The 144,179-nt window shown below is 44.0% G+C and overlaps 1 protein-coding gene across 2 annotated transcripts; it reads left to right on the top strand.

Annotated features, from left to right (window-relative positions):
• The first annotated feature begins 62,530 nt into the window (after positions 1–62,530).
• On the top strand, positions 62,531–143,379 carry FAM13C (family with sequence similarity 13 member C). 2 transcript variants are annotated; one of them, XM_084845345.1, is made up of 14 exons: positions 62,531–63,073; positions 74,623–74,679; positions 78,020–78,200; positions 89,498–89,619; positions 93,044–93,107; positions 108,657–108,744; positions 114,562–114,772; positions 116,873–117,011; positions 119,067–119,148; positions 124,754–124,956; positions 136,650–136,745; positions 138,043–138,239; positions 138,943–139,044; positions 140,372–143,379. In XM_084845345.1, the coding sequence occupies exons 1-14, from the start codon at positions 63,012–63,014 to the stop codon at positions 140,493–140,495; spliced, it is 1,728 nt and encodes a 575-aa protein (XP_084701471.1). In that variant the 5' UTR covers positions 62,531–63,011; the 3' UTR covers positions 140,496–143,379. The 2 variants fall into 2 exon arrangements, with proteins under 2 accessions (XP_084701471.1, XP_084701469.1); XM_084845343.1 differs by having other exon boundaries at positions 138,040–138,239; positions 140,372–141,782.
• Positions 143,380–144,179: the final 800 nt, after the last annotated feature.

Raw genomic sequence — 144,179 nt, 5'->3', positions numbered from 1 at the left:
CAGTTTGTCCCCAGCTCCATGCTCGGAAGAGCCATGCAGAGCAGCTGAAAAGGGGGCGTTCCTGGGGGTGGGGAGGGGACCATAGAAGTGCCATTATGATGCTTCCTATGTGCCATTCGACCTCTCCGCACTCCCTGGCTCTGAAATGCCCTGGCTAGACTGCTGAAATCGGCTGTCTAGCCACAAATGTAGGGCTGCCGGAGTGTGGAGGAGAGGATCTCCTCTGTGCTCTGCCCACCCTGCATTGGATAGTCGGCCACCTCCAAGTTTGGAGGCAGCTGTCTATCCCCATAGGATTGTATTCTAAACTCCCTGCACATAAAAAATCAGCACAGCAGGCAAAGGGCCAGGCATGGTTGTTTCTCCCTGATGTGCTAGTTTTCTGTTTGCAGAGAATTTCCTGCATGGGGAACATTCAACCATGCTTCCGTGCACCTGTAGTCTGATGTGTTTCAGCCCGTTCTTCCTTCTCCTGCTGTTCCACGCATAGATTCAGCCTGAGAATCAGTTTTTCACACATTGGTTACAATCCAACAAGGGAGAGCATCTCTACACTGGTGTTTTCTTGTGCATTCATCATTCCTCAACCACGGAATTTTCCGGGTCCTTTACATGATGTCGTCATCCTCCACTGGTTGTTCCACACTTCCCCCTGCTTTTCCCATACTATTTCATAATGGGGGAAATGTGGTATTTTCTCTTGTCATGCCATGAAAGCGCCTGCACTAGCCCATGTACTTGTATGATGGCAAAATTAGGCGCTGTGTGTGTACGTTTGTAGGGAGTGCGGTTACGATGACAGCAGTGACAATGATGGGATGGGGGTGTCACCCCGCCGCACCTGCACTCCTCTGCCTCCTTGTCATTCATTACTGTTTCCCAGCAGAGCAGCAGAGGAGCATTGCACTAATACAGCATGGTGGAGAACATAGATATTGCTGGTTGTCCACTCTACCTGTGCACAATGTCCATGAGGTTTCTTGGTGGCACCAGGAAACCCTCGACCTGCTTGACATTTGGGGGGAGCCAAAAAAGTGAATGAGGGACAGGAGCAAAATGGAGCCAAGCTGTGCTGAGCTCCACATCTCGGGGATGCCTAAGGGCATCCCCGAGATGCCCTTAAATTAAATGTTGGGCAGCGGGGGGGGGGATGCGTGTGTTGTAACGGCCCCTATAGTACATGATAAGGCAAACATAAGCACATGCAACCCCTTTCCCCTCAATCCCCTTTTCCAGTGTATACACAAAAGGGAAAAGTGTTACTGCTGGCTTTTACAGGGACAATACTGACTTGCACACATGGTGGGTGGGGGATACTTCTGTAGTTCTGAAAATACCATGGATTGTATATAGAAGTTGCCAAGGTAGGGATCGGAGGCAGTGGAAGTTCATGCCGGGGGGGGAGGGCCTACCCCACAGGGGATGGGCAGGAAGCATACAAAACTGCTGACATCCAATAACATCCTGCCAGGCTCCACCCACCAGCGTGAAGGGCAGGTAGCGTTATGCAGTAAAGAAAAACCAGCTGTGTAAAGAGCCAATTTAAAATCCTGCAAAGAATCTGGTAGAAGAAGGAACGGTAAATCGTGGGATAAAACCTTTGTGTGGAGAAGCCCTGACTATTGTGAGTGCAGCTGGAGATTCCCCACTGTTGGCTAGGAAATGACTTGTGGATAAATACTCTGTTCACCACACCAGAACTTTTATTTTGCAATTTACCGGGGCTTCTGTTTCCACATTCTAAGCGAGATAAAGATCAGCTCTTTACACAGGCAATTTCTCTGCAGCCTCAGGATAAAGAGTGAGCTGTGAATCAGTGGGTCTCCTGAGGGATTCAAATCTCTCTCTCTTTCTCTCTGCAAAGCAGCTCGGGGTAGTGACTTTGTTGCTGTCAGCTGTTTACATGGGGGGTTCTTCTTCCTCCCTTGGCCAGCTCTGCATTCGCTTTGAGCCTCTCCTAACCCACCCAAGAAAACTCTCCTCCCAGCCCAGGTCAACAGGCAGATATGCTGGAGGAGGAGGAGGGCAGTTGTGATTTTCCTGCTTCCCCCAAGGGATTCTTCTTCTCAGGCTGTGGTTATAGCCAAACCGCACATTTACACACAGCCATTAAAGCGGATTTACATTTAAATAGTGGATTATCTCTGGGTGTTTTTTTTTTGCAGGATAAAGATCCAACACAGCCGGATGTGCCCTGGAGGTTGAGGGCGTCGTGTAAATGACCTGCAAACTTCAGTGAGTGACCAATCATGAGTGCAATATGCCTTGCGTACACCTCAGACTCCCTTGCACATATTGGCCTGTGAACTGCAGGAAATTGCTTTTGGAAGCAAAATGCAAATTGTGCAGAATCCTTAATTCTAGATAGAATTACATTTTTCTGTGAATAGAGTTATAGCCCTATGAACCATAGTGGATGTGTGCCTTGTTTTAGAAAACTAACACCCCACTCCAGGATATTGTTGTGGATAGAACTTCCCTGCCAAAAGGGCTTCCCTGTTTATTTCAGTGGAGCTCACAACACTGTGTGTCCCTATGGTTCATGCATGTGGAATTGATACCCCCATTGACTTAAACAGAAAAGCCCACAGCCACAGGAGAGCTGTGTGTGCAAATCACAGAGCAAGGCTCTGGATTTGAGTGCAGAATTAGAGGACAGGCAACTCAATTCTAAAAGTAGCCACCAATCCCAATACAGTACAGTAGATATTGCTTCCAAATATGAAATGTTGCCAACATTTTTCCTTGCAGGGCCCCTGTGTCCTTAACAGAGACATGACAACCAGAAATTCAACAGTTGAAGCATTTTCCAGCATGTAAATGCAATATTTGGGACAGTTTTACTTGCTGAAATTCTGCTTGCCCCTTCGTGTTAGAGATGAAGATCAGCTTCATCATTTAATTTCTAGAAAATGAAATGCCAGGGTTGAGACAGACAGGTCAGAGAGTCAGGGAAGTCAACAAGCCCAGACAGAAATCATCATCCAAGAAGCTCAAGTATTACTGGGGGTCCTTTGCTAAGGACTCTCTCACCACTGCAGCAAAATCAAAGAGAAGGTGCAACCTTGGGCATCTGAGGAGAATTCACCGACTTATGTTCTCTGCTACTTGGGTAAAAGGGTTGCCCAGTTGTCGAATATGGGAGCGGGTGGTGAGGGACATCACATGATCTAAATAGGAAAGGTATAATTTGTTTTGTATGTGCTTTTATTAGCTGCTTATGGCTAAACATGTTATGCTAATTTGCTCAAATAATCTGATTAATTTGTGAACTCTTGAGCTAGTGCTGTGTGGTTTATGTCTCTGTTCAACTGGAATCTAAACGAACCTGTAGCTACGGTAATTGGCCTAAGGAGGACAATTCAGTGTTACAATAGGCCTATCGCAAATTTCTTGTGCATTTTGTACAACATTTGGAAGGGGATCCCTTGCATGTACAGCTGTACGTGTGTCGGCCCCTTTTTCAAATGTCACCCTGAACGCATAGACATCAGGGGTGGGGCCATCAGGAGGGGGGTGATTGGGGGCAGTCCCCTCCTCCACGCATTGGATGTATGCATTGAGGGGGTTGTTTGAATACCCCTTCTGTCATAACTCATGAAGAGGGAAATGTATTTAGCACCTGCTCAGGAAGATTTTCATTTAATCTTACTCTTTATGTTCCAGGGATGAGCCCTGGCACTGAAAAAACAAAACAAAACCAGATGGCAGAGTTGAATCTTGGTGAGTTGTGGCCACATATTAAGCTCCAGCCTCTGGGACCTAGGAAAAAAAGTTACCAATTTGTTGAAGCAACTAGGTCAGACACTACCTAGGAAAAGGAAATGTGTAAGTCATTCAGTCATTTAATATTTATACACTGCAGACTCTAATCTGTGAGTATGAATCATCTGGGTACATACTTGAAAGAACTCAAGAACCTATTGAACAGAGCATCACCAGCAAATACAGCAGAATTTATACATGGTATAGAATGTAAACACACTGAATGCCACATCTTCGGAAACAAAATAACTACAGAACTTTGCACCTCTTTTTACAAATCACATGTCAGCAATCAGCAAAGGAGCTTGAGCAACCTATTGCCAAAAGTGTCAGTTTAATGACCAGACATGGAAATATTCCTGATAGAAAAATCATTCAACCCTGAGAGATAAGAAGCAAGATAGGACTTTTGGATGTATGCATTGAGCTCTTTAGTGCTACTTAGGCATTGCTTTTCCACAATCAGAATTAAAATAGTGGCTCCACATGGCACTTAATATAGTGCTATATTATCCCTATAGCCAAGCTCCATCTATAACATTTCCTTAGAAGGAAATCCCATTCAGCATAGGTTCATTATAACTGTACTTTTAGTTAGAAGCTTCCTCACTGTGGCTTTTGCTCTTGTAATTATGTCCTATTCAACAGAAACAGGGCATTCCTGGATTGCCCCTCCATTTTTACTGTTATTTTTTAAAATTATTAAATACGAAATTTCACAGTTAAAAAAGAAAATAAAAAATGGGAGGGAAATTATAATTAGTCCCCATCCCAGAGTAGGAAAGAGGAACTGGATTATAAATATAGCCAGCTGTGTCAAAATCAGTACATTGGTTCGTACAACATGTCAACCCGAGGTGGGTTGTCACCCTTGTTTGTTTCAGGGTGGCTTTTCATGGCATCTGAATCAGCTTCGGTTTCCTCAGTGTGGTTTGTTAACCACACCCAAACCACCCTCAGAACCCATGGCTTGTTGTTGGGTTGTTCAGGGTGGCTTGTTTTCAGAGTGGCTTGTCATGACATGCGTACCTGGCAGAGCAGCTTATACATGGGTTATTGGAAGGGACTACAGAGCTGCCTGGCAAGAGCGGTGAAAAACCTGGTCACTCCTTGTGATCTCACTAGTGCCACCTCCTGCCTCCATCCTCCCTCACCATCTGTCCTTCCTCCGATACATGGATAAAAAATTACACTTGTCAATTTGCTCTTCTACTTTGTCGCCTCTCTAGTCAGCAACACCATTCCCCCCCCCCCACCTTCAGGGAGATTTGTGCAAATGTAGCTTCTTTAGTTTTACTTTCAAGGAGATTTGTGTAAATTTGCAGCAACTACTACACTTTAGTGAATTTGCACAAATATCCCCCCAAGTTTTTTTTTTTAAAGTTAAATGTACACAAATCTTCCCAGAAGGTGAGAAAAAAGTTAAATTTGTGCAAATCTCACCAAAGGTGAAAACAAAATCTACAAAAACCCATCTATGTTACTAATGAGCGCATCTGCACTCATTAGCAGAGTAGGCTACCGAAGTTGTGCCCCAAAAGCCCATGGGATATGTGCCGGGAGCAGATGAGAGGACTAAGGGCAAAACAAGCCACGGTAAGCTACAGAGTGCCTGATCATCTGTCGGGACTCAGGAGTAATGTGGTTTAGTGATTGAACAACCAATGTACCATGGCTTAGTTTTAGCTTGTTTATTATGACATGTGAACCAGCCCATTACGGAAGCAATTCACTGAAGCAATTACAAGGGCGGAAGTTTCAGGGAGGAAGCTTCTAATTAATGGTACAGTAGCCCTGTAAAATCTCAATAGTCCTTTGCCTGTCCACAATGGACAGTTTGATGCTGCAATTGCATTTTAAGTAAAACAAAAATATTGCCACAGATCAGACCTGAAAAAAAGATGGGAAGACAAGTCAGAAAACACTGGAATATAATGGGCTGAAAACATAATCATTTGTGTTCTTGGTTAAAAAAAAAAGTAAATGAACGATAGATGGCAATATCAGACTGAATAAACTAACACCCCATGGCCTTAAATTGGAATATACTACGTAAACTGTTGTCCTTTCTTTTAATTCAGTTTTAAACCTCTCCTGCACTCATGTGTCCCTTACAAAGCAGATGTCACCTTCCAGAGAATTCTCAGCGTACTAGGAACAATAACTTTGACTCAGTCCTGTCATGGACCCTGCCTCAAGCTCAGAGTTGGAGGAGGATGAGCTGGTCAATCTAAGGCTGTCACGATGCTGCCACCTAAAAAGCTGGACCAGGATACTGAGCCAGAAACTGCTGAACCAGCGAAGCAGAGCCAGGACTTTCACAAACAACCATCCCTCTGAGCCCAAGAAGCCTCACATGCTCCCAAACTTACCCAAAGGCACAAGGAGTGCACCAGGTAGGTGGGAGGCCACTGAGTGAAGAAATATGTCTGTGGTATTTGTGACCACCTGTCTCTTTAAGAGACATGTCTGGGTTGTAATAGCAATTCCCCTTCCTCCTTGGATGGGTGCAGTTTTCTCCATGATCCGGTTAGAATTGGTTAGGATCTGTTAGTCTGTGATTAGGTTCACATGTCACACTAAACCATGGTGGGTTGTCATCATGTTTGGTCACAGAGTGGCTTAGAGTGATGTCCAAATCCAGAGCAGCTTTCCCATCATGAGTAGTTTTGCACAAACAAGCCACCCTGAGAACCCATGGCTTGTGGCAGGGTTGTCTAGGGTGGCTTAGTGTGATGTCTGAACCCGGCAGGGCGATTTTTTTGTGAGTTGTCAGAATGGCTAGGGACCAGATGGCAAGAGTAGCAAATACCCCTGCCACTCTTTACTGCTGCCACCATTCTCCCTCATCACTTCTCAGCCTCAGGATGGATTTTTAATTGTTTTTGTAGGAATCATCAAGAAGAGACACCAGAGAGTGTCCCGAACGCATTCTCAAGTTATTTTTCTCTTCATTTTCACCCCTGTGCAAGTGCAGAGTAGCAAATCACTGCTAGGAATTTTGCACAAATGTCCCCTCTGTTTTACTGCCCTCCCATGAGATCTGTGCAAATTTCCCTTCCGTTCTACAGTTCTGCCATTAATTTTGTGTAATTTTTGTGATCCCGCTCATTGCTGCTCACTTTGATGGAGTGATTATTCCATCACACCCACAGAATTAAACAAGGAAATGCCTCAATGCCTGACTGCAGACCAGAGAGCTGGCCCTTCAATAGTCTGCAATTTTCCAATAAGAGTTAGTGAAGGAGAGGTGGACTTGGAGGCAGAAGCCTCAGTTCACCTCCAGGTCTCATCAAAGCAAGGGACTCACTCAGACCCATCTGCACTGCTACAACCATCTGCCTGCCTTGCTCCATCATGCCTCCTGGGCTCCTTGAGAGGACCAGGACAGGACAAGTCCCTTGTTTGAAATCTCAGAGCTTCATGTACTTGGAACAGCAGAAGCCGAAACATCTAACTAAATATGTTTATGTTGATCTCTGTTTTGTCAGTTACTTATTTACTTGGAAAGTCCTGTTACTAACTGCATCCTGATAAGGATCTAGAGCTGCTAAATTGTTCACATAATTTTTATATTTCTATTGGCTTGAAGCCTAAGATAAGTTAACTTAAGGAAGATCATGGCAGGAAAGTTTCCTGTCCCTTCCTGCCACCTGCAACCCCCTAAAAGTCTCCATCAAAGGTCATGGGGCCCTCCTGAATAATCTGGGATGAAACCTGGGAAACATCTCAGGGGTGGGATGGGAAACTTTCTTCCATGAATTTTCTTCAGGCTGCAAACCTATGCACACTTATCTGGTAATAAGCCCCACTGAACACAGTAGGAATTAGTTCTGGGTAAACGTATCTTAGGATCCCATCCATTGGGTTGTATTCAGTGGCGACTTTGTGCTAGCATAAAGCACTTCTGCTTGCACAAGGCAGGGCACCTCATTTTCACTGATTCCCCTACCTACTGCATCGCTCCATCCCCCATGCCCCCAAAAGCTGCTTCTGAGGGGACCCTCCAGGATAATATGGGATATGGTATAGAGGACTGCAATAGGTAGAGGGGATTGGCAAAAGTCAGATGTTCTGCTTTGTGCAAGCGGAAACAGTTTCCGCTAGCACAAAGTCACCATTGGATGCAACCCATTGCAAATAAATTGTTAAAATGCCCAATTATCCATCCAGTATGAGAAAGAGAGAGAGAGAGAGAGAGAGAGAGAGAGTAAGTACAAAATTTATGTTAATAAAATAATGAAAACTAGGCCATAGAATTTCCGTCTTCCAAAGAGAATCAGGAATGTGAGATTTAATATGTCCTCAAGAGACATACCCCCACTTTGCACAACATGCTGGGCTCAATGTGGGTTATTTAACCCATGATGAGCCATGGTGGGTGCCAGGTGCCATGTTGAATATGCAACCCCCAATGGGGTTGTAGCATGCCATGTGAACCTGGCCATTGGGGTTATTTGAGGGTTAAACAACTCTCACATAATCCTCCGTTTGTTCCACGGTTGAATAACCCATGGTGAGCATAGCATGTTGTGCAAACTTGGTCATAGTCTGGTCCGAGGAAAACTGTAGAGATGCTAAGTGAACACATTTTTCCTGGCCATTGGCCATTTTGGTTTATTTTACATGACAAATGTATTGTATATGAGGGTTATCATCAGTAATTGTTTCCTATGCATTCAAGCAGGGCTGGCCCAAGACATTTTGCTGCTTGCAGCAAAGGACAAAATGGTATCCACCATCAATGATGCAGCTAAGTAATTTTAGACAGTAGTGTTCACGGTCTATTATGAGGGTCCTTTAGTCTGCCATGTACTTCAGTTGTGAAGCACATAACTAATATTTCTCTTCCCACTCCCCCAACTGCCATTCCATGCTTTACAACTGCTTCTACATTCCTGATATGTTAGAAGAATGCCCACCTGCTGCTGCTGCTGCTGCTGTTGTTGTTGATGATGATAATAATAACAATACTCTTGAGCATGTGCAGTTTTGCATTTTAAGCTCACTTTAATCATAGCACCTTCATGAATGCAGGGATAAAATAGAATTTGCTTTTGCTGTTCTGATCACCTGCCACTCTCTGGGTGGACATCTGTATGTGTGTGTGTGTGTGAGGGGCTAGTCTGCGGGGCCTGGGACTTTGGCCCCAAGGTCCTAGCTGCACCACTGCCCACCACCCACATACAAAAGCTGACTGGCTGTCGAATCTTGCTTCAATACTGGTGATACAAGGTCCTCCACCACACCAGAGTCCAGCAGGCAAGCTTAGGGGTTCAGGGAATACTCTGTGACATGCACCACTCTGTCCTCCAACAGGGGAGAATGGCGGGGATTAGGTCAGGATGAATGGCGGCTGCTGTCCTGAGGCAGCCACCTTATCCTGCCTAATGGGCATCCTGCCTAATATCCTGCCAATTTGCTCCCAAATTGGGCACCAAGATCTAGAATTTGCCTAAGGAAGGAAAAAACTCTTTCCACAGACACAAAAGATTAGGGACGTGTTCACATATGATGCTAAAGGCAAAATTATACACATTATATACAAGTGCATGTAGTGAATCTTAGCCAGCCAACTTTGTTGGAGAAAAACTGCTTTATGGGAGGGCGATTTGGAGTGGAAAGACAGGAAGCTGCCTTGTATTGGGCTGGTTCGCACAATTAAGCAGCCCGCCATGGCTTATTTAAGCCATGGTGGGCTGCGCCACATGCAGGTAGCCATTTTGAATAGTCAAGCCACAACCACAGCTTGTCGTAATGTCTGAACCCAGTGAAGATGGATTATTGGTGTGGTTAACAAACCACCCACAACCCTAAACCAGGCCATGGGTCCTTGGTAGGGATGTCATGTCGGAGGAATCCACAATAGAACCAAATAAGTTCGGATTTTTATGAATCCAACCCATGGTTTCTGCAGTGGACTACCTCTTCCCCAGTTGGGCAGATTCCACAGACTTCCAGACCATTTTTCTAATTTTCTGGAATTTTGCACAAATTTAGTAATAGAAAAATACAGAGTTTTGTTCTTAAAAAAGGCCAAAAATGTGCATTTATCCTATAGTCTACAGAACGGAAATGCGTGCAGGGAGCGGGATTTGCACATTTTGAGGGGATTTGTGCAATTTTACAATCACAAATTTGCACTCATTCAGAAACCAAAAAAAAGTCCGATTCCGTCAATGAGCGGACAACAGAATGAAAGGTGTCTGACAACCTGCAAAATGCAGACGGAACAGATTTTACACAATCCTTACATCCCTGGTTCTGAGTGGTTTGTTAACCACGACAACAACGCACACTCACCAGGTTTGGATGTCACAATGAGCCATGGTCACAGTTTGGATATTCAAAAGTCACCTGACACACACCGCAACCCACCATGGCTTAAATTTATTTATGTATTAGTTATTTACTATATTTATATCCTGCCTTTTTCCTCTCGCAAGGAACTCAGATAGTCTCCCTTCTCTCCATGTTATCCTCACATCAGCCCTGTGAAGTCGGTTAGGCTGGGAGTCAATGACTGGCCCAAAGTCACTCAGTGAGCTTCATGGCCCAGTGGGGACTAGAACTCGGGTCTCCCAAGTCCAGTTCAGCACTCTAACCACTACACCACACTGCATAAGCCACGGTGGGCTGCAGTAATCTTGCGAACCAGGTCACTGAGTCAGGACAATGGTTCATCTAACCCAGTATTGTCAATAGTGACTGGCAGGATACTTTCCTAGCCCTACCTATAGAAGCCAGAGATTGAAACTGAGACATTCTGCAGATGCTCTAGCACTGAACTACAGCTCCTCCTGTAAAGTAGAGAAGCAGTGGCGAGAGAGGGTGCTTAATCCTTTCTCTGTCCAGTGCTTTTGCCTCAAATATGTTTGTGGAGAAACATATGCTGGAGTCCTACCTTTTGCATTTACTGCAGGGGTAGCCAACTAGTGGCCTGCCAGATGTTTTGGCCTACAACTCCCATCAGCCCTAGCCAGCATAGCCAACGGTGAGGAGATCATGGGAGCTGTAAGCCAAAGCACCTTCAGGGCCACAAGTTGTCCCACCCTGATTTACTGTGCCTGTAATGGGAATGAAAAATTCTACAGTGGGAAGGCTGTACATTGGCAGTGCAATCCCATGCATGTTTATTCGGACATACATCTTGGTATGTTCCAGGGGGCTTTCTCTCAAGAAAGTGTGCCTAAGATTGCAGCTTGAGTTTTACAATGCTTACTATCTTCTGCTCACTATGCCCTATAGCAGCGGTCCCCAACCTTTTTGGCACCAGGGACCAGTTTTGTGGAAGACAATTTTCCCATGGACCGGGGGGGATGGTTAAATGTAAGCGCATTACATTTATTCTGTACTTTATTTCTATTATTATTACTACCACCACCACCGCCGACACCCCCCGAAATCCCCCCGGGATGGAACCTACCTGGCGGCGGCTGGTCTGGGTTTGTCCACTGTTGTCCACCCGCTGCACCCGGACTGCGGATGAAAATGGCGTCCGGCATAGCCCGCTACGCCATTTGCGTCCCTGTTCTTCAAGTAATAGGCTACGTAAAGATTTACGTAGCCTATTACTTGAAGAACAGGGACGCTCACCCACCGCTCACCTCCTGCTGTACGGCCCGGTTCCTAACAGGTACCCGTCCGTGGCCTGGGGGTTGGGGACCTCTGCCCTATAGGACATGTTCAAAATTGCCATCAATGGCATGTGTAAAAAGTATCCTAGTTTACTTAGGCCTAGCATTTGGGCTGCTGTTCTCTTTTCATACCCCTTTCCCCAATACTAGGGTGTGCTGAGTCATAAAATCATGAAAAGAGGGAGAAACAGCGAGGATGAAGAAAGAAAAAGAACATTTATATTTTCCTTGGAGTTAAGGAAGTTGGCCAGCCACCTCTAATTGAATGGCAAATAGAACTGAGCACCTAATATCCAGAGATTCCTTTCAAACCTTTAGGCATAATTACTAGATTAAATTGCACTTCTCTTTTCCTTTTTATGCATGATAAGACCTGCATATGCACTAATTGACTTATAGATCCCAATCCAGGTGTGAAAGTGATTTAAAAGGACCCATTTGAATTGCTGGGCTAGATGCTAATTAAACCCTCAGTATCTTCTTGCAGGAAGTTCTGTGAACTTTCATTTTCTTGCTGTCAAGGTGTTTTTGATTTTTTAAAAAAAATCAAAATATTTAAATAACGTTTGACAAATGAGAATCGTGACATTGTCCTCATTTGCTATGCTTGAATTAAAGTTGCTAAACTTTCAGGTTCAGGTTTAATAGTTAGCTTTCTTTTTCCATTATGTAGTTTGGCTTTGTTAGTTTACCCAGTCTTATCAGGAGGAAATGTAAACAGACTTTTCCAGGTATGCGTATGTGCAGTAGTTTATGAATTAAGGGCAGAACCACTGGAAAATGTTAAGTCTTCCCCTTTGTAATGCGAACTTCCCTCGTGTCCCAGAGTCATGGAGGGAGCGATCCTATGGCCGCTAGTCAGTGGCTAGACGGCCATAGGATATGTGGTTTTCCAGGAACCAGCCTCGGAGCCTGCACTCCGAGGTTGGTTCCTGGAGAACCGACTTTCCCCCCCTAGCAGGCAGCATGGAATGGCCCCATCCTCCATGCTCGGAAGAGGAGTGCAGAGCAGCCAAAATGGGGTGTTCCAGGGCAGGGAAGGCAGAAATGCTGGTACGACACATCCTATATGCCAGCCAGCAGCCTCCTCCCTGGCTCTGTCCTCCCACGGCTGGACAGCTGAAATTGGCTGTCTAGCTGCAAATGCAGGGCAGAAGAAGCATGGAGGGAATGATCCCCTCCATGCTTCTCCTGCCCTGGATTGGATAGGTGGTCGCCTTGGAGTTCGGAAGTGGCCGCCTATCTCCATAGGTTTGCACCCTACGTCAAGTAACTCTGTCCAGCTGTAACCAAAGCTGTGGAATGGGAGCAAGGAAATGCTCCCTTTTATAACCTCAGGCAGAGAAGCTGAACTGCAATAATGGAAGGAAGGGGGGATCTGATATGACAGGGCTGGGCTGCCATTTTAGCCAGGAGCCTAGCATTTTATTTTTGAAATATGCCCTTCCACCTTAGGAGAAACTGAAAATGGTATTCAGGTTCAATTGAAGTTTCATCAGGCTTTGCAACATACCACAGTGGTTTTGGCCTTGCACTGGTTAAGAACAAGAACTTATTGACAAACTGAAACCTAACAAACCACTGGGTCCAGATTCTTAAAGAACTCAAATGTAAAATCACTGATCTTCTAACAAAAATATGCAACATGTCCCTAAGATCAGCCTCTGTACCAGAAGTCTGGAGCGTGGCAAATGTAACACCAATTTTTAACAGGGAATCCAAGCGGGATCTGGGTAATCCCCCCATAGGACTATTAAACACTGGTTAGCCTTATTGGCTATGCTGGCTAGGGCTGATGGATGTTGCAGGCCAAAACATCTGTAAGGCCACACTTTGCCCATCCCTGCTCTGTAAGAAAACCCAGCATTACCTAAAGTAAGGGCTTCATAGTTATGGGGCATATGTGCTCAGGTATGCCTGAGATATCACATACAAATACTAAAAAGAAATGTAACACTCAAGTATGGAGTATTTTTCTCACATATTTTTTGAAAATAAGCTTGTTTGTTTGCAAATCATCTGGCCATATCTTGATTAAAATATTGCTGTATCTGCCCCACAAGGATGTGTAGGGTCTCATTCGAATGCTTAAGCTACCATTCTCAGATATCCATCCCCAAGGCCAGCTCTGCCATTAGGCAGAGTAAGGCAGCCACCACACGCAGCTGATTTTGACCAGTGGAGGCTGGTGGCTCCAATTTCGATGGGACTGGTTTTGTCAGAACCAGCCAGAATTCTAAAGGAGCTATCCAAGGTGCTGAAGCCTATCCCCCAAATCGCCTCCACTGATTTTGGCTATCATGAAAGAGCAGCAAATTGTTAGTTATTTAATTTATTGTTGTTGTATTTTTTACTGCCAGGGAGGGGGGATAGGTGCTTATGCAGTTTATTCCCTCAAATGGCAAAATAACTTTGACAGCCTTGGATATTAACCACATTGCTTTTTTTCCTTTTCTTTTTTTTTAAATCTATTTTTTTCTTTTTATAAATGAAATAAACACTACCTACAATATAATCAGAATCTTCATTTTCCAACATTGCAGTATTCTAAGAAAAAAGAAAAAAGGGAGGATAGCAAAAGAAGGAAGAGAAAAAAAGAAAAAAGAAAAAGAAGAAGTATATTAAACTTCAATAAGAACAAACCAAATATCCAAACAGGCTTATAGCACAGGAATAGAAGCAAACAATTCATTTCCATTGGCCATATATTACCATTCAGTTAAGGCGTATTAATAAACATTATATATTAGCCACATTGCTTTGAGGTGGGGTGTGTGAGGCATTTGCTGTTCCATCTCAGGCAGTAACATGTCTTGTGCCAGCCCTGTCCCTTCCACCCTACCCACCACCTTGCACAGGGCTAGCCCTGCCATGCAGGAAGGCGAAGCAACTTGCATCAGGGGGCACCATGAGGGCTTCTGCTTCACAGGTGGGGGTGCAGCAAGAATTCTGTAATGTTGGCCTTAGTGAAAGGGAGGCATCATTTGGGCTCTGCTTCAGGCAGCGAAATGCCTTGGGCCAGCACTGTCCCTATCCTGCAGCTTTTATTCTGCTCTGGATCTCTGAGGTGGTTTCAGCCTGATATCCCTAGACATCATTGCAGTCAACTTAATTGCCTGAGATATATCAGCTTTACACCAGTCCTCCATTTGGTCCATATGCATCTGTGCTATAGTTGTACTGTACTCATCTCATGAATTCCCTAATGGCTTTGCAGTTTCATTGGAGCCTGCTGGTATAAATAACTGCATTCTCAATAAATCAAGAGGAAGACATCTTTATTTGGTGTGTCAAGTCTCATTTGTGTATGCATAACTCCAAACTGTATTAATGTCTACGAGTCCTTTTATTCCCCCCACCCACCCAGTTTCTGGACCTTCCCACACCTCTCTACAGATTCTACATGGCTATTTCTGGATTACTCTAATTTTGAGGAAGTCAAATTCCATCAGGCAAAAAGGGGGAAAATGGGATGAGAAGAACCGGCACAAATGTTTTCGCTGCTAAGAAATGCCAGGAGGGGTTCTGCACTAATGACATTTCCCCTCTTGGTTGTTGTACGAAGAAGGAAATAAAGTACGTGCCTCGATACATAGCTGTATGCCTGAATCTGCAGTCCTTCTGTGCACACTTCTTTGGGAGTAAATCCCTTTGAAACAGTTGAGTAAGCATGGATAGGTTCGGGCTGCAGCAGGTAGCTCAGCACAACTTTTCCAGGGATCGCTGCAGCCTGCCTATAGTGTACTATGGAGATCCACAGCAGTGACCTTGGGGTAAAACTAAACTTGGTTACAGGGAAAATTCTGTTTACATGGTATGTGGGCATGTTCTTTAAGGGACAGACAACTTTCAGACAGAACCTCTCCCTCTCTTTTTAAAATTGGGATATTTCACTTAAGATTATGGTGGGGAATTAATCTGGTTGACCAGTTTTGATAGTGTTTGGGGAGCCTCTAGGGAAATACCACAGCTTAGTGGCAGAGCACATGGAGGGTCCAATTAACAGGATATCAGTTTTAGCCTGAGACCTAGAAAGACTGTTTACAGATAGTGAACAGTGTTAGGCTAGAGAAGACCAGTGGTCTGTCTCTGGGGAAGACAGATTCATACAGAGTTGTGAGGTTGGCCATCTTGATTTTTATGAATGTACAGTCAGGGCCAGAAATATCGGAACAAGGGTAACTGTTTTGGCAGTTGGCCTCTGCACACCACCACACTGAAGTTGAAAGGAAACACACCCAGATGGGAGCGAAGTCAGGACTTTCAGCTGTAATTCAAGGGGTCTGACAAAAGTGGGGCACTAACCATTCAGGAAGGACAGCCGGTGGCATACAGCTATACACACACACCCATCGTTGGTGGCTCATAAGTAATGGAACGAATGGCTGACAAGCAGCTGCATGGCCAGGTGTGGCCTGTTTCCTGGGTGCCCCATGACCAATCAAGCAGATAAAAGGCCTGGAGGTGGTTCTGAGTGTTACATTTGCATTTGGTAGCTGTTCAGTGGAACCCCCAACATGAGGTCCAAAGAGGTATCCATGCAAGTGAAGGAAACATCATTAGGCTGAGGAAACAAAATAAACCCATCAGAGAGACAGCAAAAACATTGGGAGTGGCCAACACAACAGTTTGGAACATCCTGAAAAAGAAGGAATTAACTGGCAAGCTCAGCAACAGCAAAAGGCCTGGAAGACCACGGAAGACAACTAAAGTGGATGACCGCAGAATGCTGCTCATGGTGAAGAGGAACCCTTTCACAACATCTAGCCAGGTCAAGAATGCTCTTGAGGAGGTAGGCATGTCATTGTCAACATCTACAGTCAAGAGATGGCTTTATGAATGTAAAAACAGCGGCTTCACAACAATGTGCAAACCACTGGGAACGCTCAAGAACAGACAGGCCAGATTCGCCTTTGCCAGCAAACACCTAAAAAAGCCTGCCCAGTTCTGGAATAAGATTCTTTGGACTGATGCAACCAAGATTAACTTGTACCAGAATGATGGGAAGAGAAAAGTATGGAGAAGGAAAGGAACAGCTCATGATCCAAAGCATACCACATCATCTGTCAAACATGGTGGAGGTAGTGTAATGGCATGGGCATGTGTGGCTGCTAATGGAACCAGGTCACTGGTGTTTATTGATGACCTGACTGCTGATCAAAGCAGCAGGATGAATTCTGAAGTGTATAGGGCTATACTTTCTGCTCAGATTCAGCCGAATGCTGCCAAACTGCTAGGACGCCACTTCATATTGCAGATGGATAATGACCCAAACATACAGCAAAAGCTACCCAAGAGTTTCTGAAGGCAAAGAAGTGGGATGTTCTTCAATGGCCAAGTCAGTCACCTGATCGCAACCCAAGAGAGCATGCTTTTCACTTACTGAAGACAAGACTGAAGGCGGAAAGACCCACAAACAAGCAGCAGTTGAAGGTAGCTGCAGTAAAGGCCTGGCAAAGCATTTCGAGGGAGGGAACTCAGCATTTAGTCATGTCCATGGGTTCCAGACTTCAGGGAGTCATTGACTGCAAAGGATTTTCATCCAGGTATTAAAGGAGACCCTTAAGTTTGAAATGATGTTGGTTTGTTCCATTACTTATGAGCCACCAACGATGGGTGTGTGTGTATGCCACTGGCTGTCCTTCCTGAATGGTTAGTGCCCCACTTTTGTCCAACCCCTTGAATTACAGCTGAAAGTCCTGACTTCGCTCCCATCTGGGCGTGTTTCCTTTCAACTTCAATGTGGTGGTGTGCAGAGGCCAACTGTCAAAACAGTTATCCTTGTTCCGATATTTCTGGCCCTAGATAATCACTGTATCTATCCCTGTGATTGGCCCTAAAGCGTCACCGGATGGGTAATCAGGTAGTTAATGGTTCTTAATGCATGCGGATGGTTTCTTGAATTGGCAATTCACCTACAGCTTTAGGGATCTGAGATGTACGTGTGTGTAAAAAGAACAACACAGTCAGGCTGTTCACATAACATGCTAACCCACACTCAGTTGTTTTGAACTGTGGGTTATTGGTTGTATCATGGGTTAGCATCTGAACACAGAACATTTTCTGCAAGATGGGTTATCATGTTGTCTGACTGCAGCCAGGGTGGCTTGTTAGCCACGCAGCGTGGCTTGTTAACCACCATGAACAGCCCAACAACAAACCACGGATTCTCAACGTAGCTTGTTTGAGAAAACAAGCCATACTGTATGGTTAACAAGCCACCCTGGCTGTGTTCAGGCAACACGATAACCCACAGTTCAACAAACAACCCACCGTTCAAAGCAACCTACACTCAACCACTGAGCGTGGGTTAGTGTGTTATGTGAATAGCTCCAATGGTTGGGTTCATACAACACACTAACCCACACTCAGTGGTTGAGTGTGGATTGTCGTACTGTGGGTTATCATGTTGTCTGAATGCAGCACGTTGTCTGCATAGTGAGTTGTTAACCATGCAGTGTGACTTATTTTTCTAGAACAAACCACCTTGAGAATCTATCATTTGTTGCTGGGTTGTTCAGGGTGGTCATACTGCATGATTAATAAGCTACCCTGTGGAAAATGCACTGAATCCAGACAACACGACAATCCATGGTTCAACAATAACCCACACTCAACCACCAAGTATGGGTTAGCATGTTCTGTGAACCCAGCCGTTATTTGTCACTTTAAGCTTGCAAAAAAAGGGCAAGTTACATATTTTTAGTAGTTAGCTCCCACATCTTATTAAAGCTAGTAGGGCACAGTGGAAAGTGTGCTGGATTGAATATGGGTTCAAATCCCTGTTCAGCCTTGACAATCCTGGCAACGCTGTAGTTTTTCTTTACTTTGAGGAGCAATATTTTTCTACTAAATAAGCAGGATATTTCTGTTTCATAATGGCTGGTTGGGTGGAGTGCAGATGTTTGCCACTTCTTCCAGTTATTTTGATTTATACCCCACCAAGCTTGAGGTAGATTACCAACCCCCTGCCAAAAAAACAAAAAACAAACAAAATCATTCTCAACTTAAAATCATAAATGTACCAATCTAGCAGCTGCCAGTCCAAAATAAAATGAAAAAGCCACACAAACTAACAGAAGGAAATGTTGCCATGTAATAAACTTCTCAGCCAAAAGCCCTTAGAAATATGTATGATTGACATTCCTTCAGAAAGCAAGGGAGGGGATGTGCCAGCCCAAGACGTTTTGCTGCTTGAAGCAAAGCAGCGGATGGTGCTGACTCCACCCCCCTCAGCCCACTCCAGATATAGAAGCCGACTATACTGGCAGTTGTATCTTTCTTGAAGACTGGAGATGGGACAAGATCAGTGGTGTAGCAGTAAACTTAGAAGTGCAGATATCCATCATGACAGTCCCCATTGCCATGCCCCCAAGGAGGGTCCAAAAATGCAGGTGGCTGAACCAGTTTCATGAACCAGTTCTAGCAGTTTCCATCATCACCTGGAACAGGTCTTAATTGATGGGTCTTAATTGCCCATTCAAGACCAACCCAACCCAACCTAAAACATTGCATTACAACAGATCCAATATGTTATTGCTAGGAACGTTCATTTCCCCCCACCTACTGTGAGGATTGCAGCTAAGCTCGGAGGAAACAGGGCATTCTGAGGGGAGTCCTGGCAGATGATGTCAGGGTTCTGCTAATAAAGAATTGCCTGGGCTGCATCCCTGTGAGCCCTGGCTCCAGTAGACCATGGAACAAGATCCTCCACCATCCCCATGGGCAATAGACTAGTTTAAGGTGTGCAAGGCAGGCTGTGTAACACACATAGCTCTGTCCTCCAACACCACCATTGCTCCCCACCTCCCAGCATCTGCTGCCTGAGGTGACCACCTCACTCAGCCTAATGGTAGGGCCAGCCCTGCACACGCATCCTCAAGAAAACCAGGTTACTCCACATGGAGGGACCACAAACATCAAGCACATAACCTGCACAACATTTCACAAATGAAATGGAACAAGCACACAGACAGAGTCGCAGAGATCAGACAAATTATTAACTGATATCCCTCTCTAAATTGCAAGCTACAAAGAGCTAATGAACCACCAGGGAATGGAAATGGAAGGGAAACAAACAATGTAGAATAGATGGCAAATGTTGAAAGAAACTGTAAGAGGTGAATGAGTAGGAAGCGCTTTTGCATAAAGACAAAGAACAGACCAAAAGAATAACTTGCCAGTTGTCTCCAAGGAGAAAGAACTCACACAGGTAAAAACAACAACAAACACCAAGGCTTTATCTCCTTCTTTTATAGACTTCCACAAGACCCTCTGCCTGGAACTGAGACCGGAGAGTTCTCTGTGGAAAAATGACCACCAGAATGTTGGATGCTTTTGCTAAAATGTGTTTGATTTGAAGATTGGACAGTTTGCTGTATCAGATACTACTTTCCCTGTTCATCCCCACCGCTTGTAACGGTCATAGGACCTACTCTGGGTTCTCTGGGGAAATTAATGGCTCCAAATGAGCAACAAATTAATACATGGTCTTCAAAACTAATTCATAATGGTGGCATTCTTTGCTTTACCAGTAACAAATTAAACAAATGGGCCCAATCAATTCATTCCTTACAAAATGAACTGACACCTCCTTTTGTAATGGTGCCTTAGTGTAACTCATGCCCATGTATTGACAATAGAGAACGTATTTGCCATGTACTCCATGTTTTAACTTCAAAAGGCCCTAGGGACAGAGCTGAACCATGAAGAATGAGCTCTAGCAACTCACTAAAAAATATTAAGCATTTCTCCACACAGAGGCAATGATTTACCAGGGACAGGTACCACAAAGTAGGAATTGTCCCTGGTAAATGGAGACAGCTTGAGCATATTCTCTCCCTCCCCTAACTGCCACCAGAAGGGTTTCGAGGGAAACATCTTGCCCTGAGGGGATGGAGGAAGCAGCAGAAACAGCTTGGTGAGCTGCCACCATCTAGTGCCCAGTGGTGGCCCCTCCCTCCCCCAACTGCAAACAGAAGGGCATCTGAGGAAACATCTTGTCCTGAGGAGATGGGGAAAGAAGCAGATGCAACTTGGTGAGATGCCATCATCTAGCTCCCAGTGGTGGCCCCTCCTTTTCTCAACTGCCACCAGAAGGGAATCTGAGGACACATCTTGCCCTGAGGGGATGGAAGAAGAAACAGATGGGGAAGGCAATCGTATGCCCCCCCAGACAGCATCAGCAGGGGGCATAAGATTGTTCAGTTTCCTGGCTCTGAATTCGGAGACAGGGCTCCGAGCGTCGAGCCAGGAAACTGCACTCCCTGCCCCCTCCCCTCCCCTTCCCCCTCGTAGCTGGCATGGAAAGAACCATACCAGCTAGCTCTCTGCACTTGGAAAATGGTGCACAGAGGAGAAAAGGAGGCGTTCCCAGGGGTAGGGAGGAGAAGAGACCGGGGTGGTGGCCATGTGACATTTCCTATGGTCATCCTAACCCCCTTCCCTCCCCCTCCTAGGTGCTGCACTAGACAGGCAATATCGCCCATCTAGCAGAAATACAGGGTGGCTGGAGCATGGAGTGTCTGCTCTCCTCCTGCCCTGCACTGGATACTTGGCAGTCTCCAAGTTCAGAGGCTGCCAACTCTCTGAATAGGATTGCGCCTAGTGTGAGCTCAAAGAAGAGAAACTGCAGAAAAGAGAATAGGCCAGTAAACAACAGGCCAGCCCAGAAGGACAATAGATGCAGTGCCAACCTGAGTTCAATTAGTATATTCCCATCCATCTTGGCAAGAGACTCAAGTATCAACTGTCACACCTTTTTCTCCTCACCCCTCCCAAACCCTTTCCTTGGCCCCATCTACATGGTGCCGATGCAGCTCCTGAGCTGTGGATGCTCAATGACCTAGATATACGGGGGCAAGTTACTGCGCAGTTTTGCTGCAGTGCAGGAGCCCGCCAAGCGCTGTTGCTGCTGGTGCGAGCAACAGTGCCCAGCAAAGAGGGACGCAGTTGCTCTCGGCTGCAGTGGCACGAAGCGCCGCTTCCCTCTCCCATCGCAGCTGCGTCCCTCTCTGCCAAGCAGAGCCCCGGCAGAAAGGGACGCAGCCTTCCCTCTCCCATCCCCTCTCCCATCGCAACTGCGGGCAGAATGGGAAGCGATTGGGAAGAGAGGGAAGAGAGGGGAGGAGGAAAACAGCGTCACGCTGTCACTCACCACTCACTCCACGCCCACCGCAAACCCTGCTGTCCCCCCGAGGGATGGTTAGACAGTGGACCCTGCTGTGGTGAAGCCGTAGCAGCTGAAAAATTTGGAGGAAAACTACACCTTGGAAATCTGCATTTCCCGGGCGGAAAGGCACGTCTAGATGTGCCCCTTGTGTCTTGTATCTTCTTAGATTGTAAGCCTGAGGACAGGGACTGTCTAATTATTAAGTCTTGTAAGCTGCTCTGGGAGCCTTTTGACTGAAGAGGGAAATAAAAATGCTTTGAATGAATGAGCGCATAAAGTAGCCTAACAACATCCCTCAGAGTGACTAAGATTTACCATTAAAAATTTGCTGCCGTATCCATTTCTCTCAGTTGCCAAAACGGCTTGCTCACCCATTTTATTAGCTTCTCCTTTCGAACCTTTCCCTGCAAGGCAGTGACATGACTAGCCACAAGGTGGAACGCTTTGAAAAGTAAATGCAAAGGGTGGCTAAACAAATCTCACGCCAGATCTGTTGCTCTTTTTCAGTATCAGAGTTTGCTGTTATTAAATCCATGGTGTCTCGTTGTCATTGGCGTGCCCTGGATAGCCATGCTGAGAAGCATTTTCACAACCCGGGTGATGAGAACTGATTACGACTGGCTTCATATCTCTTCATACTGAGCCCAGAAAAACAAATGTACCTGATAGCTTCTGCACCTTGACATCCCTGTGAAGCAAATTTATGTACTGTGCACCCTTGATGGGTTCCTCCCTCCCTCTCTTTGAGCCACCATGAAAAGGATTAGCAAATGCTGAGGAAACAGGTCTGAAGAATCTGTTGCCTTTCCTCACCAATTATTGTAGTTCAAAAAGCTACTCAGAACTAACACTGCCAAAGAGGCCTTCTAGTATGCACTAGCTGGAGCTGCCTGTTCTTTTAATCTGCAAATCTGTTTGCTGGAGGTGCATGTGGGGTGTGTGTGTGTGTGGGGGGGGGGAACGCAGGGAAACCACAAGCAATATATGATGCTTCTCCACAGTACCACCAAATCTATTCATTTGACACGAAAAGTAAATTTGTGAAAACTGTTAGTAATAGATAACAATCCTATATATACTTTCCTCGGAGTAAGAGTCACTGAACTCAACGGGGCTAAGTTCTGAGTGGACATGCATAGGATTGCACTGTTAGTGTTAAAACTGCAATGGCAGCTTCAGGTAGACTTTGAAACAAATGTTTGGGAGGAAACATGGGTGTGCTTTTTAACAACAACAACAACAACAACAACAACTTATATAACATGGAGTGAGCAATCCTATGGACATTAGTCAGCGACTAGACGGCCATAGGATATGTGGGTTTCTGGGAACTGACCTCAGAGCCTGTGCTCTGAGGTCGGTTTCCAGAGAACCAACCTTCCCCCCTTCCCATGCTGCCTCATGGGCAGCTCGGAATAGTCCCGTGTTCCGGAGTGCAGAGCGGCAAAAATGGGGCATTCCGCGGGGCATTCCATGGGGGAAGGTGGAAATGCTGTTACAACACATCCTATGTGTCATCCGGCAGCCTCCTCCCCCATTCTGCCTTCCTGAAGCTAGACAGCTGAAATCAGCTGTCTAGCCGCAAATGCAGGGTGGCTGAAGCGCGAAGGGGACAATCCCCTCCATGCTTCTTCTGCCCTGCATTGGATAGGTGGTCGTCTCTGAGTTCGGAGGCGGCCGCCTATCCCCATAGGATTGCACCCTTAATGTTTAAAGTTTCAACTTCATATTGTGGGATAGGGGCTGAAAACACCCTGCCTAAGGCAAAATTTGAACCAGGAACCTTTTGTCTTATAGCTCACACTCCTGTTCTTACGAACACAAACGGTGCTGTGTTATTAAATAGGAAACAGCTATCCAAAGGATATGTCTTTGGAAACAGCCCTGTTGAAATAAACATGACATACTTTGAGATACAGATGATTAAGGTTTGGGGTGTCAGTCTGTCCTATACACCATTATGACCCAGGGAGAATGGACATTTAAGCCCTCAGAAGTGTAAGTACAGTTGTTCTCCGATGATTTCCATCCATAAGAATGTTCAAATATTGAAAAGTGAGCATCCAAGGAACAAAAAGGAAAACAATCAAATCATAATTTGAGAAATTGGGATGAGAACAGATCCATTTAAAATAGATATCTATCCAAACTGGAAGAATTGAAAAGAAAATGTAATAAACTACTTTCTTGTCATGGCTTTATAATTCTGTCACTGCTACTTGTTTAAATTAACATTTAGCATTGTTATGGACCATTAGAAAATTATCTCACTTAACTTGAATTTAAACTGAAATTCTCTAAATAAAAGGACAAAATGTGCTCAATTACTGAAAAAAGAAAGTGATATTATTGCATGAAACATATATTAGGAAAGGAGAAGGAAGGCACTTAGAATTATTAGGGTGGGGGGAATTATAACAACAAGTTTGGAAGAGAAAAAAGAGGTGTGGCTATTATAATCAAATATAATGTATTAACCATGTTTTCAAATTGGATAAAGGATCCAGAAGGGCAATCTGTTTTTGGAACAGGGTCACTGGGAGATAAATCTGTCTTGTTAGGATGTATTTATGTCCCAAACACTACCTAAAAAGTTTCTTTGAAAAAATAAAAACACTACCTAAAAAGTTTCTTTGAAAAAATGAATCAGTTTATAGAATATAGATGATAATAGACAAGGAGATCATAATTGGAGAGGATTTTAATGGGGGTCATGTTAGTGAATGTAGATAGATCTACGGGTAATATTGTAGCGAGTGGCCTACCAAAGGTAGCCCTATGCAGGCATAAACCTACATCACATATAAGGCTAAACTGGGGATGGGAGGCATGTGACCATGCACATCCTCCCCACAAGCATCCTGCATGCCTGGCTAGCTCAGAGACAGAGGTCTGCAAAGGGGCTTGTAAGCACATTTGGCTGAATGTGCTTACAAACCCCTTCGTAGACCTTCGCACTAAACGCAGTTTTGGAACAGGGTCACTGCTAGCCAGGCATGCGGGATACTAGGGGTGGGGCATGCGTACTTGCACATGTCCCACCCCCAATTTAGCCTTATACGTGATACAGGTGGCTGCCTGCATAAGATTGGTGTTTCAGGATAATGAGAAGCAGGGCTATATAACTGACACAATGAGACACTTTCACCCAGCAAAATCAGATTATACTTTCCCCCCCTATTCCACATAATTTCTGTTCTTGAACTAGAACAGTTCTGTTTCTTTTTTATTTCACCTCACATAATGGAATTTGTAGAAAAAATAGGTGCACAGTTTTATGCAGATCATGCCCCAGTTTATTTGGAATATTCAATACAGAAGGCAATTTTGAAAATGAGATTATGGCAACTGGATGATTTTTTTTTATTACAAAATGAACAGGTAGTGCAGGAAACAGAAAATAAATTAAATGACTACTTCCAAATTAATACCCCCTCAGTAAATGATCAGATTATAGTTTAGGAGGTGTCAAAAGCAGTAATAAGAGGAGCTTTTATACAAAAAGCATCATATCTGAAAAAGGAGAGAAGAAAACTATTGAATTTATTACTCAAATTCAAGAATTAGAGCGTAAACGTAAAGAAACTTGTTTGAAACATATATGTAGGAAGTTAGAGGTGCTTTGAAAACAATTGGATTTAATTAATTGTAGGTTAGCAGAGAAATCTTTACAACATTTAAAAAATGTGTGTATTTGTGTTTGAAAAGTGTGTGTGGGGGGGGAGAAATACTTTCTCTCAAAGCACAAAGAAAACACTTTAAATGTATTATTAAAAGATTTGTTACTTTCCCTTTTCAAGTATCCAAAATGTTTAGTAATAGCTTCAGATGATTTCAAATTAAGGTCCCCTATTCTGTTTAAATATTTACAGTACAGCCCTATTCAGATGTTATGCCTGTATAGGGTACATGAACATGAGCAAGAGGGATGGGGATGTACACACCACTACCACCCCGAATGTCCTCAATTTCCCTGTGTTGTACAAGGAAGTCTGCAGGGGGCTTTTACCCACTTCTTTGAATGTGCGTACAACTAAGCTATGCAGCGGAGAACCCTACTTTATCAGATTGTGCAAAGGTTTCTGCTCATGTTCAAGCAAACATGAGTAGAAACTCTGCAGACTTCTGCTCGCAACTCAGGGAAGTCAAGGATGTTGGGGGTGGGCCGTCCTACTCATATTCATGTACCCTGTTTTGATATAATGCCTGAATAGGTTTTATTGTTAGGTAAATATGTAATACAATTGGAACTGACAACAAAATATTGCAGTGTGGAGAGCTGTTGTTGAAGGCTTCAGCCAGCCAGCCAGTCAGCCATGCCCAATTCCAGGATATCCTCCACTCATTCTGCCTCCCCCGCAATTTTCTCTCTTCCCACCCCCAACAGTCAGTCAGCATTCTGTAGCCACTGAACATGCTCAGTCCTCACTGAGCTGTTTTGGGTCCACCCTTAGGGTTTCCCCCCTTTTTTTGGGGGGGTACTTCTGCAAACCTCCTTCTTGTGCATGGATGGTTCTGTTTTGATTAAATATGGATCCAGATTCAGAGAATGAGTTTGTTGTTAGACTAGGGGATGTGGCATAGCCTCCTGTCAGTGCTGGCTAGTCCTTGTCTGCAAGAGTGCTTCGAATCAAGCCCAAGGTATGAGACAGACCAGGTCACTTTGTGTTCAGATATCCATGCATTTCTGGGCTTGTGATGCCTTTGGCGGAGAAAAAACATGTCTTATGAAATGCACACATTTGAAAAGTGCACAAAGAAAAATGTGTATATTTCAAAAATGTGCACAAGCGTATTTTAGTCAATGGATGTATGCAAACAAAAAATGCGTACAATTTGAAAAATGTGCACAAAAAGACACTTCTAAAAAAATACCAAAAAATCTGTATGGATTAATTTTTGTTAAACAGAATAGCACAGAACCGACTTGGAGGTGGGAAATGAAGGAAGTCTGAAGAAACAGACCTGCAAGATCTGTCCATCACTAACCATTAGATTAATCTATGATTTAGCATTGTTAATTTGGTTATGAAAAGTTATAGGTATTATACTATCTGTTATAAGAGTGTAAACAAACTTGTCACATTACAACTGTGTATCTATGTATGACTTTTAAAGGAAACCCTCCTCAGGTTGATGTGAATTATTCCTGTCTCTCTACTATCCTGAAGCTCCCTAACCTGACCTGTGTGCATGACAACAAGGAGAAGGAGGTAAGCCTGGAACTAGGGAAAGGATGAGTCCACTGGTCGCCAGGGGTGTGGGGGCATTGGGTGAGGGAAGTAGCATTACCTTCATGCTGTGGACATAATATACATAATGCTATGGACATAATGACTGGGTTTGCACAACATGCCAACCCATCATGGGTGACCACCCACAGTGGGTTAGTGTATCATCCAAACCTGGACAGCTTCCTGCAGGGGTGGGTTAATTTTTTGAAACAAGTCACAGCAACAACCAATGACTTGTTCGAGGGGTTGTTTTACCCACAATGTGTTGAGGGAAGTGGCAAGCGAGTTGCTCGGCAAGAACGGCAAAAACCTCTGCCGTTCTTCGTGATTGCAGCTAAGCCGCCTCAAGTCTCCCTCACCAGTAGCAGCCCTCTAATGGTGCTCAAACAGCACTTTGGAGACTCTGTCACTGGCTCCCCATCTTTTAAAAAAACGAATAAATCATTTTCCAGCCATTTGTGCAAATGGACTTATTTTTTTCTTTTGTTGGTCTTTTGGTGAAGTGGAATAGCACTATAGCTATGAAGAAATTTTAAATGTGTGCATGCTTCGGTGTGTGCCTGTATCAGTTCAGGTCTGGCAAGGTCTTTTAACTGGCAAGTTTTTAATATAACATACCTGTGTATTTTAACATTATTTAAGTAGCAGTTTTAAAAACTAAACATTTAAGATATAAAATTGTTTTTATATTCACAGGTTTAGACACTGCAGTGTCCTTTGTTGTTTTAATTGCAAGGAACTTGGCCTGTAAAATGTCGTGTCTGTCTATATAAGCTATCTCACTTTCTGATATACCTTTTCCATAGTACACCATTTTCTATGTACTAGACCACTGATGAAGACTTTGTGTCGAAACACATTTGGTTTTGGTCTTACTTTGTACTGGTTACTTCTGGTATTGAAGGTATATTACAAAACAAAAATATTGTACCTTCCCCTACCATTTAAATATGTTTTTAGCTTGCCCAGATAAAATTATCAGACACTTTTGTATATAGCCTTTATTATCACCAGTTAGCCTAGCCCAGTGGCTGCAGTGTCATACTGCTCAGGCTAGGGACACTTCTCCTGTTTTGTCCGGTCTGCCTAAGATCCCATGACATCATCACACTGACCAGGGCATTCCAGCTGCTGCTGCTACTCTGTTAACTACTCTTGCTAACCGTGAACTGCAGGGTTAATATGACGCAAAGCGTAAGGACGTAAGAAGAGCCCTGCTGGATCAGACCAAGGGTCCACCCAGTCCAGCATTCTGTTCACACAGTGCCCAGCCATCTGCCCACGGGAAACCCACAAGCAGGACATGAGTGCAACAGCACCCTCCCGCCCATGTTCCCCAGCAACTGGTGTACACAGGTATACTGCCTCTGATACTGGAGGTAGCATATTGCCAACAGGACTAGTAGCTGTTGATAGCCTCCTTCTCCATGAACTTGACCAAGCCCCTTTTAAAGCCATCCAAATTGGTGGCCATTGCTACATCCTGTGGTAGCAAATTGCATAGTTTAACTATTCGCTGTGTGAAGTCCTTCCTTTTATCTGTCCTGAATCTCCCACCAGTCAGCTTCATGGGATGACCCTGGATTCTAGTATTTCTAGAGAGGGGGAAAAATGTCTCCCTATATACTTTCTCCACACCATGCAAAATTTTGTATGCCTCTATCACTTCTCCCCTTGCTTGCCTTTTTTCCAAGCTAAACAATCCCAGCTGTTGTAACCTTCTTTCGTCGGGGAGTTGCTCCAGCCCCTTGATCATTTTAGTTGCCCTTTTCTGCACTTTTTCCAACTGTACATTATCTTAAGTTGCGGTGACCAGGACTGTACATAGTATTTATTTATTTCATTTCATTTCATTTCATTTCTACACTGCCCAATAGCCAAAGCTCTCTGGGCGGTTCCGAAAAAAGTGTGTATTCTAAGTGTGGTCACACCATAGATTTGTATAAGGGCAGTATGATATTGGGAATTTTATTATAAATTCCTTTCTTAGTTATGCCTAATGTGCAGTTTGCCTTTTTCATAGCAGCTGCATACTGGGTGGACATTTTCAGCGAGGTGTCCACCACAGACCCAAGATCTCTTTCTTGGTCAGTCACTGTTAGCTCAGATCCCATCAGGTTATACTTGAAGTTGGGATTTTTTTGCCCCAAAGCATGCTCAGCTAAAGCTGTTGCTGACACAATGGAGGATGGGGTGGAAAATTGGGTGTCCTTGCACTGGCAGGCAAACGTTTCTGTTCAAGCAGGCATTTGGTGTGTAAGCTGGTCTGTTAGGTTGGGTGCTGTTCTTGTTCTGTGTTTTCCCTGTTTTTAATGCATTTGTTTTATTATGATTTTTTTAAAAAATCCCCATGATTGTTGGCTGCCTTGTGCGCCATTTCCTTGGTGGAAACGCAGGATACAAATCAAATAAATACATAATTGGGTGTGTTTCCCCTTGCTTCTCTTCTTTTGTTAATGCAAGAACTGAATATGACAACGATTTCATTGCTCTTTTTAACGGTATTTTAATTATTCGGACTGCTATTTTCACAGCCTTGGTAATATTGTTAGCATGTGTGCTACAGGGTCACTGTCTTGCTTTGAAATTCACATTCCATTTAAGATAGGGAGAGTTCACACTTCCTTGGCACTGTATTAACAGTTTAACCCACAAATGTGAGAGTTTTATTTCAATGGGACTGTTACATATTTTATATTCTTGGTGTGTGCCCATATTGTACACACAATGTTTTAAGCTGCAAAACTTGCATTTGAAAGCATGTTTCAAAGCAGTACATTAACACACCACAGGCAACTCCTGATTAGCCATGGCTCCCTGTGGCATGTACCCTTAAGGGAAAACATTTGCTTTTCCCAAAGTGACGTGTCAAGTTGATCTGAATGCCTGTAACATCAAAGCACCCAGGCACAAATGCTTTGTGATTTGGGCTGCATTCTTGCTGTGTTTTGAAGAACCCTGGGGTTTCTCAGAAGCTTATCAGTGGTTCCTCAGTGAGATCACCATAACGGCAGACGCATTTCCTTGAAATACAACTCACTGGCCACTGCAACGGAATGTCCCCTCCAATGTGCAGCCGCGCAGCAGTGCAGAGCTGCCCTAGGAATAGGATGCACTGTCTATGCCCATCACAGGAGACAATATGGGGCTAATAGCACAATCCTATACATCTCTACTCAGAAGTAAGTAAGTAAGTCCCATTGAGTTCAACAAGGCTTACTCCCAGGTAAGTGGGCACAGGACTGCAGCCCAAATGAGGCAATAGTTGCACTCAGTATATAGCACCTCCTTATGATATTGTGAGTATCGTACACAGTGGCCATTTTTACTGGATGCATTGGAGTCAGCTAGATGACAGGGGACAATATAAACCAATTAATGGCCAGTTAGCTGGGTCACCACACTGGTTCTTCCCAGTCCCTGAAATACATCTGAAATATTTTCTGAGAATTATGATCACCTGCAAGGGGAGAGGAAGGTGGGGATGGAAACATTTTTTTGGCTTCACCTCCACTAAAGCCCAGGCTGGCTACCGGTTTTGCTGCAGGGCCACCTTAAGAAGATAAGATGGATGGCCAAGACCGCAACCTGAAGCCCCTGCCCATAGTTAGCCTTATTTTATCATTGTTGTTGACTACGTTTATAGCCTGCCTTTCATCCAAGGGGCTCAAGGTAGTGTATATGGTTCTCAGTGGCCCTACCAGCAAGTGGCTCTTTGTCAAGAATGATTTTGAGCGTGTGGAGATAGTTAGCAGGTCAGATTCAGACTGGGAACAGCCAGAACTGGGGGAGGTTTCCTCCCTAGTGAGCTCAGATATGGATAGACATTCTTCTCAGGAACTTGGCTTGCAGATGGCTCGACCTGAAGGCCCCCCTTTTCCTCCCCTGTGAGAACCCAGGTCTCGGAGGAGGAGGGGAGTGCGGGGTGTGATCTGAGGGATGCTAGAATTCGACGCAGAGCAAAGCGGGAAAAGTTAGAGATGGAGCTCAGATGTTCCACCCAGTTGCCTATGCATGATAGCTTACGTAGAGGGGCACAACTGTAAGGGAGGGGCATTCCCCCCAAGTTATTCTGGCTGGCAAGTTCTTGTTCAAACAGCCAGCAACATCTCTGATTCCCACTTGCCTCCTCTACTGATATTTGTAATTATGTGGAGTAGCTGTTTTCCTTTGTAGTCTGACAGTCTCCGAAGATTTGCATTTGTAAGGAACCTGGTTGTTGTTGTTCAGTTGTTAAGTCGTGTCCGACTCTTCGTGACCCCATGGACCATAGCACACCAGGTCTTCCTGTCCTCCGCTCTCTCCTGGAGTGTGCTCAAATTCATATTCATTGCATCGGTAATGCTATCTAGCCATCTCATCCTCTGCCATCCCCTTCTCCTTTTGCCTTCAATCTTTCCCAGCATCAGGGTCTTTTCCAGGGAGTTTACTCTTCGCATTAGGTGGCCAAAATTTTTGAGCTTCAGCTTCAGGATCTGTCCTTCCAATGAGCAGTCAGGTTGATTTCCTTTAGGATGGACTGATTTGACCTCCTTGCAGTCCAGGGGACTCGTAAGAGTCTTCTCCAGCACCACAGTTCGAAAGCATCAATTCTTCGGCGCTCAGCCTTCCTTATAGTCCAGCTCTCACAGCCATACATTACTACTGGGAAAACCATAGCTTTGATTATACGAACCTTTGTCGGCAAGGTGATGTCTCTGCTTCTTACTATGCTGTCTGGGTGTGCCATAGCTTTCCTCCCAAGGAGCAAGCATCTTTTAATTTCATGGCTACAGTCACCGTCTGCGGTGATCTTGGAGCCCAAGAAAGTAAAATCTGTCACTGCTTCCATTTCTTCCCCTTCTATATGCCAGGAAGTGATGGAACCTGGTAGCTAACTAATAAAGTAGTGAGCCTGAAGTCTGGTGCCTTGGAGTGTGTGACTGCCAATGGAGAGAACCAAGGGACCTGACACTCTTCCAGCAAGCTCATATTTGGCTCTGGGCTGGAAAGTGGGAGTGGAGGTAAGGGAATGCAACACTCCTCAGGGTGCCAGATCGTTGCTGACCCCTATACTACCAAATTCCAGAAAGCTGGTCCGATCTTTCACTGTGCTAGTTGCTAACTGGGTTGATGTGCTACTGTATAACAGGGGTATTGGACCTCTTTCAGCTGAGGGCTGAACTCAGTTTTGGATAAGCGCTTGGGGGCTGCATTCCAGTGGTGGGTGGAGCCAAAGGAAAAAGGGGAGTGGCCTAAAATACCAGCCTATTGTAGCTTCAAGCTCTTACTGCCAATAGCTAAGCCTGAGAGGCATTTCAGCCTTTTAGGATGGGTAAAAATTTGCACAAAAGCTGGGAAACCACCGAATGAGCAGGGGTTGGGAGGAAGGGGTGTGGCCACAGGGAGGGATGTAGCTATTGGGGAACCCCAGAGGGCCAGGTTGGGACCCCCAAAAAGCCGGGTTGGGCCCTTGGGCCTGAGGTTCTGCATCTCTGTTCTATAATTAGCATTGTGTATGAGTGTGCAAATAGCCCGTTCTTTTGTAAATAAGCCTTTTTATATAGGAGCCTATGTTTTTGTCATATAAGCACAGGATTTTGTTTTTATAGAACTGTAAGTCTCTACTGGCCCTGTCTCCAAAGGAAAGGGGGCCTAATACAAAGGCTACCCTGAACTCCCTAGTTTTCATTATGCCAGGGACACCCCCCCCCCCAGGCTGCACTCCATGGGGCCCCAGGAGGGCCTCCAAATTATTATTTTTTAACCAAACACTGGCCATGTTAGTGCTACAGAGCACTACATGAGATATCCTGTGGAGACCATATTATGCCGGTTTTAAAATCTTTACACTGGCTGCCATTTGCCCCCCAAGCAAAATGTAAAGTGCTGGTTCTTACCTTTAAAGCCTTGCATGGTCATGGTCCAAGGTACCTGAGGGAGCACCTTCCCCCCTATGACCCAGTCCGCCACCTAAGGTCCTCTGAGGGCTCTCTGCTGAGGCTGCCTAATGGGCGACTGGCAGCCACACGCAAGAGGACCCTTTCCTTTGCTGCCCCTCAGTTGTGGAATGATCTGCAGGTTGAAATACACCTGCTGACCGCTTTGAAGGTTTTTAAGCAGGAATTAAAGATGCTATTATTCCAGCAGACCTTCCCGTTTTAGAACTCTTGTTCCTTTTGCTGACTCTTGTATACTGTTTTTAAGCAGTGTTGTTTTTATAGTTGGATTTTTTGTTAAATTGTTATTAGTTCAAGGTTATTTTTAGTGATATGTTGTTTGTGTATATTGGCTGTGTGCTTTTATGTAAATGGCTTTTAAACTTCATACCTATATTGTATTTTAATGTTTTAACTTGTAATAATAATAAGTGGGTCAAATTTAGCTTGTTTTGAAGCTAAATCTGACTTCAAAACAAACTAAATTTGCCCTGTTCAGCGCTCCATAGTGCCAACATGGCCATCTGGGTGGGTGCATGGGATTTTTGGGGTCAGCAGCAGCAGAAGGTGATGGTGGCCATGTTGCCCCATGGGTTGCGTGTTGCCCCAGTCTGTAGTGATAGGTGATACTGAAAGAAGGCTGACTATTTATTTCTAAGATTTATACCCTGGCTTTCAGTCAAATTATTCTCAAGGTGGGCCACAAGCAGCAGGTAACAATAATGCAACCCCTCTTGCAAAAATATCTCTCTCACACATACACAAACCCAGTAGCCTGTAGTCCTCTGGCTGATGGGTGGGCCCCGAGCACGCTTCCCCCCAGTTCTGCAATCCTGGGGCAACTGGCATTTGGAGGAGTGTTTTTTTTGGCAGGGAAGGAGGAAGCAAGCTCCCTGCAGCTGCTTCTTCAGTGGTGGATGGACAGGGCCATGCATGCTGGCCTTCCCCTTGCCATGATGTTCTTCCTGGGAGGTAGGGGGTGCAGCCTGGTTGTGGCACTTGATCCACTGGATGGTGGCAGAGGCCAGAAGGTCCTTCTCTTCTGCTCTCCAGTCCCAGAGTGGCAGAGACCCCATGGGCCTCAGCAGGCCAAAGGCACAGGTAGAAGCAGCGAGGAGGTGCTCCTGCCAGTCCCACGCTGAAATGCTGAAAATCGTAGGGACTGATTTAATGTTTCCTCTGGTCACCCCAATACTGGGCATTTATTTATTGTATAGGCCAACTTTTCCCAACAGAACCCAAGACAGCATTCATGGGGTTGCCAGGGGGTTTCCCAACCAGGCACTGACCTAAGCTGGCCATTTATGCATCACCAAAAAAGTAGGGATGTCAGAGAATTCCGCGACGGATCTCGGTGAGGCCAAATACAAGTGCATTCGGCCCCCGAATTCCATCGTGGAACGAAGCCCCCGCCTCCCCCAACCCACGAAAGTCAGGCGGCACGAAGCCCCCACCCCAAGAAAATAGCGCGAAACGGAGCACTTACCTGTTCCCGTCGGCACCGACTTGCAAATGGCGGCCGCCCTGCAGCCACCATTCGCTTCCTCTTTCATGCCGTGATAGGCTACGTAAATACATACGTAGCCTATCATGGCTAATGCAGGGACGCCTTTTGCGTCCCTGTGGAGGCCACGATAGGCTACATAAGTATTTACGTAGCCTATCACGGCAGGCTAAAAAAAAATGCATACGCAAATGGCGGCGGCTATAGCCGCCGCCATTTGTGTTCCTTATTTTTGGTCGTCTTAGTCTATGTAAATATTTACGTAGACTATTACGGCCAAAATAAATTGGAATGCAAATAGCGTAGCAGGCGCTATTTGCGTTCCCCTTTATTTTCGCTGTAATAGTCTACGTAAATATTTACGTAGACTAAGATGGCCAAAAATAAGGAATGCAAATGGTGGCAGCCGTAGCCACCGCCATTTGCGTACATGGTGTTTTTTTTTTTTTTTACCCAGAGCCCTCCACAGCTGGAAATCTGGCTGCGGACGGCTATGGCCTGGGCCTGGCCGGCTGCTCTGCCGAGCCGCTGCGGAGCACAGCCGGCCGGTTGAGGATTCCGGGGGGGGAGGGGAATGAAGCGCCCCCCCCATCGAGGATTCCGGGGGGAGGGACGGAGCGCCTCCCCCCCCCCACGAAGCAGATCTGCGAAACGGTAAGTGACTTTCATACATCCCTACAAAAAAGAGGATAAAAGAGAGCACAGATTTGCCTAAAAACTGCATATGCTAATTTACATGTATGGATGCACATGGAGATATAATTACTACAACTTAAATAGAAATACAATATAACTCACCATAGTAGGAACGACTGTGGCCAGGTGACCTGTGGGCCTGCTCAGCTTACTGTGCATGGGCCGAATGTTGATGGGCCACTTCAAGTCCCCTGGGCTCTCCCTTCTTAGGATTCTTGTTCTTTAAACCTGGCTTGGACTGGAGAGCCTTTCAAATTCAGGATGCCTTTAAATGGAGCATGGTCCTCTGACAGCCCTTCAAACACAGAACTGCCCTCTGTAAAATGGGACACAACATGGCCACCCTACACTGACCAGACCCAGACCTTCTTAGCTTCAACAAAACTGTTTTGTTGTGTATCTTCAGATCACAGCCACTGTGGTGTAGCGGTTAGAGTGTTGGACTGGGGCTTGGGAGACTGGGGTTCTAGTCCCCACTCAGCCATGCAGCTCACTGGGTGATTTGGGCCAGTCACTGACTCTCAGCCTCACCTTCCTCACAGGGTTGTCGTGAGGATAACATGGAGAGGAGGGGGATCAGGTATGCTGCCTTGGGCTCCTTTGAGGAAAAGCAGGCTATAAATGTAACTAATAAATAAATTATATATGTATTCCATTTAACTGAATGCAATGTTATGTGAGTGATCAGCCTATTCTGACATATCTGTAGAGCTCCTTTGTATTAATGCTTTTCAGAGCTAGAATGATGACACTGATGTGTAGGCAGATATAACTTGTTCTATTAAACCTCTTTGACTTGCAAAACACCATTTTCTCCCACCACCTATGATCAATACATTTCAAAGGTGCTGGCATAATTTCCCTCTCTCTCCAGATCTTTTGCAGAGTTCAGAGTTCAGAGAAAGATCTCCAGATCTTTCGCAGAGAAAGCAGTTCTTTCATTGTAAGCGGTCTTCCATGAAGTACTGTTATAGAAATTTCAGCTTTAATATGTCTAGCTTAGCGTAAGCTGTTCTATGTAGTTAGATCTTTGTGTGTGTTCTACCTCTGTATAAAACTGCCATGCTAGCAAAGATATAGTGCTTTATCAGAGACTCAGGAATGTCAAGAATGTAGTATGCAAGAGTACGTGACTATCTCTCTGCTGTCTCTCTATGCAAGCTTGAGTGTTGAGGGGCATTGTTTGTGCCAGCTAGACAAAGAAATTAGTAGAGAGCAGGCGTAAGACAGCCCCAAAGACTTTGTGTATATAAGCTTCTGGATCACATAACTTGGTTGCCATGTTTGTTGGTGCATTAGCCCCAGAGGTTGCCTTATTCTGCAGAATAAAATCGTGTTGGACCAGATCTCTGCCTCCTCTTGTTCTTGGTAAACAAATTGGATGAGTCTACCAGGGATAGAACACAATTTTTGAAACAATTTCTGGCACTCAGACGGGATTCCCTGTGTGACCTGGGAGCTGGGCAAATGCCGGATCAACCCAAGCGGAGGAAGCCCTGGACCTTGTTTGGTTCACCAGTTTGAGGCATCTGTTGCCTGGCAACCCAGCTAGCAAAGGACTCCTGAAGAGACGAGGCAAGTAGAGGTCTTTTGGAAGACAGGATGCTGCCTGAGGGGTCGTTTGAAGACTAAAACCACAAGGTGAGTTAAATCCATCCTTGTTCGGGCTGTTTGGGGAGTGAAAACCTCCCATTTTCCCATTCAGCTGAGCCTTGCTTAAGCAGAAGTTGAATATATATAGGACTGACAGGGATGGGATCAGGACAATCTGTGGAAGAGAAGGGCCAAGACCCATTAGGATGCATGCTTAGGAATTTTAAGTTGTTCAAGCTGGATTATGGTGTTAAAATGAAAAAAGAAGAGCTCATAAAATTTTGTAACAGAGAGAATGGGGAACTTTTAGTGTCGGCTGGCCGACTAAGGGAAGTGGGAAAATATTGTTATTGCCAAGGTTTATGTTAAAGTAATTACTGACAGTCACGGAGACCAATTTCTTTGTATTGATGCTGGGCAAACATAGATGTTGAAAAATCCTAACTGGATAAGAAAATGTAAAGGTCGGTATTGTAAAGTCATGATGGTATGCTCCGAGGTGAAGCCCAAAGCCCCTGTTCTCCCTGACTTGGGCCATATGGAAGGAGCCTGGGGATTAGGAGATCCTGCCCAAGGTGCCCTGGGTTTCCCCTGCCCTATTCGGCCTGTTAGGTTGGGAGAAGAGGTTGCTGGGGGAGGAGAGGTTGCCGGGGGAGGGAGGCCCCCACCCCGCAGAGAACCCATCTGTTACATCCCTGCATCTTGCTCCCTCTATGTTGAAAAATCCTCCACCATATTCAGGTTTGTTAGAGGAAGCAAGAACAGCTGAGAAAGTTGTAAACTCCCAGGAACAAGATTTATTTGAAGCCTTAAAGACTGTGGCAAAATCAAGAAACAAAAACAGAGCAAGTTCTTAAAATGTCAGGGTCTGTGTGAGCTTATCTCTGTCAGTCTGCTCAGAGCAGAGCTAAGGGGGAGTTACCTAACTCCCTCACTGCCGCTGGTTTAGCCTTGGCAAGCAGAGAGGCTGGAAGATGTCTGTAAGAACCTGACAGAGACAGAGTGAGGTTTGCAAAAGAATTGCCCAAGTTAAAGCATCACAGCTGGAAAGCTGAGCAGTGCTGCTCTGTTCTTATCTGTTGAGGAATTTAGAAGAGGTATAAGGTTACAACTTCCCCTTTTGAACTGATGAAGAGACAGAGAGCTTTTGCAAGAAACATCCCATCTTTATTGCCCAAAACCTTCTTTGTTTGGATCCATCATCGTTTAGACTTTTGAGAGGCGCTCTGCACATGGACTGGAACTTTAGACTATTAAAGACTTGCTGTAGAAAGTACTGTGAGGCTTGTCATAGCCTTAAACTCTCGTTGCTGTAGGTTGTGTGTTTGTGTTTGTGGTCAGCTCAGTGTACGGCAGGCTGAGTTTGATTTGTGACTTCAACACTCAGATAAGAGGCTGCATTTCCAAGGCTTTGATTTCATTTACCCTAATGAAGCATACAGATGCAAATTGCTAAAGATTCATAGACTACAAAGGAAACAGCCTTCAAAAAGTTCAAAGAGAAACTATGAAAGTTGGTTTCCCTTTAGAAAAAAAAAAGGCAGCAAATTCTCTTAAGAGGTGAGAGGGGAAGATCTCCCCCCTCTCCTGTGACACCTCTAGGTGTAGCTGTTCGGGCAGAGCATGGAAGCTCAGCCCCTGCAATTTCTCGCTTGTGCCTGCATCTGCGCCTTGCATCTAAAGAGGCCCGGTTGTCTTTCCCTCGCCTCCCCCTGTCCGCCATCACTCACAGAGCTGTATAAAGACAGAGCCTCTCTGTCCAGCTGTGCTTCTGAAGCCTGAGAAAGTTCCTGTCCCACATGTTCCAGCTCTTTCTCAAAATATGAACTGTTCTGACACTCTATGTGCTCAGAGGCAAGCCTGACACTCTGCCAGGACTCATGCAGCATAGAGTTGCCGATGCAAAAATGGTGGCTTAGATCTCTTTGCATGTATGAGAATGCCCTTCCCTTGATCTTGATGGGCCCTGACCATGCAGCCGGAGGAGCAGTATGATTGCTAGATCTGCTCCATCATGCCTTACCATGCAGAAATGTTTTCCAGTCATGGTGTTAGATTTCAATGATATAAAGCAGACAAGGCAGAAGAAGGAAGCAGATAAAAAGGCTAGACAGAATGCAGCTTTGATACTTTGACTGCAGTGGCAGTCACAGGGTGAGCCCCTGATTAGGTAGATAAAGGCTTGAAGAAAGATTTTAGAACTCAGAGAAAAAACATTTGTTGAGAAAAAGCATGGCCATAGTTGTCCCCAGGATAAATTGCCTCCAGGGTGAATTGGAAGCAGCTGATGCCTAGAGCCCATTACCTAGAAGTGAAGTAGCCACAATAATGTAAGAGTTCTTTAAGATGAGAAAAAGTGACTAGAAAGAAAAGGGAGCTTATCCCAAATGTGTATCATTGAGAAAGTGAGTTTCTGTTGAGACAATGGCAAACAGCCTAACTTGCAGAGAAGGCAAGTAAAGAGTTAAAGCTGGTGCATGGCACAGGGAGTCTGAAACATGATCTGCAGAACAGGCAAGTCAGAAAGATGAGTATGCTTACTGCAAAGAGAAAAAAATATTGGCGAAAAGACTGCCAGAAGCTAAAGAGGCAGAAGGGGGGCGGGGCATGGTAGCCATAAAAAAAGAAAAACCTGACTGATGAAGACCAGGGTCCGAAACCTCCACCCTGAAGGGCTGCTTGGCTCTGAAGAACCCTTTAGTTACAATAAGAGTGAAAAGAAAAGAAATAATGAGACTTATTGACACAAGAGCGACCTATTGCATGAATTTGTTGTGTCTAAAAGATTCCCAGTTACACTACTCAGATTTGTTGACAAAGATTACAAGCAGAGATTTTCTTTCAAGATAACAAGATAGTTATCAAGTTGCCAAACTTGCAAAAGAATAATACCAGGGTGTCGTTGTGGTGAGCAAAGCCCCTAAGAGAGTGTAAGCAAAAAGGCACCTGCCAGGGCAGAGTTTGTTAAGTCCGTACAGACTGACCTTAAGCACAGAGCTCAATCGATAAAGGCTAAACAATACCCTTTGTCATTAAAAGTGAAAAAGAGTCTGAACCCTTTGATTGACTTGATTATAAAAAAGAAGGTGAAGCCCCTGTATGAAGCTTTGACAAAAATATTACCCACCAGAAGTGGACAATTGAAACAAAAAGGCTTTTCTTAAATTGAAGCAAGCCTTGATATTACCACCTGCTTTAGCCTTATCAGACCCCAGATCATGAAATTTTTAGATGCCTTGATGAAGCCAAAAGAAGTAGCTGTGATGCACGTGAGAGCACACAGAAAGAGTGCCATTCCTGAAGAAAGAAAAGGCAATGCTTTGGCAGATAAGGCTGCAAAAGAAGCAGCACGGATGAGAAGTGAAAAAGTACATTATGAAGGAGCCTTAATCCCATACTTGAGCACAGACTTGGTTCCAGTTTACTCCCTGACTGAAAATGAAAAAGCCCTTGAATACAAGGTAAAACAAACTGAAGATGGATGGTGGGTAGTCACAAGAACCCAAGCCTCTTTTGAGTTTTATAGTAAGAGATTTGCACCAGACTATGCATTTAAGAAGAACTGCAATAGAAGATCTACTCGTGAGATACATTGTGGCCCCAAGATTGTATGTTGAAACCCAGAGAGCAGTGGCTAATTGCCCTTTGTGCCTCAAAAACAATCCAAAGATACCTAAGCCCCCAGCTCAAATGAGAGGTCGCCCATGGGCCTACTATCTTTTCCAGAGACTTCAAATTGACTTTTCAAGTCACCCCAGACTCATGGCCATTGATACCTGCTAGTAATAGTAGACCAATTGATTAGATGGGTTGAGGCCTACCCAACTTGTACAGCCGCTGCACAGACAGTAGCCAAAATCTTTTTAAAAGAAGTAATCCATAGATTCTTGTTACCTGAAGAGATTGAATCGAACCAAGGGCCCCATTTTGTTGGACAGGTGATGCGGGCAGTGGCCCAGGCACTACAAATTAACTGGAAGCTACACCCCCCTTGGAAACCTCAATCCTCAGGTCAAGTTAAGAGGATGAAGCACACCCTAAAGTCAATGCTTACTAGAAATTTGTTCAGAGACTAAGTTGAAATGGCCACAGGCCTTGCCAATCACCTTGACTCGAGTACAGTGCACCCCCAACGGAAGTATTAAATTGACACCCTTTGAAATGTTATATGGGTGCCCACCTCAGATATTACCTATGGCTGATAGCTTAAATGTGAATTTAGAAGTAAGAGCTTTAGAGATCCAAGAATATGTTATTCCCTTGCAGTCTGTTTTGTTTTGTCTTCACAGGTTTGCGGCACCACACCAATCCTTGCCTTTGGACGCTTCAGTCCCGGTGATTGGGTGCTGATCCGGTCCTAGAAAGACGAACCACTTACCGAGAAGTGGAAGGGTCCGTACCAGGTCCTACTCACCACTCACATTGCTGTAAAAGTCGTTGGAGAAAAGAAGTGGATTCATCACACTCGAGTAAAGGCATCACCTTCACCAGAGAGGGTGACACTGGAAGCTGACCCACCTGAAAGCCACTGTTGGAGAAGCAAACCACTAGAGGGACTGAAGTATTTGTTCAAGAGAGAGCTTTCTCCTAATGCTTACTCATGTGCATTATTCTTTCCTTCTTAAGTTTAGTTGTCTTAACACTCCCCACTCGAGTAAAAAGAAATTAGTTTAAGAGGCATGCTGAGTTTATGTTTAAGTGGAATAGAGATGATCCTGTTCTCTATTACGAACACCCATCAACTGTCAGAGACTTCACTTTGTTCCCTGCCTTGATTAGAGAACTGCAGGTAATAGTTAGAGCTCTACAGAAAGAGGGCACTCTCTTTTCAAGGGTTCCTGATGAACTGAACAAAACTGAGTTCTGAAACTTCAAATTCCAGACTTACACCAAGAGAATGTGTTTTTGTTGTCAACATTCTGGTAGCTAGAACAGAAAAAGCATCCTAGGCCTCACTTGCCGTTTAGAGAAAACTGTCAATGCCACAGCTATAATAGTGAGGGCTAATCCCCTAGGGATGTCAGAGAATTCCACCTGGATTTTAAATGGGCTCAAATTCTGACAAATCCGGTCCGTGGAATCCTCCTCAGAACAGGGCGGCCAGGTTGACCTGGACCAGAGTTCACATGGACCCAATTTTTTTTTCTCCACCAAAGGACGTATTTTTCAAAAATAATTACGAAAATAAAAACCTAAATTGGAAATGGAGGAAGAAAGACCGCAAACGGCTTTACCCTTTTTACGAGGCATTTTCTGGAGGCTTTCATTCGCTGGGGCTGAGTCAACCACGGAAATCCTCCATCTTTTCTGTTTATTGTCTGTGGAGGTGAGGTGAGGTGAGGTCAGGACAGCTCCAGTGAGGTCAGGTGAGGTGAGCTGAGGTCAGGTGAGGTGAGGTCAGGTGACTGGAAGTTATGTGGGGAATCCCCATGAAGGGCTTTACTCTTACAGAGACCGAGGGCGCGCGGAAATAATTTTTCAGCAGGAATTACGGAAGTATTTACGTAAGTTCTGGAGCCAGAAAAAAAATGGGGGGGGGGAATCCAAGGCAGGCGGATGGCAGAACAGGGCAGCCCTTGGCTCTGTGGCATCCTCATGGAGCAGAACCGCTCCGCGAGGATTCCGGAGGGGAAGAACGGATCGCCTCCCCCCCTGCGGATTCCCCACTGGAATGGTGGGGAATCCATACACCCCTACAATCCCCATGCAATCTGAAATTGAAGATCTCAACCAGCAAGTGGCACAACATAGGTTTGTTTTGGATTATCTCTTAGCACGTCAAGGTGGTTTCTGCACCTTAGTAAAGCAAGGGTGTAGAGTAAAGTTCCATGATTTAAACAAAACAATAGAAGATAAAATCACCAAGTTAAAAGATATGATTGGATAGAACTATTCAGGAGCAAGTGATCCTTGGTTATGGTTGATTTCCTGGCTCCCTGATTTTGCATGGTTGAAACAACTTGTGATTGGCGCAGTTCTGTTTGTTATGATACTATCGATGATGGTTTGCGCCTTTAAGCGTGTAGTCCACTGCTAAATCAAAGAGAGGTATGGGATTTGAGAAAAGCCTTTTGAGGGGGGAGTGTTATAGAAATTTCAGCTTTAATATGTCTAGTTTAGCGTAAGCTGTTCTATGTAGTTAGATTTTTGTGTGTGTTCTACCTCTGTATAAAACTGCCATGCTAGCAAAGATATAGTGCTTTATCAGAGACTCAGGAATGTCAAGAATGTAGTATGCAAGAGTACATGACTATCTGCTGTCTCTCTATGCATGCTTGAGTGTTGAGGGGTATTGTTTGTGCCAGCTAGACAAAGAAATTAGTAGAGAGCAGGAGTAAGACAGCCCCAAAGACTTTGTGTATATAAGTTTCTGGATCACATAACTTGGTTGCCATGTTTGTTGGTGCATTAGCCCCAAAGGTTGCCTTATTCTGCAGAATAAGATCATGTTGGATCAGATCTCTGTCTCCTCTCATTCTTGGTAAACAAATTGGATGAGTCTACCAGGGATAGAACACAATTTTTGTAACAGTACCATGAGCTTCCGGTGGGCAAGTTGTATTTTTGCTCATATTTGTGTGTTCAATATAAGGTCATCATGTGTCATAAAAGTTATTTGTACTTTGACATAGACTAGACTTTACTTGCTTAGGGTACAATCCTATTCAGATAGGCAGCTGCCTCTGAACTTGGAGGCGACTGCCTATCCAGTGCAGGTCAGGAGAAGCACAGAGGGCATCATTCCTGCCCTGCATTTTCAGCTAGACAACCGATTGCGGCTGTCTAGCCAGGGTAGGGCTGAGCAGGGGAGGAGGCTGCTGTATGACACATTTCTGCCCTCTCTGCCCCAGAACACCCTCCAGGAACGCCCCTTTTCAGCCTCTCCAAGCTCCTCTGGCCAGCAAGGAGGACGGGGCTGTTCCACGCTACCTCTGAGGCAGCATGGAAGTGGGGGGACGTCGGTTCTCTGGGAACTGACATCGGAGTGTGGGCTCCGAGGTTGGTTCCCAGAAAACCAGATATCCTATGGCTGTCTAGTGGCCATAGGATTGCTCCCTCCGTTAACTTTTCCGACAGCACGATAGAGCATAATCTGCTGATTCACTGAGCAACTGAAATTGGTTGATCATGCTTCCCTAGTGCTGCAGTCTCTAGTCTAGCTGCTGTTCAGATGAATGTAAGTAACTCTTTGTATAATAACTGTTTATTTTGACCTTTGTAGATTGACAGAAGGGCTGGTGTTGGTGAGAAGTCAATCGCCTGTTTTGTTATTTTTTCAACCTCTTTCAAGACCCACGGCCAGAACTGATTCACCATTGGGCATGGCCTGCTATTTCATACTCCCAAACCAAATATTAGGAGACACTTACGGTAAGATATTTTTAAAGTTGTCAGTTTCTCCTTTTGAAGAGGTTGTGCATGCAACAATATTGGCGATCTAAAAACTGCTACCTCATAGATATAATTCTCACAATAGATGAGGAGGTATTAAATCTGTGGCTGGAATGTGCCAATCAAGGGCATCTCTACATTAAAGGAAAACCCACAGTCCTACCGTTGTGGAGCCTTTCCGTGTTTACTGCGGGCTTTCAGACAGTGACCGCACGATTGCTCAGAGGGGAAGTTTTTAGTTTTCAATGTTCCTTAGAGCTCAATGAAACAGCGCCATCAAGTGGCTGTTTTAATAGCGCAACAATGAATGTACACAGTAGGGAAAATCCAGGATATTTAAATAGCTCATTATCTCTGGACCTTTGGGCGCCATCACACGAGGCTTTTATCCTGCACTTGTGGTGGGTCACTCACAAACGTTTGCTGGTCCTTTTCATGACGTCGTCAGCCTCCAGGGCACATCCAGCCGGTTATTCCATGTTTAAAAGATCCTGATTTTCACAAGAAGAGCAACTCTACACCAGCCTAAAAACTTGTATTTAAAATGAGGCTTTCTGCTTCCATTTTAAATGCAGGATCACAACAGACACGCTTTACACACACTTCCTTTCCCCCCTTCCCTTTCCCCCTCCTTCTCCCCCTTATCTGAGTCTTCCACATGTTTCATTGATCTAGCTCCTCTCCTTGGGGCCTTTCCTTTTTCACGGAGGGAACTCAAGCGGAGCACAAGCGGAGTAATTTGATATCTCATTATCTCCGGTCTATTTAAAGATAGAATAAAGGTAATTTAGTGGAGGAGATGCCCTGGAGGTAAAAGGCGTCATCTAAAGGGCCCGCAAACTTCTGTGAGGGAGCAATCTCAATAGCAGGATAAAAGCTCCGTGTGAAGAGCCCAAAGAGAACCATGCGGCCACAAACTGGACAACCTGAAGAATCCTAAACCACAAGAGAACAGGCACACATACCTTTCTGATTCTAACTTCTGTTACTTCTGAATTGGAGCTGTGCATGTCCCCTAAAGACCTGGCAGAGGGTCCAGTTTTTTGTTTTTGTTTTTTTTAAAAAAACCCTGTTGTCATGTGACTTGTTATTTGAGTTAAAAGACAGGTGCCCCAATTCAGCAGGAAGATCTGTGCAAGGAAGTGGGCTGGCAACACAAGCTCATCTGCACTATGATGCTCACTGGTGGCTGGACATATCTCACTGAGCTGGCTGGATGCATCTCTTGATGGAGGGCACTCAGCTGACACGAGGCTACCCATTGTGAATGCCTCATCGTTCGTAACAAGTGCCAGATCTGGGCCAGGAGAAATGGAATATAACTTTACTAACTAATATAACTACATAACAGCAGTAATTCCCATGCTGGGTGAAGAGATACAGCAGAATTGTGTCCCCATAGAGCTGCAATCGCATGCACACTTGGGAGTAAGTCCTATTGAAATCAATGGAACTTACTTCTGAGTAAACACACATAGGCTCGGGCTACAGAAGAAGCTCATTTTTCCAGTGTAACTTCCATGTCTCTATAGTTTGGCAGTATTTTTAAATATACTTTTTTTAAAGAATCAGGCATGGAGGTAATTTTATGTTGCTAAACTTTTTCTAAAATGACTCTTCTTCTTCTTCTTCAAAAGTGGAGATAGGGAAATTATGCCAGTGCCTTTGAGAAATCAGCCACATATGGCGGGAGAAAATGATGTTTTGCAAGTCACAGAAATGTAATAGAACAATTTGTATCAGCCTACACCTCCGTGTCATCTTTCTAGAGATGAACAGACTCTATAAACTGAAACTACTCCACATTGTTTCTCTGTGTGAGTTGCCAATCTGATCTTGCTTCTTTCCAGTTGTGAGAGCTGGCCAGAATACTGACTCAAAGCCAAAACAGGTGTGACATTAAAGGTACAATCCTAGAACTCCCAGCATGCCCTAGCCAGCATAGCTGGCTGGGGCAGGGTAGGAGTTGTAGGCCTTTTTGCTGCCTAACTTGCATAGGATTGTGCCCTAAGTGTGTAAACGTATTTCACATTTCTGTTTTTGCCTTTCAAGGTAACAGCCATAGATTTTGGTGGGGTAGGGTGCTGAGCAGGATCAGAACTATGACACATGGGGAGGGAGATTCAACCCTTCTCCCATTCCTCACTCCTGATGAACCCCCCGCCCCCTGCCATGAAACTACCATTGGCTCCCAATGAGCACTTTCCTTTGGCACCAATGGAAGCTTCCATCCTCAAACTAATAGCACCTCTGTGTGCAGGGAACGGGGGATATTTTTTAGGACAGTACCATGGGGGAAAGGGTTAAACCCCTCTCACCATGAACCAGAGTCCCAATCTTGCTAAGCACCCCACACACATACACACACACGCAACACATGTACTGGCTGTTATTTTCAAGGACAAAAACAGGCATGTTATTTATTTAAAGTCACCTCTGTTTTGGCCCACAGGAGGTGGGTTCCCCTGCAGGTGAATGGTAATTACTCTTACCCTCTTTCAAAGGAAATCTCTTCAGGTGTAAGAGTGAAGCTTCTTATTCAGGGAAAAAAAGAGGCATGCCTTGGCTATCAGAAGCTACATTATCTGTTGATTTCCCAGCACAGTTGGGAACACATATAAATCTCAGCAGATATGGCGTCAAGCAAACAAACACATATGCTCGTTCAAAAAGAACAAAAATGGCATATTTTAAAAAGAATATTAATTAGGCTGCAGAATGCTTGGCTGAATATTAAATGCAGAATAAGAACTTAGAAGTACTCAAGTTTTTCCAGCCAATGACAATGGCCCACTTACTATTTAACCTTGTATTTTTTCTCTAATTATGACAAATATTTATTTCATAATCTTATACAATTTCTATCCTGGAACATTTTCTTTTGTCTGTTCTCACTTTAACATAAGAGAAGGAAATGTTGATATATCTTCCTTGTTCCTAATTTCAAGAAAGGGAACTTTGGAAGTTTGCTGGGGTTATATTTATTACATTTTTATCCAACTTTCCTCCAAGAAACTTAGGGTAGCATACATGGTCCCACTCCCCATTTTATCTTCATAACAACCCTGTGGTGTAGGGGCAGCTGTTGGTGATTGGCTCAAGCTCACTCAGTGAGCCTCAGTGTTGAGTGGGGATCTGAACATACAGTAGATCTCTCCAGTCAAAGCTTCTAGCCCAGCCTTCTCCAACCTGATGCTCTCCAGATGTGCTGGACTACAACCCCCATCCTGCACTGGTGGGGATTGTGGAAGTTGTAGTCTAGCACATCTGGAAGGCACTAGGTTGGAGAAGGCTGGTTTAGCCACTACACTATAGTGGCTCAATAGTCATCACTGGACTGTTAAAAGTATTCAGTTATTGACTGTCACTTGATCTGATGGTTCATCCAGATCAACACTTTTGTTGCATCTTGTTTCTTTGTTTCCTGTACAGATTGTCATCCTCCAAGGCTTGTCTCTGTAGCGAACTAAATGCCAAGGTTGAGGTGGGTCCTGATGAGGTGTCCAATGTACCATTTTATCCAGTTTTGTGGGATTAATTTCAGTTGATGTGTCCTCAGGATGTGGAGATCTGCAGTGATCTGGCTGACTGCATGCCCTCTTGACCTTTGTCCATCTTGGCTATTTAGGAATAGCTTGGGGGGGGGATGGTCTGGCCAGGTGGGTCCAGGCAGTGGTTAATGCATCTTTACATGAGAGAGTTGTGCTAGATGCCTTTAAAGAGGCAATTGTGTGGCCACTCCTGGAAAAGCCCTCCCTGGACCCAGAGATTTATGACAACTATCATCTGGTTACAAATGCCCCTTTTTGGGGCAAGATGCTCGAGAGGGTGCTGGTGGCATAGCTGCAGATGTCTGTGGAGGATACAGAGTATCTGGACCCATTTCAGTCTGAGTTCAGCCCTGGTTTCAGGATGGAATTGGCCTTGGTCACCCTGATGGATGATGTTTATCAGGAGAGGGACAGGCAAGGGAGGTGTGGAAAAAGGAGCAGGAAGTAGGAGCGACAGGCTTGAGAAACCAAGAAAAGCTTTGCAGGATTAATGAAGCATAGTGGGAACAGAGTCTGTGAGCTGCACATGAAGGTGTTGTGTTGTACAAAGTCTGTTGACAGAACATGGAAGTGATATAGGTACAGCAATGGGCAAGGACCAATTACAGTGGGGAAGCGTGGAACAGCCGCTGGAGCAAAGCCCCTGTAAAGCTACTTGTGCTCAAGGAGACCTATTATTTTCCAAAGCAATACAATGCTTAAGGAGCAGGTTTCCAGCCCATGTCCTGGAAGGTATGTGATTTGAGTCCACCCATCGTTAGTGATCCTGACAATATATGGAATTTACTACTGCAAGATTAGGTAATTGCCACTAACTTTGGTAGCTTTAAAAACAAGGATTAGACAAATTCTTGGAGAATCAGTTTATTGATGGACAACGAGTTTATCGATGGTCTTTAGGCTGTAGTCTTAGACTTGAAACGGGGATTAGACAAATGCATGGAGGATAAGGCTATCAGTAGCTACTAATCGTGATGGCTATCTCTTAGCTCCACTATCAGAGGCGGTATGCCGCTGAATACCAGTTGCTTGGGAACATGAGAAGAAGGGTACGTACTGTGCTCATGTCCTGCTTGTAGGCTTCCCAGGCACATCTTGGCCACTGTGGGAACAGTGGCCTTCAGTCTGATCCAGCAGTGCTCTTCTTATATTCTTAATCCTCTACACCAGGTGTGGCCAAAATCTGGACATCAGGGGACCACACTGCCCCCTAGACCCTACTGGGGGTCACACCCCTCCCCTCCCCCACATGCTGCTGAAATTGGGCGGCATGGCAGCAGCAAAAACACAGAGGCTTTTCTTGAAAACAAAGTGCGTTGTTCGGAAGCAAAATCATGCTTCCAGGAACACCTTATTTTCAAGAAAAAAAATGTTTGTTTTGCTGCTCCTGCAGGCCACATTGTTCACCCCTGCACACATTTACCTGGCAGGAAATCCCATTCATCACAGTACAACTTAGTTCTGAATAGGTGTCCATAGGATTGTGCTGTTAGTCATGTAGTTAATGGAACCTCCATGTTCAGAAGCAGTATAACTCTTGAGTACCAAATGCTGAGGACAAAAAAAGAAAAAGATGGCCATCACCATCTTACTCTGCTTGTGAGCTTCCCAGAGGCATCTGGGCACTGGTGGAAACAGAATGCTGGATAGCCCTTCTGTCTGATTGAGCAAAGCAAAACTTCTGCTTGAAGCCTGGGCAGCTACCCAACCTTGCTTAGATGCTTCTGGCAATGGCCACTGTGAAAGAGGTATGGGGGTTGCTGGGTTAAATATGAAGCTCACTGGTTCCTAAATGCATTTTGCCCAAAGAAATCTGAGCTAGTCTTGCTTGGTAGCACACCATGCTTTCATGTTGTGAATAATTGATGATCATTGGGGCTGTTTATTGGTCTTAGGGGTATTGCTTGAGTGATTGATTGTTGCTTCACATACAGCCTTTACATAATTTGGCAAATATACTTTGCTCTCATAGCTAATAAATGTGTCGGAGCGGAGGATGGAAGTTCTTTTCTTCTTCTTCTCTGGGCATTTCATAGCAACAGTCACATTTTGTATTAAATCTAGGCATTAAAAAAAAAAGTTAACACACAGTTCACTTGAATGATTTGATCCTGTGGTTGTGACTCACATTCTAGAGGGGCCACAGGCTGAATTCCCTTGCAGGCGGATTCACAAGTTCGCAGCCCAGTTATGCCACAGTATTTGGACTTAAGGCTGATTAGGCCAATTGCCTTTGTTGAAAGTTAGTGCCTGGACTTTGTAAGGTATCTACTTAGGATTGAGTTTAACAGAACAGTGGGCCGTTTCACACATTCTGCAGAGGCAAACCTGGCTTTGCCACTGAGTGTACACTCAACATAGGGGAGTTGTAGCCAACCCCAGCTCCCTGAAGGTCAGAACCCATCATGGGAGGAGGCTGGGAAACTTTGGCTTTGAACGCAACTGCCCCATGGAGTGGGTCACAGAACTGTGGTTTGGAGCATCTCCCTGAGCAGTGAAAATATGTCTAGGCTCTAGACTGACCCCATCCATCCAGGCTATTCATTGGGCTTTCCCAGACAGGAAGGGTTATAAAAGGCTTTCTGATCGGGGTAAGACTTTGCATGAACAACAGCAGTCTTCCTGGCTTTGGGGTGTTCCTTTTAGTCCCAGCATGGTCCTTCATCTCTGACTTTCTGGCACAACTCCTGGCTTCTGGTTCCCTTCCGATTGTTGCCTGTCGCTCAGCCCTGACACTGACAAGTGTACCTGTGCAAAGACATGTTGGTCAGGTTCACATTTTACCTCTTTTTAAAATATAGTTTAAACATTTTAGGGAAAATGCATTAGAACAATCCAATGTGTGAAGGGCAGGTTCAAATGTTACATTGGTTTCTCCCATTGTAAAAGCAAAAGAAAGCATTTTTAACGTATCTGTGCTATTCTGCTATACCACAGCGACACCTAGAGGTTATGTAGTGGAAAAGCAGGAAAGGAAATGCTCTTTGCGTAGTGCATGGATCTCAATCCTGTGACAAACTCGAAAGTAGAAACGTGGGTAAGAGCGGCTTAACAGACTTGTGCAGAAAAGTTCATACTCAAGGTTAAATTGGCAAAATTGGTTAAATAATACATTTTAAGAGCACTGGATGTGATTGTAAGTCATGAGACTTGGATTTACTCCTCCTTTTACTCTACTTCTCCGTACCCCTCATCTATGCATCCAGACTCCCTTTTAGATTGTGTACTTTATATCTTGGGTGGTATAGAAATGTAATACATACATACATACAGTAGGGTTCATCAGAACATACTGATATCACCCTGTAATTTCTCAGTGTCCCAATTTTGGCTTCAGTCCTGTCAGCACTTAACCACCTGAGTTTGCTAACAGAGGGGCCAACTGTAGCAACATTATCAGTATAGAACAAACAGTTATTCCTCTTTTTTTTCTTTTTAGAAGCAAAGGATTGGTACCTCTGGCATGCCTACCTAGCATATTTGCTTTAATTGTACATCGCCTGAGTGCCTGCTAGGCAGAGGGTGTGTTTTTAAAAATGTAGTAATAACATTCAATCTGTATGCAGAACCATTGAGTTGGGAGATATAGCTGGGGCATAATCAGATAGTGTGAAATGTGGACTGCTCCCACTTGCTTGCTCCAAATGGGGACGGTTGGACATTCTGGTTTTAACTATCATAGTCAGATTGACAGGGTGCAGTTGAACCGTCCAAATGCTACATCACCACTGAGTTGAAAATAAAGAAATAGATGCTCATAATCTTGATTAATGTCTGCTTCCTCTTTCAAAACAGTGTCAAATGCAGTTTCTGGCTCCAGGTTTCTGAGGGCCCTTGGGCAAGACACTCTGAATGGCCCCCCTCCCTCAGTGAGTCTACCTTCACCTGGCTGTTGTCAGCAGCTGCTATTGCTTCTCATCCAGTTTCTCATCATTGCCACTGCTTCCTTGACAGCCAGCCAGTGAACAAGTAGGCAACAGCATCTACTTCTCTCCTCCTCCTCTTCGCCACCACCACTGTCAGGACAGAGTGAGAAGCAGGGGAACAGGCAGGTTGCAATTGTGAAGAGCAAGTCCAGGGGCTCTTGTTGGTGGGCCCCTGCTCGTCTGTGGGCCCTCAGCAGGTGCCCAACCATGCCTACCTTTGACACCAGTCCCTGGCGAAATGCATTCTGCTTGCTAATCCTATACAAGTTTGAAGTATAAAAAGATTTGAACAGGCGTTTGTGCCTAACTGGCACTCAGTTCAAAGCTCAGGCCTTAAAAGAAAGATACCGACAAGTTTAATCACAACTGTGAGTCATTTCTTTGAGTCATCCATTTCTACTACATTGTGGTGGCTGTAGATAAACTCTTGCTTCTTGGCAAATACAGTGATGAAGTCTGTTCTCTCAAGACAAGCTCCAATTCTTGCTTCTATTAAGAATATTTTGTTATGTTGTATCTGATAACATCACAGCTATGCCTAGGATTCAAAATTAGGCCCCATTTTATTTAATATCTTAGATAAAACAGACACAATTTAAAATTGGGAGAAACTTTATTCTTGAGTGGGCAAGGGTTGTCACCAATTATTTGCAGATCATGTGAATGGGTAAAAGCAGTGAGTAGCATTTCTAGTGTTTACCCTCACCTGGGCCTCCTCTCCACTCTCACTCCCAGGAATAGATCTTCTAACTCTAAGGTAATTTACCTCTGCAATCAAGAGGGCTAGAAACTTAACAGAAAAAGTGACTGCTGTCATTTTCCTCCCTAGGAGTAACTAAGGAGCTAGAAAAGAGTAGGTACATATTGCCCATTTATGTATTCAATAGGTATAATGAGTACCTTCACATTAAATCAGTTAAATATCTCTTTTGTGTTACAAGATGTAGCTTAATTATCAAAGATGTGCTCAAGTAACAAAAAGACTGACAGTGCAATCCTATACATGTCTACTCAGAAGTAAGCCCCATTGGGTTCAATGGGGCATGATCCCAGGTAAATGTGTATAGGATAGTAGCCTAATTCATCCATACCTGTTTATGGATATTTCAATGAGTACTGATCCAGCTATCTCTGGGGAGGGAAGCCTGCACTGTACACAGAAAGGTACCCTCCCTGTAGCATCCTCAACTATTTAAATGGAACATATACGAAGAACTGTAGTGCCTTCTTATACTGAAGTGAATAAGGAAGCCCACTGGCCCAAGAACCTGTCTATATGGAGAGAAAAATTAAGAGTTGGGTTATTTTTTAGTGAGTTGCCTTTTGTCCTGGTTGTTCTAGATTCTTGTTTATATATGCCTCTAGGTCATGTCCTGCTGAGAATCTGCTTCACACACACACACACACACACACACTTCATTGTAAAACATTAAATTGGACACAGTTTCAAGGCTTTTTCCTGAATAGCAAAATGATCAAGTGTCTTCAGGAGCAGCGTGTCCTCATTCCAAGAAATGGGTGGCAACAAGCTAATGCAGGCAGCAGAACTGAGCACCACATATAGAAACAGGACAGAGAGGCAGGCTGCATAATTAAAGTGTTTTATATAATATTATAATTTCAGACATATATACACACATCTGAAAATACAACCATGTGGGTCCCAAGCTCAAAAAGCATATCTCAATCGTTTCCACATGAGCTAGAAATCTGAAATACATGTAGTCCAAGACACCATATTTAACATAAAATTCTTCAAACAAGACAATTTTACATCTCTCCCTCAAAATGGGGATATGTGGACAGAACACAACAGTCACTTCAGAACTCACTGGCATAGTGGGTTAATTTTCGTATGACCTCTTTGAACAAACAGCTATATCTCCCCCCCCCTTTTTTTGTGGGTAGAATTGGATGCAATATGCAGGCATAGAAGCTCCTTCTGAGCGGATGAAGTCTGCCAACTGTCCGACAATTAGGTAGAGCTGCCTTTAAAGTTTGACATTTTTAAAAGGGGGGCAACTATATCTGTTTTATTTCTTTGCAGAGTTGGATGAAAGTTGCAAGCATAGTTGCTTCAGGGGATTAAGCCTACCAAATTTCAGACACATAGGTAGTATGTTTTTCTTGGTAGAAGTAGAGTCATAACCTGAAAGTTTTCAGGAAGTTATGTGCAGGGGTCAGTGAGTTATGATGAATGAAAAACAGGTTTAGGGGTTTGTTTTGTGCTCAAAATTGGTGCAACTATCACAGAAAGTTCTTCCCATGGAGTGGATGGATGACACTTGAGAAAATTTATTAAAGTGTGCACTATAGTGTTTGTGCACACTATATAACATAGTGCAATGAGTTGGGGAACTTTAAAAGTGTGGGGTGTTTTTAGAAAGAATTCCCCTTCCTCCTTTTTTGGGCAATTTGCTGTGTGACTGTATACGTACGCGCGCGCGCTCATGTGTGTTGAGGTTAATACAAGTTGAATGGCTAATGTGCATAACTGGCCATTGTGCACATTCATCATACATCATGGAAAATGTGCGTATAATCTGTTAATGTAGAGGAAATTGTGCATTTTTGTTCTTAATCCTTGGGGGTGCAGCTTTTTTTTTTTTTAAGACAGCCTTCCCAAACCTGGGTCCCTCCAGATACTACAGCCTACAGCTCCCACCAGCCTCAGTCAGCATGTCCTATGGTTAGGAACAATGGGAGTTATAGTATAAATCTTGTGGAGGGATCTCATGGGGAAGGCTGCACTAAGCTATCATAGCCAAGTAGCCATCATCTCATAGTTTGAGAACCTACATTGTATGGAGGTATGCGTAAGCTTATCAACTTTCTAGTAAATAGAGGGTTTAGGTATGGCAGTAATTCTGGTATAGGCTTCTGCTCTGTTAATGGGTGGTGGTGTAAATCTTGAATTTAACAAAACCAACCAAACACCACCCACCCTGATTTCTCAAAAATCAAATTTTTATATATTGGAGAATGGAATATATATACCCTAATTGTCACTGGAGCAGCGGAGACAGTTCATCAGTAGAAACAATTAAGGTCTGTGGAAAATAAAAGACTAATAAAAGCCCTGCAATCAGTGCTGATCATACTTTGCAGGGCTGACAGCAAATATCACAAGCCACTAAGCAGAGATGTTCACTCTTCCTGTGCACTAAGGAATGTGGACTTCTTTAGTATTAGTTGTGCTCCCTTTGAACAAGCTGAGCAAATATTTATTCCCCCAGATTACAAATGTCATCATTCTGTTGCTAAGATTGAAGACTCCACTTGCTTGACAAATGTCCCTTAGACATGTACGTGGTGATTTCATTATGTAGCATAAACATGGTGTGGAAAAGAGATAAACAGAATGTTCATCCTTGAACATTTTTGAGGCAAAGGGAGTCTTTCAGGGGCATGAAACCACCCATGGAGGCAGGGAATCAGGAAGTTTAATTTAGCAATTTGCAGCCTCATCCCCCCACCCGTTGCTGTTTCAATGCCGTTTATGTTTGCCTGGGCTTTGATCTCAAGTGACGCCAAGCCAACCAATCAGGAATCATATAATCAATGTAATTATGTCACAGTGCCACACAACCAAATTTAGCTGATGACATCACTGAGGGCAAACAAAGCCAATCCGTTGGCCTCCATTTAAAATGGTGTGGCACGGGCGAAGAAATGACCCTGTTGCTGAGGCAAATGCATTGTTTATGTATTATGGTGGTTCAAGTGCAGCGGGGCAAGAAAGGGAACATCAGCTCCCCATCCTCTGAATAGCTGGTGACCTTTCAAGCCCTTCATCATAAAGAGGACTCCTTTTTCAGGGAGTGCCTGCAGAAAAGTGTCTCTCTTTTGGCTTGGCTCTAGCAGAAAGCTCACATGAGAGATCTACATATTAGGATTAAATAGATTTGGAATTTGGCTGCTTTGAGTGCCATTTTTCTTGGCTGAAAGGCAGGGTAACAAAACACATACAATTTCAGAAGCAGGGTAATCCATGAAAACCAGTGAAGTGGAGAAAGTATCAGTGGGAAAGGCTATCATTTGAGAAACTTGCCTCATTTTATGGGTAATGTATGTGTCTGAAAAGAAAGGCATAGCAATTTTCTCTAATCAATTTGCCACATAATCATGTAAGCAAAGCAAAAAATAAAAATTATGTGAGATCAGCCAAGCAGCCTACGCTATACTAACAAGGCAAAGGCCTGACTTTAAAATAGAGCTTCAGAGTTACAAACAACTTGTGAGTGGAATTTATTTGTAAGTACCCAAGTCCCTTTTTGATATAATAGTTATCCCTCACTCTACACAAGTGGTGGGCCACACGTGGACCTCCAGATGTTTTAGCCAACAACTCCCATCACCTCTACCCAGCATAGCCAATGGTGAGAGATGGGAGTTGTAGGCTAAAACAGCTGGAGGGCCACAAGTTGCCCACCATTGCCCTAGCCATTAATGACATAATATTCTCAACTTCCACTGTGAGCAAGTAGAGCTTGACAAGCATGGGTCAAGCTCCTTTTCGTTGTCTAGGGAAACCGCACCTTGCAGGGCCATCTCTTCCAACACTACAGTACTCACAGGAGTAGACCATATATGCATGAGGAATTTTCTCCAGCGTGCTGGGCGCTGCATTGTGGGAGAGAAAACATGGTGGCTGCCTTGGGCTGATAGGAGCTGAGCAGCCTCTTGGCTCCCAGTCCAGTACAGGGCCACTGGGTAAACCTGCCTGGGATAATGGGGACTTGCAGCTGCACTGCCGCTGGGTAGCCCAAAAGGTGACAGGAGATGGCAGCAATCCAGGGGTTGTGGTGGTAACGGGGCCCCATTTGGTGCTGAGGGAGGCTTTGGCAGCATGGTGCCCAAGGGCTTGGTGCCAGCCCTGTTCCTGCCCTGAGGAGTGTACACTTTTAAATGTTGACAGATGTGAAGATGATAAAGGAAGGAATGGAAGGTAACAAAAGAGAGATAGTTCTGATAAGCAGATGGAAGACTTGTGCAAAAAAAGCCTGCTCCTGTGAGTGGTGTATTTACACAAAAATGTAACCAGGCTTGCTATCGGAGGTCAGCATCATCAGACAGTTGCCAGCGTTCCAGGGGGACCCACTGCTGCCAATCGCTGAACAGCTGCCCCTAGGAGCAATAAATACCACTGCCAAACTCCTTTGGGAGTTTTCGGCCTCTTTAAGTGAGTGGGCACTCCCGCCTTCATGCTATGTTGCTGTTGTCTGTGGCAGCAGCTGCATGCAGCTCCTCCTCCTCCTCCTCCATTTGTTGTTTTGTTGTTCAGTCGTTAAGTCGTGTCTGACTCTTCGTGACCCCATGGACCATAGCACGCCAGGACTTCCTGTCCTCCGCTCTTTCCTGCAGTGTGCTCAAATTCATATTCATGGCATCGGTGATGCTATCTAGCCATCTCATCCTCTGCTGTCCCCTTCTCCTTTTGCCTTCAATCTTTCCCAGCATCAGGGTCTTTTCCAGGGAGTTTTCTCTTTGCATTAGGTGGCCAAAATATTTGAGCTTCAGCTTCAGTCTCTGTCCTTCCAATGAGCACTCAGGGTTGATTTCCTTTAGGATTGACTGATTTGACCTCCTTGCAGTCCAGGGGACACGTAAGAGTCTTCTCCAGCACCACAGTTCAAAGGCATCAATTCTTCTGAGCTCAGCCTTCCTTATAGTCCAGCTCTCACAGACATACGTTGCTACTGAGAAAACCATAGCTTTGATTATACAAATCCTTGTCGGCAAGGTGATGTCTCTGCTTCTTACTATGCTGTCTAGGTTTGCCATAGCTTTCCTCCCAAGGAGCAAGTATCTTTTAATTTCATGGCTACAGTCACTGTTTGCGGTGATCCTGGAGCCCAGTAAAACCTTTTACTGCTTCCATTTCTTCCCCTTCTATATGCCAGGAAGTGATGGGGCCAGATGCCATGATCTTCGTTTTTTGAATGTTGAGTTTCAATCCAGCTTTTGCACTCTCCACTTTCACCCTCAACAAGAGGCTCTTTAGATCCTCTTCGCTTTCTGCCATTAGAGTGGTATCGTCTGCGTATCTGAGGTTGTTGATAATTCTCCTGGCAATCTTAATTCCAACATGTGATTCATCCAACCTGGCATTTCTCATGATGTACTCTGCATATAAATTAAATAAGCAGGGCAACAATATGCAACCTTGTCGTACTCTTTCCCCAATTTTGAACCAATCGGTTGTTCCATGTCCAGTTCTTACTGTTGCTTCTTGTCCCTCGTACAGGTTTCTCAGGAGACAGGTAAAGTGGTCTGGTACCCCCATCTCATTAAGAATTTGCCACAGTTTGTTGTGATCCACACAATCAAAGGCTTTAGCATAGTCAATGAAGCAGAAATAGACGTTTTTCTGGAATTCTCTTGCTTTCTCCATGATCCAGCGAATGTTGGCGATTTGATCTCTAGTTCCTCTGCCTCTTCGAAACCCAGCTTGTACTTCCGGTAGTTCTCGGTTCTCATGCTGCTGAAGCCTAGCTTGTAGGATTTTGAGCATAACCTTGCTGGCATGTGAAATGAGCGCAACTGTACGGTAGTTTGAACACTCTTTGGCACTGCCCTTCTTTGGAATTGGAATGTAAACTGACCTTTTCGAGTCTTGTGGCCACTGTTGAGTGTTCCAAATTTGTTGGCATATTGAGTGCAGCACTTTAACAGCATCATCTTTTAGGATTTTAAATAGCTCAGCTGGAATACTGTCATCTCTGCTAGCTTTGTTGTTAGTAATGCTTCCTAAGGCCCACTTGATTTCACTCCCTAGGATGTCCGGCTCAGGTTCAGTGACCGCTCTATCATGGCTATCAGGGACATTAAGATCTTTCCTGTACAGTTCTTCTGTGTATTCTTTCCACCTCTTCTTAATCTCATCTGCTTCGGTTAGGTCCCTGCCTTCTTTGTCCTTTATCATGCCCATCTTTGCATAAAACGTTCCCTTGACATCTCTGATTTTCTTGAAAAGATCTCTAGTCTTTCCCATTCTATTGTTTTCCTCAATTTCTTTCCATTGTTCATTTAAGAAGGCCTTCTTGTCTCTCCTGGCTATTCTCTGGAACTCTGCATTCAGTTGAATATATCTTCCCCTTTCTCCCTTGCTTTTCGCTTCCCTTCTTTCCTCAGCTACTTGTAAAGCCTCATCAGACAGTCAATTGGCTTTCTTGCATTTCTTTTTCTTTGGGATGGATTGAGTTGCTGCCTCCTGAACAATGTTACGGACCTCCGTCCATAGTTCCTCAGGCACTCTGTCTATCAGGTCTAATCCCTGAAATCTATTCCTCACCTCCACTGTATATTCATCAGGGATATGATTTAGGTCATACCTGAATGGTTTAGTAGTTTTCCCTATGTTCTTCAATTTAAGCCGAAATTTTGCAAGAAGCAACTCATGATCTAAGCCACAGTCAGCTCCAGGTCTTGTTTTAACTGACTGTATGGAGCTTCTCCATCTTTGGCTGCAAAGTACATAATCAGCCCCTTCGCCACAACAAGGCAGTGATCCATGAAGGGGTCCTCCTCCATGCCCTCTCCCAATCCCACCCAAAGCAGGCAAGCAAACAGCTGTGCAAACGAGCAACCCCCAGGGCCGGCCCTAGGATTAATAGTGCATTGGGTGAGAAGTGCCTTCTGAGCCAACCCCTGGCCAGTTCTGCAGTGTTGCTGAGATCTGGGTCTTGTGCACAATGGCAAAACCTAGGAAATTAAAGCTGTGTGCTGCTGATCTTTCTGTAGAACAAATGATACCAAACCGGACAAGAAAAAGAAACATACTTTCAAGCTAACTGATGGAAGACCTTTTTTGTCTTTAGTACCAGACTTTGTAGAACTGTACAGCTTTGAAATAAAAGGTAGGTATGCGCTGCTTTTTTGGTTTTGCCCTAGTATGCTGCAGTCAGTATACTTAGCAAGCACTGAGCCGCCATTGAGCTTAGCTTGACACCCTTTTGGCTTGGTGCCCATGCAAACACCCAGCCCTAGAGCTGACCACGGCAGCCAGCTCTGTTCAGTCACCTGACCCTTCCCTCTGGCTGCTAGTGGGGATTTCCCCAGAAGCAGCAGGCAAGTAAGGAGAGGCAGCTGCTCCTTTGGGAAACAAGCAATACGGTTAAAACTTCCAACCAGCTCCAAGTGTAATAGTACAACACTGAACTCATTGAGATCATGGCTCCTTTTCCCTGGGGGAAAAATCCTCATGGAACCTTTAGTTTGTACACACACACACCTGCAAATTGGATGCTGGTCTATTGTTGGAACCAATTCTATTGACAATCGCACCTTGCTTTTTTTTTTAAATGGAGAGTGTATGTTGCGGTCTCATACAATCAAATCCCCCTTTTCCCTGTCACCCTGCTCACGTGAGAAGTCCATCCCAGTGAGCAGTTACCTGAGAAAATTCAGAGCCAGCTTCGTACCCGATGCGTAACATGAAGCTGTGGCTGCACCTTTATGCTGTCGGGGTAAACCACGGAGACTTTGCAGTGGTTCTGCTCATACTTGGATGGCCATTTCCAGAAGGCGGTGCTGGGGGACTTCTTGACTCTATGACATTTATGCTTTGGGGTCCTGCAGGGTTCCATCATATCCCCCATGCTATTTAACATCTACATGAAACCAAGAAGTGAGGGCATTCAGAAATTTAGAGTGCACAGCTCTCTCTCATCAGATCCAGGTGAGACAGTGGAAGTGCTTAACCAGTGCCTGGCCATGATACCAGACTGGATGAGGGCCAAGAAGTGGAAGCTCAGTCCAGACAAGACGGAGATACTGCTGGTGGGTGGTTTGACTGTCTGGGAAAGCAATGTTCAACCTGTTTCGGAAGGGACTGCACTTTTGCAGGGGTGGGCAACTTATGGCCCTCCAGATGTTTTGACAAATCCCATGATCCTTCACCGCTGGCTAAGGCTGATGGGAGTTGTAGGCAAAAACATCTGGAGGACCGTAAGTTACCCACAAGTTCATAGCTTGTGGGTGTTTGTAGATCCAACTTTGTCACGAGAGGAACAAGAGGCTTCTGTGGCTTAGAGCACCTTTTACCAGCTTAGGCTGGTACACCAGCTATGACCCTACCTGGATAGTGACAGTCTGGCTTCAGTGATCCATGGCCTGGTAACCTCCAGCTTGGATTACTGCAATATGCTGTATGTGAGGCTCTCCTTGAAGACAGACTGGAAACTTCAGTTACTACAAAATATGGCAGCTAGAATACTGACTGGAGCTGGGTATACCACATTATGCCAGTATTGTACCATCTTCCCTGGCTTCCAGTTTGTTTCCAGGCCCAATTCAAGGTGCTGATGCTAACCTATAAAGCTCTTCATGGCTTGGGACCACAGTATCTACAGGACCACCTCTTCCATTATGTTCTTATTTGTGCTGAGATAATCACCTGAAGCCCTGTTCTGCGGTCCCCCCTGCACACTGAGATTCAGTGGGTGGTTACTCATGAACGGGTTATTTCTGTAGTGTCCCCCAAATTGCAGACTGCCCTCCCTGGAGAGATTCACTTGACACCTACTTTGCTGACTTTTCAGTGCCAGGTAGACCTTTTTATTCTCCTAGGCCTTGAAAAAGTATGTTTCATTGAGGCTTGCTTTATTTTTAATGATATATTTAATGCTGCTTTTTAAAATGATCTTTCTCCATATTTTAGTTGTTCAGTTATTTATCTCTTTTAAATTATTTTGAAGTATTGTTGCTGCTTTTAAATCAAATTTTTACGGCCCCATGCCATTCCCCAGCCAGCCATGTTTTACAACATGGCTGGCTGGGGAATGCTGGGAGTCGTAGGATGTTTCTCTGCATAGGATTGTGCTCTTGATGATCCAAACTCAGAGGTTTATGATCATCCAAAGCAGGGCGAGAGGAGCGGCAGAGGTGATCTTCACCTCCTTGTCCACCCGCCCTGCATTTTTCACTAGATGGGCTTTTTTGCCTCTCTAGCGATGGCGTTTCAGAGGGGGAGGGAAGGTGGTTAGAGGCCTCAGGATAACCTGTATCCTGGCCTCTCCAGTCTCCTCTCCTCCCTGCTCACTGAAATGCCCCCCTTTCCCCTTCTCCGAGATCAAATTCCCAACCTTGGAGTGTTCTTTCCATGCCGGCTTCGAGCAGGAGGGGGGTCGGCGCTTAGACTCCTTCCTCCGAAGTTGGAGCACGGTCTCAAACCTCGGATTAGGGAATCCGAAATATCCTACGGCCCCTCAGATGCTATCTAGAGGCCATAGGATTGCTCATTCGATGTGTTCTATCATTGGTTTTATCACATTTGCTTTTGTTATGTATGTCGCCCTGAGAGCTTCAGTTATAAGGCAACTTATAAATATAATAAACAATTATAACTAATAATAAGAGGGGGTGGCTCTCTCCTCATGGGGCAACTCTCTCCTCATGGGGCATGCTTTGATTGATTGACTGTATTTCTATACCACTTTTTTGGGAGCAACCAGCGCGATTTAGAAAAAGTTTAAAACATAAAAACCGCAATAAAATAAAATCATCATAACACAATAAAAAAACATCATAGGATGCCTTCACACAGGATGCTTCAAAGGGCCTGTACCCCTCCTCCCCCTGAGCTTTTCCTCTTATAAAGTGTGATGCCCTTTCAGTAGCCGACAGGAGCCGGCCTGAAAGACCACACAGGAGCGCAGGATGCGCGCGTTTGGGTGGGATTGGATGCCGAAGCCGGCCCTCCTCATTACCGACGTTTCAGTTCCCCGTGTTTCATTCTTGGGGCCCGGTGCCGTGCGCAGGGCATGATTCTCCGCGGGTGCTCAAATTAACACTTTCCCTCACAAATGCGAAGTGCAATAATAATAATAATAGTCTCTTGTTTCCCAAGCATTCTGTTTTTGCAAAGCGCCTCCCCGCTAAAAATCGAGGGTGCCGAGAATTAGCCTCTCCCTTCTTTTCCTACCGCTGGGGGGGCGGGAGAGAAGCAGAAGCCACTTGGCCTCTTGTCTTGACTGCCTCTCGCGTAATTACAACGGTTAGCTGGGCGCTGCTTTTCCTCGCTTCCCTCTAATCCCCAAAGCGGCGCGGGTTGGGCCCCGGAGGTGCCCCTTCCTCCCCATCGTAGCTTCTCCTGGGAGGCCTCGTGCTAAAAGAAGAACCTGCGAAGGGAATCTCCGAAGATGACTCATCCGCAGGCAAATAGCCCGTCCTCGCACCTAACAGGGACCGACGGGTGAACAACGAGAGGAGCATCCGCCTTCCCAATGCCAAAGCCAAGCCTCGGATCAATGGGGAGCGACACCCCAGCCGCCCCGGTGCTTGCTGACGAACGGTGCACGGAGACGCGTGTGGTGATCTCGTGGCCTGTTTCCTCTCGATTCATTCAGCGCTGCAGCAATGCCTGATGGGCGTTGTGGTTTCGAGTGTGGCTAAATCCCAGGGGGGTCCTTTGATTGTGAGCATGTGCAGAAGAGGCCAGGATACAGTCTTGTGTATGTAGAGCTAGCACGCACAGGCACACGTATACACACACACACACATACACAGGCACACACGCACCATTACCTTGCCTTTTTCCTTGCCATGCCTCTTTCTGTGTTGCAACTGCTGGAAACCATTCAGGGAGCCCGCGACGCCTGCCAGCCTTTCTGATCTTGCCTCCGATGTTTTCTTGCTTCTGCTTCAGCACCCAGAACCATTCCTTCAGCAGCCCTGCTTTGCCAGAGTAAGTGCCTGTCCGCTTTCCTTTGCTCTCCCGCTACTATACTCCATTATGGATTGCAATGCTCTGTTTCGCCAGCGGAGCAGAGACATTGAGAACGCTAGTTGTTGTTTTTTTGTTTTGCTTGTTTTTAAAAAGCCCATTCATGGTCCCTCTCCTTAAAAAAAATAAAAGAAAAGAAAACGAGTGCAACCGTTATTAAATTACGAAGCTGCCCAATTGCCACACAATGCGAGCGACCTCTCTACGTGCAGGGAGTAGTTATCCGCTTAGCAGCTGAACGCGTTGGGCAACCGGGGGACTGGGTCTCTGCGCTGTTCCGGATTGCAGGGTTATTCCTACTGCTTTTTAGTTTGCACGGTTCCGCGTCGGTGTTGGGAGAGTTGATGTTGAGGGCACACCTCGTGAGAAAACTCCGCGTTAAAACGCAGATACTCCTAATGAGCAAGCCCTTGAGGCTTATAAGAGCACATGAGCCATAGTTACAGCAAGAGGGTGGGAGAAAAACCACCCATAGCGTATATTCTCAGTAAACATCTCTGGATTTATGGTTTTTTTTTGAGATTTAGTGAGTTCTGTTTATTTTGTGTGTGTGAAAATCCATACCAAAAATGGTATGTTTTTTAATTTTAAGAGAATGACATCTGATTTTATTTTTTTTTAGAGCAACTTGGTGCTGCCTTCTTTCAAGATGCAATTTTCTGAGGTTATTAGTTGCATTTGTGGCTTTCCAGAGCAGGTACCATGCCATGCCTGAAGTATTGTGGTCTATTTTAGCATCATCTCCTCTCCTCCCCCTGTTCTGTTGTATTTCTGGAGCTACAAAATAGGAGGGTTCACCAAGGTCAGCAGAAGGGAAGCAATTTATGGATTTGTTTATGTGTGAAGTACATTTTCCATTGCTGAAATGGAGGGAATAATAAAACAACAGCCCCAAAAGGTTGTTTTGAGAATGATCTGTTCACTAATTGGCTGCATGAGATCTTACATGTATTTTTCATTAATATTAGCAATGCTTACTTAGCATTAATAGCAGGTGACTCTGAAAAGTGGGGTGCTACAAGCCCCACTCATCAAGTTGCTCTCGCCGTGTTTCCCTTCAGCTCTGCCCACCTAAAGCTCCTCCTACCTGCCCTCCCAAGCTCCGCCCATGTACACCTCTCCAATCAGCCATTATAGCTAAATGGCACCTGTGTGTTATGAGGGCATGTACCCCTGAATATGAAATGCTGGGGACAAGGAGGACGCTGTGTCCCCCATGTCTTGCCTGCAAGCTTTTCAGAGGAATTTGGCTGAGGGCCAAACTAGATGTGATGCAGAAGATCTGTGAACAGGCTCTCCTGCATTTGGTGTGTGTGCAGGATACACATTTTATTTAGACTGCAGTGCTGGGGGAAGGGGGATAATCCTTTCCCCCTGTACCGTTTTCCTGATTTAAATCTCCCCCACCAAGCTGCTATTTGTCGCAATGGAAAAAACGTACAGGTACATGTGTTACTTGTATGTTTGTCCCCAGCAGCTGTGGTGGGGTTGGGCTTGAACTGGGAAAATGTCGAGGAAGGGGAGGATTTAAACCTTCCCCCAGTACTGCAGCCCCAATATGATTCCCCTGGCCCACCCTGTAGTTGCTTTTAACTTAAAAAAGGGAGATTTGTTCACTTATAGTTTGGCCCTGAGTAGCCAATGTTTAAAACAGAATGTTGGGCTAGAAGGAAACTTCCTCAAGACCAGATGTGGGCCTGAGCCCTGACCCTCAAATCCAAACATTACTCCTTTTCCTCTAGATTTTCTGCTATGCCGTGCTCCAAACGTCCTCTCCAATTTCCCAGATATAAAAACAAGAACAAATTCTGGTATCCTCAGAAAGCAACGCCACAGTACTGTAAATGGCTTTTTAAAAGGTTAGACAACTTTGTGATGGGTTAAATGGAGCCTCCAGGCTCAGAGGCAGTATAGCTCTGGCCCCAGCACCAAACTCAAATCAATCACTACACGCTATCCCCACATTTGCAGCCATGCTATGGTCTCAATTGCCTACCCGTTCCACCTAAAAAAAAAAATCTCTCAAAGGTCTTAGATAGAAAAACTCATTTAGGCAGCTTCAGAAAGCAATTCTGCACAATTCTGCTCAAGATTTCTGCAGGAAATCTACCAATGTTTTCATTTCCCCTTAGAATCAGCTAAATTGCCCTTCTGAAGCTGCTGTTGGCCTCACTGTGGTGAAAAATCCATCTACTTGTATGTAATTTCCAGGGGGCAAATATCAGCGTTATGGGGCTATTTAGATCAGGAAAACATCCATGTGCGCGCGCGCGCTTGCGTGTGTGTGTTAAACTCCATCCCCCGCCTGCAGCTGCCATTGCTTTGGCTATAATTTTTTTAAAGTACAAATAGAATCTGAAGCACCCTAAATGACAGTTGCACGTGCAGAGCCCAAATAGGGCCATTCATGGTGTTTGCAGACCCACTTTGCACACCTACAATTACGCAGGGGCACCCAAACGAGATATTATGTGAAATGTATGTTTACATTTAACATTACTGCTTTTAAAAGCCATGATAGCAAGTGCGGGGTGGGTGTGGGAATGATCTGAATCAGGAGCATGGAGGGTGGGTTTAATGAAAATCACCCCCATTCTGAAGCTGTTATTTGTACCGGGAAGAAGGCTTCCCATTCATGAGCAGCTTTTTGCGGGAAGGGATTTTTGTCCAGATCATGGCAAGGAGGAAAGGGTAACACTCCCCTCCCCAACCACTGTGACTCCCCCACTCCTTCAAATGCCTGCTGCTATGGTTTGAAAAGATGATACACATTTTATGCAAAAACACATATAACATAATGCATGGTTTGGCTTTCAAAGTGACAGAACCTCAAAAGCCTAGCCCCCCTCCTGTGGTAATGAAAATCTCTATATATTTAGTTGCATGCACGTGTGCTGACTTTTCATGGTTTGGGTGCCCTTTTTGCCCCTAAGATTGCAATTGGCAGAATCCCCACCCCGCACCCCGATATGGTGGTTCAGCATGTGGTGTGTTCTATAGATCAGCCAGTTTATAGTGCTTTAGGCTGCTATCCTATGCACTCTTAGCTGGGAGTAAGCCCCATTGAACTCAATTAAATTTATTTCTGAATAGACATGTATAGGATTGCACTGTTAAAATGTTCAAAGAACTTCACGTTCATTAACTGTTACAATGTCCTTGTAAACTGTTCCCATACAACAGATGGGGAAAGGGCCTGAAGCTGAAAGATGGGGGTTTGTCTTTGTTGTTCACGACTTAGCTGATTTCTGCAATTTATACTTTCTCTATGACCATTACTGTGGATTACTTTTTGTGAACAAGCCAGATATGTGGCTTCCTGTATTCCTGTCACTGCTTAATGTATTTAGTAAAATAGCATTTTTAGTAATGTCTGCATATGACAATACCAATTATGGAGTATTTTAAACAGAGTTGAAAGTCTTTAAGGCTCCAATTCTATGCACACTTATTAGGACTTAAAAGCACAATCCATCCTCACATTGGGAGGGAATGGCAAAGAGCGCTATAGAGCCCTCTTTCCTCACTCCTCAGCTGGCCCTTGATGTCCATATGCTAGCCATTACACAGAATGGGAGTTCCATTTTTAGATTACTGCAGTGTGTTCCACATGGGGCTGTCCTTGAAGAATGTTCAGAAACGGCAACTAGCGCAAAATGCAGTGGCCAGATTGCTTTTCAGTGTGCACTTCGTTGACCATATTACACCAGTCTTGCATCAATTGCACTGGCTTCCAATTTGTTTCTGGGCACAATTCAGTGCTGTTATTTACCTATCAAGCCCTGTATGGTTTGAGGCCAGGGTATCTGAAAGACCAGCTCCTCCCATATGAACCTGCCCGTAGTTTCAGTTCTTCTTTGGATGCCCTTCTGCCTGTTCTGCCACCAAGAGAGGCTAGGTTAGTGGGAATACGGGGTGGGACCTTCTCTGTAGCAGCACCCCACTTGCGGAACTCTCTCCCAAGGGAGGTTAGACTGGCTCCTTCTTTGATCAGTTTTAGGCAGGCTGTTAAAATTAGTTTGTTCCACATGGCTTTTTAGCATTTTTAAATGTATTGGCCCCACGCTCTGTGTTTAATTTAAGATTCTCTCCTGCACTTAATTCTGCTGTGGGTGATGTTTTAAAGTTTTAAAATTGGTTTTAAAGTTTTAAGGGTAATTTGACTTGGGGCGGAAAGGCGATTCATAAATGTATAATTTAAAAACACACAGAATTTTCATTCTGCAGCAAATTTGGTATCAAGGTCTCCTTCACTCAGAACCTTGAACCAAAATGTTGGGGACAAAAATAGCTTCTATATGTTCCAGATTCTGGGTACAGTTTAAATCTATAGCATAACAGAAATGTAGGCTCAGCTGTTACTCTCAGTTTTTCACAAACACTTTAAAAAGTACCAGAAGACACCTCCCCTTTTCCAGCAATTTCTTGTTGTGAAAATGTACACTTATTCATTTGCATTGCCCTCACTCTCAGTACCTTTACTTGCCCGCAGCAGCGTCATCACATAACCAGATATAATTGGCTACATGGGATTGTGATGTCATCCTTTTGACTGCATGATTCCTGATTGCCTGGGATCACTCATGTGACTGATCCAAGAAGGAAAAAGAGACAGCACTGGGCTGGCAGACTGTTCCCAATAATACAGATAATAAAGATAGAGAAAGAAGAGGCAGAGGCGGGGAGTTAAGATTTCACCAAACAAGGAGCAGGGAGGATGCTAAGGAAATGGCAAGGCAGAGATTTGGAGGCTGAATGCAACATGGGAACTTCAAGTTTCAGTGGCAAAGGGTGGGCCACATGAGGGACAGAATGGATAGATTTAGAGCCCTTTCTAGAGTCAAGGCAGGTATATTGACCTTGTTCAGAGTAAGGGACTTTGCTCCTTAGTTAGTCACTTACAGTGGGCACTGGGTAACCTCTGGCCAAAGGCTTCTGATTACGAGCTATGACCCGGGAGTTGTAGGCCTTTTTTTCTATCTCCACAAGCGTAGGACTGCACCCTTAGAAACCAAAGCATGTGCTATCCTGACCTCATCCTCCCAGCTGCAACATATAGAATATCTTACTACATGCATGATGATTGCCAGGCTAAAAGTGAGTCACCATCATCCTCTTTGTGATGACAGCTATCCATTTGAAAATACTCATTATATGTTAGAGCTGGTGGGGAGAACCTAACAGCAGGGATGCTGTTTTTGGCAACATTCTCGTGGGCAGAGTAATGTGAGCCCTGGCTCTGAATGAGGTTACATGATGACTTGTTCTGCTTCCTGGAGTCCTGCTCTCAGAGCAAGTGAAATTTGCTCCATTGATGCAAGGCTCCAAGGAGAGAGGAAAAGGACAAGACTCTCTGTGTGTGAATCCCTGTTCAGAATGTTACTCAGAATGGACATTAGAAGCCAAGTGGTGCTAGAGAGTTACAAGCTGTAGTAACCCTCCCAAGCATTGCTTGGTTGCTAACACATATACTGAAGAGTAGATCACATATATGATTGGGCATACCGATATATACTCCTAAGATAGAACCCACAGTGGGCAGTTGTTCTGCTGGGCTCAGGGAATTTGTGTTTTCCTTCAAGCAAACATGTTTTCATAACGCCAGGAAGCTTGCATGTCTATATACCAAATCGCAGTACACCAGCTGGTATGTTCAAAAGGATATATATGTGTGCAGCTAATGGCAGCATTTATATCGATCTAGCTGATAACCCAGTCTGGGCAACTGCTGTATTCAAGGAGGATATAATAAAAATTAATTACAAAGCTACTTAACAGTAAGGCCCAGGGGAAGAATTTTTATCTGGCAAACTTTTAAAAAATGGACTCTGATGGGTTCCTCATTTCACATTTTTGGCTTTTTCACATTTTTGGATCAAAGTAACCAATTTCCAGCTATGGTTTTCCCAGTAGTAATGTATGGCTGTGAGAGCTGGACTGTAAGGAAGGCTGAGTGTCGAATAATTGATGCTTTCGAACTGTGGTGCTGGAGAAGACTCTTATGAGTCCCCTGGACTGCAAGGAGGTCAAATCAGTCAATCCTAAAGGAAATCAACCCTGACTGCTCATTGGAAGGACAGATACTGAAGCTCAAATATTTTGGCCACCTAATGCGAAGAGAAAAGTCACTGGAAAAGACCCTGATGCTGGGAAAGACTGAAGGCAAAAGGAGAAGGTGACGGCAGAGGATGAGATGACTAGATAGCATCACCGATGCAATGAATATGAACTTCAGCACGCTCCGGGAGAGAGCAGAGGACAGGAAGACCTGGTGTGCTATGGTCCATGGGGTCACGAAGAGTCGGACACGACTGAACAACAACAACAACAATCTTGGAAGAAGGCAGGGTTCCATCCAGGGACAACAGAATTCCTGCACCCCAACTTTCTATCTCATGTGTAGTTTGGCTTGCCCTCCACCAGCCCCTGTGTCCTTAGTTTTGACTAGGGATAGTGGTGAATTTGTTTCAGTTCGCATTTTAATAAGAATGTACCAAATTCACACTTCCTGAATCAATATACGAACCAGAATGCAGTTAAGCCTCAGTATTTGCACTTTTCAGAATTTTGCAATGTAGTTCTCTGAACAAAAAATGTGTACAAAAATGTGTATATTAGGGGAAAGTGTGCACAAAAAATGTGCATATTCATGGGGTCTAAACAAAATCAGTATATAAGGGAAAATGGCTTCTGAAAATGCATATACTAGGCAAAGTTGCATACAAAAATTCATATATTAGAAGAAATGCATGCAAAAATGCATCTGTATTTTCTTGCACACTTTTTTTTTTACAGTTACAAAGTGATGCAGAAATCGGACAGAATGAACTGAGGACTGAAAAAGTGAGAAATAGACATACCAGAATTGACAGATTTGTTCATCCCTAGTTTTGACTGTTAGCAAAATGTTTATCAAGCTTTTTAATAACTGGGGTGTTTTGAGCTGTGGTTATACCACATTTCAGTGGGGCTGTTCGCATGTCATGTTAAGCCACCATGGCTTAATGAACCCCTGGGGCTTAGCAGTGGGTCATGTTGCGTGAACCTGGCAAGGGTGCATTGTTGGCATGGTTAACAACCCCTCCAGAACCCATGGGCTATGCCAACAAACCCGCTGGCTGGGTTCGCACAACACGACAAACCATGGCCTGAGTAGGCAACCTGGTGCCTGCAGGCCATGCGAGCCACAACAAGCCCTGAGGATTGTGCAAACTTGGTCACTAAGTAGTATGGAAGTACTCTAACTGTTTTGGAATATGTGTCATGTAATTTCTAGTAATAAGGTTGTCCTAGACTAAGGAAGAACATAAGAAGAGTCATGCTGGAGTAGACCTATCTGTCCTACAGTGACCCATCAGCAGCCTCTAGTAAGCCGACAAACAAGGAAATGGCTTTCACCCATTGTTGCTTGTACTGCCTCTGAACTGGGACATTCCAGACAGCAGCCATCCCCAACCTGGTGCCCCCCAGATGTTTTGAATGACAATTTGCATCGTCCCTGACTATTGCCCATGCTGGCTGGGACTGATGGGAATTGTAGTCCAAAACATCTGGAGAGCATCAGATTGGAGAAGGCTTCCATATAGCCATCATGACTAGTAGTTATTGAGAGATTTATTCTTTTCATGAATTTGTCTAATCTCCTTTTAAAGCCACCTGGCTATCAGAACATCTTGTGAATTCCATAAATTAATGATGCATTGTGTAAAGAAATACTGCCTTTTATCTCCCCTGAATCTCCTGCTGATCAGTTTCACTGAATGACCTTGGGTTCTAGTATTATGAGAGAGAGGGGGAAACCTCTCTGTTCACACTGTGCATAATCTTATAAACCTCTATCATGTCCTCCCCCTCCCCGTTAGATGCCTTAAAAAAAAACTAAAATGGCCCAAACATTGTAGCCTTTTCTTGTATGTCTGGAGCACATTCCAGGATTCTACCTGGTGCGGAAGGATCCTAACAATTTTAGCAACCTGAAGCATACTGAGTGGATGTTTCAATAATAAGAAAGGTGGGTTAACTTTGAACTGTTTATGTGGTTGAGTACCTCTTTAAACGCTTAACAGCAGCAGGTTTTGGAGAGAAAGAGGAAGATAACCAACATCTTCTCAACAAAGACTGGTTATGGAGTATAAACATTACCATTTTCCAGATATGACAGATCTTATCAACAGAACAACCAAGTTGCAGACTACACTAGGTTCCTCTGGCAGCCAGTGGTCCAGTGAAGTCGTTTTAGACTCTGAATGGTTGCATAGGCCTCACTCTCTTTAGATGGTAATGTGTGTTACATCACTTGTAAAATGTGGTAAGCCAGCTCTGCTCTGCTATTTGGGGGCCCTCCCACTCCTTTTGCTTCCTGGGGCCCTTGATGTCTGCCCAGAATCCTGCCCGGAGAAAGCAAGCAGGAAGCATGGTGAAATGCAAACGTAAGGTGCAGGAACACAGTATATGCACAGAATTAACAATCAGGAGAAGACGGGTTGGTTGAAATGAATAGCCATGGAAACCTTACATTTGCTTTACTGCTTCCTTCTACTGGGACTGTACTAAGTGACATCTTTATTTTGAAGTCACTGCTGAATCATGTTAAATATTTATCTTGTATTTCTCCCTAAGGATTCTGGGAATGTTTCATTTCAGAATTCTTAGTAGTGTTAATTTTTCAAACAAATATATAGTTGTATTTTCCTTTCAGTTAATTTAAAACCATATTGGAAGTTTTCCCCATTGGTATTAATCTTGAGCACATTCCTACTTGCTAGTTTTTGAATCTGAGAAAAATAGCTGGTGCATACACTGTGAACCTCTCCTTTTGAAGCCCCCATAATATGAATAGAGCTTGCCGATCAGGATTGCACTAATGAGGAAACTCAGAATGTGCAGAGTGCCTTTCCATTACCACTGAATAACTACAACTAACCAGCCCTTATACCACGAGTGCCATTTTTGTACCCCACCTTGAATGCCATTTTGAGCAGAAAGGCAGGGTACAAGTCAAATAAATAAATGCAAACATACATATGGGATTGGGACAGTGGTAGCCGTTGCTTCTAGTCAGAGAAGGTGTGTACCTGCAGGCTTGAGCTGTGACTCCTTTTGGAAATGTGCTTCTTGGGTTCAGTGAGATTGGGACTTATTCCCAGGTAAGCGAGTATAGGATTGCAGCCAAAATGCTGAACATTTTTTAATCACTTTTGTGATATTGTGCAGGTTCCATTCAGTTCTTTGAGGTTTCTGCAGGAGATGTTTCTGCAAGATTGTGACTGTTGTGTGCTAGTTATTACTTTAAAATATTCAGAGTACACAGGAAGGGTGGCTTTACAGATAAACAAACAAAGGGTGGGTGGGCCGGCGAGGAGAGAAACCTTGAGGGGCTCATGCATCTTCTTTCCACACCTCCTGTGTAAAGTGAGAAAAGGAGAGTTGTTAGGGTGCCATCTAGGATGGGCAGTCGTCACCCACCATGTTTCAGACCACACATGATTATTCTTCAGGAGCATCTCTCTCTCTAGGGTTGTATCCAGGATCAGCCTTTCGCAAGAGGAAGTGCTCTGCTCTCAGAAGGTCCTTCTGCCCAATTCTGGGGGATTCCCCCTCACCCCATTCAGCAAGGTCTCTTGATTCTCTGTGTAGCATTTTCAGGGGGCGGGGCTGCTGCTGTGGGAAGGAGAGGGTGGGGAAGCTGACTGTCGTCAGTGCAACATAAATCTGGATCCCAGTGCAACATAAATCTGGATCCAACCCCCAGGCAATTCACCAGTTCTAAATTCTGAGTAGCTATAGTTATAAGCAATTAAGAGAGACATCTTATGGCCCCAGAACAGCATCGGGGGGCGGGGGGAGAGGATTTTTCAGATTCCTGGATCTGAGGCCAGAGACAGCGATCTGACATAGGTCCCAGGAGTCTGAGCTCTGCTCCCCCTCCCCTTCCCCATTCTCTTCTTAGCCAGTGCGGAGAGAACCATGCTGGCCACTTCTTCTACGAGCTCACAAATGGGAGCTCAGAGAGGAGGGAAAGGGGACGTGCTAATGAGTGGGGCGGGGAGGGGACTGGGGAAGTGGAGATATGAGCTATCCCCAGCCTCTGTCCCTCCCCCCCCCTCCCTGACGCAATACCCATCTAGTAAAAATGCAGAGCGGGGGGAGTGCAGAGGCAAAGATCACCTCCGTATTGCTTCTGCACCGCATAGGATGCCTGTCAGCCTCCAAGTTTAGGATTACACCCTAAATGAGTCTGTGTACTAAGTAAACACATCAAAGGCTAAAATCCCTTTTTTAAAAAAAAACCACCCTGTCTGTCTTGGATGGCTAAGACTGCCATGTTTGATAACCTATCATGAGGTATAAGAAAGATAATTACAACAAATGCTCTTTAAAATACATTGCTTCTTTTGCAATTTAATCTTGAATATATCCAAGAGTTGGCCATTGCTGGGAATTGCTGGGAATTCCACTCCCCGCCTCCGCAGTCTTGTCTCCTAACTGAAATTTGGAGTGGTGTTTTTGAGTTCTGCAACTCCCCCAAGGTGAGAGAATGTGAGCTCCATGTGCAAATGGGACTCCCCATGGGGAGAGACATGCGCAACTTTCACCCTATGCACATAAAAGAGGAAGCCCAAGTTACTTACGTTTCCTCTCCTCTTGCTTGTTTACAACATGTGAAATCACTCTGTGTTGTTAAAACACTTGCAGAGGATATAATGATCTCATATTTTTATGGTGAATATTGCGTTTGTTGGGTTATACTGTTCCTAGCTCAAGTACAGGAAAACTGTAAAGCAGTTAATAACATCGTCTGTGTAGGTGAGATCAGTTCCTCAGAGGCAATGGGAATGTTACTGCTGGCTTCAGAAGCATCAGAATTTCAACCTGTCTAGTCAATTCTGAATGAAGAAAAATACTTAAGAAGAGGGCCACTCCTTCTCTAGCATGCCTAGGGGGCCTGGAGTTCATTCCAGACACCTTTGAGACTTTTTCAGTGAGGATTCCTCACCCTGCCAGGGTTCAGCATAGTTATTGCCCTGAGCAATATTTGGAGATCTCTCATGCTCCTCCCATGGGGATTTACTTTTGTTCATGCTTGGATGGCCGGCAGTGGGGAGAAGCTGGTATGATGACTTGTGCCTGTTCCCCTTCTTCCCTCGAGAGTTTACTTGGGCGCAGCTCATTTCATAATACTAGTGGGTTAGTACAGCATGAAGCTGAAGTAATCCCTCCCAAGTGAATCTCGAGAGAGGCATAGAATTGGGTGCTGGACTTCCTTGCTGCCCCCCTTTGAGTGGGGCAGTAAGAGTGCCGGCATAGGAAGAAACTCTGCTGTCATTGTGGATAAATTGAGGGGAATGGTTGCGTTACCTTACGAAAAGACCTTATGAAAATGGATTTCTTTATTTATCAGACAGTGTTTGTCACCTAAAAATGAACATGTTAGATACCTGAAAGGTAGAGTAACCTGACTAGTAGAAACTTGCCAGAAAGTCAATAATTATTTTATATCCATTTTCAAGGTGTGGCGAGGATACAGAGTCTGTACATGAGGACCAAACAACCAATTCCATTCACAGGTATCTTGCTATTGTATTTTATAAAATATAAAAATGTAGCAAGCAGATCTCTTTTTTAATTCCTCTTTTTCTTTTTTAAAAAAGCGATTTTTCAAGAATGACATTCTCAGGAACTGCAAAATGACTAAATGACTAGGAGGGAGTGACTCCTTCGCTGCATGGGGATTTGAGGCCAGGCCTTAGCGTATGTGGGACTACAGTGGCGATAAACATTATTATAAAACTGGATTCTAATAATATAGGATGCTACCTCCCCTCAGCCTATTGTTATCCACTGAACTCTGCAAAATGTGAGGCAAATTTTGCAGTTCTGTCTTGGGCAGAGAAACCTGAGGAGTTTCAAGGAATATTAAACATTTCAGTGTGACTTCTAAAATTCCACAAATGAATTTTGCATGTCCCCAGTTTAAAAAAAAAGAGGGGGGCTGCAAATGAAGGGTAATTACCCTGAGATTAATTAGATACTTATGGAAGTATTACTTCTGGAAGTTTTATATAGGGTGGCAAATTGCCCTACTTTACAGAGGTCAGTCTGTCTGAAGGGCTGACAAAGGACAGTCCTCTCTTTGAAGAGCCACCCAGTTTGAGTCTGGTTTAAAGATAAAGAAATATCAGAAGGGTTAGCAGGGGTCTTGGAGTTGCCCATCAACAGTTAACACCTAGACAGCAGACTGAGCAGGCACACAGGTCACATGATCTGTCTTTCCCCATTATGGGGAGATGCATCGCATTTCATTTTAGATTATAGTAATTATTTCTAAATTTGCATCTATACATATAAAAGAGCATCTGCAAATTTTATGTAAATCGGTGCCTTCTTTTATCCTTTCTTTTGATGATGTATTTCCTCATTTTTTTGGCAACATGGAAGTAAAATTTGATGGGTGAAAAAGGCATTTGTGAAGGCATGCTTGTAACCTTCACAACTTGTTACAGGAAGTTCTCCAGGAACTATTCTGTATTTCCCTGGAAATGGCTTGTGGGCACGTGATGTTTATATCATTAATAGGGATGTCAGAGAATTCCGCCACTGATCTCGGTGAGGCCAAATGCCAGTGCATTCGGCCCCCTGAAATCTGTGGCGGAACGAAGCCCCCCTGCCCCCCCCGCGAAAGGCGTGCGAAACGGGACACCTACCTGCTGCCGTTTGCGCTGCTTTGCGAGTGGTGGCCGCGTCTGCAGCCGCCATTCGCTTCTTCACTATAGCTGTGATAGGCTATGTAAATGCTTATGTAGCCTATCACGACTAATGCAGGGATGCCATTTGCGTCCCTGCGGAAGCCGTGATAGGCTGCGTAAGTATTTACATAGCCTATCACGGCAAAAAAAAGGGAACGCAAATGGTGGCAGCTACGGCGGCTGCCATTTGCGTTCCCTTTTTTTTGGCCGTGATAGGCTATGTAAATATTTACGTAGCCTATTACGGCAAAAGAGAGGGGTGCAAATGGTGTAGTGGCCACCATTTGCGCCCATCTCTTTTGCCGTAATAGGCTACGTAAATATTTACGTAGCCTGTCACGGCCAAAAAAAAGGGAATGCAAATGGTGGCTGCTGTAGCCACTGCCATTTGCGTTCGCTGGTTTTTGTTTTTTTTGCCATGATAGGCTACTTAAATATTTACGTAGCCTATCACGGCAAAATACAGGGACGCAAATGGCGGCGGCTATGGCCGCCGCCATTTGCGTCTCTGCAGGCTGCCCAGCGGCCAGATGTCCGGCTGCGGGCGGCCCTGGCTGGTGGCTCCACGGAATTGCCATGGAGTAGAGCCGGCCGGAGAGAATTTTGGGGGGAGGGACGGAGCGCCTCCCCTCCACCGCGAATGTCACCCTTCAAAAAGGTAAGTGACTTTCGTAGATCCCTAATCATTAAAGCTAACTAAGTCTTAGCCTGGTCACTGCCTGGATAGGAAATTGCTTGGGATCCTCCTGGGTAAACCACTCCGAGTTTTCTGAAATAGGGGTGGGCTATAAGTCTAGTAAGTAAGCAAATAAATAATATATGGGTTGGATCCAGATTTAGGCATGCACAATGGGCTGGCTGGAGCAGACTTCCCCACTACCTCTTCCCCACAGAATTCCTATACAGTTGGTCAGGGGACCCTGCTGAATGGGGTGAGCTATGGTGCGGGGTGGAGGGGGTAATCCCCCAACATCAGGCGAAGGCACCTTCTATGAGCAGATCCTGGGTAAAACCCATGAGAAGCCTGCACAGCTTGTGACCCATTAAGCCAAACATGCAGATACATGTGGCCTGCTAGGTCTCTACAAACACCTGTTCTTGTGGTCTGGTGCAAGTAACAAGACCAGGGGGTTTATTAAGCACCTGGTGGGCCGCTATGCAGGGCCGTGTTTTGCTTAGGTCATAAGTTAGACGGACCATTGCTCAATGGCAGACCACATACTTTGAAAGCAGAAGGTTCCATGTTCAGTCCCTGGCATCTCCAGCCAAAAGAACCAGGTAGTCAGTGATGAGGAAGACCAAATGCCTAAGATGCTGGAAAGCTGCTGCCAGTCAGACTTGACCAGGGATGGGCTACTTGTGCCCTATATTTTGGCCTGCAACACCCATCTCAGAGGGCCTTCCCAATGGCTGTTCCCAGGCTCTGGAACTACCTGCCAAAGGATGCTAGGATGGCTCACTTTTTGTTGTCCTTCGGCCAACAGACAAAGACGTTTTTATTCAGGCAGGCCTTTGGCATATAAGCTGGCCTGTTGCTGAAGGGGTTTTTAATTGATTGGGTACTGTTTATTTCTTTTATTGTTGTGTTTTTTATTGTGTTTTTAATATATTTGTTTTTATGTTCTGTTTCAATAATGTTTTTGTTTTAATCTGTATTTTATTGGTAGCTGCCTTAAGTGCCATTTTTGGCAGAAAGGCAGGATGTACAATAAATAAATAAATAATAAATATATAAATGATCCCTCACCATTGGCTATGCTGATGAGGGCTGATGGGAGTTGTAGGCCAAAACATCTGGAGGGTCACAAGTTGCCCACCCCTGGACTAGACAATACTGGCCCTGTTGAACCAGTGTTCTGACCTGGAATAAGGCAGCTTCTTAAATTGTGTAGTCCTGATGTATGGTCTGATTAAGAAAACACAACACTCAGCCTTGAGGTGATATTTTGGTGCCTTTAAAAATATTACACTGTACGCAGTTCTGTCCTACAATGTTAATTAAAAAGGAGAAAAACTGGGGGCTTACTGTAGTTCTAAAAAAAAGAACTAATCTAAAAATAAATTATGAGCATGATGTTTTGAGCATCACATTTTTGCTCAGTCTTTTGGTGACTTAAAATTCTTCACAGTGCCTTTTACATTTGCTTTTATTTCCTTCTAGAGATGAAAACAAGGAAAACTACCCAGACAAAGCTATAGTCTTAGAGGAAAACCAGGCAGTGTTCCAAGACACCCAGACACCCTGTGATGGCACATTAAGGGTTGCAATGGGGAACTTAAAATCCAGAAAGCCCACATCTATTTCAAAAACAGAAAATGGGAAAAAACATGAAGAAAGTCAGGTAATAATAAGCTCTCGTCTTTGCACTGTAATTGTATGATGCAGTTCAGTAGAAGAAATACTACTTAGATGCAAAGTGGTGGCATTTTTTATCACTGTGATAACTTGCTCCCCTTGGTGATCCGAGTCATATACTTAAGTGTTAGGGCCCTCAGCCACACTCCGTCTGAAACCACAGACCTTCCAGGAGCTAGGCTACAGCCTTGTTCCTTGTGCCACTGTATCTCTGTGGAATGCAGGACAAAATAACCCCCAGAAGCCGAAGTAGCTTTACCAGCTCTTTGACTTGCTCCACCCCTCTCCACTGTGATTGATCACCACCCTTTCCTGTGTCTATATAACAGAATGCTGGAAATTGCAGTCCACATTGTCTAGAGGGCACCATATTGAGGAAGGCTGCTATATAATATCCCCCTTCTTCTCAGCAGGCCTTATCTGTGCCACAAAGCACTGTGTGCATCTCAGATTCTACTGCTCTACTCCCCTCACCTGTTCTGGCTTTGCTTACTGACACTGCCTAAACTCTGTTTTGCAAACTCAGCTTTCCTTGCCCCGTAGTAAAAGGCCTTGGCCCAACCCTGCAGAGATCCAGATCCTGCTTTTCTCTTCCTGAGGGATTTGGGACACCATCACTCCTCCCCATGTGAGACACTCTGCAATTCTATGCACATTTTCAAGGGAGTAAGTCTCATTGAACTCAGATGAATTTCCAAGTAACATGGATTGGATTGGGCTGCATAGTATTTTCACGGTCATTAAGATCAATCTCAAAGAAGGTGATCTTGGACTTTTCTTGAGCCCTTTCATGGTCTGGGAGATTATCATTGGCACATATTACATATGGGATTAACAGCAGCCACTTTGGTATTTCCTGTTCAGGTGCTAAACAGCTGATTATGTCTCGGGTTCAGGGCTCTGAGCAGAAGCAGGTATTGCACTGCCTTAAAACTACTTTTTGCTGGCAACCACCAGTCAATACCTTGCCCCGTGGCTAGTAAATCTATCTGGCCTAACGTCAGCCTGAAAGGCACACCTCCGTGTGGAGCTGATTCTTGGCCATGTGATAAAAAGAAATTAGATTTTGTCCAAGTGCTAGGTTGAAAATCCATAGTTCTTCACCACAGTAGGCACAGTGTCTTTGTTTTCTTTTTAAAGATACGAAAGAATATATTTGTCAATGGCTAATTTTGCAATATAGTCCTCCTTTCTTGTTCTATCTGTTTGTAGCTGGTAATTTCTCCAGTAATTTCAGTTTAGCTGCTTCATTGTATAGTAAGAGTTGGAACTGAACAGTGCACTACATTTGGGAGGGCAATGTCTGGGTTTCTAGTACAGCATCATCAATGAAATGGTAATGCCTCGATTTTTAACTCTGAAAAACTGACAAACACAATGCTGTGCATGGTTACACAGACATCCCTCTATGTACAATGGGGCTTACTCCCAGGTAAATGTGCATAGGATTGCAGCCTAAGAGACTGTTACAGTAGTATATTCTTTGAGCTATGTAGTATTCAATATCTGCAGTACATTTTAAGCATTACTTACCTTCACGGAATTTTTTTGCAACTCCTCGTTTTGGCTCCTTGGGGTTCTTTTTATTTTGCTTCTTTGTGATCTCTAAATGGGGTTCTGCTTACAGGTTCAAAGATGTGTAGCTTTCTTGTTGTAATGACAGGAAGAAGTGTTTTGTTGCTGTTCCCCTTGTATAGCAAACCCCTCAAGTGAACATAGGAAGCTGGTTTATACTGAGTCAGGCCGTTGGTCCATCTAGCCCAGTACTGTTGACACTGACTGGCAGCAGCTCTCCACAGTTGCAGGCAGACATTTTTCCTAGCCCTTCCTGGAGAAGCTGAAGATTGAACCTGGGAGCTTCTGCATGCAAAGCAGGTGCTCTCCCCCCCCCCCTTGTGATGGATATTCCACATTTAGTAGAGTATTATCTCCACGTTTTAAGAACGTTAAGGACATGGGACACTGGCAATTTGATGAGAAAGGTCAGGGCACCTTAAAATAATTAAAACAAGTAGGGGTGACTAACATAACGAGGGATGTATGGACTGCTGTGTGGTGTCTTTCAACTGTGCTGTGATCGAGTGGGAAGTGGGTTATGTATGATACAAATTGTGTGTTCAGGGGTATTGCATAATCTAGTCAGTTCTGCATCACTTTTGAATGCTCACTCAGTTAAAAAAGTCACCAAACATTAAAAAAAAAAACAACCCATCAGGGACAATGCCACAGTGTTGCTGTGAGCCAGTGTGGTGTAGTGGCTAGAGCGTTGGACTGGGAGTCCGGAGATCCAGGTTTTAGTCCACACTTGGCCATGGAAGCTCACTGGGTGAGTTTGGGCCAGTCACAGACTCTCAGTCCAACCTACCTCATGGGGTTGTTGCTATGGGAATAAAATAAGAGAGGAGGATTATGTCCAAGGATTATGCCTTGGGTTCCTTAGGAAGGAAAAAGGCAGGATATAAATGTAATACATACATACATACATACATACATACATACATACAAATACTGCACTGGTTACCAATCTGCTTCTGGGCACAATTCAAAGTGTTTGTGATTACCTTTAAAGTGCTAAATGGCTTAGGTCCAGGATACCTTAGGGATCACCTTCTTCCATAACTTTGGGCCTGCTTAAGAGCAGAAGAAAAGGTCCTTCAGCGTGTTCCAGGTTGTGTGGAAGCACAGCTGGGTGGGACAAGAGAGAGGGTCTTCCTAGCAGCTGCACGTAGATTATGGAGCACCTTGACCCATAAATTGTGGCTGGTCCCTTCCGTTGCTGCTTTTTGCTGGTTGCTGAAGACCTTGTTCTTCCAGCAGGCATTTGTTTTATGAGTGGATTCTAACTGTTGACCTCATCTCACTTGTTGGTTTGTTTTATATTGTTTTATGAAATTGTAACTTTCACATGTAGTAAGCCACCCTGAGTGGTGCATTTGCACTAGAAGGGCAGGATATGCATCTCTCAATAACATAATAAATAAACAAACAAACAAACAAATGAGCATACACATTTGGGGCTCCAGAATATGGTTTGTCATAAGGTTCCTATGCCTTTTTAATAGGATTGTTCCTTGATTAAATAAACGTTAGTTGATTGTGGCATGTCCGGGGTAATAAAAGGGGGCACTTGCACAAAACCACAAAAAGAGGAAATGCAGACCCAGTTGTATGACTTCTAGTCGATTAATCCATTAACTAATTAAATGTGCATAGATTTGTGCACATACAATCAAACAATAGTTCTGAAGCAAAAGGCACAGATAGGGTTGTATCCAACGGTAGTTTTGCCTTAGCATAAAGTGCTTCTGCTCACACAAGCTGGAGTACCTGATTTTCTCTGATCCTACCTATCTACTGCAGTCCCTCATACCATATCCCAGTCCCCCAAACCGCAGGAGCATCTTTTGAGGCGGGGACAGGAGGGTTAAGTGGGCAGAGGGATTGGTGAAATCAGGTGCTCTGATTTGCAGAAGTGCTTTCCACTAAGCCAAATCTTAAAATTTGAATGGTTATAGAGAATGTTATTATATATTGTGTGTTTTTGTTCTTATTATTTCTTTGTAAATCATTTCAGGACTCTTTTTGGTTGTGTGAAGTGATACATAAATGTAATTAAACCAAGCTAACTAGCCGTTGGGTATACCCCATACTTGTTTTTGTTTTTAGATTATATATATATAATATATTGTAGCAGGTATCATTTCAGAAGAGGCGTACTGTCTTATGTACGGCAGAGAAGGGTGAATGTCTCCCAAGATGGTGGTTGCTCTCTGCAATTTTTATAAGAACTTGCATAAAAATATATAGGTGATACATAGTTTTATTTGATTTGCCTAATTTAATTGTTTAATTGATAAACTATTGCCACCCTACATTACTGTATTTTATTTGGTACCCCTACTCTTAAATCAAGGTTGCTCAAGCCCGTTTGTGAGTTACTTATTGTTTGTTGCACGTAAAATGGTCATACACACTGCACAGACATGTCTGTTATGGCAGATTTGCACATTACCAGGATGAATGAGTAAGTCACATTCCCTAGGTTTTTTGCAAGTGCTCCTTCTACATTTAGAAGTGCAGCAAGAAGAAATGAGATTCACTTGTACTTCCGCTTCCCCCAGTTGCAGCCAGTAATGTATGAAGTTGGGTTCCCTTCCCATATGGAAAACAGGACAGTGTTCTGTGGCTTTATAGTCAAAGGTTTGGGTGTGCAGCTTCTCCTGTCATAGTGCTGAAGCGATCAGATTAGATGCACCTTCCAAAATCTCTCTTTCTGTGCAATTATTGAATGCACAGGGGTTCAGTCCTATAATGAATCTAGCAACCATAGCATAAGTAGAAGCTGAGGACTGGTTCACCACTGGCATGTCGTCTTGATTTCCTTACACTGAGTGACCGGCTGGTGAATGTGTGAGCTGCCTCTTCTGAAAAGCACTGTGTCTCAGGTATCTGATATGAGGTGAGAGTTCTCTTTGTGGTGTAAGATCTGTGATGGCCCAGTTCATGCTGCAAGTCACCACTTGATGTAGCAATCAAGTGAACGTGCATGTTCAAGCCAGCCCTTAAGTTCTTTTTCTTGAAAGTGCTGTGAACGCTAAGGATACAAATTTGTTTCGTTTTGAATGAAAAGTGGAAGTGAATGGGGGTCCATTTGTTTCAATTTTAATTTGTTATGAAACAACCATGAAGTGCAATAAATGGGTATGAATGTGATTTTGTTTCTTTGTTTGTTACCTCATTTGTCACCCATTTAGGGGTGTGGGGGCTTACCTTCTCTGGCCAGCAGCAGAGCTAATCTCAGCATTTGCCTTATGGAGGCTGCCATTTTATTTTCTCAGAATACCCTAGATGTTGCATGATTCGGGGTTGGGGGGGATGGCACCTGCCATTTTTGTGTGTGGTGATAGCTATTTTCCCTAGAATGTTCTAGAACGTAATTCTGGGAAAAGAAAATGGCTGTCACCAAGAGCACCTCTGCTGGCATAGGCAGTGGCAAAACAACAACACAAAACCAGTTTTAAAGAAATGTAACACATATAAATTATACAATTGAGTGAAGTGAATAGCGTAATTAATAATAAAAATGAATAGAGTAACAGAACAAAGGTATTCCACGTGTATCTGTAAAGGGCCAGATTTTTTTTGGGGGGGGAGTTTTTTGAGGTGGTAGTGTTTGTTGAGAGCCCTAGGGTTCTATATTCCTTCAAATTACAATTTTATATTTTTAAGCAGCCCTAGTTGTGACTTTATGTAACCTGTATATTTCCACCTTGTGACTATTAGTTCTTTCTGATTAGAATCAGTGCTGTTATTGCTCAAGTGCTTATTGTCTTTCATTAGAAAAAGGGAGGTGGTGGACTGATGACTTTTTGAAAGCCTATGTTTCCTGGAACGCCTGGACTTTTTCTTTAATGTAGTACCGCATAGTCAGATAAGAGGTAGGCTAGTGTTCAGCTGGCTGCCTAACTGTGTGCCACTTGAAATGCGGAAATATGGTCCCAAATAGTGTGACTTAAGTCATTTCAGCTCAAATGGGATCCTATTTTTTAGGGAAGCTGAGTTTTCCTGATTAAATACAGGACAGTTTAACTGACCTTCTACTCTCAGAGGAAGTAGATGAAGAGAAAATAAGGGTTAAGGACCTACAGTCACTAGGAAAATGAATAGAGAAGGCTTGGATGAGTATGTGGCTTACATTACATATCTGGCAAACGTACCCATGAATCAAAATATTTGTCATTCTTTTGAAAAATTGAGGGTTGTCCCATTGCCTTCTCCTCACTGTTTCAGCAGATAGTGGGGAGTGAGTAGGGATTGGCAGCCTGTCTCCTGCTGATAACTAGCCACGGTAGCACATGCGCTGGTAACTTCCCGATTAGACTACTGCAATGCACTTTACGTGGGGCTGCCCTTGAAGACGACTCGGAAATTGCAGCTAGTGCAAAATGCAGCAGCTAGACGGTTGGCTGGAACAGTTCATAAAGATCATATAACACCAGTGTTAAAGGAATTGCACTGGCTGCCAATACACTTTTGGTTGGAATTCAAGGTGCTGAAGATGACATTTAAAGCCCTAAGTGGCTTGGGATCTTGATATTTGAAGGAGCGCCTCGCCCTATATATACCTGCCTGAGGACTGAGATCTATTGCAGGAACCCTCCTCTGTTTCCCACTAGTGCAAGGCATACACTATAGTGGGACCTGGGAGAGGGCCTTCTCTGCTGTGGCACCCTGGTTTGGAATGCCCTCCCCTTGGAGGCCTGATTGGTGCAGACATTGGTTTCATTTTGGTGCCAAGTTAAAACATGGCTTTTTAGAAAAGCCTTTGAGGGCTAAATAAATTCCCTAAAGTTGCACACTGTTTTAATTGTTTTATTGTTTTAAATTTTTAATTGGTATTAGCTTGTTTAATGGTTTAATATGCTTTTAGCTGTTTAAATTCTTTACTGTTTTATACTCATTAAATTGATTTTATCTGTACACCACCCTGAGATCTCAATGATATAGGGCAGGATACAAATGTTAAATAAATAAATAAATAATAAATAAAATAACCAAGGGCCAGTTTGACAGATCAGATGATACAATTACCTGCAGCTGCAGGTATGGCCTTAACTTTCTATGAAACTTTGATCAGTGGTACTTGTAAAAATAGCAATAGCTTGCCCTTGTGAAGTGACTATCTACATGTTCACACAGTGCAGCCATTACTTAATTGTAAGTCAGTCTGGGAGTTGTGTAGTTATAAGAAAAAAAACATGATAGATTTGCATCTTATTGTTTTAACAATGGGCAAGCATGACAAGAAAAAAAAAGATAGATGTTCAGTGCTGTCTGTATGCCACGATACTGTTGATGAAAGTATCGTGAATACACGATGAAAAAGCACAGAATTTTGTATTGGGAGCAGAATACAGCTTTCTCAGAATCATATCTTTCATTTTTAAAAAAGCATCTAGTCGTTATGGCTATGAAGATATACTTCAAAGTGTAGGGGCAATGGTGATTGAAATCCCATAAGGAAGAGAAGCAGTGGAAAAAGATCTCCAGTGCTTGAGGGCAGGACTTCAGTGGCTTCTTGCCCTTCCTCATGATTATCCAAACCAGAATAAATTATAGGAGAAATTATGCAAGTTTCTTCATTTGCATAATTTATGCAGGTTGCAGAATTATATTTTTCTCGGTATAAAATTTAGATTGCTTGGATAAAGAGTTCAATTTTTCCCCTTTTAGCACAGAGTACACGCAGTGCTGCGTATGACTGTTGATACAGGATAGCAATCCTACTTGTGGTTTGTTCATTTATTGTTAATTTATATCCTGCCTTTCTATAAAAACATGCCCAAGGTCTCTAACAACAGTAAAATAGATACAAAGTAAACAATCATAATAAAATATAAAACCAGAGCAAATAAAAACAAGTCAAGGAATTGGTAGCTACTCAGAACCAACAAATTCACTATTTCCTTGAACTGGAGTCCTTTGCGCAGAATATCTGTTCCCATGGATCTCCTTTTTTGCACAGGCTTCCGTTGTTCACAGATCTCTTTGTGCTGATGGAGCTTCTTCTTCCATTGAAGTGTATGGGTAAGCCCTTTTCAGTGTGGGAGCTGTGCTCTTTGGAACCCCTTTGTCTCTGCAAAGGATCACTGGGCTATAGTATTTATATACAAAATCTACTGGAGAAAATCTACCATGACACTTGGAACTGAGGTGTTAGAATGCAAGGTGTGTTTTCTTCTGTCGCTCATATTTGATATGCATAGCTGTAAATATGGATTATGAAATAATTCACTCTTAGATCCTTAATTGGCCCAGAGATGTATTTCTAAAATGACATGAAACTCCCTGGTTTAAAAAGTAGAGCAAACAGAATTTATTAATTCTGGACTAATCACCAGGATGGAGCATCAAGAAAACAAAGTGAATGGCAATACCGATACAAATTATTAGAGCAGAGATGCCAAGAACCTCTGTTTGAAATGCTGCAGTTTGATTCAAGCTAGATGGGGGGTGAGAAGGAATTTCAAACCTTCAATGATTCAACATTAAGGATATGTTCTTAAGCATAATGATACAAGAAATCTTGCTACAGCAAAGGCTCAGAAGACCCCTGCACCAGCATCTTCTGGACATGAAGCAATCCATTTGGATGGGGGAATTCATGAAGCTTTCCTGTCCATGTCAACATCCTGTTCATTCCAATGGAGAAAGCAGGAAGTGGGATGAAAATCCAGAAGTAATCTGGCTTTATGAAGACCACCAAAGGACAGTAAAAAACCATGTGCGGACTGCGATCCAGCATGGAATATATATGACACAAACTGCTGTCCCAGGACTGGAAGTATATAAAATAATAATTTCTCCCAGTCAAGCATCTTTCTTTGCACAGGCTGATCTTCATTGGATTGCAGTGTGCACACCAGAGAATCTCCAGATTATGGGAATATATGTTTTGTGTGAATTAGTGCATTTGTGTTTACTTCAGCCAAGGATAATGACCATCTGAATTTGCTAGCACTGGAAGAACTGAGGAATGCACAAAGCCTATCAAAGAGCTATGCTGGTTGCCTTCCACAAGCCCTTGGGATTCATGGTTGATCTGCAGTTCCACATTGACCAAGCAATCCCACTGATTCATTATATTAACACTTTTAGTCCAACAAATAAAAGATCCGTTATGGATGGAGGGGTGAAACCAATGGTGATCTCTTTATTTCAAGGGCATGCTATTTGGCTTCACACGCATATAAGAGTTAAACATTTTTTTTAGTGGGAACCTTTCCTGGGTCAAGATGTTAATATCCTATCAATTTGAAATGAATGAAAGCTTGAAAACAAAAAACATTCATAACTTTGTTGTGCTCAGGATTCATTCTGTTCAGGCAGCAATTTAGATTGTAAGCATCTCAGGGGCAGGGACTTGTTTGCTTGGTAGAACACCATGGAGTGTCGTGATGCCAGGTCCATTTAACTGTGTAAATAATAACAGCCAATCAATATGTAGAACCAGTTAGTTGGCAAGTGATACAGGATATGTGAGAAATAATCACACGAGATATGAACTGCCAGATTGGTGTGGGTTGCCCTCCATAAATAGTGTTCCTTAGCTCCTGGGGGTGCTCTTCCTTAATTCTCAAGGTTGGACAGTATGCCTTGAATTGCATTGGCTCTCCCCCACACTCCAAATATGGCAAGTCTATCTCCAGCTAATTTCCATCTACCACAGTAAAAATTGTGCTCGTGAGCAAAAAGAGAATTGTATTATAGGAAGCAATACAGCTCTGATCAGGCAAGTCCTCACTCACACAAGACAGAACTGCTGTGGTCTTTGGTTCCCCAATCCTCAGTCCCCTTCCATGCATGTGTTGTGTTTGTAAGAGTCATGTAATGATGCTGCAAATTCTTGTCTTCTGACATTTTGTTGGAGTAGTTGAGAATATTTGTCACAAGAGTACTCTGTTCATGTGCAGGCTCAGGAAGTCAAAGACCTTGTTTTTACAGAGGTGGTTTATCTGGGTGTGGACCCTATCACCTAAATGTAAATGTTCACTGTAAATGAATACAGTGAACATGAAGTATAATACTCCTCAGGCTTATTTATTTATTAGCAGTATTTTTATACCGCTTCTTATTTGCACAAATCCTGAACCGGTTTACAAGAGTATGTAATAAATGCAATACAGTAAATAGTAGCAATTCTGGAGTTCCAGTAACAAACTAGTCTGTGCCTACTCCTTCCAGCCCTTTCTTCTAGGCTGCTTCCTGCCTCTTTCCTAGGCCCATGCTCCTTCTACCTCCTCCTTTCCTAGGCTCATCCACTTGCCTTGCCACCCCTAGTTTGAGAGAAGGTGAGCCAGGGAGCCTTTGGCCTGCCCTACCCCTCTGTGACATTAAGGCAGCTCAATTACTGACAGAGGCTTTGTTGCCACTGTCACCACCACCACCACTTCTATTAGTGCGCTACAGAACTGGTTTTCAAGGGTGTTTTGGGGTATGTGGGAATCCCCTGGAAAGCTTGCTGATGGCTCCTCAAAGCCAAACTACTGCAGTGGAGGCTGGTGGCTCTGATTTCCGTGGGGCTGTGAATCCATTCTGGGTTTCAGTGAGAACCAGCCAGAACTCTGAAGGAGCTATCCAAGGTGCTGAACCTATTTTGGGAATATGGTTCAGCACTTTGGATAGCTTCTTCGGAGTTATGGCTGGTTCCGACTGAAACCCAGAATGGATTCACAGCCCCACGGAAATCAGAGCCACCAGGCCCCACTGTGCGCTAATCATGTATCATGTAGCTAAAGGTTAGCTCTTTATTTACTCTAGTGTAAGCATGCCTGACCCTGATTTGGATTGGAACCGCTGCACATGGGGTGGGGACAATTTCATTTCCCTGCCGTTGTTATTTTGCCCAACCCCTTGTGGAGGTTTAAAAAAATATCTCAGTTGGTGTCAAATGTTTTCTTTTTTAACCTCATTGTAGGAGTGGGGGATTGGGGCTAAAATGGAGATGGGGGGAGATTTAATCCTCCCCTTCCACTACGTGGTGGTCCTGATCCAAATCAGTATTGTGGGTGCTTACACTACAGTGAGTAAAAAGCTAACCTGCTACATGCCATGCAATTAGTGTAATGCGTAGTTTGACTCTCAGTGAGACGCTCTGGGATGGCAGCCAAACTTTTCTGAAGGGCAACTTTTTCTCCATTATCAATCTTCCAATGTAATGTACAGCCCCAGTGGGATGATGGGGGTTCTGGAGTGTGCTCAGTGCACATGGGGCAACAGAGAGGTTGAACAGGTGTTGCCAGTAGCCTGCATGAATGGAGTGTGCCCTCTAGCACTTGTCCATAAGCATCTACAAGCTGCTCGAGTTCTGTAGCAGATGAATCAATGTGGAAAGGACTTCTTGAAGTCAGGAAGCTTTAAAACCACAATGATATAGATGGCCTGAAACAAAAGTTGAATAATGTTGGAGAAACCATGGTTAGCTGTTTTTAATGTGATCTGTTTCAAGAAACTGACGGGGAGGGGCAACAATAGTGTTGATATTCCAATAGCATTGTGGGGTTTTCCCTACTCAGTACAATCTTTACATCTGGTTGTTACTGTTGTGTTGAGACAAAATAGTACAGAGCTTTTGCTTTCCCTCTTTGGCCCCCTCCTCCCCTCGCCAGATCAGCTTTGATTATACACTTAAATTTTCCCCCTCCCAAAATAGACAGTTGACATCAGTTTGGCCACTGTTTACTTGAGTGTGTTGTATTTCTCAATTTTTTTTTTTTTTTACAGGAGATGGGAAATGCATTGCCATGGCTCTCAGACTGCCAGAGAAAAGCAGGGACGTCAGCTAATGACTACACTGAGAATGTGGCATTCAGATACCAGGAAACAGTCATCAAGTTTCAACCCAGGTATTCTCTTCCAAGTAAACAAATCTTTCCACTTCTGTTTAACTGTAAAGCAAGGCTGACACTGGTATTTCCTCTCTTACAGGCTGGCATAACTTCTGATCCACCAAACTGAGTGCAGCCCACCACTCACGTTTTGTGCCCTGTTGAGCACTTGACAATACTCTCTCCCCACCTAGGTTTTTCAGACTCAGCCAGGCACCAAAACCAGGAGGTTTATTATGCCTCTGCCAGGCTGCCATACATGGCTGGTGGATCAGAAGTTATGCAGGTCTACTCCGTTAGAAGCAGAGCGATATGTACCCTGTGTTAAAAAGAAAGAAAAATGGAAATTCTGTACTAAGAATTTAGTACAGACTCTGAATTATGGGGAGACTAAATTCAGTGACCTTTTAAAAAATTATGCTTATTACTTTCTCTCATAGAAGAAGCTGATGGAAATAATTTTACTTCTATGGTAAAAGTAAGCACTGGCTGTGCAACTGATAGGCACTTTGCTAGTAAAAAAACGGATGGGACAACTGACCTTTTCGTTTTGCTCAGTTACTAACCATTAACAACAGCTGGTTTTGACCAAGTGGGAAAAGTTCCCATGCTTATTTGGATGGCTACCTGGAGTTTCTGCTACCTTGTCTAAATTTTAATAACTTTTCAAATAGGAGTTAGATCAAATTCTAGAATTTCAAGGCATACTAAGAGCCAAGCCAGATGTGACACCATTCATGCAATTAGCAGTTGCATGAATTTTTTTTATTGTTGTTGTTGTTGTTGTTGTTGTTGTTGTTAAGAGTAAAAAGCAGGTGCAGGCCCCCAGTCTGGCTCAGACCCTATTTGGGGGTAGGGTGCTTTAACATTTTGCCCCCACTGTGGTCCCAGTCTAGATCATCCCCTACCTGGCCTGCTGTTTGAATTGGGAAGGAAGCTCCCATTGGTGCAAATGGAACCTTTCCTCCCAATGCAAACACCAGGCACGGGGGGTCCTGATCTGGATTGGGACTGCAGAAGGGGGGGGGGGCAAAGTGTCAAAAACTCCAATTTGAGGGTCCCTGTCTGATTGAGGCCTATGTCCACTATTTACCCTAAAAATCTATTCATACAATTGCATGGTATCTTGTGCTGTTTGGCTCTTAGACATCTGTAAGGAAAGGGAAAACTAGGGCTGAAGACAGACATGACATTCTTAATAGTGTTATGGTGGATTCTTTACCTGCAGTGTGGATCCAGTTTTGCAACTTGCCTTACAAGTATGCACACACACACGTAAAAAGCCACATCAGTTCTGTCTTCCTCCAGTTCTTGTTCTCCAAGTGGGCTGTCCACCTTTTAAAATATTTAAAGTGACATATACAATCCCCCCAGCAAACATTGTCAAAAGAGTTGAAGAATTATTATTATTATTTATTGCACTTATGAGTTGCCCCAGAGGCGGAGTTCTCAGGGGGATGTCCATAATTACAAAATAAAACATAGCAAAATCAATAAGATGCACTTTATGTAGGGCTGCCTTTGAGATTAATTCAGAAGCTGCAGCTAATGCAGAATGTGGCAGCTAGATTTCACAGTGGATTCTATTGCACACACATGACTCCTGTGCTGAACGCTCTCCACTGGCTGCCAATTAGCTACCAAGCCATGTTCAAGGTATTACTGCTGGTTTTAATGCCATAAACAGGACAGGACTAGGTTATCTAGGCATTTTCCTGACTGCTAACATTGCCAGCTACACTTAATTTTTTGAATGAAATATTTTACTGTTTTATTAGTGTTTTATTATTTTATTGATTGGTTTGATTGGATTTTGTTATGATTTTATTTTGTGAACCACTTTGGGAGATGTGTGTGTGTGTGTGTGTTCCAGTTCAATACAGTCAAAATTAAAAACCACAGTACAAATTCAATTTACAACAGCGAAGACTAAGAATGTCAAGGCAATAAATACTAAAAAGATCTTAAAACTAACCATGGAGGTAAAAACAGTGTTAAAATACAACTGGGCAGTTAAATTAATAGCAGATTTTAAAGGCTGTGAGAATAAAAAGGCCTTTGCCTGGTGCTAAAAAGCCAATAAAGTGGATGCTAGGTGAACCTCTCTTAACAGGACATTCCATAGCTGTGGTGGGGTACCACTGAAAAGGCCCACTCATGAGTGACTACTTGCCCAATCTCATTATTTTGCAGCACTCAAAGCAGGGCTTCTGATGATTATCTCAGGGCACACAGGTACGAACTGATGGAAGAGGCCATCTTTCAGAATTTTTCTGGGGATTGCAGGTGAGGTATGTTGGTGATGTCATGGCTCTTAGCCAGTAGGCACCCAGTACACCTGGCTTTTTTCTGGCTTGCTGGAAACTTGTAGAACCATTTGTTTTCATAGCTTGCTGGGATATTCAATTGTACATGTTTTCAGGGCAATGAAGACACTTTCAAGCCTGTCTGCCACACTTAAAATGTTACTCCTGTTGTTACCGTAAAGGGCAAGGTACAGCTGAATTGGTATCAAAGATGATCAGGTCAAGTGTCTTTACCTGCGGATAAAAGATGTCTGCACTGGCTAAAAGTATCCTTTCTCATACCTGCTCTTGAAATTTAAATGGGAATACACAAAGCTTTTCTCTTCATTGAAGAATAATGTGGTATGAGGATGCCCCACACCAACATCACTCCTGCACTGGTACAGATGATGTTCCTTTCACTAGTACCAAACTCTCTTCCATTAGCTGATGGAAGCAAGTTGTGTGTGGCTGATGGTGCAGACAATCGGAGTTAAGAGATCTCAAAGTGGAACTGACACAAATCTGACCTCAGGTTTTTTTCAGCTGGTGCAGTCCAGTCTGAGGGTGCAGACTATTATTTTCTAGTTGCTGTCTACTAAATCAGGGCCCAATTAAAAAAACAAACATGAGTTAAAAACATGCATGCAACGTCTGTATGTGTACAACACACCCATCAGGGCATCTCAATTCATGCTTCTTCTCGCTTACAATTTTGTGTTGTCCCTCTAGCCCAGCCTCCCCCAACTTGGCAACATCCAGATGTTTTCAGACTACGTCTCCCATCATACCCTGGCCATGTTGGCACAGCTGATGTAGCTTGTGGTCTAAAACATCTGGAGGTCACTAGGCTGGGGAAATCTGATTCATTGGTATATTTAAGAGTTAATGACCGTGGCCATTGCTGTGAACTTGCGTAAATGCATTACAGGGGTTCAAATAATAAGGTTATTAACAGCATTCCTATCCCACACTGCCCTGAGTGAGCCCCACTCCTTCTGATATGTATTTTCAGTGAGTTATGCAAAATGGTGACATTTTAATCAATCCAGTGCAATGGGATTTCACCCTAGAAGCAACTGTATGGCATGCTGAAATTGATAACAATTGGAAAATGGAGTGATTCTCTCTCCCCCACCTGCATTTTTATTTTGTAGGACAGATCAGAGTGCATTCATTTCACCAAAAGATGCTACTGAACATTTGCAGAACTTCACTGAGGTAAGTTTAACCCCAAACCTAAAAAAAAGGCTAGTATAGGATGCTGTTGCCATCCTTGCTTAAGCAACGAAGGGTGCAGTCCTATGCATGTTCAGACAGAAAAAAGTCCTACAACTCCCAGTATCCCCCAACCAGCCATGCTGGCTGGGGAATACTGGACGATGTAAGACCTTTTTCTGTCTAAATATGTATATGATTGCGCCCTAAGAGAGGCAAAGGGCTAGTTCACACATGCATGTTCCTCAAGCATCAAACAATGACCTGCACATATCAATGCTGTGTCTTAGATGGCTGGTGGGAAAGATGTCTGCCTGAGACCTTGGAGAGCCACTGCCAGTCAGAGTAAATTAACACTGGGCTAGATGGACAAATAGACTGACCCGTTATAGGGCAGCTCTGTGTGTTCCTATAAATCAAACACTGCAGGTTGAACCTTCATGCAGTTCACACACAGTCTGTTTCAATTACGTCAGTCCCCACATTCACTGCAAGTCATAGCGTGTTGAAAAATCCACAGTTAGGATTCATGGCATGTACTTGCCTGTGCGAACCAGCCCTGAAGTATCAAAGATATTTGCTCTGGTGCACATGGGGGGCGGGGGGCTGGTGGGGGGTGGGCGGTCCTCCACGAGCCTGAGTGTCCCACATGCTATATTATGGAGGAATGCAGTTGAACTGAGCACACTCCTCGACAGTGAATAGAGGCAGCTGTTTATTTCCTTATATGCATTGGAACACCCCAGAGCTTTGCTTCATGGCTGGTATTTTTTTAGTCTCATGATCAGTGCAGTGGAGACTGGTGGCCCCAATTTCAGTAGGGCTGTGATTCCATTCTGGGTTTCAGTCAGAACCAGCCAGAAGGAGCTACCAAGGTGCTGTACCTATTTTGGGGATAGGGTTCAGCACCTTGAATAGCTCCTTTAGAGTTCTGGCTGGTTCTGACTGAAGCCCAGAATGGATTCACAGCCCCACTGAAATTGGAGCCACCAGCTGCTGCTGAATCAATGTATATCATTATTTTGTTTGTGCTGCTTGACAGTTTGTCACCTACAGTACAAAAAACAGATAGGTAAAGAGATGGTAGGAAAGAGACTCTTCCTCAAGCAGTCACTGAGGACCAGGAGGAACATCCACAGTAACACTTTGAGAAAGCTCTGCTTACTTTTGGTTGTTAGCCCTACATCTGGGGCAAGGGCCCACCATTGCTGGGTTTTGCATGTATGGTTTTGGGTAGTTTCATTAATTTCACACAGCATGACTATGTCATATGCAGTCAAGGTGGGCTTCTGCCTTACTCTGTGCAAATTGTGTCACATGGCTACAGAACTTCACAGAAGTGTGGGTGGCAATGTGTGTTGGGGGGGCGGGGTTGTGAGTAATCATGGTTACGAAGCTCAGAGACTTTGCGAACCACACTTAATGTAGGGAATCCTTTACAGGTTCGCGGAAAAGGGCTTGGAGGTTTAAGCTACTGTAAGCTACTCGGCCCTGCAATAAAACATACTTTCCAAAAATCAAAGGTGGTTCCAGATTGGAACAAATTTCTAGGCTGTGTAAGCGCAGTGGGAAGGCAGAAAGCTGGTAGCAAGCAGTGTGGGAATTGGTTAGCAGTTGGATGGTGATGCTCTCTTGCAAAAATCTGAAGGGAACTTTTCTGCTCTTCTATTACTTGGTCACCCTTGTGCTGCTTGCGTTTAATATACATGGTACCAAATTATTTCTGGGATAGCCTCATTGTGATGTATGAAATTATGCTTCATACAAATCATATATTATGTATTGCCACACTACATACTTTGTGACAGGCATGGAAATCCGTGAGCTATTGCAACTTGGTTCTGGTTTTGTTCTATTCTGAAAATTGAAATGCCTTTGAAACTTAGAAGCATTTGTAAGGGTTGTACAGGAAAAAATGCTCCAGGTAGACAAGAGTCCTTATTAAGTTGAGAGGAGGATGCGAAGATGTTATGTACTGAAAACAGAAGAGTGTAGTAGAACAAAAGAGTTTCTACATTTGTAGCCAGCAAAATAATAGGTAGGATCAAAATTGTTGCTGAAGAGTAAAAGCAGAGAAACTTTTTTATAATGGTAAGCTTGGTTATTTGATCAGACAATGGGTAACCTTTACCCAAGTGGAAATAATTTGAGTGAATATACACACTGAAGATAGTAACTGTACTGTTGTCCTGAGCAGATAATAGCACCATGAAGCTGGTTGAATAAACATTTGTCTACAAAGAGAGGTTCTTACACACCAGATTCAGCACAGTGGGAAACAGATGTAGGTGTGATTTGGTATGAGAGTAGCTTACTCTAGAATTGATCTGCTTGTAATGCACTTATGGGTGCAGGACCATCATAGGCTAAAGTTCTTCTTCATGGTCTCGGTGTATCACATATATGGGCACTGCGCCTGTGCGGAGACTCATTCGGGAAACTTCCAAGCTGCATAGTTTTTTTTGGCGGAAACCCTTCTCCCACCGTCTCTGGCGTATATAACCCCTCCACCCAAGCCTCTGCCCTAAATGAAGGGGCTTCCTCTAGCACTGCAGAAACTTTCCATAAACTCTGTGCTTGAGAGGACAATCAAAATTATGCACCATGGTAACCTAAATTCAGTGCCCAACCAACCTAAACCATTCTGTATCGTACATAAATAATGTGGACTACACACATGTGCTCGTTTTGTAGACTTCGTTCTACTTGTGCTAGTTGTGGGGAAGAGCACGACACAATTCAAGGGCACTGAAAGCTGACTTGTAATTGCTGGAAGTCTTGCTCTGTCTCCTCCTTTAACATCTGAGGTTTTGCCAGGCACTGGCTGGCTACTTCCAAGTCCATGTCTGCAGTCTTAAGGGCTCGAAACTTGATTTTTAAAAAAGTGAACATTAAGATACTTAGATTGTTTACTTCTGCTCCCAGTAGCAGTAGTTTCTGTACTTGTGTGATGCGACTGTAGAATACATCCAGCTCCAACAGTGATGCTTCTCACACAATATTGCTAGGTAAGCATTTAAACAGAATGAGGAATCACAGATGAAATGCCTCTGAAAAGAATGGGATTACTGCCACAGTGATTCAAAGATAGTTCAGCTTGTGAATAAGATTCTGACATGCATTAAGAGAATCTCCTATTCTTTCCCTTTAAGATCCTTGAGTTGCAATTAAATGCGCTATTGAGTCCTTTCCTGCTTAGGTCATTCTCTATTTATATCAATCATTCTGTTCAGGCTGTTGTTTACTGGGATCAGCAGTTAAAGTCCAGAAATATTTTTGTCTAAATGAGGTGTCTGCTAGATGCGAGAAGCATGTGGAATGGCTCAGACCGGAGACAAGGTGTAGTTCATTAAGCTGCTGACAGTAACCTATGTTTTGCAGACAAAATGCATGAACAGTTCAAATGAGTTGCTTCATGCAATCACCCCAGGGGAGCTTCAGCAAGAATTTAAGATTTGGTGACTCACATACAACAGCCACAAGGTGGCAATAGGTTGGACTGGGTGGGTTGGAAATTGTGATCATTCTGAAAATGGAATATATGGGGCCCTGTCAAGGGGGTGGGGCAGCAAATTAAACTGTATATATGCTTGTAGAGCTGTGCATATTTCTTATGGGCTTGATGAGTTGTCTAAAGACAACTTTAGACAACTTTTTAGACAACTTTAGACAACTTTAGTTGTCTAAAGACAACTGGGCATAATCTCAGGGATGGGCAGATCTCCAGATGTTTTCAACTTCAACTCCCAGAAGATCCTGCCAGCATGGCCAATGGGGGGAATGCTGGGCGTTGAAGTCCAAAACAAGTGGAGATCTAATTTCTTGGGTTGGACTCAATGGTTTTATAGGCCCCTTCCAACCCTACTATTCTATGATTCTGACCACCCTTGATCAATGCCTATTCAAGCCAGTTCTCAAGGTCAGGTTGGATCAGCTAGTCTATTAGTCCTGCCTATGTCACTTTTCCATGTGTTCACTCATGTCTCTTCCACCCTGTTTTGGCATTAATCTGCTAATTGCATGAGAATTTTAATTTAAATATATGTTTAAATAAGCATTTCTAAATGTATTTTATCTTAAAATGCATCCTTATATGTTTTTTGAGTCAAAAGCTGTGTCAGAACATTCAAGATCAGCAAAGCTGGTGGATAACAAAGTTCCGTTCTACACATTAGTCAGGGATATGTGGATCAGGTTAGTTCATATTGGCATCTGTAAAGATCAAATTTCTCAAGTATCCCCATCCCAAGGTTCCAGCACATATGACCAAGAAACACAACCTGGGCTGGGTCTATGCAAATGAAGAGGTGGGGCTATGCAAATAGAGCCAGGTTCAATTCTCATAGGTCCCCATTATGTTTTGTGAGACAAAATAAGGAGGCTCAGTGTGCCTCTATAAACAGATGGACCTATTGGGTGGACACCCTATTGGAAACATGGCCAAGATATGCTATAGCAGTTCTTCCTCCCCCATCTTCCAACATCATGATGGGCATTCCTCTAATAAATAAGAAAAAAGTAGCTATGGCCATCATTCCATACCTGAAAAAAGGGATTTCTGTATAGCTAGTTCAGCAGTGGCCTGTAACAAAGAAAACATGGGCATTTTGTGTTGAATTACTGTTGGTTTGTTCCACACACAAAGGAATTGGCTAACAGAAAATAACTGTGTTTTTTCCCTTTTAGCAGATATTGACAGTTTCTTTGTTTATCACATTCAGAAACCAGTGCAATTTCTTTCCGAATAAATAGAAGTAGGCAAGGATGTGTTCTCTTTAATCTCTTTCCCCCCCTTTGACATTTAAATAGACTCCAAATCTACCCCCTTCTTCTGAACTGTCTCTTTCTTTGAAAGGATGGTTGAAAAGATTTTAATAAAGCTTGTGCCACTAGTGTTAGAAATGGGTTTTTCACTGATACTAGCTTATTTCAGTGTACTCTAGCTTTATTAAAAAAACATTGTTTTAATAATATTACAGGGCTTCTGAGCTTCTTCAAGAGACTTCTGTGTAGAATAGCCATATAAAGTGGTAGCATGGGCTGAGCTTGAGCTTGGAAGGGAGAGACTTGTGTTCAAATCCTAGCACCTTCATTGACTTATATGATGTCCTTGGATTAGTCCCTCTTGTTCTGAGTTACATGGTATGTAAAATGGGTGTATTAATAATATACCCATTAGGGCTGTTCTCAGAAACAATGAGATAAATGTACCCTGTCTTGAGCGTTTGGGAGCAGCCTATTGCATTGACCGTAATTTACCCAGTACAAAAGACATGTACAGTTTTAAGTTGTAGACTATTAGACCAGAGTAAATTGTGCATGGTTATACTGAATTCAGCCATATTATGTACTAGAATTTACATAGTTCTATCCATGATGCATGGTGACAGGCCCATGCCCCAAGGAATTTACAATCCAAAATTTGTCATAGGAAAAGCAGTAGAGTCCTGTGTTTAAATGTGTGTAAAATGGATCCTGAAATACTGCTTAGGGTAAAGAGCTGACCATGAAGACAGCTTCATTTTGACACTCTCAATATAATATCCACAGCACAGCTCTGCAGAATGGCCAGTTAAGAGACAACTGTGGAAAGAGAGTCCCAGTTGCCTCATCCAGTCATGGGTTGGTAATACAGGTGAGCTCAGTGGGCTTGTTGTGAATTAGGTCAGCTTCTTTAATGATGTTCCAGATGTCTGTGAGCATTTTGACAGCATTGGCTGGAGAGAGATTATTAGAAAGCTGAGAGGGAAAAGAAGGGAATTAGGCTGTCTTCGGGGAACCTGTCACCTTTTGTCTGGAAGACAGCCTTCAAATGTCCTATCCCCGATAAGCAGCAGTAAGGAACAGGTTTTCTCAGTGCAAGTCAGGGCCTTAGTGACATCGTGATGACCATTCCATCTGCCTTGAACCCTATTTACAAGTTGGAAAATTCTGAGCTCAAAATAGCAAAGGCAAGAAAAGTGGGGCAAAACCAGCAGAGAAAGGATGTTGAGTCTGAAACTGAATCCACTTGGATACGCTACTCAGCTATAGCATATCTCGGCCATGTTTCCAATAGGATGGCCATTTAGCAATTGCTAAAAAAAAAAAGAGGAAATGCATCACCAAAATGGAGGACAAAAGAGGGCATGGATGTCCATAAAATGTGCATGTGCTAATTCATATGTACAGATGCACATTCTGAAATGATTACTACATTTAAATAGAAATACAGTACATTTTGCCATAGTGTGGAGGACTGTGAAGAGGTGACCTGCTGTATGCTTACTCAGTCTGCTGTCCAGGTGCTGTTGATGGGCATCTTCAACGTTTTTCCTTCTGTTGGTTCTTTAACTTTAAACCAGACTTGGACTGGACTGCCCTTCAAATAGAGAATGCCTTCAGAATAGAGGATGGTCCTCTGGCAGCCCTTCAAATAGAGGACTGTCTTCTTTAAAAGAGGACCTATGGCCACCGTAGTTTCTAAGCTTACTCTCCACCATTTGAAAAAGTTCTGGTTGTACTGCATTTGGGCAGGAACCCCTTGACCCAATCCAGGAAGTAGGCTAAGCTGGGAAATGGCTAAGAAGAAAGGCCCAACCACTCAATTCCACTTTCCTGCCTTGTACAGAGGCAGAGGAGAGAAGATCCTTTCCTGTTCATATTGTCCATGATGTGATTTCCCCCCATTTCATCCTAGCCCATTTTCCCCTCTGTCTTTCTTATTACCTTCCACACAACTGTCCTATCAGCCTGTGTCTCCCTGCCCTCACTGGGTAGCTTTAATCACACTATCTCTTGTTTGCCCTCATTCATTGCACGCCTACACTTATGAAGTCCATCTTTAAAGCACATGTTTATTCTCACCGAGGGTGAAATCCTACACCCACTAATATGGGAGTAAGTCATATTGAACTTGATGGTGTTTACTTCTAAGTAGAAGTATATATTGCACGGTAATGCTACTATTCCAGCTGTAAACCATTAAAATAAGACAAACAAATTTAACGTGTTAGAAAAAAGAACTACTAGAATACTTTATGTATATATTTAATTCATTTAATAGATTTATATACTGCTTAGTATATTTTAAAAATATGTCTAAGCAGTTTATATATCTCTAAGCAGTTTAATACCTTAGACCAGTGGTCTCCAGACTTTTTTGATTGTGTACCCCATCAGCAAATTTTTTTTGAGCACCCCCCCAATATATGTATATTTATTTATAAATATTTATATTTATAAATGATATAAATATTTATAAATGATATACATGTACTACTATGTTCATTCTAAAACATACACAAAAATAGAAATTTAAGGATGAGATAGAGATGAAATAAGCAATACCTTAAAATGATTTTTGCTCTCACTAAAAAATGTTAATAATATTTTTTTGTGAGAGCAATGTGATTGAATATGCTTCATTATTTTTGAAAATCTTGGTTTAATGCTTTGTGATACAGCGATTCAAAGGTCTGGCTCTAGGTTCAGTTTATGTTGATACTTGTTTTTAGTGGCTGTCATAGCTGAAAAAGACACCTCACAAAGATATGTAGATCCAAATGGAAGAAGTGCTTCGTTGGCTGCGCTTACTAAATCATGATACTCATTTTTCAATCCCAACCACCAATTATGCAAAGGGTTTTGTTAAAATTCAGCTAATAAACTTTCATCTTCCCTGATGTCTATCAGTTCTTTCAAACTAATCGGAAGGTGTTGCATTTTTATATTTGTAACAAATGGGTTCAAAACCCACTGAAACTCTTCATTTGGAAGATTTTTAAACAGGTTAGAAAATTCAATTTCCAAGTTTTTAAAGTGTGCCGATATGAACGTTTTTATAGGTGACACACATCGTTTTTGGCAACAAAATCACATACCAATGGAAACATTTCCAAACATCCATTTTCAAAATGCTCTCTCCATAGCACGAGCTTCTTTTGAAAAGTAGTTGCGTTCTCAGTCATTGTTAAAACATCACCTTTACCTTGAAGGGACAGATTAAGCGTGTTTATTTTTTCAAAAATATCTGCTAGGTAGGGTACTACTGACAGCTACTTGTAATCACAGAAAGGTCAGCAAATTTGGAACAAATTTGCTCTCCTTCGGCAGGAGGGCAGCTGCTCCAGTGCCGTGGCCAAGCAAGCAACTGCACCTGCCTCTGTCATGCCTGGCAGAGACTAGCGCAGTTGCTCTTGGTGGCCGCGGCAGAGGCAAGATAGGACTGGAGCCAAGAGAGAAATGCCCTGGAGCTTCCCTCTTGGCTCCCGTCCCATCCTGCTGCCTCTGCCACGGCCATCACTGACAATGGCAGCTCATCAGGGCAGCAGGCGGCTGCTAAATTATCAGGTGGCTCGTGCACCCCAATGGATGACCTTGCGCATCCCCTGGAGTGTGCACACCCCACTTTGGAGACCACTGCCTTAGACAGTTGCCGTAGTTTGCCTACATATGGGCCTTGAGAAAGGGCAGGGCTAGGCCCCAGCTAGGCCCTGGTGGCAATGGTAGGTGGAGCCTTTGCTAATCCAGGGACAAGCAGTAGCAATATTTTTCCATTCTTCCTTACAGTTACTGGGGAGGTATAGGGAGGCAGGTGGGAAATCTGTGCGTTAATATTAATGAGTGGGTTGCCGTCTTTCAGATTACAGCCCTGTTTTTTAAGGGCTTCAACAACGCATATTTGTTGGAAATACATTCCACTGAATGCTCTGGGACTTATTTCTGAACAAACATGCCTAGGACTGGGCTGTAAGGGTCACAAAGGAAGCAGAATGTTGCTATGCATGGCCTTTCGCAACACAGTGTTGCAGAGAAGGGAAAAGTCACACCTGATTGACTGTTGTCTTCTATATAACTCATAAAAGGTAATTCCCTCCAGGATTTGGAACTGACAGTCTAATCAGAAGGAAGAAGTGTGGCATGGAGAAAGTGGTTAGAATGAGAGTTGTTTTTTTAATTCTCCCTGTTAATACTGGAGCGTCTGTTCCTCCAGTGAAACTGATTGACAGGAGATTCAAGACAGACAAAAGACAGTACTTCCCCGACAATACATAATTAATTTATGGAACTTGAGATGTGGTGATGGCCACTAACTTAGATGGCTTTAAAGTGGGATTACTCAAATTGATGGAGGATAAGTCTATCATTGGCTATTTTTGATGGATAGCTGTCTCCAGGTTCAGAGGCATTTTGCCACTGAATATCAACTGCCTGGGAGCAACAGCTATTGTCTTCGTGTTCTTCATGCTTTGAAACTGCAGGCATAAAATAAATGTGTACATTAGGAGAATTGTCTGCTCTTCATTCTTTATGACGGTTCCTTATGACAAGTAATTATCAAAGTCATTTTTAAAGAAGAGTATAAATATCTTTGTTATTATTTTTATTTTGAAATGAGTCAACAGTCGCTGAAAATCTACCATCCTCCTACCTTCACCAGATGGGAAAAAGACAATTTCAACTTGATGAATTTCTCAAAAAGGGTATATTGCAACATCAACATTGCTTAAAAAAACACACACACCACCAAACACCACCCAGTTTTTAACACACTAGTCTACTTGAGTGACTTTCTGCCATAGTTCGCAATGAGTGTTAGTGGTTAATCATGGAACAAAAATATATGGGTGGAATTATTTTAAATTACAGTGTGTAATTTACACTCTTGATGGGTGACTTAATTGTTTCTGTCTTGGCAGCCCATGAAGGAGATACCTCAGCCGTATTCTTGCTCATTCTCTTGATACAAACTAGAGCAGTGGTTTACAAACAGCAGACGCTTATCAGGAACACCCAGTGAGTAGATTAGTAACAGCAGGGAAGTGTCCCTCAAAGACTGCTGAATCAATGTCCAGCATTTTTGATCTTCCCCTGCAATGCACAACTGCAGGAGAGTGTTGGCTGCATTCTAGAATAGCCTGACAGTGAGACCTATCAAGCTTGACCAGTGACCTGTGACACAGGCACTCAGTTCAAACAGCATCTTTGTATATGGCCCAGAATCCCCTACAACGCTCAGGGGATTACTTATCAGGTAAGCGGATGTGGAAAGTTCATGTTCCCTGAAGGCAGAAAGCCTGAAAGCCACTGAATTAGAGGAATAAATAATGCACTGTTAAGGCCTGAGGTCTATTCATACAAACTAGGATTTCCCCATAGCATAGGGGGAAGAGATGTTCAGCAGCTTTCCACTGGCAACAGCTTGTGCAAGCCAACAAACTACATTTTTAAAAAAACAAACCCAGTTAAAAATAGTTTGGGGATTATCATGAGTAAGCTATGGTGGGAGGTGTTTGGATGTAACCTTACTGTGACGGAAGGTGAGAAAGCTGATTGGAGGTGCCATTGAGGGAGGTGGAGTAGGAGACAGACTCATGAGGTTCAATCTATTTAGGTTCTTCTCCTGCAAGCCTTGTTGAAATGAACTGGAGCTAGGCAAGAGCTGGGTGCCAGAAGTATATGTGTGTGTGTGTGTGTGTGTTCCATTTGGATTTTCTACCTGAGGCACCAAAATGTTATGAGCTAGCCTAGGAGGTGGTGGCTAAACCAGCCTTCCCCTCAGTGGAAGGTTATCAGGAAATCTCAGATTATATGGTAGAGATTTCTTATGGAGTTGAACCTTGGGATTGTGGCAAAGAGAGGAGGTAAACCTCCTCAAACAGGTGTCAAGGAACGATGTATTAAGTTGCCCAATGTGTTTTGATAAAATCTTTGTCAAGAGTGACACAATGGCAAAAAAGATGCTTCCAAAGAATTTAGGTTAATGTAACATGCCAAGGCACTTCCAAAATATTTAGGTTCACACATGTGCATCTTTTTGCCATAGGTGAACTTGCTGTGGTTGACCCCAATGAAGATTTTATCAGAACACGTTGGGCAATACATTTTTTTCTCCTTAGCAGCTGTTTGAAGAGTTACACATGCTTTCTTGACTTTTTGATTATTTTGGTGTTGCCCTCTTTTTTGCTGTTGGATACAGTCCACCAAGTGTGACTGCAGAACTGATTCTCTAAATCAGTGGTTCTCAACCTTCCTAATGCCGTGACCCTTTAATACAGTTCCTCATGTTGTGGTGACCCCCAACCATAAAATTATTTTCGTTGCTACTTCATAACTGTAATTTTGCTACTGTTATGAATTGTAATGTAAATATCTGATATGCAGGATGTATTTTCATTGTTACATATTGAACATAATTAAAGCATAGTGATTAATCAACTCCCACCCAAGAAGAGACAGGGCTCCTTTAGCCCATTAACACCCCCTTCACCCCTCACTGCCCAGCCCACCCCATAGGGACTAGCCTCTGCTTCGCATGACCCCACATAGGGCTCCTCTCCCAGGTCGTTTTGCCCATAAACACTCCCTTCACCCCTCACTGCCCAGCCCTCCCCATAAGGACAAGCCTCTGCGGCCCACGACCTCCAGGTCCTCGCCCAGCCTTCTGACCCACCCCATATGCTTTTGCACTGCGCCCTTCTTCCACACACCCTATAGGCCTCCCTTAGCCCATATAAAAATGCCCCCTTCACACACCCCCACAGCCCAGCCCACTCCTCAGGGGCAGGCCTGTGCGTGCCACGCCCCAACCCCACAGCCCACCTGCCCCCTGCGAAGTGCGTTGCAGCTGCCCTTCATCCCCACCTCAGGGTTCCCCGAACCCACACAGGGGCCCCGTCTCTTCCTCGCCCCACAGCGCAACCCAGCCCACTCCACAGCATCAGGCCTCGGCTTCGCACACCGTCCTCACGACCCGCGGCGGCCATCGCGGCCCATCTCCCCTCACTCTCCTGGCTTGCGGGGGCCACCCTCTGCCCACAGCAGCTAGGCCTCGGCTCCCTTCTCTCCCCACATCCCCCAATAATTCGGCGTGCAGCTCTGGACATCGCCCTTCCCTCCCGCCGTCCCTCGTATCATGGAGATCTTCCCTCGCCCACCCATAAGCGGCAACCCTTCAGCCGCTCTGCCTCCCGCCATCTCCGATTTCTCTACACGCCGTCCTTGCCAACCCCACGGCGGGCGGCCGGGCCTAGCCGGGCCTTGCAGGCAGCGGACACAGACACGCCAGCCCTGCCTGGCTCTCTCCCCGCGCTCTTACCGCTTAGGCCGCTGCTGCTTCAGCAGCCCCCTGGCCGGCCACATGCGCTTCCTGGTCCAGCCTCCCCGGGGTGGAGCACGCCGGACCCCGCCAGCCAGTCACCCCCGTAAGGGGAGCCGCCACTGTCGGTGCTGGAGCCTCTGGGCCTCCTTTCCCTCTTTGCCTCCCCTTCTCTCGCCTCCCTCACCCGGAGCCTCGCAAAGGTGCTAGATTCTATCTAGCGTATCTGCATGTGGGTGGACCCGCCTGGAGACGGAAAGAGGAGCATGTCTCGGTTCCTAAGACCATCGGAAATATGTGTTTTCCGATGGTCTTAGGCGACCCCTGTGAAAGGGTCGTTCGACCCCCAAAGGGGTCGTGACCCACAGGTTGAGAACCACTGCTCTAAATGAAGGATGTGTAGCAGCAGCAGCAGTAACAGTGACTAATGGATTGGAACTATCAGGAAGGAAGGAAATCCCTTTCATCTGAGAAGCCAACCTGGCTCCTTGGTCTAGACCAGCCTTCCACAAACTGGCAGCCTCCAGATGTTTAGGAGTACAACTCCCCTCACCCCTGACCATTGGCTGTGCCGAGTGGGGCTAATGGGAGTTGTAGTCCAAGACATCTGGAGGCCAACAGGTTGGGGAAGATTGCTCTCGAGCACTGTGTCTGCCAGCCAGGGAGCACTGCTGTTTCTCAAGAACCATGCTCTGGTAACCTCTTGTTTGGACTATACAGGGCTGCCTTTGCCATTCTGCAGTTGGTGCAGAATGCAACTGCTAGAATTTTAACTGAGGCCACTTGCTTATAAAGCCCTAAACAACCTAGGTAACTTGTAACATCTTCTCCTGTATCAACCTGCCAACACTGAAATTCTCCCAATGCCCTACTTGGGTATCCTCCTTCTCATCAGAAGTAAGGTGGGTGGCGACAAAGGAGAGGCCATTTCTGGTGTGGTTCCCAATTTATAGAACTCTCTCACCAAGGATACCATATTGTCATTTAGGCACCAGGTAAAACTTCCTTGTCTGCCCAATCTCTTCAGTTGTGCTGCTTGTTTATTTGCCCTGTCTGCTCTGTTGATTTTAATGTGTTGTTTCATTTTGTTCCTGGATTGTCAATTTTTGTATTTTAAAATCTTAGCGTTGTACACCGCCCTGGACTCTGCTTTGATAAAAGTCAATATAGAAACTCTTGAAAGAAAAATTAATTAAGGGTGCAGGCCTATGCATGTTTAGGCAGAAGTCCTACAACTCCCAGCATGCTGGCTGGGAAATGCTGGGAGTTGTAAGGCCTTTTCTCTGTCTAAGCATGCATAAGATTGCAACCTTAGTCATGTAAGGCTCCTGTGAGCCCAAAATAGTACTCACATAGGAGGTTGCGTCCTGCTTCACTGTGTGGGTCTGCTCTAGCTTTGCCCTCTTCCAGTTTGCCTCTGCTGGCTGGGTGATTCTGCCATGGTTCTGTATAGATTGTGAGTTAGATTATACAATTTCTTCTGATGTAGAGACAGCACGATTATTTGACCTCAGAGGAGGCGGTGCCCAGAGAATAGCGATTCATGCAGAAAAAGAGCGGTTTACTTCCTGCGAGGGCAGGCATTCGTCGCTCTTGCACACCCTAAAATGGGTGGGGAACCTGCGGCCTGCAGGCTGGAAGCAGCCCACAAAGCCTCCTCTTTGTGCCCTCCAGCCTCTCCCGAAGTCCTGGCCCCTCCGAGCCCTGTTTTCCTGACTGGTCAGCTGTTTCTAGCTTATCAGCTGAAACGCAGGGGGTGGGAGAGATCACAGCGAGGTGGTCTTTCCCCTACCTGCTGCTCAGCTGAGGAGCAGCAAACAGATGAGAAGTGGTAAAGAGGGGAAGTGGCTGCTAGAGATCGCTCTCTTCCTCGATAGACAGGTTGCTTGGCTTTTCTGCCGGGGAGAGCCCCCTTCTCGGCACAAGAAGGCAGTGAGCTGGTGATGGAGCAGGACAGCCCCAAGAAAGGGGCATGGGGAAAGGAAGAGAGAGAGATTGGGGAGGAAAGAGGAGAGAGAGAGAGAGAGAGACAGAGAGAATGTTGCTTTGGCGATGGCCATTTTTGGCCTTGGTCACACCCACTGCTGGCATATAGCCCCTGGAGGTTTATGCAGGAGTGCGCAGCCCTTGGGCTGAAAAGAATTCCCCACCCCTGCTTAAAAAGTTAAAAGGTATGAAAAGTGTGCCTTCAACTTCGATTCAGATAAAAATGTGTCTCTGCTGTCAGAAGACTGGGAGACATTGAGTGAGGGTATATTTGTGTATGGAGGTCCTGGGTTTGCATTTGAGTGGTCCTGGGTTCAAATTAAAGGCACACTCTGCCACTGCCGAAGGGGCCAGGGTGGCTGTACCTTGTCCAGGGAGGAGCCATAGTTTAATTGAGAGAGCACATGATTGGCTTGAAGGAGCTGAATGGAGCCCATCACTCATGCCTGGTCTGCTAGCTACTTGCCTGTCCCTGGCTTATGCTAGGCCTTAGCAAGGTTCCCCAAAGGGTGCCCTTTTGTTTGTCTTGGATTGTCAAACAGAATATAGGGAACTTTGCATTATGTCCTCCTTTGGGGCGGGGGATTGAACATGCAAGGCATGAGCATGGACTCCTTCCCCGCCACTCAGTCAGGCATTGAATGATTAAGGCAGTGGGAATGCTCACATCACTGCAAGATGCTTATGTCAGATGGTGCAGCTGGAATATTGCGCTCTGTATTCAAGGCTGCAATGAGAAATGGATCAAGCATGAAACGGTGGCTGGAGGAGCTGCTAAGAGATAAACAGCCTTGTCTTCGTTGATTTGTTTGCAGTGAGTGACAAAGATCTGTTAATTTTGCTCTGGCGCTTGGTGGGAAATGGAAAGGGTGCCCTGGCAGAACCTGCAGCAATCTCCCCAAATGAAAGATCTCCTTAACAAAGCCAACAAAAAAGGGAGCCTTAAAAAAAATAACCATGAGTGTGGGCTGAAAATTTAACTGTTTGCTTTCTGCAAGATACTACCTAGTATGCCACAAAGAGAGATTTCATTCCCCATTTCATTTCGTTTCATTTTATGAATGGTAAGCTGGGAGGGGCCATCATGCCATCAGATCCAGCCATCAGCCCAATGAAACCCTTACATAGTCTTTTGCTCCGAGAGCAAAGCCACCAGCTTCTCAGATTGGCTTTCTAGAACAAATCTATTGCTGACGAAATTATCCTTCCCTTGTGTCATAAATAATCTAGATCAGTTAAATAAATGGAGGATGTGACGATGCATAAGGAGTATGGTGTGTTTGAGCAGTTAATGCACTTGTGCTGAGATGTGAGCAAGAGCGTCCTTTTCTGCAGACACTGCGAATGGCCCCAAGGAACTGAAGATTTGATCCTTGTATTTTTCTCACTCTCTGTCTAGCCCGATGTTCTGTTTTTGCCTGCAGAATGCTTTGCTGAAGCTGCAAACTCTTGAAACTGACCTCTGCTCTGCATTTTTGCCAAACCAGGAAGAAACTCCTCAACTCCCTGCCTCAAAGGATCCAGCTACTTCATCAATCCAAGGCAGCGTGCCAGTCGATGGAGACAGCTGTGGAGGTAAGAGGGACTTTGTTAATGGTTAATGCCCTTTTTTGTCATTGTAAAAGGCAACTTGGTGGCTTATGGCTTGACTTAATCTATCAGCTGTCCTCTTTGAAAGAGTGTCAAAGAACAAGGGCTGAGGCAAAAGTTGGGGATCGGGGTGTGTGAAAATTGAGGTACATAAAGAACATGCAAAAGCCATTTTGTTTTCTTCTATGGGTTCACAAAAACACTGATTACTTTCTGGAAGAACAATTTATTTAAAAGGCCTCATTCCTTCATTTTCACACACAATTATTTTTGTAGGTTTTCAACTATTTTGGCTTCCAGTGACTTCTTACTGTTGAGCCCGTGTGTGATATTTGTAGATTTCTGTCAGTCTGTTTCTCTCCCACACTTGCTAGGCCAGTGTTGTTTCCCACATGCCCTTACTGATTGCAAATAGATTGGCTCAGCAGTGAAAGTGAAAGGCACGTGTTAATTTTCATCCCGAATAACTATCTCATTCATTAGGCACGTTATTTTTGTACACCCCTCTCTCCCTCCCTCCCTGTTCATGCTTGCTAGAAATCCATTGCTGGAAATAAATGGATTCAAGGCTTTCTGTTATTCCAGAGCTTTTAATCACACAGATGACATGAGCTGGATTCCTGGGTTCAGGCAGATCACTGTGTATGTAAAATAGGTCATAGTTAACAAGACTAATATAGCAAGCAGATGAGTTGTAGGCCAGCTCACGACTGGGGAAGGCAATGGCAAACCACCCCGCTATAGTCTGCCATGAAAACGCCAGCAATGACTCGGTGCTTGCACAGGAGGAACCTTTCCTTTCCTTAAAATGTGTAGCCTGTGTGTGGTCTCCATTAAGGCAAATAGGTCAGTATCCCTTGGTAATGTTTATAGATAAATAAAATGACAGTAGCACAACAGCTTATTTCAAAAGCTTTTTCTTTTTGGTCATTTTGCAAAGGCTAATCTAGTTTTCTCTCTTTCTAAGAATTCTCAGATTAATTTGGCAGTTCTGCCTTTTAAAGATGCATTTCACATCTCAAAGCAAGTGCTGCAAAAACTCCATTGCTTTTAATGAATAGGGATGCCATTATTAGATATGCCCCCAGTAAGGCAAAGAAATCTGCCTTCAGTTGTTTCAGTCGATACCCTACTTCATCCCAAAGCTTCAGGGTAGGGGTTTCTTAATTTAAAATGTTTACCAAAAGGGTATGAATTGCTCTGCTTTTTATATTTTAGAGGAATCAAACTGGGGGCAGGTGAAGAGGAAACAAGTAGAGAAGTGTGCTTGCACACCAGGATTGTGCCCATACTGAATAAAATATGTTATCATTGTATGTATAGCCCTAACCTTTTGCCTATGGGTAGGTGTTGCACTGTCACTAAATGATGCTCAGACCCACTTCAGATGTTATCAGAGCAGAATGGTAGCCACCTAAAGCGGGAACAATGTGGAGGATTCTCACTTCAATTCACGGAGGCAGCCAACACCAGGAATGTTTTAAGGAGGCCTTTGTGCCAGGGACCGGTGTCAAGCGTAGGCATGGTTGGGCACCTCCCGAGGGGCCCACTGACAAGAGCTCTTGGATCTGCTCCTCCTCTTCACCATTGCAACCTGCTTGCTCACCTGCCCCTCGCTCTGGCCCAGACAACGGTGGTGGTGTGAAGGAGGAGCAATGGACGCCACGGCCTTCTTGCTCACTGGCTGTCTGCATGTTAAGCAAGTGGTAGCAAAGATGATAAAGACAATGAGGAGCAACAGCAGCACTATTGCTCTGGCTCAGTGGTAGTGGTGGTGAGATGGTAGACTCGCTGCGGGGTGGGGCTCATTGAGGGTGTCTTGCTCAAGGGCCCTTGAAGACCTGGAGCCAGCACTGCTTTATGTGGTAGCAGTATCATATGTGCCAGCCATGAACCTGCTTTTTCACATAGGCATCTTGTCATCAGGACACAGGTGATTCAAGCCGGCCGACTGGCGTGCTGAGCGCTTTCTTGCCCTCCTGTTTTGCAGGGCCAGGCAGGCAGTAAAGGCTTGAGGCTTTTCTTATTCACCAGTGAGGTTGGCGGCTGAATCTGCATGATAGTTCACAAGCTGTGTAGCCAGCTCTGTGTTAAGGCAATACTGATCAGGATGGGTCAAAGTGGGGAGAGAGTTCCTTTTGGCCTCATTATGAATATTGTACCCAAGCCTTTGTATGTTCTTATAGTAGAGAATTGGTTTTTCTTAAGGGTTAAAGATAAGGGTCAAATTGCAGCTCAGCCCTCCTTCCCGAATATAATAGGAATTTGAGGGCTCATTTGATTACAGCCCTAGAATGTATGTTTTGGACCTAATTCAGGAATATTAGTTTAGGAATCTTGATGAAACTAGGGTTGTCTTCAAAAAAACATGTGGCCCACTTAGTGGATCACAGTCTATCAGCCACATATTGCTACCAGTCAGGGTCTCCAAAGATGGGAGCTGCTAAGTTCCTTTTATGGTTGATGAGCTGCATTTGGCTTGATGGGGACACTAGTTGGGCAAGCCTGATCAGGTTCACACTTGAAAAATGCATGTAAGCACAGCTCAGCCATAAAAATCCAACACACAGTCCGGCAAGGGCAGGGAAATGTGCTTCAGTATGTAAGTCCCCATTCCAGATCCAGCCCCACACATAGAAAAATTGCTGCTGGGGAAGAAACGGCTGTGACATGTCCATCAGATTCGGTTGACGTGCAGCAGCTTGTCTGCAGTGCCCACAGGTGCCAGGTTGCATATGCAACTCCCACTTGAGGGATGTTATGTCATATGAACCTGGCAAGTGTGGGTTATGTAAGGGTTAAACAACCGTTGCATAACCCTAAAAGAGACCATGGGTTTAATACTCACATAACCCATGCTCACCAGGTTCGCACAACATGATAACCCCCAAGCGGGGGTTGCATATTCAAAATGATGGGTGCATCGTGGTGGGCTGTCATGTCATGCGAACAGCCCCACCGAATGTGACTCCTTGCTGAATGGGGTGTACATAAGTGCATGCTGAATTAACAGTCAGCATGATCATCCCTATGGGGTAGAGGCTGATTCCAAGTACCCTCTTTACGTACTCCCTAAAGCAGGGCTCCAAAAACTTTTTGAACCTGTGGGCACATTTGGGAATTTGAGAAACTGCTGTGGGTACCACCACAAAATGGCTCCCACAGAGGATGTAACTAGTCACATAATGGCTGTTATGACGTCTGGGTAGCCAAATGTGAGCTAACGGGGGGAGGGGGAGAGAAATAGTGAGTCTGGGAGGGAGGGGGAAATAGCAAGGTAAAGAGATGGGGAGAGAAATAGTGGAGCTAGCGGCTGGGAGGGAGGGGAAAACAGCAAGGCAAACAAGCAGAGAAAGAGCAAGGCTAGAGGCTAGGAGGGGGTGAAATGGTGAGCTAACGAGATGGAGGGGGAAGTAGTGATGCTAGAGGCTTGGAGGGAGAGGGGAACAGCAAGGCAAAGGGGTAGAGGGGTGGGAAGGAACAAGGCAAGAGGCTAGAAAGGAAGAGAAAGAACAGTGACATAACATTTTCCAAGGTTTTTCTTCAAACCGTTTTCTTTAAGGAGAGCAGGGAGGGGAAAGTTTCATAGGTGCCGTGTTGGGGACCCTTCCATTAAAGGAGGATCAGAACTGTGTAGCATCTCTTCAGTGGAGGGAGCCTCATACATAGCAATAATCCCTAGATCTGGGTCTTTGTTGAATATATTATGTTATTTTTCTATAACTTCAATATTGCTTCCATATTTATTGTCTATATCTTTACACAGTGTATAGAGTCTAGGGCTTACAAAGTGCTCCTACAGGGCGTACCTCAATTATCTCTCATCTCATGTATAAGAACAATTTCCTAGGAAAATACATGCACATCCCAAAAGTCAAAATGAGATAATTTCCTCTTGGTAGTTAAAGTCCAGCTGGAATGAAAACAATAGACAGCATTTATTTGAAAGACAGGAACTTGGCCCATCTTTTAATTTAACAAATAAGGCACATCTTGTGTGAATTGTGCCAGAGATGATTGATCCATGATCATAAATTATAGAAGCTGTCAATCAGCACAAATTTAAAAGTCAGGGGGAAGAAAACTAGGTCAGAGTCACTTGTCGTGATGCCTACCAGAACGTAGCATTATTAGGCTCCCCCCACCCCACCTCTTCAAAGAGATTTATTAGCCGTTGTAACTCTTCCATAAATACATTTATTGCATATGCAATCTATTTAGCGTAATAAATTGCTTTAACCCACACATTTAATTTTAGATGAAAGTTAGGTCTTGCAGGCTTTACACATTTTGAAAAATGGATATGAGAAAACTTTTACTTATCATTCACTGCTCTGTATCTTGCTTGTTCTGATATTTTGCCTGAACTTCTCATAGTGAAAAGGGGTGTACGGTCTAATTCAGATGCTCCTGGTGCACGCAGGCACTCCTGTGCACAGTGGCTGCTCCCCATACGGAGCCACAACCCTTAGATACTCAGACTGCCCAATATAAGTAACATATAATGTTTTGGTGCCACCTCACAATTCGCTGCCCTATAATGCTTTAAAATTCACCAAATATTCAATCATTTTAAGAAGTAAAATTAGAAAGATTTGTTTGTTCTGCCTTTAATTCTACAAAAGTTTCATGAATATCGTCTGGCTCCAATCCAGAGCTCTGCAGGTGATTCAGTGCACACACAGAGGTTCTGCATGCCCCAGCATCCTCAAGTCACTTCAGCTGACAGTGCTGAAATAGCTCCTGTGCTGCAGTGATAAAGGCTGCATGCTTATACACACTTACCTGGGAGTAAGTTCTACTGAACTTACTGGGAATAATTCAGTGGAGCTTACTTCTGAGTAAGCCTGCATATGCTGTAAACTTCTCTCTCACTCACACTCTCTGCCTCCCCCCATGTCACGAACTTCACAGGTAGTGCTAAAGATATTCAATGATATTGAAGCATTTGTACTGTTTTGCCTATATTCACCAATAGTTTGCCTTGAACTATATGAGGAAAGGTGGGGTATCAATATTTGAAATAAATACATTTAAATAAAAGACATTTTACATACTCTTATGGGCTAGAAACTTGTGTTCCTTTCTTTCAGGAAAGCTGAAATTTGTTAAGATGCTGAATTCTACACTCAGTACTGATTCCTCACTTGTGTAATGAAAAGTGGGGGTTATTGCCATTTACTTTGCCCTAAGATACTTCAGGGAATGGCAAGATACCAAATGTGATTCTTAGAAAGATGGATCACAGAACTGCAGAATGCACATGTAGCCCTGGCCTAAGCCAAATTTTATTGACTAGAGGGCTGAATCCCAATTCAGGGTTGTTGCATTCTGCAAAAATAGTATTGTTTTGGAAAATTAAAACCACCTCCAGAAAAAAGGCAGAGGCCAGTGTTCTACTTGGGTGCCATTTGCCTTCCCTTACTTAAAATGTTAGACAATGGCAGTGTATGTTTCTATTGTGCATCATATAGTTGGGCAATTCATTCTTCTGTTGTATGTATCATACAGCTTGCTCCTAAGCATCTTTATTTAGAAGTAGGTCCCACCAAATTCACTGGGACTTCCTTTGGGTAAGTATGCTTAGGATGGCATCTTAATGAAAGCTTTTCTTAAAATACTCATCTGTGTACTTTCCTTTGTTGACATGGCTTTCTCTTGGTACATGCTGCATTGCTGCGCCACTCTCTGAAATAACCATTTTCTCCAGGGAACACTGATGAACCTCAAAGTCTCCTGTAACGTGTGCAGCTAATGAGCTTGCCCTTATAAATGCCTATTGACTTCATTTTGTCATTGCAGACCCTGTACAAGCCTACAAAGAGGGCCACACTGATCCAGACAATGGACATGAAGACCATCATTTCTTAGGGACCAGCAGATTGCTATATCACATTACTGATGGAGATAATCCTCTGCTTTCTCCTCGCTGCTCGATTTTTAGCCAAAGCCAGAGATTTAATTTAGACCCTGAATCAGCTCCTTCCCCACCAAGTGCTCAATTGTTCATGATGTAAGCTGATAACACATTTTATTTTCCAGAGACACCTCATCGTAGCCATTAGTGCTTCTCCCTCATTATTTCTCGGATGCTCTCTTGCTGCTAGCTGTATAGCCAATATGATACATGCTGACATAGTGTGGTGTAGTGGCTAGATGGTTGGACTGGGAGCCAGGAGATCTGGGTTCTAGTCCCCGCTCAGCCATGGAAGCTCACTGGGTGACTTTGGGCCAGTCATAGACTCTCAGCCCAACCTACCTCACAGGGTTGTTGTTGTGAGGCTAAAATGGAGAGGAGGAGGATTATGTACACCACCTTGGGTTCCTCAAAGAGGAAAAAAGGTGGGATATAAATGTAATACATAATGTAATACATACATAAATGATGTTTATTGTTATTTGGCCCAAATGGCACAAGCCAAACCTCAAACATTATCAGAATGGAACAAGCAGAAGCTTCCACCAAAACGTTCCGGCAATTGTGGTTCTCAGCAGGGGTACTAAGAATTCTGTTAATCATCTATCCTGTTCCCACAGAACTACAGTTCTTGGTGGAGAGAAAATAACTGTTAAACCAGGCTAGATCTGTAGTGTGGATTTGCCCATAAAGCTACAGTGGAATCACTGTGCGCACGCACGCACGCACGCAAGCACACACACACACACATACACACACACACTACGGGTGCTGAGATCAAAGACCTACCTTTGGCTGATGAAGGGAGCACATGCTTTGTATGCTTCCACGTTCGATCCCTAGCATCTCCAGGTAGGGCTGGAAAAATCCCTGCCTGAAACCCTGGAGAATCGCTGCTGGTGAGTGCTGACAGTGCTGAACTAAGAACATAGGAAGAGCCATGCTGGATCAGATCAAGGGTCCATCTAATCCAGCATTCTTTTCACACAGTGGCCAACCAGCTGTCGACCAGGAACCCACAAGCAGGGCATGAGCACAACAGCACCCTCCCACCCCTGTTCCCCAGCAACTGGTGTACATAGGCTCACTGCCTCTGATACTGGAGGGAGCACATAGCCATCAAGACTAGTAGTAGGAATTTATCTAACCCCCTTTTAAAGCCACCCAAATTGGTGGACATCACTACATCCTGTGTTAGCGAGTTCCATAGTTTCACTATGTGCTGTGTGAAGAAGAACTTCCTTTTATCTGTCCTGAATCTCCCACCAATCAACTTCATAGGATGACCCCAGGTTCTAGTATTTTGAGAGAGGGAGAAAAATGTTTCCCTATCTACATTCTCCACACCATGCATAATTTTGTAGACCTCTGTCATGTCTCCCCTTACCCTCCTTTTTTCCAAGCTAAACAATCCCAGCTGTTGTAACCTTCTCTCATTGGGGAGACTCTCCAGCCCCTTGATCATTTTAGTTGCCCTTTTCTGCACTTTTTCCAGCTCTACAATATCTTTTTTTAGGTGTGGTGACCAGAATACTGTGGACACAGTATTCCAAGTGTGGTTGCTCCATAGATTTGTATAGGGGCAGTATGATATTGGCAGTTTTATTCTCAATGCCTTTTCTAATTATGCCTAACATGGAGTTTGCCATTTTTACAGTGGCCGCACACTGGGTTGACATGTTCATTGAGCTGTCCACCACAACCCCAAGACCTCTTTCTTGGTCGGTCATCAGTAGCTCAGATCCTATCAGGCTATACTTGGAAGTTGGGATTTTTTGCCCCAACGTGCATCACTTTACATTTACTTACACTGAACCGCATTTGCCGTTTAGAAGCCCATTCTCCCAGTTTGATCACATGGACTTTTAGAGGAACAAGAGCAGGCTAGGCCATCACCCCTCTCAAGTTTGCCATTCTTTGCTTTCCCTCTCCCTGTCACCCTACTTTATTTTCCACCCCCCCCCCCAGCCTTATATAGTTCCAGCAGTTCGGTACAGCTATAGCAATAACCCTGTAAAATGATCTCACATAAGGGCATTTGAACCCTTATGTGGCTCATTTGTTTAGCACTGATTACTTTATTGTATTTTATGGTTATGCTATTATTATGTTAACTGCTTTGGTAATTTTATTGTAAAACAGTATACAAATTTGTGCAATAAATGAATAAAATTTTCATCATTTCCACCCTTGCAGGCCAAGAAGTTCTTCCAGAGGTAGCTGTGATGACTGCAAAGAGCCCCAGACCATAGCACAACTAACCAAGCACCTGCAAAGTCTTAAGAGGAAGATCAGGAAATATGAAGAAAAGTTTGAGCAAGAAAAGAATTATCGGGTAAGGAACCAAGGAGGCAAGCAAAATGCAGTCAGAGAAAACACTACATCTTCCTGCTGTATATGGGGAGAGGAGATGATGGCTCTTACCAAACATAAGGGAAGAGGTGGGCGAGGCTGTGTTTGGCTTGGTGGTTTACAGATTGCACAGGCGTAGTTTAAATGACGTTTCTTTCTTGAAGTCCTCAAGGACCAAACCATTATTTGGAATTTGTTGGTGGGAGAAATGATGCTACTGTTGATGGCTGTGGGTGACCTCTAACTGTGACCTCATAAAGGCCTAGTCTAGCTAAGCAATGATGTCACAAAAGCTTAAGCCTTGGTTGTCAGCTTCACTTGTTATACTAAGCAAAGTGGTCAGTAATCATCTGACCACTAGCAAAGTTAGGGAGCAGCAGTATGTCATCTTATTATGGAGACAGGTAATTAGTTTTCAGACATTACACAGGGCAAAAGTGGGGGGAGACATACCAGTTGCATTCATTTATCTGGCAGGTAAGAGTGAAACTTTTAAATGCTGCTTAAAAACAAGGCAAGTGGTAAGCCAGATTAGTCAGAGGTAGTTAAGGAAATCATTTGGCGTTCTTACGTGCTACAAATGCAGGTAAAACCACAAAAGAGGAGATACGATTAAAATGTGGTGGGTCGCATGTTCTTAATTCTGCTTTTTCAGTACGTTATATTCAAGATCTCATTGATTCTTATGAACAGGTAATAATATATATGGTTTCTGTTTTTTTCCTGGCAGTCATGGTTTGTTTTCTCCTCTTGAATAAAATCTATATACAGGGAGTATCTGTACAACTGTTACTAACCAGTGCGATGTTGTGTTCATCTGCCCTGATAATCATGGTGTAATCTTATGAACTGGCAGCTTCACTGTATGGATTGTTACCCTAAAGCAGCCTTCCCCAACCTGGTGCCCTCCAGAAGTGTTGGATTACAACTTCCAGCATCCCCCAGCCAGCCATGCTGGGAGTTAGTCCAACACTTCTGGAGAGCTGGTTGGGGAATGCTGCCCCAAAGCCACATTGTGGAGCAAACCCCATTAATTCCAGTAGGATTTCTGAGCAAACATGTTTACCAGTGGCGCTGTAGTGTCAAGCTTTCGAGAGAAAAAAAAGCCCTCAAAAAAATTAGAATTGGAGACCTAGTTCTCACTGAGGCAGAAAACCTGTGTCTGGCCTGTACCGCTTCAGTTTATAGATGTGGGCTCATATGATTAAATGCTCTTTCATAATAAATAAATGAACAAATCCCTACACGCAGAGAACTAACATTCCAGGGATGAAGGATTCTGGTTCAGCTTGCTCCCTGACATGTTACTCTTCTAGACGTAGGACTGTTTTCTCATGAGGAAGCATTCAGATGTGAGCCGTCCCATCTGCAGACTGAAGTGATTCAGTCAAAGCACAGAGGAGCTCCCTAAGTGAAAACTAGGCCAGTGTTGCTGAAAAAGTGGAATTGGGCTTGGGGGTAGGGGTCGGACACCAGATTTTAAGGTCTAATTTCATGTGATCCTTGGCTTCATCTTAAAAGCCCTCTCCAAGTGATCAGTTCAGACCTCTGGCAAGAGCGATCTGTCCATACCATAGCAGCCTGCTTGGATGGTGAGAAAGAGGGGGAGAGAGAGATGGTGGGTGTCAAACAGAGAGGGAGGGGGAAAGAGAGAGAGAGAGAGAGAGAAGGAGATGGTCCTGCCCACTTTCAGTCTGGCCCTGGCAACTACTGGCATTAGCCCTGCCCACAGCTGGCATACAGCCCCTGACAGATTCCCCCTGAGCAAATGTGGTTCTCAACAGACAAAAGGTTCCCTTCCCCTGCCTAGAGCCTAGGATGGTGATGCCATTGCCATGCAGTAGGCCTAGCAACCAGTTCATTTCTGACCCAGTCTGGATCGACATCCAGAGGTCATCTGGAAAATTAATCTGGCTGTTCTGGATTAATAACACCAGAGTGTATCTGGGCAGTTTTGCCCATCCGTACTGAGAGCTATATGTATAATGGTAAAAACCACAGTCTAACCATCCTTTTTTTCCTGTTCTTTCCTGTCCAGCCTTCCCACGCTGACAAAATATCAAATCCTGAGGTAATGAAATGGATGAACGACTTGGCCAAAAGTCGGAAACAGCTTAAAGGTACACGCAACCCTCAGATGCACTCTTTATATCCTAAGGTATTTCTCTTTCATTAACGTGTGGCATTAGGTGTGATGGAGAACTGAGGAAGAAGCAAAGTTGCGTACAGCACTCCAGCCTCTTTCCACTAGTGCTGGAAGAAAGGAGGGCCAGGTTCCACCCTCTCAATGCTAAAAGATATTTAATATTATTGTTAGCCCTTGCAGGCAAGACAGGTAGTTTTCTACCTGTATATCCATACCACAAAGTACAACAGGTTTTATATGAGTCTTAGCAGCCCAGAGAATCCTGGGAATAGTTCCCTTGTTCCTTAGGGAGAGAGAAAACAGTATAAGCCTATTGTGCCGGTATGCCCTTAAGAGGGCAGTCCACCAAGGACTGTTCCCATGCAATCCTCACTGAAATGAAGGTGGTTTGCATGGGAAATAGGCTTGCTGGTTCCCTGTAATTTTAAATAGCGGCATTGGTGGTCTCCCTCTGCTGTACAGTACTCTTCTAATGGAGTTAATGCAGAGTTAATAGCTTCATTATGTGGATACTTTTCATGCACTAATAGTAAAATGATAGGTTTGATCCTGTGTCACCAAACTGATTTTAAAGGCTTATTATTATTTCCCCGTTCTTTACGTCACGAGTGTGAAATTTCCACTTGGGTGTGGGTTTCTTACATTTCCATTATCATCTGTACCATACCCAGTGGGAGATGGTGAACACTATACTTTTATTCAGATAACAATTCAGGCTGTGTCACAAGATCAGCAGGGTAAGGTTTTACCAAGTCTTAAGGGGGATAAAAAGGACGGTAATCCAATCATAGTATTACCACTTTCACGTTACTACAAAGGCATGTGTAAAGTTGATAAATGCGCATAGAGGTGACTAAAGCGCAGGACAGCCTCATGTCTGAAGTCCGAGTGCTTTAAGTCTGTTTTAATCTACCAGTGTCAGTGCACCAGAGGGGTGGGGGGATGTAGATAGGATCAGGGCTGGGGGAGGAGGAGTGAATTATTTCCCTCCATGCTCTTTTCCTGATCTGCATTGCCTCCTTGAAGCTGCTGGTCATTGAAGTCAGTGGTGGCTAGGCCCCTGAACCCTTTGGAGTTGCAGAACATTTCGATCAGCTGGAGTTTGTAAAAACTGTTTTCGCACTCATGGCTGGTTTATAAAGGTGTGCTATCGCCACTAGAAGAGTGGAAGGGGGTAGCTCAGTGTGGCATTCCTGCCCGAGGTTCCAACTTTTCCCCAGCCTCCTCCTCAGAAACTGAGGACCAAACCCCTCCGGAATGCCTGCTTTCACTTTGGGCAGCTGTACCCACTGGCCCACAAGCCTTAGCCCTTTTACCTTCTCTGGGTTCCAAAGAGACTCAACATGCTCAGTTGGTTCTCTCAACCCACTACAGGAGAAGTAACAAGGAAACAGATATAATAAAGGTAGCATAAAAATCAATGGGAATTTGGATTTTTAAAAACACATGGGAATTTGGATTTTTAAAAAACACATGGGAATTTGGATTTTTAAAAACAAACAGACAAAAATTTATTTAACGTAAGAAGGGATACATGTTATTAATATTCATTCATGCTTGGTCCTAACTTCCCTACCTATTCTACCCCTTCTGAAATCCTATACAAACCCCCCACTAACTAGATGTTGCTTCCATGACCCCTCAGGCCCTATCCGACTAACTAACTGACTGTTCACCCTTTATATAACCTCAGAATCCTCACACACGCTCAGGCCTGTCCCACCTTTCACTCACTGTCTGGCATATTATTAATTGTATCTTACCTGGGTTAAATTTAACAATATAAAAACATACATTAATATAATAGGCATAGGTTACACTCAGCAACAACTAATTTGAAGAGGACCAGAAAAGATTTTCTCCCAAGGACTTAAAATCTACAGATACAGACTTGATAAAGGCAATTTACTGAAACAGATTTTGATTAGCATTCTGTTGAGAGAGAGAGAGAGAGATGAATTCATTCCTGTTGCTATACATTGTTTGACAATATTGTTGTGAACTGTACTGTTGAGGTTTGTGGTTTTTGGATATTGTCTTAGAACCCCTAGCAGTTAAGCATTCTGTCCTTAGACTTTGCTTTTAGCCAGGGACTCTATCAGGAAGGCAGGGGAGTGGGGCTGTCCCTCTCCACATTTCAGGCCATGTATGATTCTTTAGGAGTAACAGTATTTCTGGCTTAGTAGTTCTACGTTGAGTTACTGTTCTTATGGGCTATGTGCATGCAAAAGGAACAAACCTGATTTGGCCTGTGTGGTAGCAATACTTTTGTCATGAGGTTTGATAACACAGCAAACACTTTAAAAAATAAATGGCAACAATGCAGTGTAGTCTTGAATATACTCAGAAGCAGACCTTTAAGCATTTTTGGGATTCTCTCCACACATATTCCACATGCCCTGCCCTACCATAATCTGAAATGATGCCCCTGCTCTTGGACAAAATTGAAAAAGTAGCAGTAGTCAGCATGTACCATTGCAATAAACAGGACTCTGGCAGAATCAGTGGTTCGGTGCTTCGCCCCCATAATTCCCATCTATATTTAACCTTGCCTTCAAAGAACAAATCCCAACCTAGCTGTTGAAATGAACTATCGTAATTTTTATATGATTGCAGATTTCTAGCTTGGATCTGCTGTAAAGAAATAGCACCCCCTAACTTGGTTTGTATCCTAAATTTGAAATGTTCTCCCTCACTTTAAATAAAAATATTTTAGGGATTTATACTTCTCCCTTCAATAACGTTCCCAAGGCAGCTTGCAGAATTTCAGACCACAATAAGACCAATGTAAAAACATACAAAAATAGATTTAATAACAGTAAAACACTAGAAACAGCTTAGAAACAGCCAACACAGCCAAGATAAAACAGATAGAATTGAATTAAAAGGCCCGAAGAAGGGAAAAACATATTTGCCTGGTGCTGAAATGACATCAGAGCAGGCCTCTGCACGAGGCGAGCCTCTCTGGGAACAGCTATCTACAATTGCTGTGCCATCATCTTCCCCCAGTAGCTATCCACCAGAACCTGAAGAATGACCTCTTGATGAAGGTCTTAGTGTACAGGCAGGCATATGTGGCACAGGTGATCCTGGTGAATACTGCAGAGCAGTAATTTACAAACTTCCTACCCTCAGGGAGGCTTTTCCATCTTGACTTGTCTGCAGAGGAATCCTATGCATGTGTCTGAACAGTCCTTGGAGCAATCTAGGGCGCAGTCTCTGCTGATGTGAGGTGCTCTCTGGTTCTATTGGGCATCACCATTGCCCAGTATGATCTAAGTGTGCATCCTAGAACACCCCCAACATTCCCCAATGATTGTACATCGCAGGGGAAGATTGGCAGAGGTGGTTCAAGTTGTCTTTCAGGGATGCTTGTATGGCATTACTGTTCTTTGCACTGAGGAAACCCTGATAAGCTTTCCAAGGTCTGAAAACTGCTACTTCAGAACATTAAAGTGAATCATTTTAAGGCCCTGCTATCAGCTATGAAAGGCCTGAGTTTGGGTTTCATAAACTAGCTTTTGTCCTTGAAGGAGCACCTGATAAGCAGTGGCCTTTTCGCAAATCCATAGAGGAAGGCATCATCAACAAATCTACTTGCCCCCAAGCCCAGGGCTGAATGCACAGAGGGTCTGACAGTCACCTAACTAGCAGTCTTGGCTAACTTGCAAGAACCATTCACCACAGGAAGAAACAGCAGGCTTTTCTCCTGCTATTTCTGTCTTTTTCTAAAGCTTTCAGACAAAACCCCTTCACACCCTCAACCCTCCATGACTGTTGGACAGAGAGGCAGTTCTTTCCTCACCTGCAGGGAGCTTCAGGGCAGGATGAAAAAATGGGTGGAATGTCTGTGGTTTCTTTCTGTTGCCCAGCTGCCTTCAAGTGAGGAAAGATCCCACCTTTCCCTTTAGAGTTTGGAAGATGGGCTTTTTCTCACTTGTGCTGCGGTTTGAATGAGAAAAGAAACGGTAGGCATTTCTCCTTCTGTTTCTTACCTTATCCACATCTAGTTCAAGTCAGGCAAGACTCTGCCTCAAGCCCCCTGTGCTTGGAATGGAGGTGGACTCATCACTTGCACAGCAGTTTGGGTAAGGTAAAAGAGCAGGAGAAGAGACGTTTGCTTTTTCTTCACTTCTTCATCCTGCAGCACGAATGAGGGAAACCTGGCCTCTTCCTGCAGCTCTCTTGCACATGCAGAGAGCTAGGGGTGGGAGTGGAATTGGTAGCAAGAATGGATAGAGGCTTGGGTAACAAGCCAAGCTGGTATTTTTAGTCCCCTGCATATTGGATATATAACCAGTTGATTGGTTAACAGATCCTGGAGGCCTTCTCAGAACTATGGATGCTGAGGTAAAACCAGGCCAAACATTCACAATCAACCACTTCTTACCCTTTCTACATCCAGGTGCTTCTATAACAGATCCCAACTCTGTTCTGTCACCTGTCTTCTTCATGCTGAATACACAGAGCCCTGTGTATGGTGCAGTAGCAGAATGATAGGGTTAAATCTAACATTGGGCTGAAAATCTCCCCTCACTTTTGCGGTACCATTTTTGCCACTTTTGCTAGAGGGAGAGGCAAATTTGATACATTTTTGGTGGGCGGGGAGCCTTACCTATACGATATGAGGCAGCAGAAGGTTTCTTTAAGTGCTTCCTTTTAAACGACAAGAAAATGTCTGTTGGTGCCACTCCCAGCAGCTCCCCATTGGCCATTTCCATCCCATAGAATGGCCAAATGGGATCATTCCCAGGGGCACGGCTGATTTAAAAAAAACCAAAAAACAGACTGCTGCCTCTACTGTTTAAAACAGGCATAGGGAATGCCTGGCTCTCAGGTCTCCATCCAGCCTGCCAGCTTCTTCCCAGGCCCTGCCCCCCACCCAGTAGGGGAAAGCTCTCATCTCAGATCAGCTGCTGATTGGAGATGAGAGTTTTTCCCTGCTGAGTAGGGGGGGAAGAAGCTACAGAGTGGTTCAGGCCTGCTTACTTCTGAGGCTTTGCCTGCAGAGGCTTGTCCTGCTCACTTCTATGTAGACATTCAGGGGCTTGCCCTGCTTACTTGTGAGTAGACATGATGTTCTTGCTTACTTCTGAGTAGACCTGCGGAGGCTTGGTATTTGGGATGTTATTTGAAAGTGATGCTCACTGATTCAGTCCTGCTTACTTCTGAGTAGACCTGCGGAGGCTTGGTATTTGGGATGTTATTTGAAAGTGATGCTCACTGATTCAGTCCTGCTTACTTCTGAGTAGGCCTTAAATCAGTAGGAATTGTATTTTGGCCATGTCCGCTCTGTGTTTGACCAAGTCCACATTGCCTTTGTCCCTGTCCATGGATTGGAATCCGGCCCTTGGACTGAAAAAAGTTCCCCACCCCTGGTTTGAAATTAAGAAAAACGTAAGGAAAACCTCTGCCGCCTCGTATCCTATAGGCAATTGACTTTGTGAGTCATATGTTGTGTAAAGTCTGTATGTGAACAATCCCGCTTAGCGTGGTGGTGGTGTCTTCGTATTTTTCAATGGCAGAAGGAATTCATCACAAGTAGTGGCTCATTCATATCCTGCGAATTTTCCTCATAGAACTGAAACTTAAAATGTCAGAAGAACAAAGCTGCCCCTTCAAAGAACCTCAGAGGAACCTTCATCAGGAAGGCTCTAAAGAAACTGTGAAACAGGACTCAGCAGGTACTCCCCCGAGCCCATCTGTAGAAGAAACCATGGATGCCGTGATGAAACGATTGAAGGAAAATCAACAGCAGCTCAGTATCCATGAGAACATTAAGGTATGTGGTTCTTGATGTTTGCTCAGCCAACCAAGTCCAGATCCTTAACCTGGGCCTGTTTGTCACATGTTGAACTACCAAAAAGGCAGTGGTAGCTTCCATGTTTTACCACCATGTCCCATCTGTTTAGTATATTTGCTGTATCAAAATTACAGCAGGATAGACCGCCTTTAAAAAAAGAATGTTCTTAGAAAGCTTTGCATAGATAAGGAAGTGACATCTCTTTTCAGATCAGTATGTAAACTTCCGCCATGAATGAGGGATATACAAAAGAACACTAGATAGAGGGGGAGGAAGCATTTATTTATTTAAAACATTTTTATCCTGACCTTCAGCTGAAAAGGCTCCTGGAACAGCTTACATGAGATCAATAAAAACAAGACAGTCTCTGCCCACACGTTCACAGTCCAAAACACTTGACATGAAAGAAAAAGGGAGGAGGGAAGAGGAAAATGAGCAAACCTAGGTACCAATTCTTAAAGCTGTATAGTGGTTCTTATGCTGGCTACATAGAATGGAAACAGTTCAGGGAGAGGAGTTCTTTGAAGTTAGTCTCTCAGCAAAGCCGATGGAGTAGCCTTGTTCCTCTTGCTCCCTCTGCTGCAGCCTCATGCAATGGCTGCTGCCATGTGACAGCTGAGAGAGGGAGGTTCCTGATGGAGGTGGTCTCATTTGTATTTCAGTGACTTTATTAAGAAGCATCGGCAACCAGCCTAATGCTTTAAGTAATATGCTCCTTGCTCGTAAGTTCTCTGGTCTCCCAAGGCAAATGAGAGAGCAAAAATAATAGGCTCAGTCCAGAGATGTTTTGGCACATTTAAGTCCCATTAAAATCATTGTGGCAAAGGCACTTCTGTTTTTCTGCATTGTGGTCAGTGCCTTCAGATAGGGTGAAGAGGCCTGATCTAAATGTGGCAATGACCATGAGAGGCTGCTGTGAAGCTCTTACCTGTTTAGGCACTCCCGAGGATGGAATCCAGAGCCAGTTGGTACAAGTGTAGCATTTGCAGACCAGCAAATCTAGGGCCATTGTGGAGGGTCCATAATGGCCAACCAGCACTAGAGCGGAGAGCCAAAGTGACACAAGCTGCATGGAGCATCTACTCAGGAAAACACCTATTGGTGGTCATGTGGCTTTTCAAATTGAGGGTTTAAAATTGATAATTTGTGTCCTGCTTTCTGTCCTGGGCAGTATCCAAGGGTCAAGAGGCTTAAGTAGAAGCTGCATGGCATGTGTGCTTTGCAGTCTTTGGGGTGGGGATGGAGTTTGTAACTTAGAAAGGGAGGGGAGCATTGCAGCATCAAATAATAGATGCATTTTCAGCACAACATGGGGCACAATCCTATGCATGTTTAGACAGAAAAAAAGTCCTACAACTCCCATGGTGACTAGGGGGATGCTGGGAATTGTAGTACTTTCTGTATAAACATGCCTGGGATTGCATCCTTATTCAGGTTTAAAAGCATCTCTCCTGTGCAAACACTTCCTCTCTCATGCTTAAAATCTCAAAACCTATAATAACGCGTAATATTTCCCCACCATTCAATGTTCAGTATAGTTAATGTTAGACCAAGAAATGGTGAGCCATATGAGAAGCATGTATGTGAAGTTGTTTTAGCCATTGTTGATCCTTGGAACCTAAAACAAATTGCATTACTTTCCAGGAAGTTAAAATTGCTTCATGTATGCAACATATTTCATATGTTTAACTAGGATTAGTTAAACATATGAAATATGTTGCATACATGAAGCAAGGGGGGACTGGGAAGTGGGTGCTTTATTTTTGCTCACTCAAGGAGATGGCACATAATATACCCCGTGCTGGTGCAGGTAGAGAACTTGTCCCCTTGGACCCAAACTCATTGTCCACTGAGCATCCGTGCAGAAAGTCTGTAGTGCATGCAAGCTATGCACAATTATACCACTAAAGCAGCTCTGGGGAAGAGTCATTGGCTGGCCATAACCTCTTACGTTCAGCTAATATCCAGTTTAAAAAAACAAACAGAATTCTGCACCAAGAAAATTTGCATTCTGTGACTTGAATAAATTATGCAAATTAACCAATGTGCTTAGTTTGTACAATTAATTCTGCTTCTACTAGTCCATTGGAGTGGAGAGGGGAAAAAGCTACATGGGGCACGGAAGCCTTGTCTCCTGACCAATGGAAATCTGACCCACTCTGGTTTCAGCCATTTCCCCAGGTGCTTTCAAGCCTCTCTTTGCCATTGCTAAGGGCCAGAAACTTGCTTAGTTTAGACTAGAATCTGTCATGCAGTACTGCAACATAAAATATCATCCGACTGTACCATTTGTTGTTTTAATTTTTTCTTTCCTCATGGTGAATACTATTTTCTTGCAATGGGTAGCTAATTCTGCCCTGTTTTCCCTTTCATATACCACATTTATATGTAAATTCCATAAAATAATAAGTTAAAATGGGGAGGGGGGCAGAATCTAGTATTCTTAGGATGCTGAATTCTTTACTCACAATCACAGTCTGTGCTAGTGCAGAAACAAATCCCTGGACATGACTAATAGCAAGGAATGGGGTGTTTCCTTGGTCTGCCCTGCTAGCTGGGCATTTCAGCTGGAGAAGTCACTGCTTGTGCCACTATAGCCTAAGCTAGTCATTAAACAGTTAAGAGCAGAAGGCAGGTAATGGTGTGTTTATTTATTTACTCACCCACTCACTTGATTTCAGTGTTGTGGAGCCACCACCATGAAGGCCCTATTATACCATGTGTTTGCGAACTTGACCTCAGAGTGGAGGATGACACACACAGTAGAACTCCCTCCTAAGGGGGCAGGAAGGATTATTTGTGGGGAGGGCATTCCCTTCAATAAACAGGTCCCAAATGAGTCAGGGCTTTAAAGTTTAAAAACAGCAGCTTGAATTAAGCTTAGAAACAAATAGGAAACCAATGTAGGTCTTCTAACAGGAGAGAAATGTGCTATCTACAGCTAATCGCATTTTATAATCAGGTTGGCAAAATAATCTGGTACACATATAACTCTCAGTTTCTGGGTTGTTTAACCCAGGAATTGGTGAAGGTGCGCTGCTCGTCATTTCCATTTTCAATTTACATCCCAGGAATGCTCCACTTCTGGGTTGTTTGGTGATGTCCAAATGTGGGAACTCTGGGTTGTTTAGGGGTTAAACAACCCAGAGTTAACCCAACAATTGCCCATGGTTCATGAGTTTGGACATCACAAAATGACCCAGGAATGGGGCTGGAAGTGGCGAGTGGTGCGTTTGCTCGCTTCCACACACCTTTGCCAATTTCTGGGTTAAACAACCCAGGAACTGAGCACTCGCATGCGAACTGGGCTGTACTACTTGAAGTTTCCAAACCGACTTCGAGGGCAAAACCACATAGAGAGTGTGAATGACAGAAGCCAGATCCTTGTTCTCAGGATTGGACATTAAAAAAATAGTAAAAAATAGAGCTGGGTGTCAGCAGCATATTGATGACAACACACTCCAAATCTCTGGTGTTTTATGTGCTGTTGGGGCAGGATGAGGGATGTCAGAGGAATCTGTCTGGAGGGTGAAATTCACCAAGGTTCATCAGTTGTGCCCCCTGGACTTCGGCTTGTTTACCAGTGAGCTGGCCCGAGTTGTTGCAGATTGACTTGGGCCAGCTCGCAGAGTTTTAGTTGTTGTTGTTTTTCTTAAATCAACATTTACATCATTGTTTTTTGCAATTTTATGTACACCATCCTGGGATTGCCTGTTGTGATGAAGGACTGGACTAGAAATATTAAAAATAAATAAGGTAGCAAGGCTGGCTTACTACATTTTGACGTAAAAGTAATACAAATTACCATCAAAAAAATCTGACCCCCTGTAAGAACATTAAGTCCTGAATCTAAAATTACCTAACTGCACCATGCTTGTGTATATTTATTTCATATAAAATGAGTTCAGCTGTCACCCTCTGCTTCCCTCTAAAACACAGCCTTATTGACTCAGCACCACCATCCTGGCCCAAGATTGTCACCTTCTTTCCGGGATCCTAGTGAACTTATAAGGTTGAATGTGGTTACTGAACATAGTCTGCAAGCCCCTTTTTTTTTTGTGGATTTGAGCGGTATCTGATGAACAGGCTTGATTGGCATCCAGCAATGGCTGAGATTGCCACGTCCTTATTGAGGATCCTGACTTAGATCGTAAGTGGTCCCAAGGGGCAAAGTCAGGAGAGAGGCATCTGGCCTTCAATGTTTTAACAACACTTTATTTATATAATAGGTAATTTGTAATTGAAATGCTAATTATAAAATTAATTGGCAGTCCATCTGCATCTTAGTTCCTAAATTAACACTTCACATCAAGGCAAAGTAATTTTGCTTAATGATTAGAATGATGAAGAAAAACATTCAACAGTGGAATAAGCAGAGACTGAGGAGGCAAGAAACAAAGCTGGACTTCAGATACTGCGTTTGGGTCCATGTTCGGTTCAGGGTAGTACGAACTGGATAAATTCTGGTCAAAAACAAATCGAAACAATATTCTCATACATCCCTGGTCCCAATCTTGCTGCATCTGAAAAAGTACAAGAGGAGCAAGTATTGCAGGGGGTGCAGCAGTAAGCACATAGGTAGTGTCAGTTCCCAGTAATACCAGTTTAGCCTTTCCACCCCTACCCTGAATTCCTGCCTGTGTTGAGTAGAGTACATCCCAAACTCTCTTTCAGAATATGTTAAAGACCAGGAAAATGGGTTTTCATTCCAATGACATTCCAGGCAGCACTGATGGCCCATTCATAAAATAATATTGTTGTTGTTTAGTCGTTAAGACATGTCCGACTCTTCGTGACCCCACGGACCATAGCACGCCAGGCCTTCCTGTCCTCTGCTCTCTCCCGGAGCGTGCTCAAGTTCATAAAATAATATTATACACACATTAAGAGAGTGGACAATCTCTCCACTTTCATTGACAGAACAGCATTACTATAACACTTAGTTGTTGGGTTCTTTTTTTATTCAAAGCTGCTTTGAGTATAAGAAACATTCAACTATGAAGGCATGGATTTTGAGGACATTTTAAAAATACATACTGTTTCCAGTCCATCAGGCTTAATTCCTGTTGATTGCAATGGGATTCCAGCATCTTGAACGCCTTGAACTTCCTGGATCGTAGCCTGTATTCTACAACTACTTAATTCTTTGCTTCCTACCAAAATAAGGGACCACAGTTGCAGACAGGTATTTGCGTAGAACCACACATTCTACTTTGCAAACATTCATTGTGCGGTGGGGTAAGGTGTGGCAGAAACTCAGCAAGAGGGCGGAGGGTTAAGCATTCCACCCCCTGCTGTTTCTCAGCTTCAGATCATTCCCTTTCAAAGCTGCTTTGCCTAGAAGAGCAGTCATTGGGGATTTCTAAATGTGATATGTACTGAATAGTCTTGCCCAGGATCTCAAAGAGAGAATAGTTAAGAACAACCATGTGTGTTAGTTAAAAATGTCCCAAACTAAAATCATGTCTTCTGGAGGGGTGTTGCCTTTCAGAGGCAAGGGAGAGAGATTTCTAAGGCACACTAATGTTCTTTTGATGTCCACTCATAGTAATCGTGATAGCCAAACACATACCACTAGTGGCCCAAATGAAAGATGTGCTCTGCTAGAAAATCAACATGGAGAAGAGCGTATTATTTATAGATACACTAAAGACAATTCCCAGCATTCTGTCACAGTCTGGCGTGACCAAGGAACAGAACCCTGGGCATGATTTGAATGAAGCCCATGATACAGCAACCGTGCTTGAAGCTATGCAGATCTGGGTCTGGTCAGTGCCTGGATGGGAGACATTCATTTTTATTTTTATTTTTATTTTTATTTTTATTTTTATATATATATATATATATATATATACACACACACACACACACACATACACATACACATACATACATACATACATATACACACACACACACACACACACACAAAGTGTGTACAGGGCAATAGCAAACTGAGAGGAAATAGTTATGCATCATCACACAGACTTCATACCAAGAGCTTTTCTATTACTGCAGTTAAATACCTGAAGAAAAATAAAACTAAAGGGAGGAGATTACTCCAAACAGTTTATAGAAGGGCAGTAGTTTTGTTGGAGCCCAAAGCTCCATTGATAAAGGAAATAAAAATACGTTGGTAGTTTTTTTCCCCTGAGACTGTCACTAATTAGTTTTCATTGGATCAGCAGCAAGCAGCTTATAGACACTGACATTGTTTTGAGAGAGCCTTCCTGCTTTATCCAATTTAATCAGGCATGAACTAAGAGGAATGAAAGGGCCACAGTTCCTTCTGGAGAGGGGAGGAAACTCAAGAATAGCTTATCAGCTGATATTGCTGGTGTTGGAGAGAGGGAACAACTTTTTGACTGATTCATCAAAACCACTCTGTATGCTTCATCACAGCCTCACCCAGCCTGGAGCCCTCCAGATGTGTTAGATGACAACAGCCCCCATTATCCCCAGCCAGCATGGCTGCTTTATCACTTAGAAACAGCCACTTTCTAAGGGATCTTCAAGACTTTGCGTGTAATTCAGAAAGCTGCAAGTGCTTATACAACCCAGCCAAGACAGACGCCCTAGTCCAGCTCAAGTTAGTTGTCACTAAGCTCCATTGAACCATTGGAACAAGTCAGGGGAGAGTTCCATTGCTTTCAGTGAGGCATAGCCACAACAAAGTTTAGTTGAAATGGGGCCAAACTGTATGAATTCTATGTGGATATACTATGTGGGCTATTTAGGTGCAAGTACTTCATTGCTGATGACCAAATAGAGATATGCACTTTAAAAAAAAGAGTATAATGCTTCGCTTCAAGTTATTTTTTGGTGTTTTTTTTTACATGTACTCTATGAATGGAAGCAGAGATAAAATGGATGCAGATTTTCTGCCTCCAGAAGGCGTGGGCAACTTGTGGCCCTCCAGGTGTTTTGGCCTACAAGTCCTATCAGATATAGTACACACAGCCAATGTTGAAGGATGATGGGTGCTGCAGGCCAAAACATCACCTTCCCCTGGCCTATAGATTAGCTGGCTTTCTGCCCCTTTTCCTGACAAGTACTTAGAACCCAGTGGGACATTCAGAGATCAGGGAGGGCCAACTTTCCTGATTCTGTGTAGAGTTGAAAGGAGCTTTTCAAAATGAGAGATTTATGTGTTGGAAAATAGAAGGCTTAGCAAGGCTAAAATAACTGGAACCATAACTGATAGAATAAGCTTTTTCCTGTGTACTCTCATGGCAAGATAAACGAGTTGTATCGTAGTCGACCAAGCATGATGCACACCCTGAAGCTGGTTTCTGTTAATTAATTCGTTCCATGATGGCCATTAAGATTGTCCCTCAATGTAGGCTCCAAGGAAGAAAACCAAGGCATAAAATGAACACCCAAGCCCTTCAAGACCCTATTAAGCAAGCCTGCTTTCAAACAACCCTCAAGGACCATCTACCTATGGAAACCCCTGAAAATGTCGAGGAACACTGGAATAAACTGAAGACTTCCATTATCGCAGCCTGTGAACAAACTATCGGATACCAAACTAAGAAACATCAGGACTGGTTTGATGAGAATGATAGGGAGATTGAACATATTATTGATAAGAAAAGGAAAGCTTTCCAAATATGGCAAAAAGACATCAACTGTGCCACTAAGAAAAAAATCTATGCCAGTGCAAAGGCTGAGGTCCGAAGAAGAACTAGAGAACTTAAGAACACCTGGTGGATAAAGAAAGCTCAAGAAATCCAGCATTTTGCAGATGCCCATGACACATGGGGCTTTTTTAATGCCACAAAGGCCATCTACAGAACAACAAACCATGGTACAAACCCCTTACGCTCAATAGATGGTGCCGAACTTCTAAAGGACAAAGAGTCTATTGCATTGCGTTGGAAAGAGCATTACCACAACTTCCTTAACCATAACTCTATTGTGGCCGATGAGATTTTCTCGCAAATCCCACAAAAACAAACCAGAGATGAGCTTGCAGTATCCCCTAGTTTGGAGGAAGTCAGTAAAGCCATTAACCAAATGAAAAATAATAAAGCTAGTGGACCCGATGGGATCCCTGTTGAAGTCTTTAAAGACGGTGAGCCTGAAGCTACACAACAGATTCACAAGCTCATCGAAAAAATCTGGATGAGGGAGGAGATCCCAGCAGATTTCAGGGATGCCATAATTATCACTCTCTTTAAAAAGGGTGATAGAACAGATTGTGGAAACTATCGAGGCATCTCCCTTCTAGCTACGGCAGGCAAAATTCCGGCAAGGATCCTCGCAAACCGCCTTCTACCTATCTCAGAAGACATTCTCCCTGAATCCCAAAATGGCTTCTGCCGCCCCAGGGGGACAGTGGATATGATCTTCACTGCACGACAGCTCCAAGAAAAATGCAGGGAGCAAAACCAACCCCTGTACATGGCTTTTATTGATCTGACTAAGACCTTCGACACTGTAAACCGAACTGCTCTCTGGACCATCCTTCTGAAAACCGGATGCCCTAATAAATTTGTGAACATCTTGTGGCTCCTCCATGATGGCAACAATCTTGGATAACAATGGCTCTCAAAGTGATCCATTCAAAGTGGGATCGGGCGTTAAACAGAGATGCATCATTGCTCCAACCTTATTCGCTATCTTTATCGCTATGATTCTATACCTTGTTGAAGGGAAACTTCCCACTGGTGTAGAAATCATATATCAAACAGATGGAAAACTTTTTAATCTCAGTAGGCTGAAAGCAAAAAGTAAGGTAATTATATCCTCTGTCATAGAACTTCACTATGCTGATGATAACGTAATCTGCGCACATTCAGAGGAAAATCTCCAAACTGTCCTAAACATCTTCGCAGAAGCATATGAAAAGCTCGGCCTCTCGCTTAACATCAAAAAAAAAAAGTGCTTTACCAGCTAGCACAAACCAATCCCTCTGTAGCGCCATCAATCCAGCTTAACAGTGTGATGCTGGAAAATGTCGATCACTTTTCTTATCTTGGCAGCCATCTCTCCACAAAAGCTGACATGGATGCTGAAATTCAGCATCGCCTGAGCTCTGCGACTGTAGCATTCTCCTGAATGAAGCGTAGAGTGTTCGAGGATCGGGACATTCTCAGGGAGACCAAAATGCTTGTTTAGAAAGCCATTGTACTACCAACCTTACTGTACGCCTGTGAAATATGGACCATCTATAAACGCCACTCCCAACTTCTCGAAAAATTCCACTAATGCTGCCTCCAAAAAATTCTGCAAATTACTTGGGAAGACAGATGGACTAATGTGAGTGTACTGGAAGAAGCAAAGACCACCAGCGTTGAAACAATGATTCTCCAACATCAACTTCGCTGGATCAGCCATTTTGTTCGAATGCCTGATTATCGTCTTCCAAAGCAGTTACTCTATTCCCAACTTATGAATGGAAAACGGAATATTGGTGGACAGCAAAAGAGATTTAAAGATGTTCTTAAAGCTAATCTAAAAAAATGTAACATAAGCATTGAGAACTGGGAAGCTCTAACCCGTGAGCATTCCAACTGGAGGTCAGCCTATATTAAAGGCGCTATGGGCTTTGAAGAAGCATGAGTACAGAGCGAAAGGGAGAAACGAGCTCAGCAGAAGGCACGTCAAGCAAACCCTCACCGTGACTGCCTTCCACCTGGAAACCTATGTCCTCACTGTGGGAGGCTGTGTAGATCCAGAATCAGCCTTTACAGCCACCTGCAGACCCACTGCTAGAGATTAATGTGTTGATTGACTTATCTTCTATGAATCTGTCTAATCCTTTTAAAGAGTTATCTATATAGACTCTATCTTTGGAAGACAATCTTACTCGATCACGAGTGATTGCCATGATGATGATGACTGGCTAAGATGGACTGATTCGCTATAAATGTGTTTTGTATGTTTTTATGTTCTTCTTTACCGGATCTGCTTAGCTGTTCCTCTGCTTCACCCTCTCCAGTCTCCCCATCTACTGGCTCTTTTCCCTTTCACATCCTTAAGGGATTTCCTTTGGCCTTCCATTTACCTTACAGCACAATCTATCCCTTAGCCCAGCCTTCCCCAACCTGGTGCCCTCCAGGTGTTTTGAACATCAATTCCCATTAGCCCCAGCCAGCATAGCCAATGGTCAGGAATGCTGGGAATTGTAGTCTAAAACATCTAGAGGGCACCGGACTGGTGAAGGCTTCCTTACCCTATGACTGTAGTTGGGCTGTGTTTGTCGGTGCACTTGTTGCCCCAAATGCACAGATCTTATGTATCGTAGAGAAGATGGATTATGTACCATAGTAGAATGTTACCAGTGGGGAGGGGCAAATCAGTCTTTTTCTGGTCTGTGTTACTTTCGCAGGTATTTAGCCATAATTTTGTTTTGTCCAGATTCTGCATTAATCTGCAAATGGTTTTTCCCCCCTAATCTGCACAAAATCACACATATTTAAATGCCTAGTTTAAAATTTATTTTCTCTCAAAATACACATTTCTAAACATTTTCCTCCAAATATGCATTTTAAATGTGTTTTGATACATTTTTGATCTGAGAACTGCATTGGAATGTTTGGAGAAGTGCAAAATCTGATGGATAACTAAATTCTAATCCACACGTTTGTCTGGGAAAACTGAATTCCTCAAGCATCTCTTGTTACCAATATCCTTGAATTCTTCAGTCCTTTTCAGGACTTAGAGTCAAACCTACCAATACTAACAGTTTACAATGCTCTTTCTCTGCACAGCTGGTGCTCAGAGACTAAGCATTTGTCATCGGGCTTTCTGTGAAAATTACTCCAGCAATCTTGAGGATATGACATCAGCTAAATTTGTTAAAACACCAGGAGCTGGAATAAATATATAACTCATTTTGGTGGGCAGCTCCACTCATGCTGTTTTGTCATTGGCTGGAGTCTCTTTTCCCTAATACGTTGTGATAATAGTAAACCAATGGTGTAAGATGCAAGAGTGTCATAAGGAAGACAGTGGGTCCCTGGAATATCCAAGGTTTGACAATCCTTTTGTTGACTGAGTCACCATTGAGTAGCTCAACCAAGCCTCCGCTGCCACAGCAGTGCCAACATCGGCAGTTGCCAGAGGCAAGAGCTTGCAAAGAAAGTAAGGTATGACCTTAGGGTTTGCTGGCAACGCACTTTGGTAGGAGTGGCGGAGCCCTGACTCTCCATCACTTTCCAACTTCTACTCAAAAGTGGTGTTCCATTAAAACTAGTTAGTTGCAGACCAGAAATGTATCAATTAGCTTTTAAATTCCCATAGAAAAAATGGTAGCATGAAGTGTAAAACAAAACCTGACGGTCACATTTTGTATACTACATTTTGTATACTTCCTATACTACTGCTTCTCCTGTAGAAATTTAAAGCAACATACAGATTAAGACAAATAACTCCTCTTCTTTGGCACTGCATCATGCTCTGTGCCAGCGAAGAGGTAGGTGTTTTTTTTCCTAATCTGAATATTGCTTTAAATTTCTGTAAGAGAAACAGTAGTATGGACAGTACAAAATGTGACCTTTAGATTTTGTTTTATGTTCCATGCCACTGTTTTCGTATAGGAATTTAAAAGCCAGTTAAGTAAATTCTTGGTTGGCAACTAATGTTAATGGAGTACCACATCTGAGTAGAAGTATCTAACATCTTGCTTCTCCAGAGTCAATATATTACTTATTGTTTCTTTTCAGATGAACAAGCAGGATAGAAGTCTGATGAAGCCCCTTTATGAAAGATACAGAATTATCAAGCAGCTCCTGTCAACACCATCTTTGATTACAACCATTGTAAGTCAGAAAGAGATTGTGGAAATAAATAATTTTGAGCTTTTCCTACGCTTGCCCTTTCTATCGGTCCCATTCACACAGGGAGATCATTCCCATGAGATGTGTTGAAGGAATAGTATAAACAAGGGAACTGAACAGCAATGTTCCCAAGAGTGCAATAACAGGAATTCAGAAAGCTCTAAGTGTTCATTCATGTTTCATCTTGCCTTCCAGTATTGTCACATTTTTAAAAGCATGAACAGTGTAGATAGTTAATAAATAAAGACTCAGTACCATATTTGTGTACCGCAACTGTTTTCTACAGTCAGTTCAGATGAGAGCAGGAGTACATGTTAAGACTGTTACAGGAAACACCTGTGCTTTTCTGCAGCAAACTCATCGACTGTGGAAGTTAAATTTGTGTACACATGTATCTTTAAGCACCAGTGCACACATCTGGAAGACCTGATTGGTATGTATGCACATAGTTTACTTCCATAGTTAATTTGTGACACCAGTGCTTTCTACAGAAATCCTAATATGTAATGTTGGCCTTCCTTTCCCACATCCTTGAGCATCCCTATCTATTGGATTGGGGCAATAGGGCTTTCCAAGGAGGTTTGAGCCCCCAGGATCTCTTCTTTTAGAAAATAACCATTGTGTCCCACACCTGTCCCCCTCCCCAACGTTGATGTTTAGGGCTTGTACTATATTGTGGAACAGTGTCACTTTAGGGATGGTGTTCTTTGTGACAGTGAAACATGTGACATATTTTTGCACTGTGCCAGGCTGGATTGCTTTGCGGTCCCTGTTCAAGCTGTGCTTTCCCTTCTTTTCTGTGGAGATCTGCTTACATGAAGAAGGCTGTAATTGCAAGCATTCTTCCTAGGAAATAAAACACATCAGACCCAGGGGGACTTGCTTCCAAGTAAATTTGCTTACGATCGGGCTCTTAGGCTTGCTTCTTAATGCTGTGGCCAAAAGTATCCACTATATAGGAGCTTGCTCTCGGAAGGGGTGCGTTGGTGACAACTAATCAAGAACTGGGATTTCTGGAGAGCGGGAGAAGGAGAGGAAGGGAGTAATTGTGGCAACTTGCATGGAGGGAGAACAATATTCAGTGCCATGTGCACTGAAGAACTTCCACTAAAGTCAATGAACTGGTTTACGCTGTTGATGATGGAAAGAATTCAGAAGAAAAACTGAATGTCCGGGCTGTCCCTACTGTTAGGCAGAATACTGTTCTCTTCACCATTATTTTTCAAAGATAGGCGTGCAGGGAGTTAATTTGATAACCCTCATTCCATGCTACAAGCAGGAAGAGGAAGATTCCGATGAAGATCACTCCCAGAGCAGCTATGAATTATCCTCTGCTATGTCCCTCAATTTGCCCACTGATGAACAACTATGTCAGTCAGATGAGGAGAACGAGCCCGCCTTTGTTTCACCTCTGGATGAAAAGAAAGCAATCAAGCAGCCTGCCCTGTCGATGTCCAACTTGCATGAGGCCACAATGTGAGTGCTGACGTCTGTTTGTTGAAATTTAGGGGAATAGCATGTATATGTTGTTCCCTGGGGAAATGTAAAGATGGATTTCAGACAAGATGCAGGGCTGTGAGGAACAGGAAATGCAAATCAAGTGTTCTTCCAGGTACCTATGCTTATCATTGTGATTGAAGTGATCCTGAGACACCAGTGCAAATCTACAAACCTAATGTAATACGACTTTTCCTATTTGACATGCAAAAGTAAAAAATAAAAGTGCTCTAGCCACATTGGTGCCTTGGCATTGTCAGAGATATTAGACACATCCCTGGAGGATAAAGCTCTTAGTGGCTACTAGTCATTATGGCTATATTCTACCTCCAATATCAGAGGCAGTATGTCTCTCTATACCTGTTGCTAGGGAACGTGAGTGCGAGGGTGCTGTTGCGCTCACGTCCCACTTTTGGGCTTCCCATAATCTGGTTGGCCACTGCAGGATCAGTGCTGGACTAGATAGGCCTTTGGTTTGATCCAGCATGGCTCATTATGTGGGTGGAATTAGTAAAATATCCTCATACACTGTTGAGCATATCCTTCCCAACCTAAGCACAGGCCACAAGAGGTAACACCATTGGACTTGAATGCATATTCCTGATATCTGTCTACCCATCTGTCACTTTCATTAAGTGTTTTCAGACCATACAATCTCCAGGTTCCGCTTTTCCCTTTGCAGGCCTGTGCTTCTGGAACATCTCCGAGAAACAAGAGCTGACAAGAAAAGGCTAAGGAAAGTGTTGCGAGAATTTGAGGAACAATTCTTTAAGCAAACAGGAAGGTAAGACTATCGCCTGTGTGTTTTATCTCAGCCCCTCTGTTGTGTTGCGGCTGACCTATACCATCACAAATCCCCCAAAGTAAATGGCTTTCTGCGGGATATTGAGGTAGGGCTGCACAAAACAAGATTTGTCAGTATTTTCCAGCCTTACAATAGCAGAGGCACATATCCCATTAAAATTGGAGGCGCACTTCACACTTACACCCAAAAAAGATTTACTGTTGAAGTGTGTAAGGACATGCAGTACCTTGCTCATGGAGGAATCACCTACCACCTGTGTGCCTGTGACTGGAAGGAGGCAAGTCTAGAGCAGTGACTCATGCAGGGATACGATGGCCAGCCACTCATTGTGTATATACTTTGGGCTCCCAGGCAGCTTTAAGTCTTTATTTCTCACAGCACACTAGCAGTTCTATCATGGCGTGTAAGTGTGCTACAACATAGATCTACTGCCTTAAGCATCCTGTGGGTATATTTGTACACCATTTGTAGATGAGGGCACCTTTCACCTGTTGAAGATTAGAAGAGCTCTTGTACAGTGTAGACCATTGGTCTTCATACTGTGGGTTACCATCGGACTGAAGGGGGCCAGGGCAGCATCTTCCTTTTCAAGAGACATTTCTTTTCCAGAGACAAAATCATCACAACCACACACACACACACACACACACACACACACACACACTTTTGTGAAGAAAAACTGCATTTTTAGCTGTTTATGTTTTGCATTGTTTATATTAAGGGGGTGAGACTGGGGAGCCCCACCCACTTTTTCCCACTGGGACAGTGAGCTTGATTGGCGTTGCTAGGCCAGAAGAAGAGGCTTTAGCCTGCCCTGTGATTTTGGTGCAGCCGGGGTTGCTGTTTCCCTGCCAGGGAAACAGCGATCCCGGTCAGGATTGCTGGGGGTGGATGGTAAAGACCTTAACCTCTCCACCTCCAATCATTTCCAGTGCTTCTGCGATCACTGTTTCCCTGTTGCTAATAGTGGTGGGAAAGCAGAAAAGTCAGGGGGGATTACTGGAGAGTGGGAGAGGCTTTAACTTCCCCATCCCCAGCAATCCCAACTGAGCAGGCAGGGAGGGGAGGTTTAAACCCCATCTCTACATGCTGAGATATGGGTGGGGAAGAGTGTGTGTCTGTCTGTCTCTGTGTGTGCACAGCCCCCAACCCGGCACTGCACATGGCCCTTGGGGCGAAAAAAGTTGCCCACCCCTGGTTTATATCCTTTGGAGTGAAATGTCTTATTTGTCCCAGATTATAAATCATTTGTGAATCTTTGCTTCTTTGTCACTTAAGTGCCAGTGTTCCATTTGCCATTTTTCAGGAGTCCCCAAAAGGAAGATCGCATCCCCATGGCAGAGGAGTACTCGGAGTACAAGCACATCAAAGCCAAGCTCCGACTGCTGGAGGTTCTCATCAGCAAGCATGATGTCTCCAAAACCATCTGAAACCAGTGGTTTGCGATAGTAAAATGCCCTGGTGTGGGAATAGACTAGAGGGAGAGAGAGAGAGCGAGAGGAAGAATTACACAGGTCTGGTTCTTTCTGCACAATGTTTAACACCTTGAAATTCTGATGCACTTTATTAATGTTATACTGCTGCAGGTGAGAGTGTGAGAGAGATTGGAGCAGGTGTGAGAATGCAGGAGGAAGGAGTGACTGAATGGAGAACTGCTTCTACTCTGTGAGTCATCACCTATTTCTGGAGCCAGGTTTTACTCTTGACAGGTTTTCCTTTGCTTAGGCAAAAGGGGGCAGCCATATGCAGATCCAGGAAGCTGGGTTAGGGGGCCCGCCTGTTTCTCTCAAAGCTCCACTGCAAGGTGTTTTCAGGCAGGTGGTGTTCCTTCAACAACCATACTAAAAATATTGGAAGGACAGTGCAACCCTTTACATATGGTAAGCCATTGTCCCCTCTTCATTTCTCTGGTCCGTGCTACCCAAGGGGGAAAATATAGGCATACTGTACTTCTCTTGAACTGATCAAGACTTCATTAACTCCTGAAGGGTAAAATCCCATTGTACTAAAATCTGAGGTAAATTAATAATCTTCTAGGGTAATTGTCCTAAACCTATTCCAGCTGGCAAGTGAAATGTCCTCCATGATCTAATTACTGATTTACCAACATTAAAAAAAAGAAATTGTGAGATGTCAGTGCTATAGTCTGGAAGGCTTTTGTAGCTCTGAGAGCATGTTGGATTCACTAGGTGTTGGAATGGAACTCACCTCTAATGATTGGAGGAGACCCGGAGTAAAGTACCCTGTTCTCCATTCTGCCCTGCTGGGCTGGGTGCCACTTTGTGATGGGCTACGCCAAAGCTGTACTTTTTGATCCTCGTTGGAGACTGAGCGGAAAAACAACTGCCCACCCCCTGTCATGGGTAGTTCAGTATGCTCTGGAGGACTCTACATCCAAATGCAGCCCACCACTGATGTCAGGAAGTTCATTTGGTGATATGCTCGCTCACTTGCTTTCTCCATAGATGAAATGCAACAGTACCTGTGCAGGAGAAGATACTGTTTTGAGGCCTCACAGGTATTGAGGATGCAGGCTTTCATCCATCTTGCACCGGAGGGCCCTTGACGGGCTGTTCATTAACAAATAGGAACAAGCAAGTCTATATTTCTCAGTCTGGTGGAGACATCTTTTCACCTGCCACACCTCCTGGGGTGTCAGAGCCTGGGCAGAAGGTAAGCAGGCAATATATTTATACAGCTGCCCCAAACACAACATTAAAATATTATATAAAACAATACAAACAAAGGCAAAACACAGTTAAAACATGGCTTTTGAGCTGAGAGGCTCAGGCTATAAGACATACATTATTTAAAATGTGTGGATGAATAAAAAGGTCTTTACCAAAAGGTGGCACCAGGTGAACGTCTGTGGGAAGGCTCTTCCATAAGAGGGGTGGCATGACTACTGAAAAGGTCCTCTGGCCCTGGAAGTCACCCACGTCATTTCATTTGGCAGGAGCACTTGGAGTAGGGCCTCTGAAGAAGATCTTATGGTCTGGTAGGCACATATGGGAAAAGGTGGTCCTTCAGGTAACCTAGTCTCAAGCCATTTGGGGCTGTAAAGGTTAGAATCGGCACTTTAAATTGGGCCTGGAAACGGACTGGGAGCTAGCACAGGTGACAAAGCAGAGGCCTTGTATGGTCAAACTTCCCAGTCCCAGTCAATAATGTTGTGGCCCTATTCTGGACCAATTGCAGTTTTTGAACTATTTTTAAAGGCAGCCCCAGTGCATTGTAATAATCTACCAGGAGGTTACCAGAACATGAGTAACTCTGGCCAAGATAGCTGCTGTATTCATTTTGGGGGAATGAAGGATGGTTCTAATAGAAGGAGTACCTGGGCTGGTAGAGTCTACACACAAACTGGACTCTGTAGAAAGTACCTGCAGTTCCCAAATGCTTTCAGCTGTAATTATGGTGATCAGGAGCGCTGCTTTTCAGTATGCAGGAAATATGATACCAACAACCATGGCTCAAAGCAAGGATGGAGAGACTCCAGCCCAGGAGTAAATTTGGCCTGCCAAAGCCTCGCTGTCTGGCTCCCACTTAGGCCCTGCCCCCTCCCCAAAGTCCTTGCCTGATCTGAGAAGGGAGACGGAAGCTGGCTCTATTGGAAATCACTGCCTTGGGATGCCTAAAGTGGTTCTCAAGCCTCCATTTGTCTCAAAGAGAAGTGTGGTTGAGAGCCTTAAATGCCAAGTTTAGGTTCCAGATTGGCAGGCAGATTTTTCTCCTGTACTGTCCCCCTGAGGTAGCTTGAGGAGATGTTCACACTTGAGGGACAGGGACTTTCGTGGGCTTGCAGCAGAAGCAAGAGGCCGCATGGTCTGAGCAATGAGACTCTGTAAACAGGACCCACCATGGGCAGGGGTAGGGGGAAACCTAAGAAGAGGCCTGCTGGATCAGACCAAATCTCGTCCAGCAGTCTGTTTCCCACCATGGCCAGGCAGATGCCTCATTAGGAAGCTCACAAGCAGGACATGGGTTGGAATTGTATTACCCATTGCCTGTCAGTAATCAAGGCTGTGTGTTGCTGTGCTGCAATTCCATGCACACAATACAAAATCACAACATGTGGTGCTCAGTACAGAACTCAGCTATCGGGGGATTTCAGTGTTCTGTCCCTCTCTCCTGGAAAAATAAGAAGAAAGCGTCCTGCTCTTCACAAGTAAAGGTATGCTTGTGAAAGAGCGTGGGCAATTCACAGTGCAGCGTCAGCAGCCAGAATGGTTACTGAATACAACTTTCAGTCACGGGGGGTGGGGGGTCAGTGCCCTCCAGGGCTTCTTCTCCATCCCCATGACTAAATTATGCAAAAGTAAAAAGAAAACCAGAATTGTACACATTAAGAGAGATTCTGGAAATTTGTCTAATTTGCATAGGATTGGATCCAGACTTAGTCATGCTTAGAGTAGACCCTACTGAAGTCATGGGGATTAAATTAGTCATGGCTAATTGATTTTAATAGATCTGCTGTAACAACGGCTAAGACTGGACCCAACCCATAATGTATGTGTATTGGAGAATCCAGAAGTTCTTACTGAAGAATCTGGGCTACCCTGCTAAGTGTGATAGATATGGTGGCATTCCTTCTATGCCCCCAGGTCAGTGAGAGTTAAAGGGGCAGGATTCGTCTCACAGTGCAGGGACTATGTGATACTGCGATCATGCTGGAGTGCCTATCATGCAGGAACTAGTCCCTTGGGAAGAGAATTAGGGGGTGTAAATGCCACGTGCTACAGAGGAAGTCAAGTGTTCAATGAAAATGGCAGACAGGCACATAAAGCAGGAGCAGCTCACAGGCTGAGGCATCCTTTGTGTTTTTGGGAAGCTGGGGACAACAGCCATCAGCACTTCTTTGTTCCTTCTGACTGTATGGCTTTAAAGAAACTGACTGCCCCCTGGATCTAAATATCCACATTGGAATATTACCACTGCAGAAACCAGGAAGCTATCTAGGCTTTGAATAATGGGGTGGCCCTTAGCCCTACTTCCTGAATTTGCTAAAACGCTGCCTACTTTTGTCTGAGGCGAGGTAAACCCTATGTGGTGGGGTAGCTGGCTTACCAGGTTAAGTAATATTTCTCTTTGAAGTGCACTGTGGTGACTATTAA

Source organism: Heloderma suspectum, chromosome 3 (genome assembly GCF_057233095.1).
Source record: "Heloderma suspectum isolate Gila_16-S chromosome 3, 16-S_ref, whole genome shotgun sequence".
NCBI lineage: Eukaryota > Metazoa > Chordata > Lepidosauria > Squamata > Helodermatidae > Heloderma > Heloderma suspectum.
Note: the sequence above shows the minus strand (reverse complement) of the source record. Positions and strands in the feature narration are given on the sequence as shown.

Bases quoted from the DNA above. Each gene is read 5' to 3' on its own strand.
- FAM13C (XM_084845343.1), top strand. From the start codon at position 63,012: ATGTTTTCTTGCTTCTGCTTCAGCACCCAGAACCATTCCTTCAGCAGC. The intron at 108,745-114,561 runs GTAAGAGGGACT...TTGTCATTGCAG, and splicing joins CGATGGAGACAGCTGTGGAG to ACCCTGTACAAGCCTACAAA. The intron at 138,240-138,942 runs GTGAGTGCTGAC...TTCCCTTTGCAG, and splicing joins AACTTGCATGAGGCCACAAT to GCCTGTGCTTCTGGAACATC.